The sequence below is a fragment of the Notolepis coatsorum genome (assembly GCF_963971535.1).
Source record: "Notolepis coatsorum genome assembly, chromosome: 17".
NCBI classification, from domain to species: Eukaryota; Metazoa; Chordata; class Actinopteri; order Aulopiformes; family Paralepididae; genus Notolepis; species Notolepis coatsorum.
Window position 1 is genome coordinate 93,877,491 of NC_140181.1, and position 144,179 is coordinate 94,021,669.

The following is a 144,179-nucleotide window of genomic DNA, read 5'->3' on the forward strand; positions in this document are numbered from 1 at the left end:
ACTCTGCACAGGAGTTCCTGTGCCTGCTCCACCTGGTCAGAGAGCAGGCTGATGTCGTCCGCGTAGTCAAGGTCTGTTAGGACTATGGCGGGGTGTCGTCTCGATCTCCTTGGGGTTATTGTGAGACCAAGTTCCTGCTCCCGTCCATTGATGGCCTTCCTGAGCGCATAGTCGAGGACTATGACGAAAAGGACCTTACCCTAACCTTAACCAACTTCGAAAGAGGGCCTAATAGTAAGGGCATTTTATCAGATATTTGACCGATCTGCAAACTAAATCCTTACCAATCAATTTCTTCACTAATGTGTTTGTAAAGATGTGTAGTAAGATGTATTAAAAAGTTCAAAAAGTTCAAATCCTGTATGTTTTTTCGTAACAACTGCTCAAAGTTGAGGTACTGAATACCGATTTTCGAAAAATCTAAAATGTTCTGTTTGGCCTTGGGTAACTTGTGAGGGGTCAAACTAGGGTTTTTTCATGATTCTGAGTTGATTGCAATCATTTATTTTTCACTAAAATCATTAATTTGTGGAAAAACGGCCACGCCCACCTTGCCCGCTCTGCCCCCCCCCAATGCCTTTCCACTGCTAGCATAACATTTTTTGATTATTTTACTATTTGCCCTTTTAGGACTTATTGTTTAGTGGTAATTGCTAGTTGGTTGGCATTCAGAGTGAGGAAGTTTAGAGTTAACATGCTGAAGCCATTTGCAACCTTCATTTGATCATGGACAGACTTTTTTTTACGCCTGATATGTAAGTAGTATCTACATTTTTTACTTGGAATATTTCATGTCACTACTCCGGGCGATACACTCTGGGCAGCAGGGTGGGTGATCAAAGCCCAGGATCCTGAGTTCCCAGACTCCAACTGGAATGGCTGGATGAAGAGTATCCATGCAGATGATGTCAAGCAGCACACACAACTTCCTCCCAATCATTGAAGGTGACCCTAATGACCTCAACACCATCTTCACCACTCTCAAAGAGTGCACGCGGCTCTCTGCAGACAGAGTCACTATAGTGACATTCGATCTTCCGATCTGACTGAAGGCTGTGGACATCATAAAACAGACAAATCTACCTATCATTCAGAGGTTGGGTGGATTTCACCTGCTGAAGTCCTACCTTGGATCCATTGGAAACATCATGGAGGATTCTGGACTACTGGAGCTGATCCAGCTGATCTATCCAGGGAGTACGACAGCCAACCACATCTTGGATGGAGGATGTTTTGACAAGGCAATCCGTGCTCACCTCCTCATCGATGCAGCCATCTATCAGCACATCATGAAACATGCCTTCACCGAGGAGGAACTTGGTGAAATGAGGACTTTCATGGAGAAGGTAGCTGATGGGAAGATGGGAGCCAGACACACTGTTTGAACAGCGGTTTGAAGAAACCTTGCTGAAGGAGGAAGAACGCCTGCTCTCTGGGTGCAGTACCACTACATGGTAGATGTGATCAAGGTCTTCATCAGAACTGAGCGGCTTGCAGATCACAACAACCACCTGTGCTGCATTGTTAGCAGGATGCTGGACATCTTTGCGGCTGCAGGGCATCAGCAATATGCCAAGGGTGCACGGCTGTACTGTCAACTGAAGCAACTCGAAACTTTGCCTGCTTACAAGGAGACATTTGAAAGTTTCACTGCCCTTGGAAACCACGTTGTCCGTTACTCCAGCCATGATTGGTCTGGCACCTGGTGTGACATCTGTATCGAGCAGACATTGATGAAGGCAGCCAAGTCAGAAGGTGGACTGAGCAGAGGGAGGATGAGACACAGTGATTCTGGTCACAAGTGCTGGGTGCTCACCCTCAGTCACTTCTCCAATGTCAACCAGCGCATGGACGAAAGTGTCAAGAAACATGCTCCGCTCCACAGAGACCTTGCCAAAACACAGATGAAGAGAGATGCTGAAGCAATTAAACTTGCCCTCCAATGGTTTGAGGAGAACAACCCATTCGACCCCGATCGAGACAAGGAGTTGCTTGTGTCTTTCTCAACAGGATTCAGGAGCACAAGAGATCACCCAGCCGCCGCTCTCAGAAGATCATTGTGGTCTTTGACTACAGCCGATCACCAAAAGATCATGACCACATCCGGTGCACTAAGAAGTCATGCTGTGATCTCCAGATTCAACCGGATATGATAGACTGGACAAGAGCAACGTTTCTGGACAACACCAATAACAAGAGTGAGATAATCCACCTCCTCTCTTCAACATTCAGAAAACATAACATCACAGTGGAGCAGTGTGACAATGATGCTGACACTTCGATTGTGAGAGAGGCATTGGCCACTGCTACATATGACAGTTGAGGTTAGTAGCATTTGTGTAGGTAGCCTATTTTATTTTTATAAACTGCAATTACTTTGGAAACAAAAGTATTCACTCTCGAGTATTCAAACTTGAATAGTTGTATCTGGTTTTGTATAGTGCAACACGCTTTGCATATCTTGTTCTATTTTCAGGTGTGGGCAGAAGATGCAGATGTGCTGGTGATGCTAGTACACCATATACCAAGCACCTACCATCCACTCTTCTTCACAACATCAAAGGGCTCTCTTATGATGTCAGAAGGATCCGCGAAGCTCTCTCTGAAAGAAAGAGATGCTACCTGCTCTTTTGTCACACCTTCACTAGTTGTGATACAGTGTCTGCAATAGCTGGCCATGGGAAAACAACCTTATAAAAGGTAATAATAATGTGTTATTTTTTCTATTTCACTTTATATTTTAAACAAATCTCAAAGTGCATTTTCTTTGCAGGTTCTGTGCAGGGGACATTGATGAACACATGGACATCTTCCTTGACACACAAGCTACTAAGGATGCAGTGATACAGGCTGGTACTACCATCTTCCAATACATTTAGCATGCAACAGGTATTGCTTTGGGTGAAATTAGACACAACATGTTCTCACGGAAGGCAGCGGCAGGGCTGATCAAACCAGAAACTCTACCTCCAACAGAGGGTGCAGCTGCACAGCATTCTCTCTGTGCCTATCTCCAAACCCAGGACTGGATCCTTCTGCAGAGTATGTCTCTGAACCCCAGTGACTATGGATGAACATTAGGTGTACATGGCTATGAGCCAGTCCCAACACTAGACCCCATGGCTCCTGAAGAGCTACTGCAGTTCACAAGCTGCAACTGTAACAGAGATTGCAACAACCGGCGGTGCAGCTGCAAGAGGAATGGCGTTAAGTGCATCTCAGCATGTGGAGTCTGTAAAGGAATTTCATGCAAGAATTGTGGTCATGATGGTGGTGAGTCTGGAGAAGACTCAGAGATTGACTCCTGAAGTGATCAGCACTTGTAACTACAAATAAAGCTACTTTCTAATTTAAATATAAGAGTGGGCGTGGCCTTTTTTCAACCAAGGAATGATTTTAGTGAAAAATACATGATTGCAATAAACTCAGAATCATGAAAAAACCCTAGTTTGACCCCTCACAAGTTACCCAAGGCCAAACAGAAAATTTTAGATTTTTCGAAAATCGGTATTCGGTACCTCAACTTTGAGCAGTTATTACGAAAAAACACAGGATTTGAACTTCAACTTTTTAATACATCTTACTACACACCTTTACAAACACATTAGTGAAGACATTGATTGGTAAGGATTTAGTTTGCAGATTTTCATATGTTTCCCTTATAAGCTTAACCAGTTCGAAACAAGGCGGACATTAATAATTAATAAAATAATAAAAGTTTATAAAATTTTCAATCTATTAATCAATCAAGCGGGGAACATAGGACCCAGGGAACATAGGACCCGGGGAACATAGGGATGATCCCGCCATAGTGGCACTGAAATGAGGACAGACCAGTGGATGAACACAAGAGCGTGTTGTGAGCATACTCTCTGCCCACGCCAGCCGCCAACGCCACGTCACCGGATTGCCGGAGACGTAGCACCTCAGCACACCCTCCAGATCCTGGTTGACGTGCTCTGTCTGCCCGTTGGATTGCGGATGGAACCCGGTTGGGTCGGGTGCTCATGAGGCTGGTGACGGCGGTATCCAGTCGCTGGATCTCTGGTTGCGCCCCTGTTCGGCTACCAAAGCCCCCTGTGTCGCCAGCACAGAGCGGATCTGTTCTGCCACCGATGGATCCATGATGGTCAGTCACTCTGTTATGAGTTGGGTAGGTGTGTGTAGGACCCAGGTGCAGTGTAGAACAGATAAGACGAGGCAGGTGTTGATTTTCAAACAAGTCGGCAAAAGGAAACACACGGACAAAGGCGTATAAACAAAAGGGGAGATACACTGTCTCCAAAACACGTCGGAGCAAATAATTACAACTTCAAAAACATGGTAAATGGGAAAAGCAAAGGGGAGAAAACGATGTCTCCAAAACACGTAACAAAAAGAAACACGTCGGATGACGGCGCTACATAAGCACACAATAAAGAGATACACTTGGTAAGGCAACAACACGGCAATCAATATACTGTACATGGCAAACTAACTTATTCTCCATGGCAGGAGAGCTTTACTCACAACGGTGTACTCACGTGAAGGTTCAGTGATCGACTGACGATCTGAATAGTAACCAGGAAGAACATATAAAGCCAACTTAACTATACACACCAGGTACCAATGAGTGCAATCAGGGCAGATAGACAGGTAATTACCATCGGACAACGCTAGGGCTTTTGCTCCCAGAGGAGAGCAAAACCCCAAACGTTACAATAGTATTCACTTAATTATTATCAACTTTAAATCCCATTGAAAGTATTCCTCCAGTTTGCTCTGAACTAGAAAAAACAACTTTTTCCTTTGATGCTTCCAACATCTGGAATGACTCTGAAGCTGAAGGTTCTTCCTTCTTTGGCTGCATTTAAAAGTATGATCTCTGACCACCGTGTGTCGACTTGTGACCGTCTTAGCTGATTTTCTATTGTTTATTGTGCTTATAATAGAAATTGCTGATAAACAATGTCTTGTTTTGTAAGCTCGTCGTCGCTGTAAATGAGTAACCTCAGTGTCTTAAGAGTTGAAATAAAGGTATGAAATGAAATGAAATTAATGTTTAAATGATTGCAAACCTGAATAAATCCCATCCTCCTTCCTGTTCCAGCGTCAACAGATGCCTCCCAGTGTGGGTTTATCTGTCACATGGGGATTAATTATCGGTCTATTACTGGGTATACACAAAGGATCGCTGCACAATCCTATGGTGTCAACAATATGAAGAGAATGCTGGGTGAAAACATTTCAACAAAAGTAGCTTAGCTTGTTTATACTGTAATAAACCTGCACGGACACAACAGACACAGACACTTACAGAAATATACCAGCTTTATTTAGATTTCAAGTTCATAGGATAGGAGAGAGCCAGTGATGAAACACAGAGACCCCATGCAAGCCAGTATTGGTGTCTCTAACTGCCAGTGAATCACTACAAATCGGGTGATTAAACACAGCACTCTGGGAATAGGGCTAAACACAACACTCGCGGATAAGATCCAGCGCTGCACGCAACGCACACTCGGCACATTAGAATACACAGCGAGTACTGACAAATAGTCACGTCGGGGTCAACAAATTGCCAAATAATCACGTCACCAAATTGTCACGTATGTCTATATTAAATATCCAAATTGTCAAGGTTATTATTAGGGATGTCTGATATTATCGACCGATATCGGCAGTAAAATGTGATATCGGAAAATATCGGTATCGGTTTAAAAAAGAAAAAAAACAATAACAATATTTGTTATATATCCAGTGAAATTATTAGTTACCTGAAATTATTCAGTTTTTTGGGTGGGGGAAACCCTGCATATATCGGTATCGGTTGATATCGGTTGATATCGGTATCGGAAATTAAGAATTGGACAATATCGGAATATCGGTATCGGTAAAAAAGCCAATATCGAGCATCCCTAGTTATTATCAATAATATCCAATAATGAAAGGTAGGACACATCTTTCAATGGTTTATTCAAAGTGAATCAAGCAATTAGTTACAGACAGGAGTACAATACGTTGCAAGGAAGCATCTGACAGTCTTCCCAGAACATAAACACTGAGCTTCCTATATGTCGTCACTAAGCCAATGAAAATGCTTCTTCAGAAAATAGCAGCAGAATACAGGGCTAACACAAGACCAAATAAAGAAATAGGTATTGGTCAGCTAGTTAGGATTGGATTACAACATTTTTAGAACAGGAGCTGTTGTATGGAATAATGACATTCCCTGTATGCACACATAGAATGTGTCAGCTTTAAGTTAACACAATATAAAACTCTTTAAGTAATTTTACCTTAGATGTAATTATAGACGGATAGATAGATAGATAGATAGATAGATAGATAGATAGATAGATAGATAGATAGATAGATCTCCATATTAATCTCCTCCCAGGTTTCTCTATTAATATTAGATATCATCATAACTAACTCATACTATAGTCTACCCTAATAACTCTGTATGATGTCATGTACAATAGTGCTGTATATATACATTTATATATTATATTGTACAGCATATATATGTAACGGTTGTGACAACGTCACCTCAAACTTCGATGCCCCGAGTGGGAGTTGAACCCCGGTCTCCCACACCGCGGGCAGCGGCACAGACCGCTATACCAAGAGGTGAATTCACTTCTTTGTACCGTGTCTATGCGTCTTTTGGGGATGTGAAAGTGAGTTTAACCCATAGCACCGCTACTCACCCCAGCCCTTCTTGACTATATATATATATATATATATATATATATATATATATATATATATATATATATATATATATATATATATATATATATATATATATATATATATATATATATATATATATATATATCCATATCTGTCTGAATATACCTGCATATAATTCTTCTATATACCTACTTATACACCTGCATATACCTACTTATACACCTGTCCTGGACATCCGAGAACAAGGATTAGTATTTAACAAGGTCACTGAGCACACAAACATAAACTAGGAGTACTATGGTCTCTAGACTAGAGAGTCCTTATACCACGGGGGGCGTAAATAACACTCAGACGGGGAGTGGCAGGGGTGCAGGCCTCTTATCCTGGTTCAGTGATGGGATGATAGCCGGGCCCGGCAGGTGTGTAGACACTAGACAGGCACAGGTGAGTAAGATGATGGTGAGAAGGGAACAGGAAGAAGACCATGTATGGGCATGGGGACCTGCTGACAGACAGGGGAGAGAAAAGCCCTGGCTGTGGCTGTAACAATTAGACTACCTCTGGTATAGACCACCGCAACACTCCTGAACACGGAGAGACCTATTCCAAGTCGATCTGCACTTTCTCGGCCGAGCTATAGTCACTTTTCCGCACCTACTCCTGAACTACACATGCGCAGGGCAGATTGCCCACAGAGTCTAGGTTCATCAATCTGCGCATGCGTAGTTCGGGAGTAGGTGCGGAAAAGCAACTATAGCTCGGCCGAGAAAGTGCCGATCGACTTGGGATTGGTCGCGCCATGTTCAGGAGACTCAAGTTTCAAGTTTCTTTATTAGTTGTCATACAGAAGTACAGAATACGTTTATACAAAATGCTTCTTTCTGTTATGCTCCAGAGACTGTGCTAGACAAAAATAGATAAGTATAAAATAAGTATAGCAAGTATAAAATAGAAGTCAAGTACGTGGACAAAAGTGTTCAGTATATACATATATACAATGAACAATGCAGAGTTACTGTAGAGCCTTTACCTATAAGCCTACTGCGAGGGGCATGTGGGCTGGCTTGAGTTAGACGCGTGCTTGAAGAATTCAATGTCCAGAGTGCTCGTATCATTTTCGATATGCCAATCCTTTTATTGACCTTTTTTCCACCAAATAATATAATACAAAAAACTCTTTAACTAATTACACTGAACGCCGACCTATACGGCACATCAACACGAACACGACAAGACACGGTCAAAAACTGTATGGCTATTCCCCTTGCGCACCTGGGGCTCATAACCCACTGATCAGTATATATGGGTAACCACCCCATGTGGTGGTTTCCATGGTGACTGATAATGCCACACCTCTGCACTAAATAAACAGAAGGGCATTTTGGCTCCAACAATTACAATACAATATACTATATACTTTACAGTGCAAAGCAGAAATGGGATGAGGTACAATTTAGGTACAATTTACAGTAAGGTGTAATGAGGTATGGGTTGTAGTGCAAATTCTTTACCAATAAATATAAAGTGTGTTTAGGTGTTCTAAAGTGGGTAAAGTGGGTGCTGCAGTGAGTTGTTTGTTTAAAGTGAGTGTGTGCGTGTGGATGTGTGTGCTGTGCGTGCATTTGTTGGTTGTTACATAGTGTTATTGTCATTTAGCATTCTGATGGCCTGAGTATAGAAGCTTCTTCTTAGTCTCTCTGTGCTTGCCATGAGACTCCGGTATCGCTTGCCTGACCGCAGCAGTTCAAAGAGGCAGTTGTCTGGGTGGCTGGAGTCTTTGATAATTATCTTAGCCTTACCTATGCACCGCTTGTTGTAAATGCCCTGGAGAGTGGGAAGCCCCCCTCCAATTGTGCGTTCGGCTGAACGGCCCCCCTCTCTGTAGTCTGCTACGGTCTTGTGCGGTGCTATTCCCAAACCAGGAGGTGATGTTGCCAGTCAGGATGCTCTCTATTGTACATGAGTAGAAGTTCTTAAGGATCTTCTGACTGACTTGGAACTTCCTTAGGCGTCTGAGGAAGTAGAGGCGTTGCCATGCCTTCTTCACAACACTGTCAATGTGTGTGGTCCATGTCAAGTCCTCGGATATGTGGACTCCGAGGTACTTGAAACTGTTCACTCTCTCAACCGGTGCCCCGTCGATGCTGAGGGGGCTGTAGTCCCTGACCCCCGACCTCCTGAAGTCCACAATCATCTCTTTTGTTTTGCTGACGTTCAGGGAGAGGCAGTTCTCCTGACACCACTGCAACAGATTCTCTATCTCTTCCAGGTAGGCCCTCTCATCGTTGGCAGAGATCAGGCCCACCATTACTGTGTCATCAGCAAATTTGATGATTGTGTTGTTGTTCCGCTGTGCCACACAGTCATGTGTGTACAGGGAGTAGAGGAGGGGACTCAGAACACAGCCCTGGGGGGCCCCTATGTTGAGCGTGATGGATGAGGAGGTGCAGTTGCCTGATCTCACCACCTGGGGTCTACCCGTCAGGAAGTCCAAGACCCACTGGCAGAGGTCATAGTTCAAGCCCAGGTCCCTGAGCTTGGCTATGAGTTTGGAGGGGACTATGGTATTGAATGCTGAGCTGTAGTCGATGAACAGCATTCTCACATAGTTCCCCTGCCTCTTGTCCAGGTGTGATGCTGCTGTGTGCAGCACATGGGCTATGGCGTCCTCCGTGGACCTGTTGGGGCGATATGCAAATTGCAGGGGGTACATGTTGATGGGGAGGGAGGAACAGATGTAGCCCTTCACTAGCTTCTCAAAGCACTTCATGGCTATGGAGGTGAGAGCTACAGGGCGGTAGTCGTTGAGGCAAGCGGGCGTAGATCTTTTGGGTACAGGGATAATGGTGGACTTCTTCAGACAGGTGGGGATGACAGCCTGTTCTAAAGACAGGCTAAATATGTCAGTGAATACCGGGGCCAGTTGGTCAGCACAGACTTTTAGGACGCGGCCGGACGCAGGCGTATAAAAGTCTATTGGATCATGTCTCCAGCACCCCACAGCCATAGCTACAACCACTTATGAAACTGGCCACCGTAAATGTCCAAACCCCCCACCCCCACCCTCTCCTAATAGACAGTCTCCTCCCCACCTATATGTATATTATTCTCTCCCCCCGCCGTATGTATATTTCTCTCCCACCCACCCACCCCCTCCAAATGTACAGTCTCCTCACCACCGTATGTATATTTCTCTCCCTCCCACCCACCCACCCCCTCCTAATGTACAGTCCCCTCCCCATCATATGTATATACTCTGTCAGGATCTATGGGTAACAGTACTGTATATTTGAATACCGTATATGTCACAAATGTATCAGTACTAAATACCTGTATGTCCCTATGCCATAAATGTCATAAATGTCAATATGAATTGAAAATGGGGGACCCTGATGTAAACAAGACAAACGTCTTTCTCTGGTCTGCATCCCCTTAACAATTGTGTGTATTGAGCCGTACTGTATTGTACCCATTCTGCAATCTGTTAAGTAAAGTTTTCATTCATTCATTCATTCAGTCAAGGCTCTCATCCACATTCATTCATTTTCTCCCCTCGCTCTCTCTCCTCCATGAGCTCAATGTAACGCGGAAGTGCAGTGGTCTATAGATTCTCTCTGGGGCAAGATTTGCAACAATGTTGCTGACCAGGCAGGACATGTTACATCTCACTACATTCAACTGAGTGCTTACTTGTTACTTGTTACTTGTCAGATTCAAATTCTTTATTGCCTATATTTATTGTAACGTATAATATAACCGATAGATACAGACCCTCATCTGCACCTTTGTTTACACTGTTTATTTTTCTCATATTTTTATATTCAGTTAATTATATAGTTCACACTGTTTATTTTTTATCATGTTTTTATACATTCAAATTGTATTTCCTATATCTGTGTCTTTCTACTATTACCCTGCCCATACCTGTACCTCCCCTCCCCCTCCCCCATGCTGCTATGACGTCCGAATTCCCCCAAAGGGATCAATAAAGGAATCTTATCCAGCACACATGGGCAGTGAGGGAAACTCCCATCTAATAAAATATGATTGATTTTTAAAATATTCCTTTCTCTAGGTATTTTGTTATCCTCTCAGGAAGAATCTGTGGGTGTTGGACTGGGTGGGTTGTGCCTGGCAGAGCTCCTGTCAGTATGCATGATTGTATTGTCTTGTATTGTATGTTGTCTCGTATTGTGTTATGTATTGTATTTTCTTGTTACTCTGTGTTAACTCAATCAGCGCCAGACCCGAGGATAGTCGGGTTATCTCGCCATGCATTGAGCGCCAGGACCCCCGAAAAACCTGAGTATAGTCGAGTTTTCATCGTTATTATTATATTTTTTTTAAATTATCTTTTCCCCCCTTCTTTTTCCATTTTTCTTCCCTCCCAATGTTCGTCGTTATGCCAATTCCCAATCCCCTTCCTGGTCGTTGCACACTCTACCCCCTACCGTCGGTCTGAGAGGGCGGAGACTATCACATGCTTCCTCCAGCCCACCACTTCTTTTCACCTGGCAGCGCGAACTCTCACTGAGAGAGTGTAACATGTGGAAGGTCACACTACCTCTCTTAGATCCTTCCCTCGCTGTGCAGGCGCCCCGACCGAACCGTAGGAGTCGCTGTCCACAACGACCCAGACCCACCCACCGGCTTCCCTCCCGCTGGCTCCGCCAATCGAGCCAGTATAATGGCCGGCCAAGCCGGAAGCAACGCTGACAGCTGGATTCGATACCAGTGGCTCTTGCGTTGGTGACGAGCGCCTTGTCCGCTGCGCCACCCAGCCGCCCATCGTTATTTCTTTTATTCGATATTTTGTATTAATTTCTCACACACGGACCTCGGGGTTACCATAGGGAATCACTCTGAGATCGCTAGAGTGCAATACCGGCCGCATCCAGGTAGTGGCAGTATCGCCCACCCTTCAAAACCTTTTTTTCACACACGGTGTTACATTCAAATGTCTCCGGGCGCAGTTTTCTTGGTCAGGCGAGTCTAGCGGTTCACTCGATGGCATTGGAACGCGTCCAATGCCCCCGATGCATGTGTTGTGGTGGATTATGTTGGCGACACGATGGACACCAATACTGGAAATCGCGATCAGACAATTGGAATATTCTTTTTGGGGTACCTCCTAGTGAAGGTAAGGACTATATGACATCAATCCTGCTTTGATCCAACCATGATTTTACATTGATCGTTGCGACCATGTGTAACGTACTCCAGAACGTATGCCGTTGGTGACGATCAAAGCATAAAAAACCGACCCCCCCCCCTTTCATGCATTCATGATGAAACATAATACCTATTATATACATTTGATTTGGAAATAGTAGCGTGTCCAGGCGAGCAACGCCAACGCTTTTAGTAAAAATTCACGTATTCCTCCATAGTGCCGTTTTATGGAATTACCCAGGATCACTCTGAAACTATACTTATATTCACACGCAAACGTATACATGAAAACATTTATTATTTTTCACATATTGAACGATGGATAGTTGATGTCAAATGAGCCATAGTATTGTATCCATAGCTATAATATAGAATATAGATATAGCCCTGCAAACACTGCCACACAGCCCTATCTCATAGAGTGGTGGCGCAGTAGGAACTAAGATGCTCTAGGCCTCCGGCGCTGAATGCTAGGCCCCCTCGAAAACTAGATGGTTCATCTCAAGGGGTTTATCCTATCAATAAATACATTTAAAATCATGTTCCTTCAGGTCAGGTGGCGTAGTGGAGATTGCGCTCGTCACCAACGCAGGAGATGCTGGGTTTGAGCCCAGCTCTCGGCGTTGCTACCAGCTTGGCTGGTCGTTCATACTAATACAATTGGCAGTATTAGGGGGTGGGAAGCTGGTGGGTGGGAATCTGGCGTTGTGGACAGCGACGCCTACAGGTCAGGTCTCGGCGCTTGCTCAGCGGGGGCAGGACTTGGTGGAGATAGCGTGCCCTCCCACGCGTTACACTTCACCATTGAGAGTCCTCGCTGCCCTTGTACCGACTCGTAGGAGAACATGCATACAACAACCAGGTAGGGAGGGGGGGAATTGGCACACAACTAAAATTGGGACGGGGAGAAAAACAGAAAATTGGAGAAAGAGAAATAAAAAAAATTTAAAAATCATGTTCCTTCCTGTTGTTCCTCAGTGATGAACTGAAGGCTATCATGTTCCATTCTGCCGTCATCTTTGGTCAGTGTTAAAATACGCCCTCTTTTTTTATCCTCCAATCACAACTGTTGCTTCAGATAGTAAATTCCTACAACACCATCCTGTTTCATTCAAAAATATAAAGAATCGCTAAATTGAAATGCCCGTTTTGTATGGTAACTTTAATACCAATCCCTTAACTACAAGTACTGGAATAAATGTATGTCTGTATAACAAACAAAGACCACACATAATATTTTTATTATGCTACAAAACTGTTATGAGCCGAACTCTGATTAATTTATTTACCAGCTAAAACGTGCTATATAACATCTGAGTTTGCCATAATGTTACACATTCATTGGACTAGGTTCATAGTGTACAGGAGAAAAGATTCAGAACATTGTTTATGTTATTGCATTATGATCGTTTAATAAAGGAAACAATCAAAAGCATGGCTCCTTCAACTAAACATGTGCTTATAATGATATTGCTCATTCATTAACATTCATCACAGACTACAACATATAATGTATATCATGCCAGTTAGGGCACCTGTGTATACTATATATTTTACTTACTCAAGGTATATATTCAGATTCTAAGTGTTAATTATATTGTTTATACTGCTTATTTGTATCTTTACTATAGTTTTATTGCCTATAATTATGTTTTCTTCTATTACCCTGCCCATACTGGTACTTCCCCTCCCCCTCCCCCATGCTGCTATGATGTCCGAATTTCCCCAAGGGGATCAATAAAGGAATATCTTATCTTATCATTACATTTACATTTAGTCATTTAGCTGACACTTTTATCCAAAGCGACTTACAAGTTTTGTACGACAAGTCAGCAGGAAGGGCACAACTGAGTAACATGTTCATCAAAGTGTTCAAACTTGAGTGCTACAGTGTTGAGTATATGTTAGTATATTAGGAAGAGTGCATGACAGTAGAGGACAGTAAGAAGGTTAGTATTTTAAAAAAATGTGTTGATTGAAGAAGTGGTGTGTCTTTAGTCGACAGATTGGTCGTGTTTCGGCTGTCCTAACTGTGGTGGGAAGTTTCTTTGGAGCAAGGACAGAGAATAGGCGGCTTCTCTTTTTTTTATCCACGTTTGCTCCTTATTTTTTTATTTCTTCTCCCATCCCAATTTCGTGTTTCCAATTCTCCCCTCCCCTGTCTTGAACGTTGCTCGCATATGTCCCCCACTGGTCGGTTGTAGGGAGGATAGAAGCCTTGCATCACGTGTCCCCTCCAGTACACGAGGAGGCAGCCTGTCACATCTTTTCACCGGACTCTCATTGGAGAGGTGTAACGTGTGGGAGGCTCACACTACCCCCGTCATTTCCTGTCTCTGCTGTGCAGGCGTCCCCCAACCGACCTGTAGGAGTCGCTGTCCACAACGTCCAGATTACCACCCATCGACTTCCACCCGCTGGCTCTGCCAATTGAGCCAGTATGACGGCCGACCCAAGCCGGAGGCAACGCCGACAGCCGTATTTGAACCCAGTGTCTCTTGCGTTGGTGACGAGCACAATGTCCGCTGCGCCACCCAGCCGCCTAGGCGGCTTCTCTTTGATGACCCGTCCAGAGCTTGGACAGGAGGTCTGAGGTGGCCAGAGGATGTAGAGCGTAGGGGACTTGAGGGTGTGTAGTTAGAGACCATTGACCGGAGGTAGACGGGAGCCGTTCCCTTCACTGCGTGATATGCCAGGTCGAGGGCCTTGAAGTGGATTTGTGCAGCGATGGGGAGCCAGTGCAGGTCGCTAAGAAGTGGGGTAACATGGGCTGACTTTGGTAGGTTGGAGATCAGGCGGGCGGCTGCAACCTTTATTTATTATTTTTATCTATTTATTCATCAAAAATACATTGAAGCTTCCCTTCATTTCCCAGGATTACCGGCATATTAATGCCGACTAGCGGCCTCCAGGCTCCAAAACAGGGGGCAGCGACGGCTGCCAGATATTGACCTTGGACTAATAGGAACCCAAGGAGGACAATACACTACCTGAAGCATACTGCACCTTATGTGACACTGTGAATACTGTGAATATATATTTCATTTAGTTAGATAGTTAAATTATATTGACCAAATTGTTTTCACTGCTGTGTGTTTTTTCTTTACTACCTGTACCCCCCCCCCCTTCCCCCATGCTCAGTATATTTTTACTGTATTTATTTCTGTATATTTAATTTAATTTGTATTCTATTTTACTCTACTCTTATCCTAGGCAACATGATTGATTTGTGTTATTATTCTAATTCGTGACCTGTCCTGTCTAAATGTTTAAATGTTGAGCGATTTGCAGTGTCAAATTTCCCATGGGATAATAAAAGTATTTCTATTCTTCTATTCTATTCTATTCTATTCTATTCTATTCTATTCTATTCTATTCTATTCTATATTAAAACGGTAAGATAGTAGAGTATTGATTTTTTATGTGAGCTGAAGATCATTCCAAGAAGCTTGGGCATTAAAACAAAAGGCTGACTTTCCAAGTTCAGTCTGTACTCTGGAGACCTCTTAAGCATAAGACCATGAGCAGGTCAGACAGGGTCCATAGTTCCAATCTAGCAACATTGTGATATAAAGTGGTAATTCCCCGGCAATGGCCTTAAAGATAAACGGATACCAATGTTTATTCCGCCTCTCTGCCAGAGAACACCGACCCACTTTATCATACAGGATTCAGTGCCGAGTACCTGCTGTGAAGTAGGACTTGTGCTAAATGCAAAGAAAACGGAATGCATGATTATCATCCATCTATTATTAAATCAATGAATGGAACAAACATCAACAACTTGAGCAAGGCACTGAACCCCCAAAATGTGGCAGGGGGCCCGTGGGCAACCCTGTGTCTCTGAAGAAATGCATGATGTGTGGGGGACTGTGTGACTTTAATATGTTGCTTCCTATGTTGCTGACAGCAGAAAGGATCTTCTTTCCAGAAAGGGACACGCCTGTAAAAGACTCCTACGAATCTGGCAGTCTGACATAATACCGCTACCATCTCTTTCTTTGGGCAAACAACTCTGGATTCCTAACAAATGGGGGCGACAGTGGCTTGGGAGGTAGAGCAGTCGTCTGGTAATCCGGAGGTTCCCGGTTTGATCCCCGCTCCTCCCCCATTTCAAAGTCTCCTTGAGCAAGACACTTATAACCCCTAACTGCTCCCGATGTGCAGGTTGGCACCTCTCATGGTTGCCTCCACCATCGGTGTGTGAGTGAATGGGTAAAAATGTGAGGAACAAATTGTAAAGCGCCTTGGATAAAAGCTCTATATAAATGCACATTTCTACCAATTTACCATTTAAGAATGAGTCCATGAACTGTCTGTCCTGCTGTGTGGATTCCTGTAGCGTGGCAACGGCGGTCTGTGTGTCCCTCTGGGAGCACACCTGTACTTTATTGAGGCCATTACTTGTCTGCTCCCAGTGTACACATGCACACTCATTCCCACACATTTGTGAACTGTGCTTAACATCCATTATTTCCAATGAAAACCAGCCCGTAGAAAATGTGAAGGAAAGGAAGGGATCGGAGAAGATAATGTAACCTGTGAGGAAATTAATCAAAGCGCTTGCGCTGCACACAGGAAACAGAAATGCTGCACTAATAATAACATGAATTATTCTAAAAGTTATAATAATTTTGTCTCGTGTCAAAATGAAGAGAGATTTCGTCAAGATTTTATTTTGTAAACTCCTTTTTGTGTCTCGTTTGTAGCCAACGAAAAAGCTTAGTTGACGACCATATTTAGTCATCATCTTCATTGACTAATTTAACACTGACAGGGAGTCCCACCGTGAGCACATGCCTTTTTGTTTACGTACTTTTGACTTTTTCTATTTTATACTTTTTATCAATTTTTATCTAGCACGCTCAGGAGCTCATACAGAAAAAAGCATTTCATGGAAAAGTATTCTGTATTTTACTATGACAACTAATAAACAAACTTGAACTTGATCACCAAGAGGGGCACATCATTATTATCAAACAAATGACCAGCGAAAAGTCTATTAACACTTTGAGTGCCACGGACGCGATTTGTCGTTAGTTCATGCCGCCAGTTGAGTGCCACCAACGACATATAGCGATTGTTTGTCGTATTTTTTTTTATTTATTTATTAGCGATTTGAATTCATATTTCATCAATCGAGCCTCACGCTAGTGTTGCAGACTCTCTCTGAGCTCAATTGGGAAAATACCGCCCCCCTATCGTCTCTCCCTGTGTAACTGCACCCCATTGGTTTAGACTGATGGGGGGGGGGGGGTCCAGCCTCCTCATGTTACTTCTCCGGCGAGGCATCTGAAGAGACCCAAGTGATTCGCCGAGCCGTAAAACGCGTGGAATACATATTTACAGTACTCAACGCTGAATCAATAAACGCGATCGATATTTGGAATGGCGATCAGGAATTGGAATAATCTTTTTGGATAACATCTGATCTGAGGTAAGCAATATATTTTACCAGTCTTGGGGTAATCGGATCTGTTTTCACCTATATATCAGCGTGTGCCCCGTGTGTGTGTGTGTGTGTGTGTGCTGATCAGGAAATGAGAGAATATATTTTTCAGATCGCTTCTATAGCGTGCATAAGTACACATATACTATCGATAATCTAGCGTTTATTTGAAAACGATTCATAAATAGGCCGAAAAATTACAAAGTTTTTTTTGTGTATGCCAGAATATTCCAGTAAAGGGGGTTTATCACGGAATCTATATATTTTCCTGAAAAACGAGGGCTTTTCAAAATGCTATAAAACGGAAATGAACCGATTAAAAAACAATCCGTCTCGACAATGTTGACTGCAAACAAGTCATTGATAAACGACGGGCAGATTAGACACAGCCATAATTTAAGACAGAGATTATGCGTTCACAACGCTATATCATTGAAGTGGGTGGTGGCATTCAACAGGGTTTTACCACGTTAAAAAGTGGCAACCAAAGTGTTAAAGGCCTAACAGATCTCATCCTGTTGAGATATTACAATAGGCATGTGTAGGTAAATAAACAGTAGCCTTGTTTGTGTTAGAATTAGGTGGGATCTGAATAAGAATAAGAGCTTTAAGTCCAGAGTGATTAAGTCCAGCTTGATTTGTCATTCCTCACAGACGAATGTTTCTAGTTTGTCTAAATGAAGACCAGTGGAATGGGTCCCCAGAGTGTCTGCCAAGTGACCGGGTTCTGTTCCTGTCTTTTAATAAAGATTAGTGGTGTCAATCGATTAAAATATTTAATCTGATTAATCGCATGATTGTCCATAGTTAACTCGCGATTAATCGCAAATTAATTGCATTTTTATTTTTTTTAAATGTATCTACCTTAAATGGATCTTTTTCAAGTTCCAAGTTTTATACTCTTATCAACATGAGTCAACAAATGCTTGCTTCATGCAGCCATTTAACACAAAAGGATGACCCTCATGCATTGCAAATTTGCGTCAAATTCAAAACAGAGTGATGCACAAAATAACTTAAAAGAAAATAATAATTTAAAACAATGAATAAAGTGTGCATGAAATAAGGGCTGAGTACTCACACCCCCCCCCCCCCCTCTCTCACACACACACACTCTCCCAGCTCTCTTTCTCTCTCGCCCCTTCTTTATCTCTCTCACCCCCCCCCCCCCCCTCTCTCTCTCTCTCTCACACACACATTTTGAGTCAGAAACAAACATAGTATCAATGAGAGTATCAATAATACACCTGAGTGAAGTCTAGTAAAAAATTTAAATTAAAATAAAATATTCTAAAAAGTTAATCGTGAGTTAAAAAAAATTGTGGCGTTAATAATAGAATCGTGAGTTAACGTGTTAATACCGCGTTAACTTTGACAGCCTTAATAAAGATCAATTTGGGTGTAAACCAAGGGGTTAATCTATCTTTTGTTAAAAATTCATGTGCATGTGACAGAGTAAGGTATTTATAAAAATAAAAGAACAAAAATCAAGCACATTTTTCGTTGTCGGTTGCCATGGAGCAGGGTCACCATAAGAAATTAGTTACTTGACCTTCCGGTGACTTTGCACAAAAAAGTCAACGTTTTTTGGGGAATTATTCACAAAGGTCTGTCTCCTGGTGTCTGGAGAGACTGGCTCTCGTGGTTCCAGCAGGTGTCAGCCTAGACACGGCCAACATACACTGCAGTATGAGAAACATCACCACCAGCAGGGGTCACTTGACTCAAAGGCATTACAGTACAGTGTGTTTCTATGATAGTATCTCAGTCTGGGGTAAAAGTACAGTAGTGTCACACAGGTTACTGCTGGCTGGGTAAGTAGCTTCACTTTACTGGTTTATCGGGTTCAATGGTAGTCCCTTCTAATGAAATGAAGCCAGACAGTATGATAATGGATCTCTATTGATTTTCTATATACATTTGAGGGGTGTGTGTGTGTGTGTGTGTGTGTGTGTGGGGGTACCAACTTAGGGAGTCTTCATTAATCTATTATATCATCTAGAATCTAGATGATGGCCTGCCCTAGAGGTATCCGACAGGTAGGTAAGAGGTCGCTGGTTGGAACCTCAGCACGAATAGGGTGTATTCCAGATGTGAGCTGGTGACTGAAGGGCGGCTGGTATTACATCTATGGTGATCTATATGGTGATGATATTACATCTTCTCACGTGCTGCACCTCGACTCTGGAACACCTTCCCTCAGACCATCAGAGACTCTCCCTCACTCTCCACCTTCAAATCCCGACTCAAAACCTACCTGTTCTCCCTAGCGTTTAACCTTCCCTACCCATAACCACCCTCCTCCAACCTACCACTTTTCCCCTCCCCTACTTTTTCTCCTCTCCTGCCCCTCCCACCCCCCTCCCCCCATCGGTTTCCCTTACTTATACTTCCCGACTGGCTCCCCTACTGGCTCCTGTATCTGTTACTCGTGGTGTTATGTTCTTGTGTAATCATATTGTTCCCCGTTTCCCTGTGGTTCTATGTTTCTTTGTTTCTTGCCTATTGTCAGCGACTTTGGGTCATTGAAAAGCGCTATACAAAATAAATGAATTATTATTATAATTATCTATGGTCCCCGCCACCTCTGCCTAAGTGGCCTTGAGCAAAACACCGAACCCCCAAACCGCGGCGCTGAGCTTCGGGGCAACCCTGCGCTCTGACCTCCCAGGCATGATGTGTGGGGGACTGTGTGAGGAGGGATATGTGAAAAAAAAGGAATATCAACTGCCTTGTGTTTGGTGACAATAACGTAATCTAATAAAGTAATCTTGTATTTGGCCCCGTGAATATGGTTATTTGAGGTGTTCTCTGCATTGTTTAAAATTGTCTAAGTGAGCTTGTCGCCCCCAAATGTTTGAGCATAGGGTCTTGGGACCAAAAAAGAAAGAGAGAAAAAAGAGAAGATGAGAAGCCTTTATTAAGAAAATAGCCACTTATATTTCACGCTGCTTAATGTACGCGAAAATTACAAACAAACGTTTTATGCAACGAAACAAAACAAAAGGAAACATGAATGTACAGATGCCAGAGGGGTGCCTGGTGAGTGGCCGGAAAGACAGGGGATCCAGTCCCCTTTGCACCCTATCAGTGCCTGGTGTTCATGATCCCTGCATTCTTGGAGTGTTTGAAGTGAAGTGATCCTCTGCCAAAACTAATAGCTAACAGCATGGGCCTGCAAGCAGATGGGCCGCGAGAAGACTTCACACCGTAAAATAGATGAACCTCGGTAATAATGAGCTCCTAAAGAAGCCCACGCATAACCACAACTTCCATGAAATACATATCCGTACACAGATATTGACAAGGAAATCTCAACGTACAATACATTATCATCCAGATACAATTATTTCATGTAACACTACAGATGGCAAATTCCAACAATCCGCAAAGGCTTCCAAAATACACCAACAATTATATGACATACTGTACAACACAGCATGTCTATAGACAGTCCTATATGACATACAACACAGAATGTCTATGAACAGTCTTATATGACATACAACACAGAATGTCTATGAACAGTCTTATATGACATACAACACAGCATGTCTATGAACAGTCGTATATGACATACAACACAGAATGTCTATGAACAGTCTTATATGACATACAACACAGCATGTCTATGAACAGTCTTATATGACACAACACAGAATGTCTATGAACAGTCTTATATCCCATATACAACACAGAATGTCTATGAAAAGTCTTATATGACATACAACACAGAATGTCTATAAACAGTCTGACTTCTGTACCAATTTATGAATGAATCAGCAAGTGGAGTATTAACATTTGACTTTATTTACAAGTAATGATTAAGTGCTAATGAGGAACTATGTTAAGGGAGTGTGGGAACACATGTCATTTAACTGATAGTTAACCATTGGAATTAGAGGTACAGTTACTGCCCTGCAGAAGCTAACCGCAGTAACTTTGTCAAATTGAGTTATGAGTGAAATTGAACTTCTCAATATCCGTTTTATCTTGTGATAAAGTTTCAGAGTTAAATCTTGCTCTGTTTTAGATAAAAAGGGTATAGTCCGGGAGCCATGGCCCGATTTATAGGTGAACCTTGTTTTGTCGTGCTCACTGAGGAAGTGTGTGACTGTGTAAAGCCAAGTCTACATTGAAGAAGTCACTCCAGGTGGAAGTCTCAAAGAGGCAAGCCGGTGATGCAGACATCACTGACATTGATGGATCTGCACTTCTTTGGACTATCTACTGGCCAGCTGATTACAGTGTCGCTGATTTCATAGAAAATTTTAAGGCACGGCTAACTTCAAGCTACCAGCCCAGACAGTTGTCCTGTCATCCATAGAAAACAACAAATGACTGTGTGAAGAACTGAGCAAAGACAGGCTATTCCATCTACGGAGCACAAACACACACAAGTTGGTGTTGACAGGTGAGGACCCATGTCCCATTGAGATCAACATGGAAGAGAGACGGACGAGATATGATCTAGAAAATCAGTAGGAAGAAGCTGACACCATCATCGTCCAACAAGTCCTGAGGTGTGCTGGAGAAGCGCATAAAAATCACAGTGGTTTCTGATGATGTCCTACTTCTTCACCATTAGCCTCAGGCAGAATTGGATGTACCACTCATCATGGAATCCCCCCGCAACGAGAGAGTAATAGTGGACATGAAGTCAACACTGGCCAAGCAGAAACAAATTGTCGGCCACCTTTTACCAGCCCATGCCATATCAGGATGTGACACTGTAGCATTGTACTATGGGTTGGGAAAAAGCTCTGTCATCACAGCCCTGAAAGCTGGTTATGACCTATCAGCCATTGGCAATGTGGATGCACCATTTCAGCAAGTCCTTGACCAAGCCACTGCCTTTTATCTCTGCCTGTTATGGCATAATGGAGAGCACAGACACGAGACACGCAAGGCTACTTGTCTGGGGGGGAAATAAAAGGAATGGACATGTTTTCACCAAATCTAGCTGCTCTACTTCCAACAAAGGAAGCGCTCATTGAAAATGTAAAGAGGGCCCACTTCCAAGGGTACCTCTGACGAAATCTCAATAATAATCTGCCACCTGCAATGAACCCAGAGGAATTTGGATGGAAGAAGGACACCTGTAACAGGGCAGTGATCCCAATCCACCTACCAGAAGATGTCAAACTTGTCCCAGACTACATCCTGAAGATGATCCGGTGTGGCTGCAACAGTGAGACCCATTGCACCTTTAAGAAGTGCAGCTGTAAAGTGCATGGTTTGCCATGCATAATGTTCTATACGTGGTTCAGGGTAGGATGCTCAAGATCCTAATATGTAACGCATCTTCACACCAGTGAGTGTGTACTATGCACTTAATCCAGCAACCTGAAAGTCTAAGCAACTCACCCAGCATGAACCCTCAACATTAGACATTTCATCCTCGACTTTGCCCCGCTGCGAGGCCACAGACATTACAACATCGGCTTAAAGCCTCCACACCACGCCCCACGCGCCTCTGCAAGGCCTACAGTTCCCCCTACGGACATTCTGCCCTGTGTGTCCTCGTCCATGGAACCATGGCATATTGGCATAGTCTCCTGCCCCTCCCCCACCACTTCGGATCTTTCTGCTGAGGCGGATTCTGGGGGAACATTGTGTTAGTTAGTGTGTAGAGAATGATCTGTTACTATAATTACACCACACATTAGTTATGTTTTTTTTCCTTCCATATACGGTTTTTGTAATTCACACGTGCATAAGTTTGCATGCACTTGTTTCATTTAGTGAGATTAATTTTGTGGGGGGAAGAGCTGCACTCCCGTTTCTTTTGCCCATATGAATAAATGGACCAACGCAATGCAAACTTAAATTGTGCGTCACTGCTAATAACTCCTGCTACAAACGTTGTTTTACAGGCCTGGTTTGAAAGGGTAAATATACATTTGACATCACCTCTTGTATGAAAAAACCTTAGAGAATGTAAATTTGATAAATTTCATTTATATTCAGCATGCAATGTCATAAATCTATATTTTTTTGTGATTTGGGCATTTTCGGGGCATGAATGTGTTAATATCTGAAAATACCCAAAGGGATATCAGAGAGCACCCTCCTGTATTTCGAAGAGGAGCACCCTCACTGTTTTGAGATTGAGGACGCAAATCAAAGAGTGCCATTGGCCACTGGGATACGCATGGCGATGGCACTGGACATGTTGGTGGGACGAGCCCAATCGGGATACGTGTGCAAGTCGAACATGGCGACGCCCCACGTGTTCATGGCCAGAGAGACTGAGAGGATGCCCAGGAGGTTCATGACGCAGCCAGTCCTCACCTGCAGACGGACGACAGAGACAGAGACAGAGACAGAGACAGAGACAGAGACAGAGGCAGAGACAGAGGCAGAGACAGAGACAGAGACAGAGACAGAGGCAGAGACAGAGACGGAGACGGAGACAGAGGCAGAGACAGAGGCAGAGACAGAGACGGAGACGAGAGACAGAGACAGAGGCAGAGACAGAGACGAGAGACAGAGACAGAGACAGAGGCAGAGACAGAGACGGAGACGAGAGACAGAGACAGAGGCAGAGACAGAGACGAGAGACAGAGACATAGACAGAGGCAGAGACAGAGACAGAGGCAGAGACGAGAGACGGAGACGGAGGCAGAGACAGAGGCAGAGATGAGAGACAGAGACATAGACAGAGGCAGAGACAGAGACAGAGACGGAGACGAGAGACAGAGACAGAGACAGAGGCAGAGACAGAGACGGAGACGAGAGACAGAGACAGAGGCAGAGACAGAGACGAGAGACAGAGACAGAGACAGAGGCAGAGACAGAGACGGAGACGAGAGACAGAGACAGAGGCAGAGACAGAGACGAGAGACAGAGACATAGACAGAGGCAGAGACAGAGACAGAGACGGAGACGAGAGACAGAGACAGAGACAGAGGCAGAGACAGAGACGGAGACGAGAGAGAGACAGAGACAGAGACAGAGGCAGAGACAGAGACGAGAGACAGAGACAGAGACAGAGGCAGAGACAGAGACAGAGAGAGACAGAGACGAGAGAGAGACAGAGACAGAGACGAGAGGCAGAGACAGAGACAGAGAGAGACAGAGACGAGAGAGAGACAGAGACGAGAGACAGAGACAGAGACAGAGACAACTGTATTGGTAAATGGTAAAAGGTGCATTTATATAGCGCTTTTATCCAAAGCGCTTTACAATCTTTTGTTCCTCACATTCACCTATTCACTCACAGATTCACATACTGATGGCAGAGGCGACCATGCAAGGTGCTAACCTGCTCATCGGGAGCAATTAGGGGTTAAGTGCCTTGCTCAGGGACTACCAAGACGGTCGCTCTACCTCCGGAGCCACTGACACCCCGCTTTTGTTATTGCTTTCACTAATGCATCAACTTTTCCCCACGTGTGTAAGTCATACTGCGAATCTCCGTAACTTGTTGCTACTGTACATGCGATGGCCATCCGAGACAAATTCCTGTTTCAAATAACAGGGTATCTGCAGGTTTCAACAAGTTACATTTAAGACTTTTTTAATACCACAAAATGTAATACCAATTTCATACTAGCAAAGAAACTAAACACAGCGACACTGAACTGGTGGCTGCACTTAAAACCATGTAGCCACGTAAAAAACAACGACTTGAATACAAAAACATTTAATATATTTCCTATTATCTCCTGACAGACGGGCTGCCCCCCCCCCCCCCCCCAAAAATGAATACCTGTGCAAATAAAATTGTATAAAATTATGAATTTTATACTTTTTAAGATGTTTTAATACCCCAAAGTAAGCATTTCTATTTACTGTATATAGCATCAGTCAATAACAGTTGAATAACAATGTGCTTCACAAATTCAGATTAAAAAAAAAAAAAAAAAGGAGGAGGAGGAGGAGGAGGAGGAGGAGGAGGAGGAGGAGGAGGAGGAGGAGGAGGAATTGCAAGAATACACAATTTCCAAAAACACAAAACCGCACCACTTGTAACAGATCAAATCCAAAAGTCATATAGAGTAATGAGGGAGAAGCAGATTTGATACCAGCATCTAGTGACCTTCTGGTTGTACAGTATTTCGGCGCTGTTTGCGTATGGACCGGGAAGGACCACCTTACCATGTCCGTCACCAGCAGATGTCCCGACGCGAAGGCGATGGCGTTGGGTGGCGTGGAGACGGGCAGCATGAAGGCAAAGGAGCACCCCACTGTCGCTGGTATCATGAAGAACAGAGGGTTCACTGACACACGCATGGCCTGCACAGAGACACACACACACAGAGCATTAAGATCAGATATTCCTTTATTGATTCAGAGACACACACACAGAGAGTATTTTAAGATAAGATAGTCCTATATTGATCCAGAGACACACACACAGAGAGTATTTTAAGATAAGATAGTCCTATATTGATCCAGAGATACACACACAGAGAGTATTTTAAGATAAGATAAGATATTCCTTTATTGATCCCCTTGGGGAAATTGGGGCGTCATAACAGCATGGGGGAGGGGGGAGGGGAGGTGCAGGTATGGGCAGGGAAATAGTAGAAAGACATAAATATAGTCAATATAATGTAATCGGAATATATATTATGAGAAAAATAAACAGCGTTACAATGAATATAGGCAATACAGAATTTGAATATGAATGTATACTATGAGTAAGAGTAAAAGTAAACAGTATACACATGGTGCAGTATACACAAGGTACCCTAACTAGCATGATATACATTATACGTTGCATGGGCAACTGGGTACCCAACTATACTATACTAAATGGACCAACACAATGCAAACTTAAATTGTGTGTCGCTGCTAATAACTCCTGCTACAAAAGTTGTTTTACAGGCCTGGTTTGAAAGGGTAAATATAGATTTTACATCACCCCTTGTATGAAAAAACATTAGAGAATGTACATTTTATGCATTTAATTTATATTCAGCATGCAATGTCATAAATAAAAAAGAAATTGTGATTTGGGCATTCTCGGGCATGAAGGGGTTAATATCTGAAAATGCCCAATGGATATCAGAGAGCACCCTCCTGTATTTTGAAGAGGAGCACCCTCACTGTTTTGAGATTGAGGACGTAAATCAAAGAGACATTGTTACAAAGGATCAGATTAAACCGAATATATATATTTATTTATTGATATATATTGCATAGTATTTGTATATCGTTTGATATCCCTTGTATATTCCTTGTACATATACACGGAATATCCCTTTAGCCCAGACCATAATATTTCATTCTCCTATTGGACAGCGGTCCACAGGCGCCAGAGCCGTGCCTCCGGAGTCAGGTTCAAAGTCACCGTCAAGACATGTCTGAACATGCCCGGCCTTGCCCAGGGCTACGAGACAGAGATGAGGCTGGCACTAGTTTGTTCACCGTGCGTATAAATACGGCGCAGGTGAATACAGAAGCACTTAGTCTTACTTAGTCAGAAGTCCAGAGTTACCCAATAAGTTGAAGCCTCACCCACGATACTCCGTGCGGTGAAGTATGGCCTGTTTGGCCCCAGAATAGAGCATTGAGACCGCGTGCGAATTAATAACTGAATTGTCAGAGTTTGGCGCTATACCGTCGAGTGCGACATATTTCTATTAAGTCAGTAATAGTCTATTTGTGTATAGTGTATCGTGCGGCTAAAGTTCTACAGTGACCAGCATCACCAACGCTTCCTCGTATTAGCTAGAGTTCTTATCCAGGCTGGGCTGCTTTCATGGCGCTTTCACCCGAGGAGACCTAGACGAGAACCGTGTGGACATGTACACTGGATTAATCTACCCGACGACTGCATAGCCCTTTGCGGCTGGATTATATTTGCTTTGGTCCTGTGATTTATGGAGCGGAGAATCGCCGACGCCTATACGTGTTGGATTTACCCGCGAGGAGCCAAGTCGAGTCGGCGCCTCAGAGAGCCTGAGGCCGGCTAGCTTTCTTCACTGTGGAGCTACAGTCTACGGAGAACAGCTGTATTCGTCTGTGGATCAAGAGGCTATTGCACCGTCTCCTGTACTTGGAGTCTCCTTAGTCATCGTTGACCAGACTCTCTACTACCGACAGATCCTCTACCCCTGCTGGCTTACAACCAGGGGGACCCTTCCAGTATCTCCCGCTATATATTACTAGTGTACTATAGATATAATTCCCTAAGATTCAGGTTGTATAATTACCTCCTGCGTAACCAGAGAATGGACATTCATTGTTGATTTGCCTACGCACATTCCTTTGCCTTACAAGTGCATTCAAAGTATAATAGAGAAGTATTATGTACCTTTTGCTGCAATAAATACTTAAAGACAACTTTGTGTAGAACCGGTTCATTGTGGGAAGTGTTCATTATATTTATATATCATGTACTGTATGGCCAGTAATTAAAGTACATAAAGCGGTAGTGGTTTAATGATACCATACTTATCAATACAGTCAGGGAATTGTACCCCTCAGTTACAGACATGTTGGTGTCATACTCTTTGAATGATGAAAATTATTTATAGACAATAAAGAATCAGCTAAGACGGTGACAAGTCGACACACAGTGTTCGGTGATCATACTTTTAAATTCAGCAAAAGTCAGTTGGAGCAGTAGTTCAGAGCAAACTGGAGGAACCCTAAGAACCAACCAGTCATTTGAATGTGTAGAATACGTATATTACATGTCAAAAAAATTAAGCTTTTAATGTTTTCAGACATTTCTGCGTTCCCCTGCTGGCCTTGCCAAAACCCTAACCTTAACTGTTTCCTTAAACTAACTACTAACCGTCTAACCCTAACCCTGACATTAACCCTAACTTTATATCTTAACCATAACCGTTAAACGTTAAAATGAACCATAATCATAGTATTGCTAGGTTTGTATCATTGTTGGGTCATCTGGCTATAGCATAACATACATTATGTACCTTTTTTCCTGTGGTCGATTGGTACTTTATTTACGTTTTCTGATGAGACCTTGTTGATTTTAGAGACTAGAGTTTTTCAATGGTGCACACGCACAGTGGATGTAGTAAGTGGAGAATAAAACCCACCTAAATAAAGTTTAGTGCTAGTGGGAAAGTAGTGAGACGTTTCACATTATGAAGCGACACGTGTGTGCGTAGGTAATGACTGATCTAGTCATATTATGCAATGGAGGAAAATGAATGAATTATAGTCACAGAATACATGTAGACCTATGCACTCACTCCTCTGTTGTTAAAATGTAAATTAGTCATCTAGTTCCACATAATAGCGCTTGTAGTAGGCTATTACTAACAAACTGAACAAGCTGGTGAGGAAGGCCTGCTCCCTAGTAGGAGTTGGACTAGGCAATCTAGATGGGGTTGTGGAGAGGAGGATGAAAAAGAAGCTGGATGCTATCCTGGAAAACCAGCTATCCAAGATGAAGAGCACGTTCAGCCATAGACTCATCCCCTCTATGAGGAGCTAGCCAAGATGAAGAGCACGTTCAGCCATAGACTCATCCCCTCTCTGAGGAGCTTGCCAAGATGAAGAGCACGTTCAGCCATAGACTCATCCCCTCTATGAGGGGCTAGCCAAGATGAAAAGTATAGTAGTATAGTTGTGTACCTAGCTGGTGTGTTTCCTGTAGTGTAGTAGTATAGTTGTGTACCTAGCTGGTGTGTTTCCTGTAGTGTAGTAGTGTAGTTGTGTACCTAGCTGGTGTGTTTCCTGTAGTGTAGTAGTATAGTTGTGTACCTAGCTGGTGTGTTTCCTGTAGTGTAGTAGTATAGTTGTGTACCTAGCTGGTGTGTTTCCTGTAGTGTAGTAGTATAGTTGTGTACCTAGCTGGTGTGTTTCCTGTAGTGTAGTAGTATAGTTGTGTACCTAGCTGGTGTGTTTCCTGTAGTGTAGTAGTATAGTTGTGTACCTAGCTGGTGTGTTTCTTGTAGTGTAGTAGTATAGTTGTGTACCCAGCTGGTGTGTTTCCTGTAGTGTAGTAGTATAGTTGTGTACCCAGCTGGTGTGTTTCCTGTAGTGTAGTAGTATAGTTGTGTACCTAGCTGGTGTGTTTCCTGTAGTGTAGTAGTATAGTTGTGTACCTAGCTGGTGTGTTTCTTGTAGTGTAGTAGTATTGTTGTGAAGGATCAGATTAAACCGAATATATATATTTATTTATGGATATATATTTAATAGTATTTGTATATCGTTTGATATCCCCTGTATATTCCTTGTACAATATGCACTGAATATCCCTTTAGTCTACTAAACAGCCCATAATAGTTTCATTCTACCATTGGACGAGAACCTGGCGCCAGCAGCCATGCCCCTTGGTTCAAGTTCAATCGTGCCGACCAACATGTCGTGGCAAGCCCGGTTCCGCGTAGGAATACGTCTGGCGAAATACGAATGGTACTATTTGTTCACAGCACATATATATATGGCGCAAGTAAAGTAGAACTTTCTTTTAGTCCATTAGTTCTTTACCCTCCAACCTAGTAACAGACGCAAAGCCTCACCCACGACGCACGTGTGGTGCAGTAAGGCCTACTTGGCCTCAGAATAGGCATTGAGACATCGTGTGGATTAATAGTTGAATTGTCATAGTTTGGCACTATACCGTCAAGTTGGACGTATTTCTATTAAGCTAATAATAGTCTATTATGTATGGTGCATCGTTCGGTTAGAGTTATAAAGTGAGCAGTACCCCCATCGTTCCTGACGTTATCTGGAGTCTTAACCAGGCTGGGCAGACCACGTGTGGTGCTTGCATCCGAGGAGCTCCGGGCCAGGACGAGTGGACCTGTACATTGGATTACTTTACCCGGACGACGGCGAGCCTTCCACGGCTTGGATTATCTACATGCTTTGGGTGCTTTGATTATTCCATGGATAACGGCCAACACTGCTGAGTGTTGGAACTACCCCCCGGAGAGGAGTCCAGGTGAGACGGCGCTCTACCCCGAGTGAGGTCGCCTCACGTCTCTTCATCTGTGGACCGGCAGCTACCGTCCACCAGAGGGTCCAGCTGTATTCATCTGCGGACCGAGGTTCTGTGGGCATCGTGTTCAGGACTCTGAATTCTCCCAAGAAATCGTCGGCCAGATGGGATACCGCCAGCGGCTCTTCTAACCCCCCCCTCCTACTGTCTTACAACCAGCGGGACCCCCCCCCCCCCTTAGTGTATCCAGCTATAATCATTTAAGTACCATCGCTATAGTTCCCTAAAGAACCAGGTTGTATACTTGCTCCCTGCGTAACCAGAGATTGGACATTCAATGTTGATTTACCTACGAATACTCATTTGCCATACAAGTGCATTTCAAATCATAAATGTCATTAAGTGAACGTTGTATATACCCTTTGCTATATAAAATATTCGATTTATACATTTGTGTGGACTTCGTTTCATCAGGTGGGAAAGTGTTCATCATATCTATATCATGTACTGGATGGCCAGAAGTTAAAGTACAAGCGGTAGTGGTTTAATAATACCATACTTATCAATACAGTCAGGGAATTGTACCCCTCAGTTACAATTGGTCCTTCGAGCCGGAGGGTAACTAGTGTAATATTAATATAGTGTTATTAATATTAAAATGGCCTATGATGAACACTCCACGAAACGGTCCTCCTAACGTAGAACGCCCGCAGCGCAGACGACAGCCACCTCAGTACTTAGAGGACTACGCTGTCAGTCAACTACCTAGCCTTCGACAAACGGTAAACGCGGTAAAAGTAGAAAGTAAAATTATGTCTGACCTTAACGACCAGGTTTCCCCGACCACAGAGGCCCTAGTGGGTTCTAATGTAACTGACCAAGCTCACGGTGGGGACCAGGAGGGAGCTGACATGCCTTTACCCCCCGCCAATACCGAAGAAGTAGTCCCCGACCAGCCCCGGGAGGAAGACAACCCTACAGAGAGAGAACTCTGCACGGAAGAAGAGGAGGAGAGCGCCGAGGAAATAGAGCTCCAGGACTCCCCCACGAGCGGCTCACCCAGGAGCGGCTCACCTCTACAACCGTCTTCCCCCAGCGAAGCGGAGAGGATGCTACAACAGGCGTTCCTCGTCAGCCTGACAGCCTCTACCGAACGCGATCGACTTCAGGGTGAACGCGATCGACTTCAGGGCGAACGCGATCGACTCCAAGCACAGCAACGGAGCGAAGAAGAGCGCATACGCCTGGAGATGAGACGCCTTCAGACGGAAGAGAATATGGCAAGAGACCGGGCCGACGCCCAGCGCGCCGCTGCCGGTGCCCAAAGAGAAGCAGATCTCACCAAGCGCGAAGTCGAGCGCGACAAGTTACAAGCGCAGCTAATGGAGCAGCTGATCCTCAAGGCAACACCCTCTCCCTCCGCCAGGGGTTCAAGGAACTCGTCGAGACAACAGTCAAGGGCAGCGTCTCCTAACCGAGCAAGCGACCCTGAACTTGACCAACAGACCAAGCCTATACCCCCCGCAGACCCCCTTCCCAGACCGGTCCAAGCGAGACCCAGCTACAAGGAAGGAGCGGCATACACTGCGGAGAAGCTAAATAAACGACTACAGGATCTAGAGGACCTGATAGAAGAAGAAGAGGGAGAGGAGGAGAACCAAGCCCGACGACAGCACAGTACTCCACCGGACCAGGAGGTCCAGTACAGCCCAGGCTATACCCCCGCGGCGCTGCGCTACAGACCCCCGACTCTATTCACGGGTGAGCACGACGCACGACCAGCCCGGAGGAATAGCACCTGGACCAGCGGGCCATGGTACCCTGTCGGTACCAGCCCACAGAGAGGCGCAAGAGGAGACTCGCCTAGGAGGTCTCTCCCCCAACGCTCGCCGATGTATCAGCCATCCACGGCGTCATACATTGCCACGCCGTCGTTTCCAGACTTCACCTATGAGAATCGAGCACAGTACACGGAGCTCCGGATGTGCTTAGAGACAATGATGGTGGATGTCGCTGATGAACGCCACAAGTATGCAATATTACTGAAGCACCTGAAAGTACCGCGAGCGCACAATATAGCGCTAGCCTATGCCACCTCTACGACCCCATACACCGCGGCTCTAGCAGCGCTGGACCAGAGATATGGACGTATGGATTACGTAATCCAAGAGATAAGGCATATTGATCGCCTACCCCCAGCAACAGACAATCGCTCACTAGACGACCTGTCAATCAAAGTGCAGTCCCTGGTAGGGATGCTGGGAGCGCAACGGGAAAAGGGCATGCATGAGCTATACGCCAACTCTAACGTCGAGAGGATTTTGGAGAAGCTGCCACCCGCAAGACAAGAGCGTTTTAGGCGGCAGAGAGACCACCGGGATCCTAACGGCCCCGAACCATCCCTCCTTGATCTAGCCGACTTCCTGGCGAGAGAAGTCAGCAGCTTACGACTGGATACGTTCGGGCGGAGCACGCCAAGCTCCAGAGAGGGACCCAGGAGAATAAACGATGGAAGAAGATCGGTGACTGTCATGCACCAATCAGAGTCAGTACCGAGCAGTAAGAGCCACAGTACCTCCTCGAGAAAAGAGAAGTGGAAGATGGTGTGCCCCCACTGTGAGAAAGAACACTGGCTGTCACAATGTGACCTATTCACAAAGATGAATGCAGAAGAAGTGAGTCAATGGATAAAGTCCAACAGGCGCTGTTACCGATGTGCGCGCAGTCACATGGCAGCCGAATGCCGCCTAAAGAAAAGGTGCAGTCGGTGTGACGGAGCCCATCTAGATATACTACACGACAGTAACAGAAGACGGCCTTCACCTGCACCATCAAGCGGCACCAAGGCAAGTGTCATGTACATTGACCCCGCCAGCAGCAGCGGCGCCCAAGTGCTCTTAAAGGTAGTCCGTGTGACATTGAGCTACCAAGATAAAGTCATGGACACTTACGCCGTCCTTGATGACGGGTCAGAGAAGACCCTTCTGCTCGCGTCCGCTGCGGCCCAGCTGGGACTGCGGGGGAGCGAGAACCAAATGACGATTCGGACAATAAGAAGAGATTTAAAGACGATAAAGGGCGAGAATGTCTCCTTCACTATCGCAGCAAGCGGGCAGCCAGAGCGACGGTATAGGATTACAAATGCTTTCACCAGCCAAGAAATAGGACTATCGCAGTACACCTACCCCATCGCCAAGCTGATGGATAAATATGTGCACCTGCGTCAACTACCTATCCCGCTCATAGACGGCGCCACCCCGACCCTGCTGATAGGCTCCGACCATGCAGAACTCATAGTCCCGATTGACCGGGTCCATACAGGACCCCGAGGCTGTCCTGCAGCAGTCGAGACCCGCCTAGGGTGGACACTACAAGGCCCCCTCGCTAAATCTCTCAACCGAACAGCAGCCACTAGCTGCCTCCACTCCAGAACGACAGAAGGAGACACCACACTCCTGCAGCATGTCGAGAAGAAAATTGACTGGCGACGTCGTGCGCTGCTCCGCGCCTCCCTGATCAAAGACGGCTTTGATCTCCGGCAGCGGGCCAGCAGCGACTCCCCAGTATTGCGCAACCTCAACCCAGAGGTCGCAGAGGACCCAGCAGCAGATGAAGAGGTCCGACACAGTGTGAAGAACAGCTTCTACGTGGACAACTGTTTACAAAGCGTTTCGACTCAAGAAGAAGCCGAGGCTCTCCTAATCAAGCTACGCGCCTCCCTGATCAAAGGCGGCTTTGATCTCAGGCAGTGGGCCAGCAGTGACCCGCACGTATTGCGCAGCCTCTCCCCCGCGGACAAGGCTGCCAGCAGCGAGACCTGGATGGCGACCATCCCAGGAGAAGCCCAAGAAATGACACTAGGACTAGTCTGGCGCTTCAAAACAGACTCGCTCCACTATAGACACAAACCCCTGACTCCAGAGCAGGGAAGGTCGACGGCGACACCGACCACCAGACGGAGTGTGTACAGAACACTCGCCAGACAATATGACCCGTTGGGATGTATTCTACCTTACACCACCAGGGCAAAGATGATTGTACGAGCACTATGGGACAAGGACCAGGGCTGGGACGACCCAATACCTGCACACCTTGCCTCCACATGGAGAGAGTGGGAGACGGAACTCCGCTCACTCCCAGGCGTCAATATACGCCGCAGCTACTTCCCACCCACGGTGAGGCCAGAGACATGCAAGATGGATCTACACGTCTTCAGCGACGCCTCTGAAGTAGCCTATGGATCGGTGGCCTACTTGCGTGCCCAAGAGAAGGGAGGAGAGATACACACCGCTTTCATCCTGGCTCGCTCAAGAATAGCCCCACGAAAGCAACAATCTATCCCGCGTCTAGAGCTCTGCGCAGCCCTAGCAGGAGCGCATCTAGCCACGTTAATCCAACGTGAACTCACCATTCCGGTGCACAGAACAATCTTGTGGTCAGATTCCACGACAGTACTCACATGGATCAAGTCTGATTCATGCAGATACAAGGTCTTCGTGGGAGTCAGAGTCACCGAGATTCAAGAGTTAACAGAAGCAGCGAGCTGGCGGTATGTGGACACCAAACACAACCCAGCTGACGTCATCACCCGGGGAATGTCCCTGGACGACCTCACCCGTCGCAACATCTACAGTGACGGACCAGAATTCCTCAAGCTCCCGGAAGAAGAGTGGCCTACGCCCACCCCACGGGAAGCAAGTAAAGAGGAGGCTGAGAACAAGAAACCTATGTTCTGTGGACTGAGCACAGTCGCCTCCACAGACCCCAACATAGATGACTGCATTACCCTACAGAGTGCGCAGCTAAAGACATTCCTGTGGCACCACCCAAAGATTCAGTCTACCACTGACATTTCAGCAGCTGACTACGAAGAAGCAGAACTTCTTCTACTACAACGAGCCCAGAGAGACTCGTTCCCCGATGAGCTAGACTGTCTACAGGGAGGAAAGCCCGTCCCATCAGACAGCAGACTGCTCCACCTGGCACCCGAGAGTGACGCCCATAATCTCATCAGAGTGGGTGGTCGCCTGCGGAGAGCCCCCGATCTACCGGATGACATTAAGTACCCGATAGTCTTGAACAGCCGACACAAGGTCACAGAGCTGATCATAAAGAAATACGACGAGGATGTACACCACGCAGGAGCAGAGAGAGTCTTCGCGGAGATCAGACGTCGCTATTGGATACTTCAAGGAAGAGAAGCGGTGCGACGCTTCCAGCGAACCTGTCTAGACTGCCGAAAGTGGCGCGCGCAGCCCAGCATACCACGGATGGCTGACCTACCCCCCTGTCGCCTCCGACTCGGCGACAAGCCATTCCACTCCACAGGCATGGACTGTTTTGGCCCGTTGTATATAAAGAGAGGAAGAGGAACCGAGAAGCGGTGGGGTATTGTATTCAAATGCATGACCACCAGAGCGATCCATATCGAACTCCTTCCGACCATGAGCACAGACTCATTCCTTATGGCCTTCCGAAGATTCACATCACGGAAAGGAAAACCGTCTACATTGTTGTCTGATCACGGGACAAACTTCAAAGGCGGAGAAAGAGAGCTGAGAGAGAGCTTCCAAGCTATGGGCCCAGAACTTAAGACCCACCTCGCTCCATCCCAGATTGACTTCCAGTTTAATCCCCCGAACGCACCCCACTTCGGTGGAACCTGGGAACGAGAAGTACGTTCTATAAAGACAGCCCTGTACGCCGTGCTTGGGGCCCAGACTGTGGCGGAGGAAGTCCTAATGACAGTGCTCACGGAGATCGAGGGAGTATTGAACTCAAAACCCCTCGGTTACGTCTCAAGTGATGTAGCAGATGTCGACCCAGTCACCCCCAACACACTCTTAATGGGGCGGCTGGACCCCGCGCTACCCCAGACAATGTACAGGCCTGAAGAAGCGAATGGCCGAAGAATGTGGAGGTACAGTCAAGTACTAGCTGACAAGTTTTGGAGCAGCTTCCTACTCCACTACCTACCGTCTCTACAGACCCGCCAGAAGTGGGTAAAAGAGAGAGACAATTTGACAGAAGGAACAGTCGTCATGATTATCGACCAGTCACTACCCAGAGCTATGTGGCCGGCTGTAAGCAAAGTGATCACCGGTGCCGATGGCAAGGTCCGAGCAGCTGAAGTGCTCGTCCAAGGGCGAACTTACACACGACCCGTGGCGAGGCTAATAGAACTGCCCCGACTCCCAGACACTATCGATGATGACCATGACCCCATGACTTTGTGAGTTGACTGACCCTTACAGCGGACCTTGAGTGGTAGACAGTGCGGTTAATCTGTCTCTGCTTAGCTAATTAGGTGGGACTAATTAGGGGGCGGCTGTTGTGAAGGATCAGATTAAACCGAATATATATATTTATTTATGGATATATATTTAATAGTATTTGTATATCGTTTGATATCCCCTGTATATTCCTTGTACAATATGCACTGAATATCCCTTTAGTCTACTAAACAGCCCATAATAGTTTAATTCTACCATTGGACGAGAACCTGGCGCCAGCAGCCATGCCCCTTGGTTCAAGTTCAATCGTGCCGACCAACATGTCGTGGCAAGCCCGGTTCCGCGTAGGAATACGTCTGGCGAAATACGAATGGTACTATTTGTTCACAGCGCATATATATATGGCGCAAGTAAAGTAGAACTTTCTTTTAGTCCATTAGTTCTTTACCCTCCAACCTAGTAACAGACGCAAAGCCTCACCCACGACGCACGTGTGGTGCAGTAAGGCCTACTTGGCCTCAGAATAGGCATTGAGACATCGTGTGGATTAATAGTTGAATTGTCATAGTTTGGCACTATACCGTCAAGTTGGACGTATTTCTATTAAGCTAATAATAGTCTATTATGTATGGTGCATCGTTCGGTTAGAGTTATAAAGTGAGCAGTACCCCCATCGTTCCTGACGTTATCTGGAGTCTTAACCAGGCTGGGCAGACCACGTGTGGTGCTTGCATCCGAGGAGCTCCGGGCCAGGACGAGTGGACCTGTACATTGGATTACTTTACCCGGACGACGGCGAGCCTTCCACGGCTTGGATTATCTACATGCTTTGGGTGCTTTGATTATTCCATGGATAACGGCCAACACTGCTGAGTGTTGGAACTACCCCCCGGAGAGGAGTCCAGGTGAGACGGCGCTCTACCCCGAGTGAGGTCGCCTCACGTCTCTTCATCTGTGGACCGGCAGCTACCGTCCACCAGAGGGTCCAGCTGTATTCATCTGCGGACCGAGGTTCTGTGGGCATCGTGTTCAGGACTCTGAATTCTCCCAAGAAATCGTCTGCCAGATGGGATACCGCCAGCGGCTCTTCTAACCCCCCCCTCCTACTGTCTTACAACCAGCGGGACCCCCCCCCCCCCCTTAGTGTATCCAGCTATAATCATTTAAGTACCATCGCTATAGTTCCCTAAAGAACCAGGTTGTATACTTGCTCCCTGCGTAACCAGAGATTGGACATTCAATGTTGATTTACCTACGAATACTCATTTGCCATACAAGTGCATTTCAAATCATAAATGTCATTAAGTGAACGTTGTATATACCCTTTGCTATATAAAATATTCGATTTATACATTTGTGTGGACTTCGTTTCATCAGGTGGGAAAGTGTTCATCATATCTATATCATGTACTGGATGGCCAGAAGTTAAAGTACAAGCGGTAGTGGTTTAATAATACCATACTTATCAATACAGTCAGGAAATTGTACCCCTCAGTTACAAGTATAGTTGTGTACCTAGCTGGTGTGTTTCCTGTAGTATAGTAGTATAGTTGTGTACCCAGCTGGTGTGTTTCCTGTAGTATAGTAGTATAGTTGTGTACCCAGCTGGTGTGTTTCCTGTAGTATAGTAGTATAGTTGTGTACCCAGCTGGTGTGTTTCCTGTAGTGTAGTAGTATAGTTGTGTACCCAGCTGGTGTGTTTCTTGTAGTATAGTAGTATAGTTGTGTACCCAGCTGGTGTGTTTCCTGTAGTATAGTAGTATAGTTGTGTACCTAGCTGGTGTGTTTCCTGTAGTGTAGTAGTATAGTTGTGTACCTAGCTGGTGTGTTTCCTGTAGTGTAGTAGTATAGTTGTGTACCCAGCTGGTGTGTTTCCTGTAGTGTAGTAGTATAGTTGTGTACCTAGCTGGTGTGTTTCCTGTAGTATAGTAGTATAGTTGTGTACCTAGCTGGTGTGTTTCCTGTAGTATAGTAGTATAGTTGTGTACCTAGCTGGTGTGTTTCCTGTAGTGTAGTAGTATAGTTGTGTACCTAGCTGGTGTGTTTCCTGTAGTGTAGTAATATAGTTGTGTACCTAGCTGGTGTGTTTCCTGTAGTATAGTAGTATAGTTGTGTACCTAGCTGGTGTGTTTCCTGTAGTATAGTAGTATAGTTGTGTACCCAGCTGGTGTGTTTCCTGTAGTGTAGTAGTATAGTTGTGTACCTAGCTGGTGTGTTTCCTGTAGTGTAGTAGTATAGTTGTGTACCTAGCTGGTGTGTTTCCTGTAGTGTAGTAGTATAGTTGTGTACCTAGCTGGTGTGTTTCCTGTAGTGTAGTAGTATAGTTGTGTACCCAGCTGGTGTGTTTCCTGTAGTGTAGTAGTATAGTTGTGTACCTAGCTGGTGTGTTTCCTGTAGTATAGTAGTATAGTTGTGTACCCAGCTGGTGTGTTTCCTGTAGTGTAGTAGTATAGTTGTGTACCTAGCTGGTGTGTTTCCTGTAGTGTAGTAGTGTAGTTGTGTACCTAGCTGGTGTGTTTCCTGTAGTGTAGTAGTATAGTTGTGTACCTAGCTGGTGTGTTTCCTGTAGTGTAGTAGTATAGTTGTGTACCTAGCTGGTGTGTTTCCTGTAGTGTAGTAGTATAGTTGTGTACCTAGCTGGTGTGTTTCCTGTAGTGTAGTAGTATAGTTGTGTACCTAGCTGGTGTGTTTCCTGTAGTGTAGTAGTATAGTTGTGTACCTAGCTGGTGTGTTTCCTGTAGTGTAGTAGTTGTGTACCTAGCTGGTGTGTTTCCTGTAGTGTAGTAATATAGTTGTGTACCTAGCTGGTGTGTTTCCTGTAGTGTAGTAGTATAGTTGTGTACCTAGCTGGTGTGTTTCCTGTAGTGTAGTAGTATAGTTGTGTACCTAGCTGGTGTGTTTCCTGTAGTGTAGTAGTATAGTTGTGTACCCAGCTGGTGTGTTTCCTGTAGTGTAGTAGTATAGTTGTGTACCTAGCTGGTGTGTTTCCTGTAGTATAGTAGTATAGTTGTGTACCTAGCTGGTGTGTTTCCTGTAGTATAGTAGTATAGTTGTGTACCTAGCTGGTGTGTTTCCTGTAGTATAGTAGTATAGTTGTGTACCTAGCTGGTGTGTTTCCTGCATAGCCCTGCCTCTCCCTACATACTAGTAGGGAGATACTAGTCGTAATTGTTATATGATCAATTGAATGTTATTGTTCACATACTGAAATCCATTCACTATTTATCTATTTAATTATAGATCAGTGCCTCTGATTATTTAAACTAATTGGCAGCTCTCACCAGGTCTGCGATGACAGGTAGGAATATGATGATGGTGGCGGTGTTGCTGGCAAACTCTGTGAAGCAGGCCAGGAAGCCTGTGATCAGTATTACGGCACCAACGGGAGGAACCTCAGCCAGAGGTTGGAGGTGGCCGCCAAGCCAAGATGCCAGGCCTGACTCCTGTTGAATTCCACAGGATCGGGATCAAAGATCACAGGTCATAGGTCAAAGCACAAAATAGTGAAGCCAGACACAGACTTAGTCTGAACAGAACAGCACTGAACATAGCTTAAGAGAACAGCATAGAACAGGACAGAAAGTAAAGGACAAGACAGGATAGGACAGGACAGGACAGGAGAGGACAGGAGAGGAGAGGAGAGGAGAGGAGAGGAGAGGAGAGGAGAGGAGAGGAGAGGAGAGGAGAGGAGAGGAGAGGAGAGGAGAGGAGAGGACAGGACAGAATAGGACAAGACAAGACAAGACAAGACAGGACAGGACAGGACAGGACAGGACAGGACAGGACAGGACAGGACAGGACAGGACAGGACAGGACAGGACAGGACAGGACAGGACAGGACAGGACAGGACAGGACAGGACAGGACAGGACAGGACAGGACAGGACAGGACAGGACAAGACAGGACACAGAACAGATCAGAATAGAGCAGATTAGAATGACACATTATAACAGACCACAGCTCAGCTCAGCACAGCATGGAGCAACAGAGCAGAGAACACCAACATGACCACAGATGGGCAGTATTTCCACAAGCCAGTACATATGATTTTTTTTCTTTTTAAACGTTAATGTTGCGTTCAAAAAAATTGTGGCGTTAAAAGAATTGTGCGCTAAGTTAACGCGTGTTAATTCTGCACATCTGAAATAATCCCAGCATACAACTGTGAATAGATTCTTTGGTATTTAAAAAATACATAAATATTCTTCTGGCATAGGTAATTATTTTTAATAGGATAATATTAATTCCCAAACACATTTCCCTGGGTTAAGTGAACTAAAACAGTGCAGTGATTATGTATTCATGTTATGCAGTGAGTATTCAATGATAAAAAGAAAAAGCATCAAGTGATCACATGGGCTGGACGTGCATCACCCTCAGTCCTCTCTGGCTACATTCTGATTTATTGCTCAGACCTGATATGTTGTTTGGCAGTTCACATTCTTTTTAAAATGTGGCCAATATCAGATTCCAGTGTGAACCGGTCACAATCCTGAACTGACCGCATATGTAAATGAACAATAAAGAAGATGGATGTAAAGAATTGTGACAAATGTCAATCTAGAGTGATGTGAAAGTCACATGACTGTTCGGACTGAGGTCGCATTGCAAAGAAATCTGACCTGTATCTGATTTAGGACCACATATGAAAGTGGCCCAAATCAGAATTGAAAAGATCCGATTCCATGTGATTTGTGATTTGAAATCTGATCTAAGTCAACAGTTGTGATCGGAAGATCAAGAAAGTTTGAGATCAATAATCAATAATAATCAATAAGGTCAATAATTATCAACTATAGATACGATACTGGTTTATTTAGTTGATGGGACAGTTATCCCCATCTCCTTCTTTTGGAAAATAGAATATGTATTTCAATTGAATCCATTTCTTGACACCAGTATTTCATAGATCATATTGATCAAGGCGGAATATTCACAATTCACAAAATACATGTTGATGTTGCTCATCTGTACTGAAACTGTACAGGAACTGACAGTGATACAAAGAAATACAAAAATCATAAGCCACCTCGCTTCACAACTAAAAACACATTTCTTCAATCAATATCTCAGATGAAATTAAAAATAAAATAAAACGAACCTTCTTACTGTCTTCTACTATCATGCACTCTTCCACTAATGAATCTTCCTTGCCTATATTACTACCTACTATACCAATAGTCTCTACTACTATGCACTCAACACTGGAGCACCCAAGTTTCAACACTGTTTGATGAACATTGTTACTCAGCTAAAATAGTTGTACCCTTCCTGCTGACTTGTCGTAGTCGCTTTGGATACAAGCGTTCATCTAAATGACTAAATGTAAATGTAAATGTATAAGATATTTACCTCGCAGCCTTTGGCCATAGCAAAGCCTCCACCCAGCAGCAGAATGATATTCCAGGGAACGCTGTCCTGAGCTTTCTTCCATGATAAGAGCGGGACATAAGGAATGTTTGGAGCTGTAGGGGGAAATACATTCAAATAGATAATTTGATTATTTATCCTCCAATGGATTCACTCTACATTATAGTGTCAGATGAGGTAGACAGATTTCTTATGTAAATAGGCATTTATTTAGCACTTTTATCCAAAGCGCTTTACAATTTTGTTCCTCACATTCACCCATTCACTCACACATTCACACACCGACGGTGGAGGCAACCATGCAAGGTGCCGACCTGCTCATCGAGAGCAAGTCAAGTCAAGTCAAGAGTTTTATTTGTCACGGCATACAAGTATACAATGAAATGCGGGTGGTCTTGCCCGCAACGATGTGAAATACAGTAGTAACAACATATAATAGAATCCAATAAAACATTGTGCAATAAACAGGTAACATAGTAGGGCATATCGGTATTTGTACATAGTTATTTACAGAGCATGGAGGACATGCTAGGTCCTTTGGTAGTGCAATACACTGTTAATGTTACTATACTATTTTTAAAGTGACCTTTCCTTAGTGGCCATAAGTGTGGGCGTGTGCAGCATGAGTGTGTGCTTGCTCATGTTAAAGTGGCTGCTAGTGTGCGAGCGTGTACAGCGTGCGTGTGTGTGCTCATGTGTGCTTGTGTGTGGAGAGTTCAGTGTTCAAGGCTCTGATGGCCTGGGGGAAGAAGCTGAGCCGAAGTCTCTCTGTCCTAGTAGCTGGGGTTCGCAGGTGTCTGCCTGACCTCAGCAGCTGGAACAGGCTGTTGTTGGGGTGGTGAGGGTCTTTCATTATTCTGCAGGCTCTGGATTTGCACCTCTTGTTGTATAGGACCTGCAGGGGAGGTAGTGCAATACCCGTGGTACGCTCGGCTGAGCGCACCACTCTCTGTAGGGCCTTCTTGTCCTGTGCCGTGCTGTTTCCATACCAGGCAGTGATGTTTCCAGTCAAGATGCTCTCTACAGCTCCGGAGTAGAAGGACTAGAGTATCTTCCCAGATACTCTGAACTTCCTTAACTGTCTCAGGTGGTAGAGGCGCTGCTTCGCCTTTTTTACGACTGAGTCTATGTGTGTTGTCCATGTCAGATCCTCTGAGATGTGGACCCCCAGGTACTTAAAGCTGCTCACCCTGTCCACGGTAGCCCCGTTTATCCTCAGTGGTGTGTGTGTCTCCTGCTGTCCTCTCCTATAATCCACGATCAGCTCCTTGGTTTTACCAATGTTCAGGAGCAGGCTGTTGTCCTGGCACTAGCGTTCCAGTACCTCAACCTCCTCCCGGTAGGCCTTCTCGTCGTTGTCCGAGATCAGCCCCACCACCACCGTGTCGTCTGCAAACTTCACTATGGAGTTGGAGCTGAACTTGGCCACACAATCGTGTGTGTAGAGTGAGTACAGCAGGGGGCTCAGAACACAGCCCTGGGGGGACCCGATGCTCAGGGTGATGATGTTGGAGGTCTGACCCCCCACCCTGACCGCCTGGGGTCTTTCACTCAGAAAGTCCAGTACCCAGGCGCTCAGGGCAGAGCTCAGACCCAGTTCGATAAGCTTGTCCACCAGTCTGGTGGGGACTATGGTGTTGAACGCTGAGCTGTAGTCAATGAACAACAGTCTCACATAGCCCCCCTTCTGGCGGTCAAGGTGAGAGAGGGTGCTGTGCAGTACCTGGGAGACCGCGTCGTCAGTGGACCTGTTTGTCCTGTATGCAAATTGCATAGGGTCCATATCACTGGGGAGGGAGGCACAAATGTGCTCCTTGACCAGCCTCTCGAAACATTTCATGGCCACAGAGGTGAGTGCCACCGGTCTGTAGTCATTGAGACATGTTGGGGAGGGTTTCTTCGGTACAGGGATGATGGTAGACATCTTGAAGCAGGCAGGGACCAATTAGGGGTTAAGTGTCTTGCTCAAGGACACTTTGACATGCTGCCCGGGAGGAGCGGGAATCGAACCGGGAACCTTCCGATTATCAGACGATCGCTCTACCTCCTGAGCCACTATCGCCCCTTTTATGTAAATAAAAGTGTTCATTCATTTACAAAACCCTCCTTGGTCTGACCCCTCCTTATTTGATACACCTGTTAAAATTAATCTACTCCCTGTAACACCAGAGCTGCTCACCGTATCTCGCTAAAGGTTCCCCGTGTTAACACTTCCTTGGGTCAATCCTCCTTCCACTTTGCTGCTCCCAGCAGTTGGAACGAGACGCAAAAGACTTTGAAAGTGGACAAATGGACTCCCCTCACTACATTTAAGAACTCTATCACAGAGTTGTTTATACACACCTGCAACTGTCACCCAGCCTTAACTGTAATTCGTCTGTTCTGCTGTATTACATACCTTGTAATTTTATTTGGTTGTTTGTTTGATGTGTTCGTTTTTTTTTTAAATCTTTTTCTTTTTTCCTCCGATTTTCTCCCATCCCAATGTTAGTCGTTATGCCAATTCCCAATCCCCTTCCTGGTCGCTGCGCACTTACCCCCCACAGTCGGTCTGGGAGAGTGGAGGCTATCACATGCTTCCTCCGACACACGTCTAGCCAATCAACCGCTTCTTTTCACCTGGCAGCGCGGACTCTCACTGAGAGGGTGTAACGTGTGGAAGGATCACACTACCCCCCTTAGATCCTATCCGCGCTGAACAGGCGCCCCGACCGAACTGTAGGAGTCGCTGTTTAAAACGACCCGGACCCACCCCGCCAGCTTTCCCACCCTCTAATACTGCCAATTGTATTAGTGTGAACGGCCAGCCAAGCTGGTGACAACGCCGGAGCTGTGAGCTGGATTCGAACAGGCGAATCCAGCGTCTCCGGTGTTGGTGACAAACGCAATCTCCGCTATGCCACCTGACCGCCCTGTTTGATGTGTGTTTTAATTATTTATACTCTTTTCTATTTATAGTTTTTTTTGTCCCCTTTCCCCGTTTACCTTTTCGCCAAGCCATCATTGTAAATACGAATTTGTTCTTAATTGACCTACCTAATTAAATAAAGGTTAAATTAAAATAAAATACTGAAAGATTTGTAGCCTAGTAAAAGTACTCCATCCATGTTCTTGATTTAAAATACTCATGGTCAAAATGGCAGGACCAACAAAAAGTAGTAGGATTAGCTTTAAAATGTAGGCCTACAGTCACCAGTGACATATTTGCTTTGAACAGAAGTATGTAGTTACTTTCCATCCCTTCATATACGGTAAGTGCATTAGGTTACAACTTCTGGTCAAAAACATCAACAAAACTTTAAAGGGGCATTTCAACAATATTTTTTAACCATGTGATATTTGGACATAAACCTTCTGTGTGTTGAGAGCTGAGTCACATCTGTGATGGATGATGTCACCCGACAGAGAGCAGACCTCTAGTGAACTGCAGACGCCATTTCCTCAACTATTTATTCATCTTTCCTACTAGACTTGAAAATACTTCGTCTCGGGTGGGGGGGGTAATGATGCGGCAGAGCTCTCGAGAGACAGAACACATTGGCTATATGTCCGACGATCACATGGCCTCCTCACAACAGGACACTAAGGATCAGATGAAATGCCTTTTTTTTTTTATTCCGATTATTTCCTGACATATCTCCTAGGGAAAATGAACCCGACCATTTGTTTTGTTTCTTTGATGTTATGTCAAATGGTTTGTTTGTCCAGCTGAACATAGCGCGCGCGCACGCACACGCACACGCACACACACACACACACACACACACACACACACACACATACACACAATCTCACAGCAAGCGAACCCCCCCCCCCCCTTTCAGAGTGTGGCAACATATTTGTGAGAGATTAATATAATCACACAAACAGAGGGGCTACAGTCTCACCTCACAATGGGAAGCCACTCAGACTCTCTAATCTGTCGTTAACATTCCGGGACTTATTTTCCCCACTTTGCAAAAGCTGCAATTCCAAGTCCTGTACTACAGGCCTACTGTATGTCTTTGAACTGCCTATTTCATCAATATTGACCTTTGACTGGCTCCGGATATTATTCTGAAAAGCTGCATCATAGATAGTAGAGCAAAACTAATCATTTTTGAGGAATTGTTAAACCAATGCTTCTTATTGTAAATATATATAACTTCCTGTAACTTTCTCTCTCTCTTGTTTAATTTATTTATTTTACTCTTTATTTTTTTATTTATTATAATTTTAGTCTCAAGGTTTAGATTTCCCTCCCAAAACCGCAGCTTGAAATAAAAACGTTTTTGAATCCTTAATTTTCCCTCCATTTTCCCTCTTACATTTCTCATTAAGCAGAATGAAGGAGAACATTTTCCTTGTGGAAAGTGAAGTTCTTTCTATTCTGCACATTTCCCCTGTTCGCCAGTAAGCTACAGAATGTGTGATGTCATCACAAACCTCAGAATTTGACCTCTGATTTAATCTGTAATGTCGTCAAACAGCGACCTCTAGGCAAAAGATGACAACATGGTACTACGTTTTTTGTTTGTGTCTGATGTGTGGGTGAGATTTCAGTGGGTATAGAAGGGGGGGGGGGGTTGCTATTGCTGGCCACACCTCAGGCTCTACCAAGAGAGGTCTGGAGAAACTCACAGTATGATAAGTTACTAAACTCCAGCCCACATGTCAGACCAAAACAAAAAAGTCAACAAAGCGCAACACCAAGTGGGGCTTTTTTGCCTAGAGGTTGCCGTTTGACGCATTACAGATTCTACCTTTAAAATGTAAAATGTGTGTGTGTGTGTGTGTGTGTGTGTAGGGGGGACAGATTAAAATAAACACAAATAAATTAGTTTATAGATTAGACTTTATAGGGCGGCCGGGTAGCGCAGCGGACTAAGCGTCTGCCTACCACCGCAGAGACAGTGGGATCGAATCCAGCTGCCGCGGTACCTCCGGCTTGGTCGGTCGTCCATACTGTCAGCGGGTGGGAAGCCGGTGGGGTGGGTCCTGGTCGTTGTAAAACAGCGACTCCTACAGGTCGGTCGGGGTGCCTGCTCAGCGAGGAAGGGATCTGGGTGAGGTAGTGTGATCCTCCCACGCGTTACACTCACCCAATGAGAGTCCTCGCTGTCAGGTGAAAAGAAGCGGCTGGCTGACTCCGCATGTATCGGAGGAGACATGGGATAGTCTTCAACCCTCCCTAGACCGGCAAGTGGGGGGCAAATGCGCGCAACGACCAGGAAGGGAGGGAAGGGAATTGGCATAACGACTAAAATTGGGATGGGAGAAAAATACAGAAAAAGGGGGGAGAAAAAGTAGATAAAAAAAAAGATTAGACTTTATTATAGATTTATATTAGTATTTCACAAAACCTACTAAATGCATTTTTGCATAATTCGGTTCGGTATAAGTCTGACGCCGCACGTGACTTATATTAATATATTTATATATTTTTTTATGACTCATATCTCTTAAAACAACAATGGACACAGCACTGAGGCGTGTTGAAGAGAGCCTCAGCCAACACAGGACGCCTGGCCCACGGTGGTGTAGTGGTTAACACTGTCGCCTCACAGCTAGAAGGTCCTGGGTTCGATTCCCGCTTGGAATTCGGAACCAGGTTGCCATGTTGCCAGGTATCTCCCGGGCCTTTCTGTGTGGAGTTTGCATATTCTCCTCCCGTGCTCGCAAGGGTTTGCCCTCCCGATAAGACAAACCCAATGGAAAAACATGCACAACAGATTGCTAACGCTGTCACGTCCCTGACGAAGACGGACAGGAGCACTTGCCTGCCTCTGTGTTTTACCAGGACCTGTGTGCCTGCCTCTGTGTTTTACCAGGACCTGTGTGCCTGTCTCTGTGTTCTACCAGGACCTGTGTGTCTGCCTCTGTGTTTCACCAGGACCTGTGTGTCTGCCTCTGTGTTTCACCAGGACCTGTGTGCCTGCCTCTGTGTTTTACCAGGACCTGTGTGTCTGCCTCTGTGTTTTACCAGGACCTGTGTGTCTGCCTCTGTGTTTTACCAGGACCTGTGTGCCTGCCTCTGTGTTTTACCAGGACCTGTGTGCCTGCCTCTGTGTTTTACCAGGACCTGTGTGTCTGCCTGTGTGTTTTACCAGGACCTGTGTGTCTGCCTCTGTGTTTTACCAGGACCTGTGTGCCTGCCTCTGTGTTTTACCAGGACCTGTGTGCCTGCCTCTGTGTTTCACCAGGACCTGTGTGCCTGTCTCTGTGTTTTACCAGGACCTGTGTGTCTGCCTCTGTGTTTCACCAGGACCTGTGTGTCTGCCTCTGTGTTTTACCAGGACCTGTGTGCCTGCCTCTGTGTTCTACCAGGACCTGTGTGTCTGCCTCTGTGTTTTACCAGGACCTGTGTGCCTGCCTCTGTGTTTTACCAGGACCTGTGTGCCTGCCTCTGTGTTTTACCAGGACCTGTGTGTCTGCCTCTGTGTTTCACCAGGACCTGTGTGCCTGCCTCTGTGTTTTACCAGGACCTGTGTGTCTGCCTCTGTGTTTTACCAGGACCTGTGTGTCTGCCTCTGTGTTTCACCAGGACCTGTGTGCCTGCCTCTGTGTTTTACCAGGACCTGTGTGCCTGCCTCTGTGTTCTACCAGGACCTGTGTGTCTGCCTCTGTGTTCTACCAGGACCTGTGTGTCTGCCTCTGTGTTCTGCATGTTGGTTCATCTAGCCATGACAATTTATGTTTACGTCACGTCTTTAACAACCGAATCAACACGCTGTCCACTGACCTTCTGCGTCGTACCACCAGCTAAACGAAGGTTTTTGGGAAGGAAAGAAGAACAGGATGGACACGATGATCACACCAGTGACTGCGTCAGAAACATACCTGCAGTAGAACAAGAGACATGGGAGAGGATGAACGGGTAACTCAACTTAAAGCAGCGGAATCTATTTCTGGGAGGGATATTTGAACCTCGGACAAATAAAGAAAGAAATAAACAAACACAAAATCGATAGCATCATTATCATAAACAGACCGTCCTCTGAGGAACATGTTTAACACTTTGTGACACTAGAAAGCTACCTTGAATGTGAGCGTGACAGTTACAATTTAGTTACAAGACACACTGGTATTTATTACATAGAAATATATCTACTAGGTTTGGTTCACATTGCTATTTCGCTTTGCTCTATGACAACTTATGAAAGACTTATGCAACATTTAGTTCAGAAAATGCATGAGAGACATCCAATATGGTGTCTGTACATACATACATACATACATACATACATACATACATACATACATACATACATACATACATACATACATACATACATACATACATACATACATACATACATACATACATATAAAATATATAAAATATATAATAATATATAAATAATATATATAATAACAGAGAATACAGTGCTGCTGGCACATACAAATGGACTGCCTTTCTACCAGACAGTATGACCCTGCAAGATAGTTTACTTTCAGGTGTCAGGCCCCTCATTCACTTCCATTCATTTTGGACTCCTGTAGTGTTGCAGGATACACCGATTGATTGATTGAAAACTTTATTAACAGATTGCAGAATGGGTACAATACAGTACGGCTCAATACACACAATTGTTAAGGGGATGCAGACCAGAGAAAGACTTTCGTCTTGTTTACATCAGGGTCCCCCATTTTCAATTCATCATAACATTTATGACATACACGACATACAGATAAACAGTACTGGTACATCCAGACATTTATGACATACAAGATATACAAATATTAATATACAGTACCGTTTAAGAGACAGAGTTTCTAAAAGAGAATATATACATTTGACATTTGGGAAGAAACTGTACATTGGAGAGGGTTGGGTGGGGGGGGTTGGACATTTACAGGGGCCAGTTTCGAATTGCAGCCTGCCGTAGGTGCTCTTTGAGAGCGGTTTTGAAAGTGTTGAAGGTGGGTAGTGATTCACATTCCTTTACAGCTGTGGGTAGGGCGTTCCACATTGATGTGGCATAATTGCGAAACGTGTTTAGTCCCTTGTTTCAGCCGAATCTGGGTTGAACATGATTTGTGGAACTCCCTCTGGTGTTGTGGTCGTGGTATTCACTGACCTTTGGGAAGTATTTCGGCATGTACATGGGTACCTAGAAAAGTATTGCGTTACCCAGCTGTTAAAAACGGTTCAATACCCCATTTTATTAGTATCAATACTTTTAGAATAATAAGCCTGATGCTGTATTTTCTACGAGTTGAGTGGATGCGTGACCTGCTCCGCGCCTCTGTTAGCCCTTTCACACTGGCAGCACACGCGCCGGAGCCGGTTCCCGAACCTTATCTTGAACCGGCCGGCGCGTTTAGATCGTAAATAATTGGTTCGGAACCTGAAAAGTCGGTTCTCAACCGGTTAACCGTCTGTAGTGTGGTAGTGGAAGGGTTAAGTAAGAGATACGTTAATCAATTAAGAATTGCATTGTCTTTCTTACCCTTTTTCAAAAAACACAGACCAGCCGGTGACGAATTTGGGATCCCTGGTGAACAGGAGGACGGCGAACAGGACGAAGAAGAAAGAGATGGCTCCCTCGGCAAAACTGAAATCCAGCACAAGAAAACAATCGCCATTGGAAAAAAGCGTTAAGACAAACACACCGATGTCGCATGAAACTTGGACGACGTCCTCACCTTATGGGTCCTCACCTTATGGGTCCTAGTTTTCTGTAATCTTCCTCTATGACGGCCTTTGCTTTCTCCTCTGCGTGTGCTCTCTCGTCCTCTTTCTTTATGCAAAGCCTGCGTAAAGGAAAGCAGTCACACCAATACACAAAAATGCGTTGTATGCGGTTATTTGCATTATTGTATATTGTGTATTTGTAGATTATGTATGTGTGTATGTACAGTATACTGTACCTATATATGCGGATTATATGTGTAGATGTAAATTATTCACCGTGTGTATACGTATGTAGATACACCTCAATGTATACTGTACAGCTATATAATAATATTATGTAATCAGATGTTTGTGTATACACATTCCATTCTAAAATGAGATGCCCATTTGCAATTACATGTGTTATGCATATACAAATATTATTTGTTCACATTTTTCTTTTCTCCATTATTATTATTATTATTATTATTATTATTATTATTATTATTATTATTATTATTATTATTATTATTATTATTATTATTATTATTATTATTATTATTATTATTATTATTATTATTATTATTATTATTATTATTATTATTATTATTATTATTATTATTTATTATTATTGTTGTTGTTGACCTTATCTGTTTTTTTGGTATGATTAAAAATTTAAACAATTGTTCACCAAAAAAAAACAATATACAAAAATGACAAAAGATTGATCATTATATTGCTGGTAGTGAACATCAATGGATGGATCTGACGTCACCGTACCGCGCGTTCAATCCCCCGTAGAGGAAGGAGATCCAAATCCATCCGAAGAACAGGAAGATAGCCATGAGGGGGAAGGCAAAGGCAAACCATGAACCAAAATTGATAAGGTCACAATCTGGAAAGTGGCTAGAACACAAGAGACATAACGTCAAGAAAGACAAAGGCAAAATACAGTAACTCAAATGATTTTCTAATAAATAAATTACTATATGTATTTGTAGTTATACTGTATGTGTTATGCATAGTCCATATGTTTCTAAACCAATGCCACCAAGACAAATTCCTATACATTGTATTACACTATTTTATGCTTATTGTATTTTATGCCTAATTCTATGTATGCACTTTAAGCATTGCTCTTTATCTGCCGATTTTGTGATCATTTTATGTATTTTTTACTTTGAGCTGCAATTCTTGTATAAAAGGTGCTATACAAATAAAGTGTATTGATTTGATTTGATTTGATGATTTGATGTTTTTAATTTTCGTGTCTTACATACAGGTGTATGCCCAGCCCATATGGGCTTACAAGACACATAACAATAAGTATATAATAATATACTTGACCAATTACTTGACAAATTACATATAGACCAAGATGGCCACAAGAACAAGAAAATACAAGAAAATACAATAAAACGTAATATAACACAAGCTGTACGCAATGTATATAAACAAAGAAACAAGAGGAATTCAAATACAATTATATAGGATATAGTGTGTTTTGTCTCTCAAGTGCCATGCTTTCTCCAAAAATAAAGCCCTCCTCAAAGCGGTGTACAAAGGGCAATAAAAAACAAAATGATATTCATCCTCCACCACTCCCAGATCACATAGAACACACAACCGCTCCTCCTCAGGTTTACCTTGGAATCTACCCACTTCCACAGCCAATGGCAGGGTATTATTATAATTATTATTATTACACCCACCAAAAAAAGCCCACATGGATATTGTAATCACTTGTGTGTCTTATCTGTCTCAGTCCATAATAGGTTTCATAGATGTTGATTCTATAAATCGAAACTGAAAGTAAAGCTCATAACAAACTCATTTTACTGCCGTGTTTTAACAACAACATTTCGATCCCGTGAAGGATTTTAATCCTGTCGGGGGACCTTATGGGATTGAAGTGTTGCCCTTAAAACTTGGGAAAATCACTTGTATTCTGTATTTCTGTATGACAACTAATAAAGAAACTTGAAACTTTGAATTCGCCTCACATCTTCTCCGTCCCTACACCGAACACGGGTGTACGCCCAGATAGACCTGCCACTCATCCACGTACCTTTTAAGCTGTCCGATGAGGATGAGGTTCGGCGCAGTGCCTGTGAGAGTGGCGGTCCCTCCGATGCTGGCAGAGTAAGGGATACAGATCAGGAATCCTTTCCACACCTTCAACTGATACGCCGCCTCGGTCCGGATCTCTTCAGCCGTCCTGACGTCGTCCTTCTGCTTTCCGTCCACTCTTGAGAAGTTTCAAAAGAGACGTATTGTGAAAATTTGCTTACGTACCATCCTCCTCCAGAGATGGGGAGATGGGGGCAGGGGTTATAGAGTTCCCATGTTTGTAGTGGGCGGAGTTGGAGCATTAAATACATGTAGTGGGCATATATATATATGCATACATGGTGACAATAGAATCAAAGTATATAAGAGAATTGTGAAATTAAGTAATGGATAGAACTAAGAACTACTGCAAGCGTATGTAAACAGGATGAGATACAAGACGATGGCTCATGGCCATATGCCCCAGGGGGCAGGATAAACCACTCAGAATAGGTCAAGGCAGAGCAGGTAAGGTTCAACGCTGCAGGCCAGACAGAGGGAGGTATGAAGCTGTTCCATGGGACCGGTGGTGCTCATGTCCAGTATGAGGTAGAAGGTCACTGGAATGTCTATATCGATAAATTCACTCAGAGACAGAGACAGGGGTTAAAAAATTCTCCCATGTCTGCAGAAAAGCAGACATGGGAGCAGATAACAGACATCCTAACTAAACTAGACAGATTAAGCTAAGGGTCAGTCCCCGATCAGGTGAGATCAGAGTAGGTTGAAGGAGAGAGAGAAAAGATGGGTCTTAAAAGAAAACTCCAACATTTTGGGAAATTAGCTTATTTAACATCTTCCCTGGAGTTAGACAAGAAGATACATACCTTTTTTGTCTCTGTGCGTGCATTTAGCTTTGGGAACAGTCGCTCCGTTAGCGTAGCTTAGCTTCATCACTGGAAGTGGGGGAGATCCGGAGCCTGACATTCCCTTACACTGTATACAGTCACGAAATACACTCCAAATACAACTCCAAAACGTTCATGTAAACATGTTGTGACCTGTGTATTCACCACGTGGAGAAATAAAAAATAATTGAATTAGACAATTACGTTTTATAAGCAAATATACTCTGAACTATTTTTTGCCTAACCACTCCTCTCTGAGCGCAGTCAGTGATTTCAACGTGTCGTCGTGATTGTTGACATTCTCATTCATTCAAAGGATCCGAACCGATTGAAGTTTATGGATACCATGACTTAAAATCCTCTTACCTTGACGATTAAAAGCCTCCCCAATTTAGAAAACAGTAATCCAATGGCTGGTATTGATAATATACTACTAACTACTGGACGCTCTGAGCTAACCGGAGCTAACACAGAACAGGATGGTAAAGCATATATAATGACTTCCTTTCTGGGGTTTTCAAAATAAAAGTGCGACGTTTATAGCAGCGGAAAACGTTTATTTTGTACATTATCGAACGTTAACACAAACCTAAACTAACGTTACAACTAACCTAAAGTTAGTTTAGGTTCGTGTTAACGTTCGATAATGTACAAAATAAACGTTTTCCGCTGCTATAAACGTCGCACTTTTATTTCAACAATCACGACGACACGTTGAAATCACTGACTGCGCTCAGAGAGGAGTGGTTAGGCAAAAAATAGTTCAGAGTATATTTTCTTATAAAACGTAATTGTCTAATTCAATTATTTTTTATTTCTCCACGTGGTGAATACACAGGTCACAACATGTTTACATTTTTGTATTTGGAGTGTATTTTGTGACTGTATACAGTGTAAGGGAATGTCAGGCTCCGGATCTCCCCCACTTCCAGTGATGAAGCTAAGCTACGCTAACGGAGCGACTGTTCCCAAAGCTAAATACACGCACAGAGACAAAAAAGGTATGTATCTTCTTGTCTAACTCCAGGGAAGATGTTAAATAAGCTAATTTCCCAAAATGTTGGAGTTTTCCTTTAAGCAAGGATTTAAAAGCTTCGACAGAGCAGGCGCCCCTGACGACGGCAGGTAATTTATTCCACAGGTAGGGAGCGCGGTAGACAAAGGCCCCGTCGGCTGGCGGATTTCTTTTTTAACCCTACGAATCGATAGAAGCCCCGCATTTTGCGAGCGCAGAGCACGGACGGGCGAATATCGTGAGATGAGATCGGATAGATAGAGCGGTGCGAGCCCATTAAAAATATTGTAAGTGAGGAGTAGCAATTTAAAGTCAGATCTGGCTTGAATAGGAAGCCAGTGTAGGGAGGACAAAACTGGTGTGATGTGATCAAATTTTCTAGTTTTAGTTAGTATCCGTGCAGCCGCATTTTGCACCAGTTGAAGATTTTTGATGCTTGAATTAGGTAGGCCTGAAAAAAGTAGTCTACAGTAGTCTCTAGACGTGATGAGACAAATGCATGAATTAGGGTTTCAGCATCAGCCAGAGTTAAAATAGGGCGAATCTTTTGCGATATTACAAAGATGGAAAAAGGCAATTTTGGTGAAATTTAAATGTGCTTTAAATGAGAGGGAGGAATAAAAAATTACTCAGAGGTTTTTTATGGTGGAGCTCTGAGATACATGACAGGCCTACCGGGAGGAGGTTGAGGTACTGGAACGCTGGTGCCAGGACAACAGCCTGCTCCTGAACATTGGTAAAACCAAGGAGCTGATCGTGGATTATAGGAGAGGACAGCAGGAGACGCACACACCACTGATGATTAACGGGGCTACCGTGGACAGGGTGAGCAGCTTTAAGTACCTGGGGGTCCACATCTCAGAGGACCTGACATGGTCAACACACATAGACACAGTAGTAAAGAAGGCGAAACAGCGCCTCTACCACCTGAGACAGTTAAGGAAGTTCAGAGTATCGGGGAAGATACTCCAGTCCTTCTACTCAGGAGCTGTAGAGAGCATCCTGACCGGAAACATCACTGCCTGGTATGGAAACAGCACGGCACAGGACAAGAAGGCCCTACAGAGAGTGGTGCACTCAGCCGAGCGCACCACGGGTATTGCACTACCCCCCCTGCAGGTGCTATACAACAAGAGGTGCAAATCCAGAGCCTGCAGGATAATGAAAGATCCTCACCACCCCAATAACAGCCTGTTTCAGCTGCTGAGGTCAGGCAGACGCCTGCGAACCCCAGCTACTAGGACAGAGCGGCTTAGGCTCAGCTTCTTCCCCCAGGCCATCAGAGCCATGAACAATGAACACTGAGTGCTCAGAACATTGAACTATCCACACACAAGCACACATGAACACACACACGACACGCACGCTGTGCACGCTCACACACGAGCAGCCACTTAACACTTTAACATGAGCGGGCACACACTCATGTCGCACACACGCACACTTATAGCCAAAGGAAAGGACACTTTAAATTAGAATAACAGGAACAGTGTATTGCACTACCAAAGCTAACTAGCATGTCCCATATGCTCTGTAAATAACTATGTACAGATACCGAGATGTCACTCCATGTTACCTGTTACCTGTTTACTGCACAATGTTGTTTTTTCATTTTTTGATTCTATTATATGTTGTACCACTGTATTGCACATCGTTGCGGGCAAGACCACCCGCATTTCATTGTATACCTGTATGCCGTGACAATTAAAACTCTTGTCTTGACTTGACTTGACTTGAGTATCAAAGTTGAGGGAGATGTCCTCAAACAGGCCTTTGTGGTTTTGGGGGGGATCAGTTGTATCTGCATTAACACAAATTTGCGTATTAGATATGAAAATAGCAAAGGGCCCAGAACAGAGCCTTGTGGGACACCGCATTGCACTGGGAGGGTCTCAGATGTAAATCATTATAGACCACGCAGTGTGTTCTATCAGTTAAATAAGATTTAAACCAAGCGAGTGCATGACCCTGAATGCCAACATGATTCTCGAGCCGAATCAGAAGAATGGAATGATCGACAGTGTCAAAGGCTGCACTGAGATCAAGCAATAAGAGCACAGAAGTTACAGTAGGTTTGAATCGAGAGAGAGCAGTAATTCATTTGTGACTTTGGTAAGCGCTGTTTCGGTGGAGTGTAAGGCTCTAAAGCCAGATTGAAAAGATTCATTAAGATTGTTATTTGATAGGTGGTCAGTAAGTTGCGTTGCGACAATCCGTTCTAATATTTTGGATAGGAATGGAAGATTGGAGATAGGTCTGTAGTTTTTAGAGGGTCGAGGTTCGATTTTTTAAGTAGTGTTTAATGACGGCTGATTTAAAGGCCAAGGGCACCATGCCAGTAGACGAGGTGTTGAAGATATTGAGTAGGGCAGGGCCTAAAGTTGGGAAGAGTTTTTTGATGAGAGTTGCTGGAAGAGGGTCAAACAGACAGGTTGAGGGTTTAGCCGCACCAGCCAATTTAGAGAGGACACAAGTGAGATGTTTTCAAGGAAGCATAGCGTATGGCATATGATGAATTGAAAATGGGGGACCCTGATGGAAACAAGACGAAAGTCTTTCTCAGGTCTGCATCCTCTTAACAATTGTATGTATTGAGCTGTACTGTACTGTACCCATTCTGCAATCTGTTAATAAACTTTTCAATCAATCAATCAATCAATCAATGGCTGGATTCAAAGTCAGGGGGAAAGACCATCAGTGTAGCTAATGTGCATAATATTATGTTTGTCTTACCCGTCAATTGTTAGCATCTGTTTTTCAGAGGGCAGTGAATGCAGGTTGGTTTGACCTGAAAAAAAACAAAAAACAATTCAAGAATTTGTCTCACATAAAAAAAAAATTATTTTTATAATGAACTTGAATCCCAGTATGAGTTTTAGGTTTTTAGAGGGGCGTTGGAAGACCTTTGAGATTTAATATATAAAAGGAGTCTAGCTTTATCAATCAATTACCATTTCAATATTGACTAACTATCCCTGAAGTCAATGTGATGGAACAGGATATTGTACAAAGTACACATCCTGGATTACATATTAACCATTCATGCAGCATAATGTCCATCTTTGGTGCTGAAGAGGACATAGTTGTCAACCGTAGCTAAGATAAGATAAGATAAGATAAGATAAGATAAGATAAGATATTCCTTTATTGATTTGGAATTGAATTGAATGGAGCTACCGTTGAGGGCACCGAGGTCATTTGTATTTTTCTAGTGTTTGTTTCCCTTTTTTTTGCTCCAGAAACCCGACTGACCTGCCAGTTGATTGGCCGACTTCCCAGAGCTCTAGTGTGCTCATATGTTAAGCTGGCGCCAGGGTGTCACAGGAAACTAGACAACCAAAGGAATCCACTGCTATCAGGCTTGTTATACTAGCAAATTTAGGGCAAAACCATGCAGTTTTAGTACAAAATGTGTTATTTTCTCCTATTTCTAAAATGGTGTATTTGCCTATTTTTGCATATTGGGGTCTCCAAACACTTGTGGAATTGCATAGATTGGTTACGACTTGAAAGCTGAGACTCTTGCACTGTAGATCCAATGAGCCCAACTGTATTAATGTGTGATGATGTTAGTCCCCATAGTAGCCATTTAAATGTTTACCTCTTTTACCCCTTACAATGACCTATTGTGACCTCTAGGATAATCAGTCTCATGAAACTTTACAACCATAAACGAGACACCTGGGCCATTCAGGGGATATATGGATGGCCCTAGATATATTGAGAATAAGGGGGGTTTCTGAGCCATTTTCAGAAAGTAGTGTTTGCCATCCAATCACAGATAAATACAAAGCTCCAGATGTCAAAGGTTTTTGATACCAAATAACAGAATGAAGGTCATGGTGTCTTAATGGGATATTTTGGAGGGATTTATGACCAAATAATATATATATATATATATATATATATATTAAATAATAATAATAATAATAATAATAATAATAATAATAATAATAATAATAATAATAATAATAATAATAATAATAATAATAATAATAATAATAATAATAATAATAATAATAATAATAATAATAATAATAATAATATAAAATATTATGGTTAAATGTTGCACAACATTTTTATATCGAATGATGATATCAACCCAAATATTGCTGCAACAAGGTATGATACATAGATATGAAAGCCTCTATACAGGAACAAATCTAAACATTGACATACAGCGTTGAGCTGCATCTCGAAATTATTCCTTAAGGTCCCAGCTTTCCAATGGTGTAGGCACTTGTATGTTAATTGTTTGGTTTTCTTCCAGCACCTCCTTCTTCCCTTGGGTCGAACACGCCATTTTTAGGCCGTGAGCCAGGGCCCCAAATTTGGGCCACGGCTACCATCTTGGGGGACTAACTTTCATAGTGATTTTTGGGAAGGTATACACCCCTGCTTCTAGAAAATATGTGATAGCAATGCAGCAGTTGCCTCCAAATGTGTGCTATCACATGTTTTATAACACTACCAAGCATATTTTTCAGGCCTCCTGTCCGAAATTACATGCCCCAAATGAATCATGATAGCTCCTGAACCATAAGGCCTATATGCATGTTTCTGGTCTCCTTTGATGGGTAACAAGCTAGTACATATGAATCCAGTGTAAGTAAACCCACATCTATTACCATTCCAGAGTAAATGGAGATACAATGAAGGAAAACATCATATTTTTACCCTCGCCTGGTACATAATCTTAATTTAAAAGGCAACATGACCATTATAACCAATATCCCATGGATAATAATGCAACTGTATGTGTTCTCCTACTCCTTGACTACAAATCTAACTCTGGATGTGATGAAAATACACAAAAAATACAACATTTATGATACAATTTATAAAGATATCCCATTTGATCCATTTGATGACTTTTCAAGGCTGTCTAGATCTATAATTATTGTCATCTGACTCCACCCACCCATATGAACAAACATTTGATTGGATGTCTATAAGCCAACCACTGTTCTAACATCATCTAAAGTGGACTGCATTAGAGCCACACCCTTCTTTCAGCAAGCATGGACGATCGTGATCCTAGGAGAAAGCGTAAGGAACATTTTAATCAATGAATCATGTTTTAAACATGTTACTGTGCAGGTTAAGAGGTTAAGCTGTTACTGTGCAGGTTAAGAGGTTATTCAACTTGAAAGTAAACACACAGGTGATTTTTTCATCAGCAATGTTAGTGATTATTATTTTTTGTTTTTTTTTGTTTCAGGTACTGTGGTGAGAGAGACGAGTAGAGTAGATTTAGATCTGGAGTAGCTGAATCAATTTGCATCAGACTGGAGAGCCATACACACAGAGATTCTATTAAGAAACAGTGTATCATACACCAGGACACATCAAAAGAAGATGATGACCATTTAGTTAGTCCTCAAGACTATGCATCCTGGGAAACATTACTTGAAGCAGCCAAAGTGAGAAAGTATGCCCCTATTTTAGATGTTGCGCAAGAACTTGGAGAAAAAGAAGTCCCAAAAATCTACTATCACGGAAAATGCCGAAGCCTATTCACCATGAAGAGAGACTTAGAGACTCTGAAAAGTAAAGTCAAAGAAAGCATTACTGATGAAGCTGGTGAGACATCAAAAAGGCCAAGGAGGAGATCTTCATCAGAAGCAAGAGTGTATGATAAAATCTGCATTTTTTGTGATAAGATTAAGAAGGTTCTAAAGGGCTCCCAGGTGCGTGAAAAGCTTACACAAGCTGTACAACTCAGAGCTGACCAAACACTACGAGAATGTGCAACCCAAAAGGGAGATGAAAAGATTCTAGCAGTAACAAGCAGAGACATAGTAGCTGCAGAGGCGCACTATCATCGTTCATGCTATAAGGATTACACCAGAATGAAGAAAAGGGCACCTGAGTACAAAGAGAATGATGAAGAAACAGATGGTGATGAACTGTATAAAAGGATTGAAAGGGAAGCCTATAAAGACCTTTTCAATTATATCAGAACTGATATCATACCCAACAAGATGATTGTACAAGTCACTTCTTTGGTCACGAAACTTGAATATTTCATGCTATCTGGTGGAGTTACACTCAGGCAAGATTCTACAAGGAATCACATTCGTAGGAAACTTGAATCTGAGCTGGGCAATTCAGTAGATATATTTCCAGATGACAAAGGAAAATTGTTGATGGTTCCTAAAAGTGTATCCTTAAGGGACATTGTCTTGGAAAATCAAACTCTACAGAGGGAGCTCAAAGTTTGGAGGGCCAATTCAACCAATCTCAACAAGATCATAGATCAAACTTCATCATATATCAGATCAATCATTAGACAGGAGATGACTGTGACTCCCTGGCCCTTCCACCCATTGATTGAATTGATTGAAAAGTTTATTAACAGATTGCAGAATGGGTACAGTACAGTACAGCTCAATACATACAATTGTTAAGGGGATGCAGACCAGAGAAAGACTTTCGTCTTGTTTACATCAGGGTCCCCCATTTTCAATTCATCATAACATATATGACACACACGACATACAGACAGTACTGCTACATCTATACATTTATGACATATCAGATTTGCAAATACAGTACTGTTTGTGATACAAAAGTGTCCAGAAAAAGAGTGTATATACATTTGACGTAGAAACTGTACATTGGAGGAGGTTGGGTGGGTGGGGTGGGGTTGGGTGGGTGGGGGCTGTACATTGGAGGTGGGGGGGGGGGGGGGTCGGGTAGGGGGGGGACACACATTGTACACTGTACATTGGAATACTGACAAAGCCATACTTGGTCATTTACTGTACAACTAGGTTAGGACATTTGTAGGGGCCAGTTTCAAATTGCAGTCTCCCGTAGGTGTTTTTTGAGTGTTTTTGAAAGTGGGTAGTGATTCACATTCCTTTACAGCTTTGGGTAGGGCGTTCCACATTGATGTGGCATAATTGCGAAACGTGTTTAGTCCCTTGTTTGAGCCGAATCTGGGTTTAACATGATTTGTGGAGCTCCCTCTGGTGTTGTGATCGTGGTATTCACTGACCTTTGGGAAGTATTTTGACATGTACATGGGTACCTTGGTCACGTAGTGTATCTTGTAGACTAAATAAAATCAAATCAAATTTATTTATAAGGCCCGACAACACACGTTAATGTCCCCATGGGCCGTACAAGTCTTCTTTAAACAAGTCAAGAAGAAAACATAACAATAAGTCAAGAACAGAACAAGAACACCATAAGGTCCAACAAATTTAAAATAAATGCAAATAAATGAAAGAATGCAAGCACTCCCAGACATACCCCACACGAAGGTAAGGAAAAACTCACTAAAACCTAACAATAGGGAAAAATGCTCCACAGGCAGTGTGGAGGAGAGAAACCTTAGAAGGGCCCATTGCAAGTTGCTGTACTCCATCCTAGGTTGTCAAAGTGGGCAGGGGTGAGGTGGGTTCTAGGAGTCAGGTCAAGCAGTAGTCTGACTAGCTTGTTTTGAGATGTTTGTAATTAGTTTTTTAGTGCCTTTGAGGTGCTTTGGTACCATGAGGTGCAAGCATAGTCGTAGTACCCTTGAATGAGTGCTCCTGCTAGAGTCTTCAGGGTATTCTTGTTTACCAGAGAGGAGATCCGGTACAAGAATCAAGTTCGTTGGTTGACTTTTCTTTTATTTTTTTTATTTTTTTTTATTTTTTATTACCATCTGAGGTGAAAGATAGATATGCTCATATGTCCATACCAGAACAACTAGAACGGCTTCTTGTTGGACTGCTCACTGGAAATCCTGACACCAAAACTCAAACACAGAGAGTCAATGCTCTGGTTCAGTCATTTTATTTAGTCAGGACATAATATATGCTGTGACATGTGGTCAACACAAACCACCAAAGCACCTTCTACTTCCTTATGCAGTAAAAACATTGACGGGTAACACTGAGCTCATCCAAACACTGTACAGGCTTGGGCATGGAGTCTCTTACTCCCAACTTGAAGAGAATGACACTGCTCTGTGTCTCCAAAAGCTAGCAACAGCCTCAAACCAGAGAGTTGTACTTCCAGCATCCATCAAGCCTCATGTCTTTACCAATCTTGCATGGGACAATATCGATAGACTTGAGGAAACTCTCACTGGAAAGGGCACATCACATAGAGTCAATGGCATAGTTGTACAGGCCAATGTCTACGGACCACAACCGCCAAGAGCTGAGCTTCCACACATTGAGAAACTGAAGCAGAGATCGGTCACCATTGAGGACCAAGAACTGGGAGTATATGTAGCAGGTGCAAGTGTGAGCCCACAGCCTCTCCCAACCAGGGAACACTGTGTCCAAGAAACCAAGGAAGCTGCTCTTCTTGCCTGCAAGAAGCACCTGGTGTGGGCACTTGCAAGGAAAACAGATACAGAGAATCAGACAATCCCAAGCTGGTCTGGTTTTAATACCAGCACCAGGGACCAATAACCAATCTCACAAGATATAGTTGGGTATCTGCCAACCATCAATTCACCAGCCACACAGTTGACCACAATGTTTGAAATCCTGAATCAATCAGAGATAATCAGGAAGGAACTGCATCTAGAAACAATTGTGGTAGTCATGGATCAAGCACTCTAGGCGAAAGCCACTGAAATAGCCTGGAAGCACAAAGAGTGCTTCTCCAACATTCTTCTCAGAATGGGGACATTCCATACCATATGTAATGCCTTAGCCATCCTAGGAAAGCGATTTCGGGATGCTGGTCTAAAAGACATATGCATAGAGGCTGGAATTGTCGCAGAGGGTTCGGTCAATGGAGTCCTTGATGGTAAACACTATAACCTGTCAGGGTCCACAAGTACATCTATGAAGCACTGATGAGACTCGCATGGGCAGAGTTCACACCGTGGGTTGAGGACAGCATTCCAGAGAAGAGTGGGATGATCAAATCACTCTTGGACAATGTGAAAGACATGGCCAGTGACTTGAACCAACAGACGGCGAACAATCTGCTGCAAAGTCCTCTATTAGCTGAGCTGATAACCCTGTGGACAGACTTTCTGGAACACCTCCGTCACAACAATGGAGAGCTTTCTGCATTCTGGATGTCATACATTGACATGGTAGAGGACGTAATACTTGGTCTTCTGCGTGCCTCTCGGGAGGGGGACTGGGAGTTGCACCTCCATGCTATAAGAAGCATGATCCCATGTTGCTTTGCCTATGATAAGATCAATTATGCCAGGTACCTGTCCCCTTACTTTGCTCAGATGACAAACCTCCCAGAGAAGCATCCTTCTGTGTATGAGGCCTTCAAGACAGGCCAATTCTCAGTGCAGCTGTCAAGTAACAACCCCTTTGGATGGATCCCTGTGGACCAGGCTACTGAAGTCACAGTTAACAAAGACACACAGACTCCTGGAGGCACAACACGGTTCAGCCTGAATGCCGGAGCTGTCAAGCGCCACTACATAACAGCTGAGCACCGCAGTGAATTCCTGGGACAGTTAAGGGAGATGGTGCAAGGTAACAAATCAGAGGTTTGTCATGCGGAGCTACAGCGGCCAAGAATCCAGAAAGATGAGGAAGCCGTTTCAGCAGTGGTTAGCCTCATACAGGAATGGGTCAACCCATTTGCAGAGAAGCGGGACCTCATTAGCATCTCTACAGCAAAGACAGCCCCCAAGGAGATTGCCTCCGACCTGATGAATGCATATGAGATTGGTGAGCAATGCTATGCAATCTTCAAGGAGAGACTGGAGAAAGACCCACCAGCAAAGAAATTCCATGACCCAATGAAAATGAACAGGCTGAAAACATTCAGTGATATGTCTAAGAAGAGAGAAGTTAAATCAAGTGGGAGGGCAATCATCTTAAAAGCAGACAGGTCTTTGTTTGGACGCATCATAGTGATGGCACAAGGGCGCAGTCTATGGAGGATATCCTTTCTCATCCCCTTGGGCCATTGCCCTGGGCCCTGTCCACACCAGACGGATTGCTGAGAAAGACCAATAAAGCGACTTTGGCCATGACCTTGCAGAAAAATGTAGCAGTAGCAGAGCAACTCCCAGGGAACTCTGCTACAGTGGTTGATGGAATGAACTTGGTCCAAAGAGTGAAAGGTGATCAAGTTACTTTCAGAGATGTTGCCACAACAGTTCTGGGTATGGCTCTGAGGGAAGGCAGTCAGAGTAGCAGAATAGATGTTGTGTTTGACACATACAAGGAGAACTCTATCAAGAACAGTGAAATATCTCTACGGGGTGAAGATACTGGTCATGAGTTGCAAGGTATCACAGGCACACAGATGGTGAGGCAGTGGAGGAGCTTCCTGACCAAAGTCAGTAACAAAACTAATCTCATTAGCTTTATAGTCGATGAATGGAGGAAGGCAGAGTACAGAGCAAAGCTACAAGACAAGATTCTGTATGCAACTGTGAATGACAAATGTTACAGAATCACATCTCAGGACAGTGAGGAGGTGTCAGCTCTTCAATGCCAACAAGAAGAATCAGATGGCCGCCTACTTCTCCATGCTGCCCATGCCACAAGAGAGGGATACCCATCTGTAGTTATCTGCTCAGATGACACAGATGTCTTTATCATGTCTTTAGCATTCTGTGACAAGATTGAGGCCCCATTGTTCCAGATGTGTGGCAGTAAATCCTGTGCAAGGCTTGTGGACATCAGGAAGGTTGCTGCCACTGTTGGCGTAGAGGTGTGTAGGGCTCTCATCGGGTTGCATGCATATACAGGATGTGACACTGTAAGTGCTTTTGCAGGCAAAGGGAAGACAAGTGCCCTAAGAATTCTGACCAGCAACAGGCAAAATCAGGACTCATTCTCAGAGTTGGGTCAGGAATGGGATCTCTCCCCAGAGCTGATGGACAAACTAGAGGCATTTACATGTCTCCTGTATGCCTCAAAAGCATCAACCACCAACGTCAATGAGCTCAGATATCACCTTTTTCTGTGCCAAAAAAGGTGAACTTGAAAGTCATCAACTCCCACCATGCAAGGACTGCTTAACAAAACATGCACAGAGAGCCAACTACCAGGCTGGTATATGGAGAAGATGTTTGGAGAAGGACCCACAAGTGCCAAGCCCTGTTGGCAGAGGCTGGAAGATGGAGAGAGAAGAGGAAGCTGAACAGTTGGTGGTGGACTGGATGGAAGGCCAGCCAGCACCCGATGCCGTCCTGGATCTACTGGCCTGTAACTGTCCAAAGAAATGTTCACTCCCAAGATGTATGTGTTGCAAATGGCCTCAGGTGCACTGACATGTGTAGACTGGCAGACTGTGAGAACCAGGCATCCATCTCAGATAGTGTGGAAAGTTCTGATGAAGATGTGGAAGAGATGGAAGACTTGGAAAATTATTATGATTACTAGGTTATTAACAGTAAACCAATTGTAGAGCGCCACCAACAGCGCCACGGATAGAGACTGAGAACTGTCTGTACTTTCCAAAATAAACAAATATTTTTCTGAAAACCAATAAGCATTATATCATTGTATAGGTCTAACTGGGCTGAAAACATTGATAGGTCACATGGCATGACACACTATATATGCCCTATATGAATGTTGAATATGCATATTGATCAATATTCATTGTTTTTTATGACTATTTCAATGTTTTGGGGAGATTTATGTTTTTGTAACATGGCAGTATTGAAAGAAATTGTGTTTTGGAGTCAAATTACCAGCAAACAGTCAACATGTAAACGGTAACCATGGCCAAAACATTTACATCATCTGAGTATACCTTTTTAAACGGTATCATAAATGTTGTATTTTTAGTGTATTTTCATCACATCCAGAGTTAGATTTGTAGTCAAGGAGTAGGAGAACACATTCAGTTGCATTATTATCCATGGGTTATTGGTTATAATGGTCATATTGCCTTTTAAATTAAGATTATGTACCAGGCGAGGGTAAAAATATGATGTTTTCCTTCATTGTATCTCCATTTACTGGATTCATATGTCCTAGCTTGTTACCTATCAAAGGAGATCAGAAACATGCTTATAGGCCTTATGGTTCAGGAGCTATCATGATTAATTTGGGGCATGTAATTTCGGACAGGAGGCCTGAAAGATATGCTTGGTAGTGTTATAAAAGCTGTGATAGCACACATTTGGAGGCAACTGCTGCATTGCTATCACATATCTTCTAGCAGCAGCCAGCAGGGGTGTATACCTTCCCAAAAATCACTATGAAAGTTAGTCCCCCAAGATGGTAACGACCAACCCTACTGGCTCACGGCCTATTTTGGTGGGTGTAGCAACACACCAAATTACTAATTCATTATTTCCCCTGCCAGGTTACCCCACACCCAAAAATAATAAATAAAAAGTTAATACATTTAGGTAAGCAGTGTTCCTGGCTCCAAATAGCACAGCTAAACGATTCACTGCTTGTGTCCCCATTGTGACGTCATCAATTGAAGAAATTCTGAACAGCTAGTTTCGACTTGTTAATATACATTAACAAGTGATCCTGCCAAAATGTGTTGTCTTTGACCTCCTCGGTCTTGTTACAGCAAACACTGGGGTTTTACCTCCAAAACGTGTCGGCATAATACAGTTCATAGAATTTTCCCTTGAACACTCTGTTTAGATAATCAGCAAGTTAATAATGAAGAGAGAGAAAAAGACATACATACCGCTTAGAAACTCATTCTCGGGCTCCTCCTTGAGCTTGCAGTTGTCTTTCAGGGTCTGTAGGTCCCCGAACAGGCTCTCCAAGATGGCGTTAGCAATGGGAAGCATCATGGCCGTTGTGGCAGTGTTGCTGAGCCACATGGACAGGAAGGCCGACGTCATCATCATCCCCATGATAAGCCTGGGAACAGAATGTTGTAGTACATGTACATGATGAGCACGTTTTGTTTTATTTGTTAAGTTAACATTTAACCCTTTCACTACCACACTACAGAAGGTTAACCCTTTACTATCACACTACAGACAGTTCTGTAGTGTGATAGTAAAGGGTTAACCTTCTTATTTTTTGTATCCACTTATTCTCCTCATTTTCAATTTTTCTCCCATCCCAATTTCGTATTGCCAATTCTCCCCTCCCCTGTCTTGAACGTTGCTAGACTGCACTGCCCCCCACTGGCCGGTACATCACGTGTCCCCTCCGGTACACGAGGAGGCAGCCTGTCGCATCTTTTCACCAGACAGCGCGGACTCTCAGTGGCGAGGAGTAACGCGTGGGAGGCTCACGCTGCCCCCGATACTTCCTGTCTCTGCTGTGCAGGCGTCACCCAACCGACCTGTAGGAGTCGCTGTCTACAACGTCCAATCCCCACCCATTGACTTCCACCCGCTGACTCTGCCAAATGAGCCAGTACGACGGCCGGCCCAAGTCGAAGGCAATGCTGAGACTGGGATTCGATACCAGAGTCTCTTGCATTGGTGACGAGCGCAATCTCCGCTACGCCACCCAACCGCCTAAAGGGTTAACCTTCTGTAGTGTGGTAGTGAAAGGGTTAACCATTTGTCGTGTGGAAGTGAAAGGGTTAACCTTCTGTATTGTCACAGTGAAAGGGTTAACCATTTGGTAGAGTGGTAGTGAAAGAGTTAAACTGGTGGAATGGCTGAAGAGACGTTTCGTGATGATTTGTGTTTTGAAATACTGAGCAGTCGTGGAAATAATTATGTGAGACAATTTTAAAAAGAAACGCTCAACCTGCAAACGTCCTTCCAAAACGGCCCAAAGAATTCCACCCTGGGTCTCTGTTGTTTTTGTAGGGAAGTTGCTTTAAGATGATAAGATAAGATGATCCTTTATTAATCCCCTTGGGGAAATTCCGGGTGTCAAAGCAGTATGGGGGGGGGGGGATACAGGGTGGGGGATACATAGCTTCACAGTCCTATACAGTCCAGTATCTATATACACTATAGATACACTATAAAATATAAATACTAATACAATATAATATAAAAAAGTACTACAGAGTGACAGAGTAACAATGGCTTCCCAGGTGCACCCCCCTCCACGTTCATACACTTCATACGACTTCAGCCTCCCATGGTACAGTTAGTTCCAGGATGTACAGGGACTTCTGTGAGGTTGACCACAAGATCATGTCTGGCCTGAGATCGGTTGTGATGACTGGTGGGAAGGTGAGCTTCTGGTCTCTAGGTCAACCTGCATTTCCCAGTCCCGTGCTATGTCCAGTAGGTTTGATTCCCTTCTTGTAGATGAATTCTGCTATGATGTTTACCTCTACCAAAGTAGCACCTTCCGTGTTGAGCAGAGATCTCTTTAAGCTATATTATTCTGTTTGTTTACCATTGTAGGTGCTCTGTCTGCCCATTTGCTTCCTGGGTTTCCTGGTTGCTGTGGGGCTTCGCCTGCCCTTGATTGGTCTTTACCTGTGAGGAAGGGCATAAAGGGGTAGTGGGGCGGCGTGGCTCAGGGGTAGAGCGGGTTGTCCAATGATCGAAGGGTTGGTGGTTCGAATCCCGCTCAAGCCCATGTCCATCCCACTGCCGTTGTGTCCTTGGGCAAGACACTTAACCTACTTGCCTCGTATGAATGTGTATGCATGTGAATGAATGTTGGTGGTGGTCGGAGGGGCCGTAGGCGATGATTATTCGCCACGCTTCCGTGAGTCTGCCTCAGGGCAGCTCTGGCTGCAATTGTAGCTTACCACCACCGGTATGACTGTGTATGAACGAATAATGGACTCTGTGAAGCGTTCTGGGTCTCATGAAGAGCGCTATATAAATCCAAGTCATTATTATTATTATTATTAAAGGTCTCTCTCTCTCTCTCTCTCTGGACAGACAGAGACCCATTGTTTCTTTTGTTTTGTTCTTTACAACATAAACTTCTCACACGCATGGCTTTCGACACATCGCACACTTTCCACCGCACACACTGATAACAGACGTCACACCCAGGGCCGCCTCAGGGGGTGTGCGAGCAGTGCGGTCGCACAGGGCCTCGCGGGAAGGGGGGCCTCGCAAAAAAAAAAAAAAAAAAAAAAAAAAAAAATTTTTTTTTATTATTTTTTATTATTTTTTTTTTATTTTTTTTTTTATTTTTTTGCGAGGCCCCCCTTCCCGCGAGGCCCTTTTTCATCACAGACCTAAAATCTAGTTTTGCTTATATGCTTATATATTTCACATTAGACACGTTTGTAGAATGACTTGTTCCTGGGTCTGCACCTGGGTCACTATTGGAGCTCTGGTGCTCTGCAGCAGGCATTGGTTTCAATGAGGGGAGGGGTTACACTATTCTAAAGCGTCTGACTATTCCGCGCGGCGCGCGTGCAGCAGTTTATCCGAGCCAAGGTGAAGAGGACATCGTTCGGCAGATGGACTGAAGATGAAAGTTGTTGCATGTTAGACAGTTCAGTCAGGCTAGCCATCCCGGCTAAAGACAGGGACAGCTAGTTAGCTTTAGCTACGTTATAATATTGAGTGCTATCCCGTGTGGTTCAGTCGGGATAGCCATGATGCTGTCGCCGGCTAGTAGCTAGCTTAGCTAACGGCTAACTAACGTTAGCTAAACTATCCAGAGGAGCGAGGCGAGGCGAGTGGATGTCTTTTCAAAAGAAGCAATACGCCGAAAGGTGTCCAGTCTGCCGGAAAGTACTCGAAGAAGAAGAAGAAGAAATTACACCGTGGGGCCAAGAAAGTCTCATTCCACGTTGATACTGCGTTATTGTGAGTGACCGTGAGTCAACATATTATTATATACCCGCCGTGGATCTGTCTTTCTCTTTCTGGAGCCAAACTGGTCGACTAGGTCTAGCTAATACTACTAGTAGCTAACGCTAACGGTGTGTGCGTGGTGCTGGTGGTGAGAGCACCTGGCTGTATGCAGCTACATAGAGCCACGTGCCTGATTGAGCTAACTGTTAGCCAGACGCCACACCCAGTCTCCTCGGCCGGAGCCGTGGCCCCCCGTACTATACCAGGAGGGAGGGGTGGGGAGCGAAGGTGGAGGGAGGCGCGCTGAGGCCTTTCGTCAACGTGGAGACCTGCCTTTCGCCCTGCGCCCTCGTGCAGGTAACTAAGATTAATGAAAATGTCATGACATTACCCCACTCTTACTTCCTTCCCCTCCCGAATGTTTTGTTAATAACGATGTTTTTTTCCAGGCAAAACATATGCTACTTCACAACATTTGGAGATACGACATGTGCTGTGTGTGAATGGTGTAGCTTGTGTAGCTTGTGTAGCGTTGGGCCATTGGCCAAAGCTGTGTGTGGCCTGGTGTCACAGAGTACCTGGCTAGCCTATTTAGCTGATGTCGGCCATTGGCTCCTTGCTTTGGTTTCTCTGGTATACCCTGCTCTTCTTGTTGGATTTAAGTGTTGATCTTTGTCCTTTTGAATCTGTCATACATGCTCTAGTCTCTAACACACACACACATGACAAACACACATGTTCTCTCTCTCTCTCTCTCTCTCTCTTTCTAACACACACAGTCTGCCTATGGCGGCCTTTCTCGATGGCTAGGCTGTGCTCAAGGATCTTCAGTCACAGTGCTCAGGTATTCTGCCACTGTGTACTCTCTGTTTAGGGCCAAATAGCATTTCAATTTCTTTCCAATGTGTCTCTCTCTCTCTCTCTCTCTCTCTTTTGATCTTTGTCCTTTTGAATCTGTCATACATGCTCTAGTCTCTCTCTAACACACACACACATGACAAACACATGTTCTCTCTCTCTCTCTCTCTCTGTACACTGTATATTGACTGTAGAACGGGAGCTCTCTCTCGCTCTCTATTTTGCTATATGTTGACTGTATCATGCCCCGCCTCGGGCAGCGCTATTATTTAAGAATATGTTGACTGTATATATATAAAAAAAAAAATATATATATATATATATATATATATATATATTTTTTTTTTTTTTTTTTTTTTTACCTTTGGGGGGGGGGGGGGGGGGGGGGCCTCGCGTTAAATCTCGCACAGGGCCTCGCATTTCTCCCAGGCGGCCCTGGTCACACCCTATAAGGTTCATGACCTGGAGGAGCTGGTGGTCACACAACACTCACCAGGCAGGCTTTACGCCCACAATCTTGAGGACCTTCAGGGCTATTCTACGGTGCAGACCCCACTCCTCGATGGCCGACGCCATCACCAGACCGCTGAGGAACAGGAAGTTGGTGTCGAGGAAGTACTGGGGACAGACCTTCTTGGACGGGAGGATTCCCATCGTTGGGAAGAGGCAGACCGGCAGCATGGCGGTGACGGCCAGGGGAAGCGCCTCCGTGCACCAGAAGATGGCCATCAGCAGCACGACGTAGAGACATTTCCCCTCCTGAAAAAGAATACAGATGAGATAAGATATTCCTTTATTGATCCCCTTGGGGAAATTCGGGGGCATGGGGGAGGGGAAGTACAGGTATGGGCAGGGTAATAGTAGAAAGACATAAATATAGGCAATGAAATTAGATCTGGATATAAAAATATGAGGAAAAATAAACAGTGTAAACAAAGGTGCCTTATTGGTTATATATATGATACGCTACAATAAATAAAGGCAATAAAATAATTTGAATTTGTGAAGATGTGCCTGTGAATATTCAGTCTAGTATGAAAACAGAACATGTCACACAGAGTGGAGGTGAGAATGGAGGAATAGGCTGGTTTATTTTTGTGCATGTGAGATAATAGAATGTCAAAAATATTTAGGTCAATTTTGAAAAGTCAGAGTAGAGAGTAGAAAGAAGGTCAGAAAGGATTGGACATAAGTCATGAACTAGACTCAGATCTACAATACTGTGAGTAATGTACATGCCTGGTCCAAGCTACAGTACACTGTAACATTAAAGATACTTTTAGTTGAGGCATATTTACAGATATTTTTTATCTCATCAAATAAATCCACATGTTGTCAGATGACGCTGCAGTCTCTCCAGTCCCAGCAGCCAGGACCCCAAAGGAAGCAATCTAGCAGCAAGCACAATAAGCACAATAAGCACAATAAGCACATTAAGCACAATAAGCACTTAGACACAGGGACATTACAGGGTGAAAGAAAGTCAATTGGCAGTGGAGCGGATAGCAGACATCCCCAGGAGGGAGCAGCAAGACGTGCCAAGCAGAGTCAGGAGCCAAACACAGAGGAACAGCAGAGAAGAAGATGAATTTAAAAAAAAAAAGTATATATATGGATATGGATGCAACCTGGGTTCGTTTTCATTATTAACATTACACAAACCCACACACACACACACACACACACACACACACACACACACACACACACACACACACACACACACACACACACACACACACACACACACACACACACACACACACACACACACACACACACACACACACACACACACACACACACACACACACACACACACACACACACACACACACACACGCACGCACACACACACACACGAACACATCTTCCCTCCCTGATGCAACCTGGGTTAGTTTCATTATTAACATTAACCCACAGTATAGCCTGCACACACACACACACACACACACACACACACACACACACACGCACGAACAAACAAACACATCTTCCCTCCCTGGATGCCTTTACTAGGTAGCTGGGGGAGGCTACAGGCTAAATTGGTCCCAATCATAAACTCCCATTCAGGCTCTCTCTCGTGCGCAGGAGGAGGGCTGTCAAACGCTGGGACTGCTGTGTCTTGTTGATTGTTGATTGTTGACCTTTTCATTGTTAAACGTGAACGGCCGTCCATGTTATCATGGTGGTCAAAGCTGACCTACTGTATATTCACCATACAAACCTCAACCCATCACTAATATTTGAACGGTCTTAAATAATTTGTCAGTTTATCATGTTTGCAGTAATCACTGCCATATGCAGCCTCAGACCTGTGAGACTGTATTGTTGTACATCTTTCACTTTTCATGGACTGCATTTATGAAGCGCTTTACAACTTATGCCTCACATTTACCCATTCACTCACACATTCAAGGGGGAGGCGACCATGCAAGGTGTCGGGAGCAGTTAGGGGTTAAGTGTCTTGCTCAAGGACACTTCGAACCTTGTGATTACCAGACGACCAGCTCTACCTCCTGAGCCACTGTCGCCCCCCATTATTGTCACACAAGGTGGAAATAAAACCCTATGGAAGATCTGTATTGTTACTGTACGTTTAAACCATTAAAATGCTGTATCCTCACAAATGTGTTCCGATAATGAAGAAAAAATATGAAGTGCTGCACTGGGTCAAGAAGATAGGATGTTAAAGTAGAGGAAAATGTCATGGATGGGCCAATTGGTATAAGATGAAATACAGAGGCTGTCCAGCTTACTTATAATGGAAGTCCATGGTGAAGGTGGCAGTCTGCAAGGAATGCAAGGCACTCTGATTGTGAATTAAAAATCCTCTATCGGTACTTGGATATCCTCCGATGCCCTTCAACTTAACAAGTCTTCGTCAGGGAGCGTGCCTTCGGATTCCTTGCAGACTGCCAACTCCACTGTGGACTTCCATTATATGTAAGTTGGACAGCTGTATTTAATTTTGAGTTCTGATAACATTCAAACAAAAAAATTAACCGGGTAGAGGAATAGAGTCTCAATAGAGGACTAGTTTAAATGAGCACAGAGGGTACGCTGCTCCCAGTTGGAGTGGTTAATAATGAGTTCAGACGAAATACAAACTTTCCGTCAGCTGTCATCTCCCTGAACTGTGTGCCACGATGACAGCTCCCCCCCATACCATATACATTTACATTACATTTACATTTAGTCATTTAGCTGATGCTTTTTATCCAAAGTGACTTACAGTACAGTACAAGTTCTGTACGACAAGTCAGCAGGAAGGGTACAACTCTTTCAGCTAAGTAACAATGTTCATCAAACAGTGTTGAAACTTGGGTGCTGCAGTGTTGAGTGCATGAGTACAGATATATTAGTACTAGGAAGAGTGCAGGATAGTAGAAGACGGTAAGAAGGTTAGTGGTTTTTTTTTTTTTTTTTTTTTTCATTTCAGATATGAACTCTGACTGCATTGCCTATACCCTAGGCTCTGTTACCCATACTGTACAAACTTTTAACTCTGTTGCCGATACTCAATTTATACCTATACAGTATCTACTGCTTTCACTGTCTACAACTACCCTACACTGTAGTTTAGTTTAGTTTAGTTAATTTATTTAGCACATTATTTAAAAAAAAAAAAAAACAGTGCTAGGAGGGAACGAAGCCCAGAGGGCTTGCACAAAGTTGTCCATAAACAATATGGACGAATTACATGTAAACATGGACTACACAATAAACTACAAGACAGGATCAGAGACATAAGGTAGACACTAATGCGAATGATAGTAATCAGTCTAATGCGAAGTCATAGTAATCATAATAATTATAACTGATAGCATGTACAATAGTGTTGTATATACTGTATATATGTATATATATATATTGTATTTACCTGCATATATATATCCATGTTTGTCTGAATATACATGCATATAATTATTATATATACCTACTTAATACACCTGCATATAACTCTGTATGATAGCATATACAATAATGCTGTTTATACCATACATATATATTTATTATTACCGTATATATATATATATATATATATATATATATATATATATATATATATATATATATATATATATATATATTCAAGTTTCAAGTTTCAAGTTTCTTTAATAGTTGTCATACAGAAGTACAGAATACTTTCATACAAAATGCTTCTTACTGTTACGCTCCAGAGACTGTGCTAGACAAGATAGTATCAAATAACATAGTATAGCATGTAATTTAGAAGAAGAAAATGAGGTCACAGTGTTCGGTATAGACATATGTACAATGTTCTGAGTTACCATATAATATACAATACTATGCAGTGTACTAATGTACAGTACTATATAGTGCAAAGCAGAAATGGGATGAGGTACAATTTAGGTACAATTTACAGTAAGGTGTACGAGTTGTAGTGCAATCCTTCATCAATAAATATAAAGTGTGGGGAGTGGGTGCTGCTACAGTGTGTTTGTTTAAAGTGGGTGTGTGCTATAAAGTGTGTGGAGTGGGTGCTACAGTGTGTTTGTTTAAAGTGAGTGTGTGCGTGTGGATGTGTGTGCTATGTGCGTTTGGTGGTTGTTGTTGTGTAGTGTTCATTGTTCGTTTAGCAGCCTGATGGCCTGGGGATAGAAGCTTCTTCTGAGTCTTTCTGTGCTCGCCTTGAGACTCCGGTATCGCTTGCCTGACCGCAGCAGTTCAAAGAGGCAGTTGTTCGGGTGACTGGAGTCTTTAATGATTCTCTTAGCCTTGCCCTTGCAACGCTTGTTGTAAATGTTCTGGAGGGTGGGGAGCCCCCCTCCAATTGTGCGTTCGGCTGAACGTGTCACTCTTTGTAGTCTGCTTCGGTCTTGTGCAGTGCTATTCCCAAACCAGGAGGTGATGTTGCCGGTCAAGATGCTCTCTATTGTACATGAGTAGAAGTTCTTAAGGATCTTCTGACTGACTTGGAACTTCCTTAGGCGCCTGAGGAAGTAGAGGCGTTGTCGTGCCTTCTTCACAACACTGTCAATGTGTGTGGTCCATGTCAAGTCCTCGGATATGTAGGCTCCGAGGTACTTAAAGCTGTTGACTCTCTCAACCGGTGCCCCGTCGATGCTGAGGGGGCTGTAGTCCTTGACCCCCGACCTCCTAAAGTCCACAATCATCTCCTTTGTTTTGCTGACGTTCAGGGAGAGGCTGTTTTCCTGGCACCATCCCGCCAGGACCTTGACCTCTTCCAGGTAGGCCCTCTCGTCGTTGGCAGAGATCAGGCCCACCACCACTGTGTCGTCAGCAAATTTGATGATTGTATTGCTACTCCGCTGAGCCACACAGTCGTGTGTGTACAGGGAGTAGAGGAGGGGACTCAGAACACAGCCCTGGGGGGCCCCTATGTTGAGGGTGATGGATGAGGAGGTGCAGTTGCCTGCTCTCACCACCTGGGGTCTGCCAGTCAGGAAGTCCAAGACCCACTGGCAGAGGTCATAGTTCAAGCCCAGGTCCCTGAGCTTGGCTATGAGTATGGAGGGGACTATGGTATTGAATGCCGAGCTGTAGTCGATGAATAGCATTCTCACATAGTTCCCCTGCCTCTTGTCCAGGTGTGATGCTGCTGTGTGCAGCACATGGGCTATGGCGTCCTCCGTGGACCTGTTGGGGCGGTATGCAAATTGCAGGGGGTCCATGTTGATGGGGAGGGAGGAGCAGATGTAGCCCTTTACTAGCTTCTCAAAGCACTTCATGGCTATGGAGGTGAGAGCTACAGGGCGGTAGTCGTTGAGGCAAGCAGGCTTGGATTTTTTGGGTACAGGGATAATAGTGGACTTCTTCAGGCAGGTGGGGATGACAGCCTGTTCTAAGGACAGGTTAAATATGTCAGTGAATACTGGGGCCAGTTGGTCGGCACAGACTTTTAGGACGCGGCCGGGGATGCCGTCCGGACCTGCTGCCTTCCTGATATTCACTTTTTTAAAGGTCCGCCTCACCTCATGCTCTGTTACCCTGAACACTGCGCCTCCATCAGCAGCCGACCCCCCCCCCCCCCCCCATTGCCGTGGCTTGTGAGCTGGTGTTGTTATTACCAGCATCAAACCTCGCATAGAAGGTATTGAGGTCATTTGCTAAGGAGATGTCACTGTTCAGTTTGAGGGAGGCGCCTTTGTAGTCTGTCATCGTTTTGAGCCCCTGCCACATAGCTCTAGAGCAGGGGTGGGCAATTATTTTCCCCAGGGGGCCGAATGAGCAACTGAAAATATGTTGGGGGGCCGGGCCAAAATTCCAAACTCAATTATGCATAATATACATTTAATTTCGATATAAAAAGCAGTAAATGGCATTGTTTTGACCCCTGGTAAGAGTGTATGTTATTATTTGGCAATTAAAAAGTGAGGTTAGCTTTCAAAAATATAATTTATTCAAATAGAATTTATTTCCAAAATGATAAACAAAATGTGAAACATTAATAACAAGGGGCATTTTGAGTTTCATATACTATTGAAACAAGGATTTTCTTAGCTTTCTAAAGACATCACATCATCTTATAGCAAAAATAAACAAGACATGGCACTGAACTGTGTAAAGAAAAGTGTACCAGTTTTGTAGCCTTTTTTACTTTACATGCCTATATTAAACATTTAATGTTTTCAGAACTGTGCAAAAAAAAGAAAAAAAAGATCAAGTGTCCCATTTCACTTGTTATATTTCCACATTTTAGTGTTCTTCAGTTCTTTTTTTTTCATTCAGTGTGAGAAATCTAGTCTCTGTTGAGCTTTAACAAGTCCATCAAAGTCAGGTTGCATGTCTGAGGTGGAGATGCGAAGCACAGCTGCCAGATGTTCATCAGTGAGAGAGGATCTGTACCTGGACTTGGTAAACATCATGACTGAGAATGTCTGTTCACATATGTAGGTGGATCCAAAGAGAACCAACATCTTCTGAGCATGTCTCCTAAGCATATATTGTGCGTGTGAACGTTGACATGAAAAAAAAAAAAAAAAAAAAAAAAAAAATTTATTTATTTTATTTTTTTTTTATTTTTTTTTATTATCATGTAATCTTTCGCGGGCCGGTCAGAATCATCGTACAATGCCCAGGTCTGCTCTAGAGTCAGCTTGTTCAAACTGGAGTTCAATTTTATCCCTGTAGCGCCGTTTGGCCTCTGACACTGTCCTCCTTACGTTGTATCGCGCCACCTTGTGGTCATTCATGTTGCCTGCCACTAGGCCGTCGTTGTATGCTTTGGTGCGCTCTCTCAGAGCTTCACGGACGGATTTGTCTACCCAGGGTTTTTGATTTGGGTAAACTCTCATTTTGGTAGTGGGGATTGTTTCTTCCACCAAAGTACAAACATAGTCCAGCACTGTCTCCGTGTAGACATTAATGTTATCTGTGTCGCGGAACACATTCCAGTCTGTGCATATATATATATATATATATATCCACATCTGTCTGTACAATGTACATACCAGCATATAATCCTTTTTACATATATGTAGATACTATATCTATATCTGTACATATCCCTTACCTACTCCTACTAGCATGGGCGGCGGGTGTATAAGGCTGGGGCAGGCTGTGCCTTCCCAGACCAGTCGACACATTATTTTTTATTTATTAAAAAAAAAAAAAAAAAAAAAAATCCCCTGTGTACCTGTGTGTGTGTGGGGGGGCTGGGGTCCGTCAATGGATAGGTGTGGTGACACTTAACATTTCAGACGGCCTGAATACACTGTCTGAAGACTGCAGGCAGGAGCACTCATTCAAGGGTACTATGAATATGCTTGCACCTATACCAAAGCACCTCAAAGCCTTTGAGTCAAAGGCACACTAAGGAGAATAGGCTGGTTTTCAACACAGTTAAATTTTTCAGGAACACTGTCTTTTCATCTCAACCTGTTTTCTTATACAAACAAATTGTCAGATGCAGTCAGGTTCATTCTTATTTTACTAGGTCAGCCGATGATGGACAGATTATGTTACCACGTCCAAAATCAAATGCTTTAAAGAGGACTGTTGTTTATCGTGCCATCAATCATTGGAATAACTGCCCAATGAACAAAAGTAAATTGAATAGTAAAGTGTCTTTCAAATACCACCTGAGAATGCACTACTTAAATATGTGAGCAAAATATTCTGATTCTAATGATGTCTACAATGTTTTACTGTTTTTAGATTATCATTGTTAATTGTGATTGTCATATGTATCTCATGTTGTTATGTTTTGTGTTTTGTGTTGTCTTTCTGTGTGGACCCCAGGAAGACTATAGCTCTCTCTACACTTAACATTCCAGACGGCCCTGCAGGCACCCACCCCCACCCACCCCCACTTCAAAACATGGTTAAAAAATAACTTGTCAACAACATCCCTGCAGAACTCTAACACCATATGATTGCCTGTACCTAATATGTAGAATTATTGTTTGTTTGTACATTGTCTGTACATGTCTGATGTAAATATTTAGCATTTATATATAAATAATATATGGTCATACTGCAGAATTAGGCAGCCTGTGTCTAAACTTGAACTTGAAACTTGAAACTCTGTGTGTGTGTGTGTGGGGGGGGGGGGGGGGTCGCCCCGACGGAGGTGTCAATGGGCAGTTGACATTCCAGACCGCATCCAGTCTGTACCAATCACATCGCACGCATCCGTTTGTATAAACATCTGAATTCGAATGCAGTCGCCAGTTGGTTCCAGGTCACAGCACACAGCAACGGCTGCACAAATGCAAGATGGATATACGTAATTTTTTCAAGACAAAGGAGCAAGAAGAAGATAACAGTAATTCAGAAGCTCTAGAAGATCGCATCCGTGAAGCCACAGCGAGCCCTGCCCCTGGGCATAACACCGTGACCCGATCACCTGAGGCTTCAGGTAATCCACCCCACACTGATTTGGGAGAAAAAAACACTGGCCCCTCTCAGCCAGTCCTGCCAGAATATCCTAAAACATATTTTGGGAAACAGAAACGTTCCTTTTCATCGAACTTCTTTAAAAGGTATACGTTTCTAGAGTACAGCAAAGAAGAAGATGCTGTGTTCTGTTTCGCCTGCCGCCATTTCCAGTGCAACAGTGCCAATAACGATCCTGCTTTTGTGAATGGTGTTTGCGACTGGAAAAACATTTCATTCAAATTACAGAAACACACAGAATGCTGTTCCCATCGGCAGTGTATGGAGCAATGGAATTATTTTCTGCAATCCAAAACCACTGGTTCCGTTGCTGCACAGATAAGTACCGCTCATATGGAAACTGTTAAGTGCAACAGGGAATATGCCGCCGATATTGTTAAGCTGGTACTGTATTGTGGCAAACAAGGGCTTGCTCTATGAGAGACGACCACGCAAGCGCCCCGTCAGACAGCCAGCTGCTCTCGCAGACAGCGTCGTCACCAGCACTCTAGGCCAGAGAGAATACGAGGCAAGCACAGCAACAACCATGAAACAGAAATGGGCCAGTCGGCTGTTCTATCCTGTTTTGGACACACTTCTGGGCGAGTGTCAAGACAGATTTTCCCCGCAGGCACTGGCCATTGCTAAAATTGTTGATGCTGTGTTCAAATGTGATTACGGGGGTGCAGAGAGCCTGATCAGCCAGTATGCAAAGGTACTCAACATCAACCCCCAACTCACACTGACTGAGATGAGAATGGTGTCAACACAAATCCCAAACGGATCCACTGAAAACATCAGAATGGAACTTGTGTCTGGACATTATCCAAATTATGAAAAGCTTTTCCGTTTGGCTCTGTCATTGCCCGTAGGCACAGCAACATGTGAACGATCTTTCTCAGCAATGCGACGCATCCGGAACTGGCTAAGAACCACCATGCGCCAGGAGAGACTGTCAACTCTGAGTCTGCTTCACATTGAAAGTGATCTGACACGCACACTTGGAGTAGAAGAGATCATTGCTGCCTACGATGCCAAGACAAAACGTCGCATATTGCTGCATTAAGGTAAGACTGATTGATTGAAATCATATTGAATGCCTTAATTTGAACACATAATTTGCACTACAGTATATCTAACGAAAGGGGATAGGCTCGCTGTAGTCTAGTGTGTGTGTGTGTGTATAAATTCAGGACCATGGACAGTAATTAATTTGTGTCACCGCTTCCCCCCCCCCCCCATTCTCGCCCCATTACAGCAACACAGACGAAAGACGAGAAGATGAGACATCAGACTGGCGAAGAGAACGCGCAGCCCGTTACTGATTTAATTTGCAAATAAAATTTGCAATATTGACTGCAACTACTGATATTATTAGTATTTCATAATAACCTACATGTCTGGTCTTAAAGGAAGGAGGAAAGTAAAAGTCACTTTAAGCAAGGAACAGATGTGGTTCATCTTGGAACGTTTATTTAGATAAGTATAATGACGGAGTTAAAATTATATATTGTATAATAGTGTATATAGGAACCAGTGCCGTCTCAGGAATTTAGCATGTCTATTTTTATCATGCACATTATGTCTTCTTAATACCGTTTTTATTTTATTATTGTATTTTGCACAATCGATGACCACCCGCATTTCACATGACATTTCCCTGAATAAACCTCTTGATTCTCTAATAAATGTCCTTGAATTTGAAACAAATTTGTTGTGTTGTTATTATATATCCTTTCTAATACTATTGCAATTGTATAGTAGTTCATATTTCATGATCAGTGAACCGTTAATCATATTGGATGTCGCATTTATCTGCATTAAGGTAAGACAATGGTTAATATATTATTGGATGCCTTCATTTGAACACTTAATTTGCACTATATATAAATGAGTGGGGCTCGCTGTAGTATAGCCTAGTTACGTGTGTGTGTGTATATGAAATCAGAACCCCTGGACAGTTTGCGACCAAAAATAAAAGGGGGCGTTCCTAAAAGGGGGCGTTCCTTTTGGAGCCTACCCTGCCCTAATGCGCACGCGCCGCCTATGCCTACTAGTTACGCTGCTGGCCAGTATGACTTACTACCATAGTGTCTACTGTCTTTATACCTGTATCACTGTACATATTAATACTACAACTCTGTACATACATGTGATTAGCACTATACTCAGTAGTACTAATTCATATATTTTATACCTAGTTTGTATATTGTATATTACTATTGCACCGTTTACCTCCACCATCTGTTCTCTCCCCTCAAGGTAGGATTGCATCCAGCTCACTGATAAACTATCAAAACCAATTGCTTTTAGCTTGTCAATCAGAATGGAGTGATTGACAGTGTTGAAGGCCTTTTGTAGGTCCAGCATGACCATGCCGCAGTATTTGCCCGCGTCCACCTTTTGTTTGATGTGGTCGTTCAAATAGAGAAGGCATGCATCAGTGGAGTGGGATGTTCTGAAGCCAGATTGGAATTCGTAGATTAGATTTTTTCCCGCCAGGTACTTTTCGACCTGTTCGTAGATTATTTTCTCCATGACTTTTGAGATGGAGGTAAGAATAGAAACAGGGCGGTAGTTGCCTGGGTCTAATTTGCTGCCCTTTTTGTGCAGAGGGGTCACTCTCGCAATTTTGAAGTCCTTGGGGACGTGTCCCTGTTTTATGGAGAGGTTTATTATGTGTGTGTACTTGTGCTGTATGATGACAATACATTTGAATCTAATCTAATGTCAGAGAGTTTCAGTGCAACTGGGCAGCAGCGTATCAAGGTTGACGGTTGACATGCCTTACTGTCTTTATTTGATAAGGTTTTAGGTCTGACAAGGTTGGCCTAATTATTATGACAATAATAATGCTTTTTCTTAAAAGTGTAATGCAAATAGCACTTCAGTGCAACGCGGCCATCCCGGCGACATTTGCCGAATGTCTCCTCCCCATATCTTCTCCCATTCCTCTCTGTCTATCCAATAAAGCAATAAAATTCCAAAAAAAAAAGTATCTAGAAAATATAAAATTTAAAAATGTAAAATTTTATATTTCTACAAAACATCAAATAGAACCAGGCTAGCACATTTGAAAGCATTTGGTGAGCTACTTAGTGTATTTAATAAGAATAAGGATTTGTTTGTGCAAACATTCTGAACGTTCTACTTCAGTTAAAGCAACAATTAGAGCTGCCGCGGTATTGATGTTTTCCTTACCGCACAAATTTGCAAAATATTTCCTACCGCCGCGGTTATTACCGCACGCACACAAAAAATTAAAAAAAAAAGTTTGAATGCATTTTTTTTTTTAGTAGTAGTCTACTCTTTATAGCATATAGCCTGCCTCTAGTCTAAATGTCTATCTTTAGAGGATGACTTTGCAGCATGAATATTGTTTGGGATTCGGCAAGCACGCATTAGTTATTGAAAGTGAAACACGGATTCGAAGTTTCCCCTCTGGTCGTGCGCCGTTCACTCGGTGTCGCGGGCAGGGGTGGTTACCCCCCCGACCCTTTCTTCTTATTATTACTATAAAGTTACTACTTTATAATAAAGGCATTCGTTTTGTGGCATTAACATTATATAGTTATACGTTCAATAACATCAGCGTATTTACCGGACCATAGCAAGGCAAGCAATACTCCATTCATATCTCAGTTCCTTTCTTTGCTCAGAGCGTGCTGAGTTGTCCCATTCTGCGGTCTGTTAATAAAGTTTTCAATCAGACAAGTGTATAGAACGAAGGGCTTTTATTATAACATTCGTTGCAGACAGTAAAATCATTATGTCTCGTTTAGTACTCCTGAGGAGCGATGGTAGTCCACTCCGGCGGGGAGCTAAAGCTAACGTTATTAGCCGTATTGTGATGAGCTCTGATCAATGGCTGAGATTCAGGACGTAAAAAAACTGCAGGACGCTCCAACGTGTGACGCGTCTCTCTTCTGACCAATCAGTGGTCTGCAATGTTTCACGTGACTTTTCTGGTACCCAATAGGGTCGCTTGGAACCTCGATAGAGGAGTAGGGTATATCTGCAGAGCCGCAAGCCCAACGAGAGGAGGGTACTTTATTATTATTATTATAAAAAACAGCAGTGATGCGGTATTCAGCCTACTCTGCGGTGGTCGTGATGTAACAGCGATACCGCGGTAATGCGGTAATCGCGGCAGCTCTAGCAACAATCACAGCTTTATCGGTATCGGTCAGCCATGATATTAGCCTTATAGGCTTCAGGTGAATGAATGAATGAAAACTTTATTTAACAGATTGCAGAGTGGGTACAATACAGAACGGCTCAATACACACAATTGTTAAGGGGATGCAGACCAGAGAAAGATGTTTGTCTTGTTTACATCAGGGTCCCCCATTGTCAATTCATAGTGACATTTATGACATACACAACATACATGACATCATGACATTTATGGCATAGGGACATACATGACATGATACAGGTATATAGTACTGTTACATTTGTGACATATATGATATGCAAATATACAGTACTGTTACCCATAGATCCTGACAGAGAGTATATACATATGATGGGGAGGAGACTGTACATTAGGAGGGGGTGGGTGGGTGGGAGAGAAATATACATATGGTGGGGAGAGAATATACATATGGTGGGGAGGATACTGTCTATTAGGAGGGGGTGGGGGGGTTTGGACATTTACGGTGGCCAGTTTAGAATTGCAGCCTCCCCGTAGGTGCTCTTTTAGAGCGGTTTTGAATGTGGGTAGGGATTCACATTCCTTTACAGCTTTGGGTAGGGCGTTCCACATTGATGTGGCATAGGTAGGGAGATATTATCTTCCAAAGACGTTATCAAAAAGAAATCATCTAGGTTAGGGTGGGGCATGATATCTTCAGTAGGTTAAGGTGAGGGTTATGGTAAGGATTAGGTTATAAACAGTTGTGCTGAGTCCCAATGAAATGCAGATATACCTTCTAGTCATGAGCGGGAAAATTCTCCAAGTCACAAAACCACAGTAACACATGGATGCGCAATATATCCGTGACCGTATCGGTTGATATAGTGATTGGTCCGATGAGCAAAACTGGTCCAATGTGAACTGATGATTATTTATATGTCAAGCTGCCATTGTGTGTGTGTTTTTCTTAAAAAAAATTTACCATGCAGTTTGTTGGCGCAGCACAGGATTGTGGGCTGACATTGTTTCAGTATGTACAAGAATTGTACGTACAAAATGTGATTATCATAGACATTTGTTTTATTTTTACAGATCATATATCGACATCTGTAATATCAGTTTATCGGCCATAATAGAGATGTTATCGGTATTGGCCAAAATGTTCATATCGGTGCATCTCTAACTGTAGCACACCTGGATTTGCACCCTGTGTCACCAGCATGAAACATCTACCTGCAGGCAGACAAGAGGGAGCTCCCGAAAGCCAAGGCTTCACAGGCTGCAACCAGCCAGCCGCTACTCTGTTACGCATGTACCGTACTTGAATGAATAAATTAATCTTTATTTCGAACATGATTTAAAAAAAACAAAGAATTTAAAAGACAAACAACAAAAAAAACTTTTTTTCTTTTTTAATAGAGCAATATTTCTGCTTTCCTTCATTTGATCTTCTAGCCCATTCCACACAGTTACTCCATAGGATGATATGCACCTGCTCCGGAGATTGGTTACTTCATGCCAAGATACAGTACCGTATACATGCAGCTATACATCATATCAAATTATGACAATGTGTAGTTGACTGTACATTTTTCTCTTTAAAACATTATTAGAGAGAGAGAGACAGAGAGATATGGTGATAATGATGATAACAAGTGATGGTGTTGATCAAATTGAGATAGGTCAATGGAACAATACTCTTTTTTGATATGTTTTAATAATCTTAACAATCTGATAATTTCAAAGTCTATGAAACACGCAAGTATAAGCAAAAACAAACATGGTTGTTTACATGATTTGTTGATCATTGTAAGGCTGAATTCCAGCCACAAACAAAGAAATACGTTTTGTCGCCATGCTGTGCATTTTGTATACAGAATATAGCCTAATAAGTATTATAACAATAATAATATTAAGTAGCCGATGGGATTTTAGAAATGTTCTTAAGCCAGCTTTAATTAAGCAAGCAAGCATGTACAGTTTCTTCCCCCTCAAATGTATATAGGCTACTCTCTTTTTTAGACTCTTTTTGTATCACAAACAGTACTGTATTTGTAGATCTGGTATGTCATAAATGTCTAGATGTAGCTGTAGCAGTATGTCGTGTATGTCATATTATGATGAATTGAAAATGGGGGACCCTGATGTAAACAAGACAAAAGTCTTTCTCTGGTCTGCATCCCCTTAACAATTGTGTGTATTGAGCTGTACTGTATTGTATCCATTCTGCAATCTGTTAATAAATGTTCAATCAATCAATAAGCATAACAATATGTATACTGTTATAACTTCCCATAGTCTAAATCAATGAAAACGACTTACCTTCTCAGGGAGTGTAAAAAGTAACGGCAGTAATATGAGTGGGGTGATGACGAGAAGCAGCTGTTGTCGGACACACCATAGTTTCTTGAAAACAATTGATATTTCCATCTCAAAATTAAGATCACCCTATTCAGGGATGAGTGGTGCCTGTTTGGTCGAAATGTGAAGGCAGTGCACTCTCTGGTTTATCACTTTGACTTCGCAGTTTTTGGACTCTTGGAGAAGATTAACTACACGCTTACAGGTTAACTCCTCACAAGTTGTCAAATAGTTGGGGGACGCTCAACTTTATTATGTCACCGGCGGCCTCCCGACACCGCGGAGGGACACGTGAGTCGCACTTGCAGTAAGGAAGTAGTTCACGTTTAATCACGTAATGGCGGGTGTACTTCGGCAGAAAATAGTTCCTAAATTAAACTGCTCACCAGGTTTTTGGAGTATCTAGAGTTACCGGGTCAATATTTATTTAAAGAGACATTGCTTTTGAGTTTTCTTTGAGTGTCAGCACCCGAGTACCATTGGAGTGACGCATGACATCTAAACCACACGGAAACGATCTGGATGGATAGATAGCACCTGCGGGAGGTATATGCAGGGGCGTAGCTGGGGGGGGGTAGCTTAGGATGATTCCAAGGGCCCAGCACTGAGGGGGGCCCCAATTTTTTTTTTTTTTTTTTTTACTAGACATCACTCAGGTGTATTATTGATTATTGAAGTGTGTGTGTGTGTGTGTGTGTGTGTGTGTGTGTGTGTGTGTGTGTGTGTGTGTGTGTGTGTGTGTGTGTGTGTGTGTGTGTGTGTGTGTGTGTGTGTGTGTGTGTGTGTGTGTGTGTGTGTGTGTGTGTGTGTGTGTGTGTGTGTGTGTGTGTGTGAGATATATAGAGAGAGAGGGGGGGCTTTGGTAGACTATTGCATTGGTCCATTCATTGAAGATGAACGCAATGCGACATCCTTTACTAGGCTCACCCACCAACAGTGCAGGTGCTGAACTGCTGATCCGAATGTATAGGTAAAAACCATATTATGCGTTTTCATCAATAAAAAAATGGCCAACATTTTTTTCTGGAGCTACACCCCTGCCCGGGAGTGAATTGTTTCGTGCTTTAAACATGATTTGTGCAGTCTTAAATTCAGCCAGGTCCCCGAGTTTCATGGCATGTGATTTAAAAAATAGTGTGTTTGTGTGTTCCAGATATCCTACCTTATTGATAATCAAATCAAAATAAAATGTATTTGTAAGGCCCGACAACACACGTTAATGTCCCCATGGGCCAGGTAACGGTATACTTTTGCTATGCTATACACTACAGATCACTGGCGGACTCAGGGGGGGGCAAGGGGGGCGATCGCCCCCCCTGGTGCCCCCACGGTTGAAAAATGCACGCTAAAGTGCCCTTTTGAGTGGCGGAAAATGAGAGGGTGTGCCCTATTAGTGCTCTTCCAATGGTCTAAACTTGACCATGTGCCCCACGGTTAAATAATGTCATGCTAAAGTGCCCTATTGAGTGGTGAAAACATAGCAAGAAAATTTAATAACGTGTCTTAATGACTGCTCTGTTAGTGGATAAAATGTGATGCAGGTTACTAGGGCAGGCTTTCCCAAAGTGGGTGCCATGATGAAGACAGTCTAGGGGTGTTGCAAAATAGTTAAACCCTGCTTATATTCTAAACACATTATATGGCCATTAGCAAATATTTTCTGAGTTTTTGCAAGGAACCAATGGGCTAATATCTAGCTAACATTTAGATGTTTCTCGATCTGCACTGTCCCTATTTTCCCCCCAATGTATCCTTTAGGTTAGGTTAGAGTAAGTTAGTTTAACTGAGGCACAAAGTCCAAGCATGCTGGGAACTTGAGGCACAACTCTGAGCAGCCCCGTCACTACAATATTCCATCCATTTAAGTTGTCAGTTTTAGACACGTCCCCTCTTGAATGTTCAGATGCCAGAGGGCTTAATGCAGTCTGAGCTGTAACCCTGCACCCTACTGCTGTGTGTGAGGTAGGTAATACAGCAAGCTTTCTTTGAAGTTGCAAAGATTGCATTTTTTTACCAATTATGCATTACTAAATACTAATGTATGTACACTGCAAGTGCTTTTATTGATGGCAGTATGCAGGCCTGGACTGGCCATCAGGAGCACCGGGAGTTTTCTGGCCTGGCCTGGCCTGTGCTGATAAAAAAAAAAAAAAATATATATATATATATATATATATATATAACTTAGAAGCAGGCTAGGCCACACTGTAAAAATAAATGTTTTTTCACAGGAAATTCACTGTATTATTTTACAGATTACCTTTGTTGTTCTACTTTAAGTGTAAATACCATACACATACAGTAAATGACCTTTTATCAAAATATTAACCATTAAATAAAGGTTGTAATCTGTAAATGTATTTGATTTACTGTAATTTGACCAGAAGTATTTGGAAACCATTGATGCCAGACATTTACCGTTTTCTTGCAGCTTTTATTTCTTACAGTCTAGTTGCAGCGACGCGATAGTTAGATAACCTAAGTGGGGAACAACAACCAGGAGATCACTGTGACAATCAATCAATCTAATTTAATTGTACAGTATAGCACATTTAGACCTGACACATGACACATGACACATGACACACACGTCAACCAAAGTGCTTCACAGTAAGTCGCATAGCAAAAAAAAAGAAAAGTGCTAAGTCCCAAAATATTAAAAACAGACAGAGAGTATACAGAGAGTAAACAGACAGAGAGTAACGCAGTCTAAACAGTCATACATCTTTTATTAAACTTCAGTCCTGATCATAACCATTTTTATTTTTAGATGTTTGGTTTTTTGTAATGTCAGATTAAAAATGAAATACTCCCACTTTTCTGAAAAGAGTTGTTGTTAAATCTGACATTACAAAAAACTAAAAATCCATCAAAATCAGTGTTGTTGCTAATCATTGACACATGCTAGCCTGTAATAATTCCCCCCAGAAAAATCTACATTGCATTTGATATATTGAAAATATTAAAATGTTTGTGTTTTTTTAACAATAATTTGTGATGCCATCACACACACTGGCATTTAAAGGGTTATAATTCGAAAATGTATTGAATACGTGGTGGTTATGATCAGGGCTGAAGTTGAATAAAAGATGTATGAAAGAAAAAGCATATCATATTTTTATGGCGTTTTTGAAGAGGACAATTAGTTCCCTAATGGTAAGAGTGAGTATTTCTTTTCAATTTGACATTACAAAAAACAAAAAATCCATCGAAATCAGTGTTGTTGCTAATCATTGACATTATGCTAGCCTGTAATAATCCCCCCCATAAAAACTACTTTGCATTTGATATATTGAAGATATTTACAAGTAAAGAGGCTCATTTTGGCTGACTGCTGCCAAAAAGCTGATTGCCTCACGCTGGATACAACCAGATAAGTTATGTCCGAAGGTATGGATTCTCAATTATCTTGAGGTGGAGGTGGAGGGGGCTCGGTGAGCACTTTTTTATAGTAAAGATTTTATTTTGTTATCCTTTTTCTTGTTTTGACTTGGTTGTGTATCCAATATATATAGGTCTAATTTATTGTCTAGTCATTGTTGTGTTAGTTTGTGTTCTTGGATGTCTGTTATGTATTATTGTCATTATTGTGCTGTGTTGTTTCTTGTTTGAAAAATGAAAATAAAAAGATTTGGTAAAAAAAAAAAAAAACTCAGCTCGGAACTAAGCAAAATCTGCATATGGCTCGCTGATAACAAACTATCATTACACATGGGCAAAACAGAGTCCATTCTCTTCGGTTCAAATAACAAACTCAGCAAGACGGCTTCTCAGTTACAGTGGGTGACAATATTGTCACAAGGAAAGATGAAATGACCTATCTGGGTTCCATCCTAGAGGCTAATCTTTCCTGTGACAAAATGGCATCCAATGTAATAAAAAAAAGTCAACCAACAAACTCGATTCTTGTAACGATTGCTTGACCTTACTCCCATAGGCGTAGTTTGAACTTCACGCCAGGGGGTGCGACTGCGTGGCGAATTATTTTATTATTTTAGCGTTTTTACAATGCCCTAACCCCTAATTTTTTATTTTATTTAGGTAGTACAGCAGCACACACACACACTCACACACACAGCACTACGGGGGATCATTTTTAACTGACTTGAAAAATGGAGGCTCTAAATATTATTATTCATAGAGACTCTCGGTCTCGAGCAATAATAATTATTACAGCCTCCATTTTTCGTGGACGAAAAATATACCAGACTATAGATATCAATTTTCCCGAAATAACGCTACCTGCCTCGACAAAATCCGTGCATTGGTTATCCAGATACATTAATTATCATCTCAGAATAAGTGGCTTTGTACAAGTGTTACAATCTATCGCGCGGGGCATTCTGCTGCTGCTGCTTGGTGCTTGGCCGCGCGTTAACCCTTTCACTGCCACACTACAGAAGGTTCGCCTTATAATGTGACATGATTACTACTATAAAATGAATGTATTGTAAAACAAAACATAATAGAATTCAGATTTGTTTCTCACAATTATTATAATTTTATTAAAATAAAAATAATCTTGATTTTTTTTTTTTTCTTTTTTTAAAGCAATTTGACATGCACCCCCATAAACTCCGCCCATGCTTACTCCTAGAACCCACCTCACCCCTGCCCACTTTGACAACCTAGGATGGCTTAGAGTAGACGACAGAGTACAGCAACTTGCAATGGGCCTGGTCTACAAGATACACTACACGACCAAGGTACCTGTAGAGGCCTCTGCCTGGGTCCGCTTCTAGTGGTAGTCGGGGAGTGATTCCGTACGCGCTCCATCCAAATAATAGTCTCCACACCTTGAGTTCCGTTATCAGATACCACAGATATCCGATTTATTTAGAATATGTATGGGTTACATGGGAGAGGTGATCAAAGCGATCCTATTTTCCTATAATGGTTCAAAGACTATCTAAAACGTTCTAAAGCCATCAGAAGCCATCAGAAGCGTTTCCGAAGCGTTTCCGAAGCGGTCAGAAAATATTATGCTTTCCCGTGGCTACACACCCCAGCTGATTCCTATCACCCATTTATGATCTCCGCCGCGCTGTGGCTGATCCGCCTGACAGGTGATCCACCCACAGTACAACAGAGTCCATTCAATTGGTTACACAGATAATCATAACATTCCCATAAATCATATCCTTCTATTGGTAATAGGGCAGCTATGTGGCGTAGTGGGCAAGGCGCTTGCCACGAATGACGGAGACGCTGGGCTTGCCTGTTCGAGCCCAGCGCTCCACATTGCTTTCAGTTTAGCTGGCCGTCCGTACTAATACACATTGGCCGTATTAGGGGGTGGGAAACTGATGGGTGGGGATCGGGCGTTGTGGACAGCGACTCCTACAGGTCGGTTGGTGCGCCTGCGCAGTAGAATCAGGAAGTGTCGGGGGCAGCGTGAGCCTCCCACGCGTTACTCCTCGCCACTGAGAGATCGAGCTGCGCAGGTGAAAAGATGCGACTGCTGTTACCTCAAGTACCGGAGGGGACTTGTGCTATGTATGACTTAGTCCACATTGCAGCCGGCTTGTGGGAGGCAAGAAACAGCGTTCGTGACAGGGGAGGGTTGAATTGGATGATACGAAATTGGGATGGGAGAAAATATAGAAAAATGGGAGAAAAAGTGGATCAAAAAAAATCCTTCTATTGGTAATAATAATAATAATAATAATAATAATAATAATAATAATAATAATAATAATAATAATAATAATAATAATAATAATAATAATAATAATAATAATAATAATAATAATAATAATAATAGTAATAATAATAATAATAATAATCCATAACAAAAACACTCATATGGCCCTCACAGTACCCATGTACATGTCAAAATACTTCCCAAAGGTCAGTGAATACCACGATCACAACACCAGAGGGAGCTCCACAAATCATGTTAAACCCAGATTCGGCTCAAACAAGGGACTAAACACGTTTCGCAATTATGCCACATCAATGTGGAACGCCCTACCCAAAGCTGTAAAGGAATGTGAATCACTACCCACTTTCAAAACCACTCTCAAAGAACACCTACGGGAGACTGCAATTCGAAACTGGTCCCTGTAAATGTCCTAACCCAACCCCCTCCAATGTACAGTAAATGGCCAAGTATGGTTTTGTCAATATTCCAATGTACAGTCCGAACCCCCCCCCCCCCCACCCCACATATACCCAACCTCCTCCAATGTACAGTTTTTATGTCAAATGTATATACTCTCTTTTCTGGACTCTTTTTGTATCACAAACAGTACTGTATTTGGAAAACTGGTATGTCATAAATGTATAGATGTAGCAGTACTGTCTATCTGTATGTCATCTGTAGTGTATAGCATAGCAAAAGTATACCGTTACCTGGCCCATGGGGACATTAACGTGTGTTGTCGGGCCTTAGAAATAAATTTTATTTTGATTTGATTATCAATAAGGTAGGATATCTGGAACACACAAACACACTATTTTTTAAATCACATGCCATGAAACTCGGGGACCTGGCTGAATTTAAGACTGCACAAATCATGTTTAAAGCACGAAACAATTCACTCCCGGGCAGGGGTGTAGCTCCAGAAAAAAAATTTGGCAATTTTTTTATTGATGAAAACGCATAATATGGTTTTTACCTATACATTCGGATCAGCAGTTCAGCACCTGCACTGTTGGTGGGTGAGCCTAGTAAAGGATGTCGCATTGCGTTCATCTTCAATGAATGGACCAATGCAATAGTCTACCAAAGCCCCCCCTCTCTCTCTATATATCTCACACACACACACACACACACACACACACACACACACACACACACACACACACACACACACACACACACACACACACACACACACACACACACACACACACACACACACACACACACACACACACACACACACTTCAATAATCAATAATACACCTGAGTGATGTCTAGTAAAAAAAAAAAAAAAAAAAAAATTGGGGCCCCCCTCAGTGCTGGGCCCTTGGAATCATCCTAAACTACCTCCCCCCCCCCCCAGCTACGCCCCTGATCACGGTACATATTAATTCTACAACTCTGTACATACATCTGATAGCACTATTACTCAGTAGTACCAATTTATATATTTTATACAGATACATATACCTGTACACTGTATATTGCTGTTGCACTTTACTGTTACATTTGCACTCTGGTTGGATGCCAAACTTATTTTCGTTGTACTGTACTTGTGCTGTATAATGACCATACATTTGCATCTAATCTAAGTGATCTGTGGTTTTATCCATAACAGTGTGGGTGTATTCTAATAGGCGGCCACTTGGTGGTGCTCTGTGTTCATTTATTTTTTCATGCCACTACCTTGACTGTTAAGAATTGATTGATTGATTGATTGATTGAAAATGTTATTAACAGATTGCAGAATGGGTACAATACAGTACAGCTCAATACACACAATTGTTAAGGGGATGCAAGGGGGGGTTCACTGTACATTGGATTATCGACAAAACCTTACTTAGTCCAAGAAGAGGGTCTCGTCTATTACTGGGTTAGGACATTTACTGTACATTGGAGGGGGTTGGGTTAGGATATTTACAGGGGCCAGTTTCGAATTGCAGTCTCCCGTAGGTGCTCCTTGAGAGTGGTTTTAAAAGTGGGTAGTGATTCACATTCCTTTACAGCTGTGGGTAGGGCGTTCCACATTGATGTGGCATAATTACGAAACGTGTTTAGTCCCTTGTTTGAGCCGAATCTGGGTTTAACATGATTTGTGGAGCTCCCTCTGGTGTTGTGATCGTGGTATTCACTTACCTTTGGGAAGTATTTTGACATGTACATGGGTACCTTAGTCGTGTAGTGTATCTTGTAGACCAGGCCCATTGCAAGTTGCTGTACTCTGTCGTCTACTCTAAGCCATCCTAGGTTGTCAAAGTGGGCAGGGATGAGGTGGGTTCTAGGAGTAGTCTGGCAGTAGTCTGACCAGTTTGTTTTGTGATGTTTGTAATTTAGTTTTTAGCGCCTTTGAGGTGCTTTGGTACCATGAGGTGCAAGCATAGTCGTAGTACCCTTGAATGAGTGCTCCTGCCAGAGTCTTCAGGGTATTCTTGTTTACCAGAGAGGAGATCCGGTACAAGAATCTAGTTCGTTGGTTGACTTTTTTGATTACATTGGATGCCATTTTGTCACAGGAAAGATTTGCCTCTAGGATGGAACCTGGGTATGTAATTTCATCTTTCCTTGTGACAATATTGTCACCCACTGTCTGTAACTGAGAAGCCGTCAGCCTTGCTGAGTTTGTTATTTGAACCGAAGAGAATGGACTCTGTTTTACCCAGGTGTAATGATAGTTTTATAGTGAGATCAATGGTAGTCTGTGTTGAAGCCATGCAGATCACAAAACCTACTGAATGACTTGAAGACGGGTGCATCTATTCGTTGCATATCCGTGTCAATGAGAATTGTTTCTACATCCTCAACTCCAGCTAAACACCCATCCAGTGTGTCATCAGAAGACCACCTCTTGTGAGACGCCTCACATCTTACGGGGCTCTGTCTCAAATCGATACTTATAGAATAAGCACTGATCCACGTAATGTGTTTCATGCATTATTCTGCCGACGCTCAAAGGTCCAGCCCAGGCTCGCCCCTCTGTGATTAGTGGATCATGCTGAAGATGTCAGCAGCTCCCACAGCAGGACGGCATCTAAAGCTGTTGGATTCTTTTAAGCCCCCCGACAGGGCGAAGCCAATCCAGGCTGGAGAGAGCAGAGAATAAACCATGCATCATTTCATTCTTCCCCCTTGAAACGGACACTGAAATAACCATGTATGCGTTATAGTCTTAGATTCAGAATCATAACCCTTTTATTTGTAGATTTTTTTCACGTTTCTTTTATTTAGACAGATGGTCTTTGACTAAGATAAGGGACTTTATTGTATTTTATGCTTATGAAACATCCCTAGATAAGGGTGTTGTACAGAGGGCTAACATTTTCAACAAAGGCAAATATTGATTAAATAGATTAAATAGCTTTGATAAAGCAGGTCTTACTGTACCCATTGTTGGGGGCTTGCTTGACTGTTTTGAAACCACTCTGCTGTGAAACAAATTACAAGTTACATAATTTAGTTTGTATTTAACTTTTCTAGTTAATTCAATTAAAGAAATTGTAACTACAATGTAACTACAATTACATATAAAACATTGTTTGTTTTTCACCATATCTGTTGACAATATAATTTCTTTATATATTGAAGACTACATCCTGCTACCTTTTTCAGCTTCTCCATTTCAAGGCAATATTTACAAAAACTTAACTAAAACTAGTAATTTCCTATACAAACATGTTTCCTACTATTTATGCACATAATAATCATAATGCTGGTCGGAGCTGTTCTGTGTGCAGGCGAGGGAACATTTATGCGCATGCACACGTGCACGCGCACAGGAGTGCACGTGCATGTGACGTCATTAAAACACAGTGCAACCCTTATGAAATCACCACTGCACCACTGCCTATTATCTCTGCTCTTTTGCTACTTTTAAATACAGCACATATGGTCTCTTTCTCAAGAGAGACCTGTGTATGATAGACATAAAGACACAGTGGACAAACAAGTACAGTTCATCAGCAGTCAAACAGCAAACAAACATGTAGATCAAAGGGAACATGTACAAGCAACTTCGACATACCAGAGTTCAACACTTCTAATGGAATGAAATGTTCTCATTTCAAGGTAGTTCATTCCATCTATGCCGGGCATAGTTTTTACATGTTGTGTATCTAAAGCTAAAGTAATAATGTGACCTATTACCATAATTATGTGCTGCTGTATTTAAAAGAGATAAGATGATTCTTTATTGTCTGTTGAATACAGAAATGAGTTTTGTGTCAGAACACAATACTGCGTTACAAAAAAGAAAAACACAAGCCAACCATGTTACAGCAGAGACAGACGTACAGGCAAGACATCAGAGAGACAACCATGTTACAGCAGAGACAGACGTACAGGCAAGACATCAGAGAGACAACCATGTTACAGCAGAGACAGACGTACAGGCAAGACATCAGAGAAACAATGTAATTAACCACTTCCTTTCCAGAAATGTTTGGTTTAACCTTTTAACTACCACACTACCAAATGGTTAACCCTTTCACTGCGACAATACATAAGGTTAACCCTTTCACTACCACACTACAGAAGGTTAACCCTTTCACTACCACACTACAGGCGGTTAACCGGTAGTGAAAGGTTAACCTTCTGTAGTGTGGTAGTGAAAGGGTTAAAGCAGTCCCTGCTCTTATTTAAAGAAGGCTATCCTATCTTTTTATAAAACACAATGGTGAGTGAGAAATGTATCTCTATATAAAACACAGTGCACTATGATACACAGCATCTGGGTATTTTTTATGTGGAGGAAGAGGCATGCATGTATACAATATCACCATAATGTTAAATTTGTTCTTTCAACTTTTTAGACAGGTGTTCCACATGGGTGTAAAAAGAGAGCCTATTATCTAACCCCTCAATATAATCTGTACAATGTACAGGGATGTGTCCTGATGATAACATGACAGAGACTTTCAATATCTAAATGTCGCAAGTTTCTCTGTATGATATTCGGTAACAGGAGAACTCACACACAGTGCAGTGCACAGGAACAGCACAACGATAATAATAAAAACAACAACAACAACAACAACAACAACAACAACAACAACAACAACAACAACAACAACAACAACAGAACAGACCGATGCCTTAAGATAACTTAAGTGGTGTTTCTTTTGTTAAATACGTGTTAAATAGCTCTACATTTCAAGTTTCAAGTTCAAGTTTTCAAGCATTCTGACAGCCATCACTGTTATAGAGTGTATGGTCAGTAACATGATGAATGATGATTATGATGAATTGAAAATGGGGGACCCTGATGTAAACAAGATGAAAGTCTTTCTCTGGTCTGCATCCCCTTAACAATTGTATGTATTGAGCTGTACTGTACTGTACCCATTCTGCAATCTGTTAATAAACTTTTCAATCAATCAATCAATCAAACATGGGTCTTTCCGCTCTGCAGTAAACAGAAAATACATGTTCTGGTATCCCGTTCCCACTTTATCTAATCAGGAGAGAGAACCCTAGATATTCTTATTTATTTCAAGAAATCCTGCCAAGGAAAATTTGCAGCACTGGAAAATTTGCAGCACTGGCAGATTATTGTACTTGTTTCAAGGACACATTTGCAAAAGACATTTCTTATTTCTTATTTTTATCAGACCATTTTTGCAGTGTGGAGATCTCCCTCCTGATTGGATAAAGTGGGAACGGGATACCGGAAAATGTATTTAGTGTTTACTGCAGAGCGGAGGGACTGAAAGACCCATGTTACTGACCAGACTATCTATATCAGTGATGGCTGTCAGAATGTAGAGCTATATCTTTTAGATCACATATTTTAACAAACAAAAATACATGTTGATTTACATGCAACTTCCTGGTGTGATGTGTATTGATGTCAAATTCTTATTTCATATGGTCATTTCCTGGATTCATGACAGGAACCTAAGCTTTAGTGCAGTAAAAACCACAAGCCATGCACAAGCCCACAGGTGCTGAATCCCCCCACCCACACCCAAAACAAAACACAAGCTAAAGCAAGTATAAGGCATTTAACAAATTCAAAATTTTAAACCACCAATGGGTCTTTATGTTTTATTGTACAATTTAGTTTCATATGACTGAATGTTACTCTTACGGGAAATGTAATTTAACTGCACGTGTGTGTGTGTGTGTGTGTGTGTGTGTTTGTGTGTGTGTATGTTTGTGTGTGTATGTTTGTGTGTGTGTGTGTGTGTGTGTGTGCGTGCGTGCATGCGTGTGTGTGTGTGTGTGTATCTGTGTATGTTTGTGTGTATGTGTGTGTGCTTGCGTGCGTGCGTGCGTGCGTTTGTGTGTGTGTGTTTGTGTGTGCGTGTGTTCAGGGCAAGGAATTAAATTAACAACGGTGTAAAATGTAATAAAGTTATATCAGTTGTCAGGGAGTCTCTCTCTACGTCTCTCTCTACGGGTCTCTAGTTGAGTGTGTCCATTATTGATTATTGTTCCTGTGTGACGAGGCGTCACATCTCGTGTCTACCCCCCCCCCCCCCCCCCCCCCCCCCCCCTAGACACAAACCACTTTGAGCTGAGTTGTCTCTATGTACAATGACATGTTTCTTACACATCAAAGTGGCTCTTCTGCTGAAATTAGCCCAATTCTGTACCCCCCCCCCCCCCCCCCGTCCAACTGCCACTGTAAATATGGCCGACTACATAAACAATTATATATGACAATAATGTAAAATCTAAAATAAAGTTCTTTCGAAATTGGAGATTTATCTTTAACCACCACCATGGTGTTTCAGCAATAGGCTCAACATGGTATAATCAGCTGGGGCTATTCTAGGCATAATCCTTGTGATTATGTGGCAGTCCCTTACAAAAATGTATCATGGTTGTTTGATAGCAATTTCAGTTTTGTTTTAGCATAGTACCGACCATTTTCACTTAAAATGTGTAAATAAAGTACTTAACCACAGGAAAAAGGTACATATTGACCGTGTTGAAATAATGAAAAGCCATGATACCAGCATGATACTTTTTGTAAATACCATGATACTGTTTGTTAATACCATGATACCTTTTGTTAATACCATGATAATACTTTTTGTAAATACCATGATACCTTTTGTAAATACCATGATACTGTTTGTAAATACCATGATACCTTTTGTAAGGTTTATTTCCACTATTTCCCTAATATTTTCATACAAAGGGGTTAAGAGCTCTGCCACTTAGGCTCTGTTGTCTTCTCCCTGAAGACATGGTGTGGACGGCCAGAACCACCTGAAGGAGGACAAAAGAACACGCAGTTCCGTTTCAGCATAACGTTTACTGACAAATGGCACATGGAGCTTATAGCCTCTATCTCTGACACAAACATCAGAGGTGAGAGTATAGTCTAGCTCAGTGGTTCCCAAACTGTGGTGCGCGCACCCCTTGTGGTGCGCGAGCGCCCTCCAGGTGGTGCGTGACATGAAAAGGCTAATGGTGGTAATTTTTTTTTTTTTTCTTTTTACAATAAAATTTCATAAAAATCTTAGTCAAACCTTTAGTATTATGGATATTAAACATGCTGGCAGAGTACATGCATCCATGTTGTCGTGAACATTTTAATTAAATAAAGAAATTCCCTATCCATAGTCGCCGTGGGAAGAGATAAAATAAAAAATAAAATCTGTGCACGAGACCAACAACAATTTTTTCTAACCGAAACCCATTGGGGGGTGCGTCAGCTAGGTCGGGAGGTGACAGGGGGTGCACGGCCAAAAAAGTTTGGGAACCGCTAGAAATATGATTGTCCACGTATAGACCCTCATCTGCACCTTTGTTTACACTCAATAATATAGTTTACACTGTTTATTTCTCTCATATTTATTTTTATTTTATTTGATTGCCTATATTTATGTCTTTCTACTATTAGCACAGAGGACACAGTGGCAGACAGCCTGACACGTAACAATAGTATTGCTGTATTTGTTTCAGGATGGGTCTAGTGGTGAGCACACTCAGTCACCCCCCATCACAAACAATGTTAGTTTAACTCCCTATCGTGCTGTTTTGAGCTGGTCTTTTGTATGTTCTTTTACTTTTGCAGATATGAAACGTAAATATATGACGTATGGCTATAACATATATAAGTACTTATATTTACGTATTTTAAGAATATATCAAGCATTTGTTGGGGTGACACTGACTTGGCAGTGTTAGCGGGTGGGAAGCCGGTGTGTCCTGGTCGTTGTAAACAGCGACTCCTACTGGTCGGTCGGGGCGCCTGTTCAGCAGGGAAGGGATCTGGGAGAGGTAGTGTGATCCTCCCACTCGTTACATTCCCCCAGTGAGAGTCCTCGCTGTCAGGTGAGAAGAAGCGGCTGGCTGACTCCACATGTATCGGAGAAGGCATGTGATGGTCTTCACCCTCCCTAGGCCGACAGTAGGGGGCAAATGCGCGCAACGACCAGGAAGGGAATTGGCATAACGACAAAATTGGGATGGGAGGAAAATACAAAAAAAAAAGTAAGGGAGAAAAAGTAGATAAAAAAAAATTGGGCCAGTCAGCCACTCATAGGGAGCACACCAGCCGGAAATATCCAGCTGTCGGCTGCTGTTTATTTCACTGGCTCATCTTTCACCCAAATGGAGAAGGTATTTGATTGATATACATTATGTTTTTGTTTGTGATTCACACATGCATATTAACAAAGCGTTATTCATTTAGGTTCTCAATGCGTTACGCATCAAGACAATCAAGTACAGAGCGTTTCGGAAACACGCCAAGAAGTTCTTGGAACCGGCTGTTATGAGTATGTGGAATACGGAGCAAGAGGTTACCCTCGCCAGATTAAGCCAGGAGGAGATGGTCATAATCGGAGGTGACATGCGCGCAGACTCTCCAGGTTAGAAAACAGCTCCCCAATGTCAGATTTCGACTTTATGAATACATTTTTAATATTGCACTACATTGATTGAAATTGTTATTATTATTTTCAACAGGCCACAGTGTTAAGTACGGTAGTTACTCTGTGATGGAACTCGCCACCAATCATGTCATAGACATCCAACTAATTCAGGTAATTAACAAGTCTGAAGACACTGCACCCTTCATTGTGCTCAAACACATCTCACAAAGCTCTCGCTCTTGAATCTTGAATCGCTGTAGGTGTGAAGTGATCTGGCTGTGTGTGTGGGCGGGGGTTAGGAAATGGAAATTGTGGGATGGGGGATGTAGTGTTTTTAACACGGGTGACTATTTTGAAAAGGCTATTTCATTGCTCTGTGTCTCTTGCCTTGCTTGTACCTCAACAGAGCAATGAAGGCTTGAAGAGAAGCCTCGCTCTTCTGAAGGACAGAGATGTGACCTTGGACTGTATTGTCACAGATAGTCACCCGCAGATTCAAAAGTACCTGAGAGATCTGGGCATCAAACACTTCTACGATGTGTGGCACGTGGCCAAAGGTATGACACTTATGTCGAAAGGCACCACACATTCAATCTCTTAGGATGTTGTTATCCTGTTCTGTTTAGATTGACGACTGTTATGTTCTGCTTAATTCAAATTCAAGGCCTGTCTAAGAAGCTGGACAAGGTGGCACAAGATAAAGACTGCAAGGTGATAAAAAAATGACGCCAACACATATCTAACCACCTCTACTGGACTGCTGCCACATCAAAGACGCCGGCTGAGAGGGTGGCCAAGTGGAAGTCATCCCTCAATCACCTGATGAATGTACATGAACACGACGAAGAACCACTCTATCCACGTTGTCTTCATGCTGACCGTTTGTCGAGAGATAGTAGCAAGTGGGTTAAACCTGGTATGTCTGTCTGTCTTTCATCATGATTATATACTCAACATATTTATTTATGTTCTCATTCTAGATTGGTGTGATTTACAAATGTATACTTGCTTGAATAATTCTAATCTACTGTAATATACTCTAATGAAATATCTGAATGCAATTTCTTTTTTACTTTAGACTCAAAACCGGCCCACCAGCTCGAGAAGGTGCTGCTAAACACGAGGCTCATCAAAGATGTCTCCAAACTAAGTCCACACCATCAAACGTCTTCACTGGAGTCCTATCACAGTGTCATTTTACGTTTTACCCCGAAGAATGTTGTCTTTTCATACATTGGAATGCTTTGCAGGTATTTTATATTGTGTACAAATGACTAATTATGGACTCCTGATGTGTCGAATCACTCATTATGTTGCATTAGATAACCTCAGATCAACTACAAATATATTGCTTATCGAAATTTTCCTTTCAGACTATACCTAGCTGCAATGCATTTCAATGAAAACGCCAACCGCCAGCAAGCTACAGATGCTTCGGGAGCCCCGGCTTACAGAATGAGCTTCCCCAAGGCCAAAAAGGGTGGACACACTATAAAACCAAGGAAAACCGCTCCCACAGTCAGTAAGTCAAAATATCAACATTTATTAGTGCACACACATGACCTATATAAATAGAAAAATATTTCCACTTACAGTGGAACAGCATTAACAACAATAACAATAAATTGAATAAATAATAACCTTTTTAACATGACAAAACAAATAACAATTTCTCATTTACAGACTATGTGAACCAGCTCATGGAGCTCCTGTTTGACTGCGTCATTCGTGACCCCCAACCATATCTCCAGGTGGTTGAGCAGATTCCCATCCCAGAACATCTGTGCACACAGTTTGACAGGCCTTCCATGGAAGAAGTGGTTGCTGCATATGTGTCACGCTTTAATCTTGTACCGGCCTGAAGCCAGTGTAGACACCATCAGCATCCGGAAATTCGGTGCGGATTCTTAGCACTACACAGGAAGGGATTACTACCCTCACTCTGCGTCCTAAGAACCCCCAACACCAGGCCCACAAAACACCGGTACGAGATATATCTGAAACGGCTAAAGAAAAAGAAGGAAGTATTATATTTATGCACAAATAAAAAAAATAAACGCTGTGAAATTACTATTTGTCATGTCATGTCATTGGACAGTAGCAAGCATTGATTATATGGGATGTGCAATAAGGATTAGATCGTGTTTGCAAGAAAGATTAGTATAGTCTGAGAGATGCAAGATGGAGAAACACCTGTAAAAAAAAATATAAATCTGTAATAAATATTATTTACTTATTGATTCCTCGGGCTGGTATCCGGCCAAAATCTGCCTTGTAGATATTGGTTGCCATTTGGATAGTATAGGGCAGGGATCGGCAATAGGCGGCCCGCGGGCCGACATTGGCCCGCCAGCAATAATTTCTGGCCCGTCAGATTATTTTGAGAATATGATATTTATGTGACGCGTGGGAAATATTCACTCGGGACGCCAGGGTGTCTTTTATTGTGAAGCTGTATCTATCTACCGGTAGTCATCATGTCTGTCACTATAGCCAATTGAAATGCTAGAAATGGTCACGTGGACTGGGAGAACCAATGGAATAGTCCCACCGGGCCTGTGTATATTTCCCGAACGCACGTTCACTTCCGCGTTCGAGATGCGAGCGAGTTAAAAAGAAAACGGGGAAATATAACGCTTCTTTTAATAAACAGGAGCAATACTTAAAATACGGGTTTATCGCAACAGGTCGGTGATTCTTGCGTGCCGAGCCGACGTCCTCTCTGCATAATATGTGGCGACAACAACAACAACAACAACGAGGCAATGATGACAACTGTGTTCAAGTTGGCAGATAAAGTTCAGATAAAGCATTCAACGCCAATCTGGAATTGGAGGGCGGCGAGTGGATATGACATGTTTCAAACATTAGCAGGGATTTTGGAGGACTTAACAACAAACAAGGTATGGTGAGTCGTGTTTTCATGCATTTTGATCTGTGTTCATCACACGCCGCTGTGATCTGCAACAGCTGATCTGCTGTTCATGATGAATGAATGAATGAATGAAAACTTTATTTAACAGATTGCAGAATGGGTTATGGGTACAATACAGTACGGCGCAATACACACAATTGTTAAGGGGATGCAGACCAGAGAAAAACGTTTGTCTTTTTTCAATATCAGTATATTAAATTAGCCATTGTTTTTGATCCTGGCCCGCCAAGCAACGGCTTGGGGAAAATCTGGCCCGCGGCCAAAACTAATTGGCGACCCCTGGTATAGGGGTTGAAGCAGACTGGTTGCAATCCAGGATGAACAACCATGCACAGAAGTCCCTCGGGCTCCTGATTTATTCTCCTCCTGACCTATATATAGAAAATTAAATAGTTAGCCATATGCATGGTTTTCAGTGCTACCAAGATGCAAGGTTGTGTGACATTACTACTGTACCTGAGGAACCTCCATGCAGCACACATTCTCCGCCTCGGTTGGCATTCTTCCACAATTTCCACAGGTACACCTAGTAGATTGATTTGAGGGTGAAGGAAATCAATCTATCAATGATCAAAATGGCTACAATACAGTACTGCTCAATACCAACACAACTGCTATAGGATGCTAGGATGGAGACCAGGAAAATACTTTTGTCTTGTTTACATCAGGGTCCCCCATTTTCAATTCATTATTACAATTGACATACAGTTAGGGTGACATGACGTCCCACTTTTGATTTTACTGCACAGCCAATTGACCTAGGATGCATGTTCCCAAATAACTTTCCTTTATAATTGCGGGGGGACATTAGGTCAAATGTGCAGTACTACCAAAAGTCTGGTCGCACGTACAGAACTGTTGCATATAACGGTATGCTGCTCTTTATAAAGTAACGTTATAGCAAACTATTGAAGCAAGCTACTGAAGCTAGTCATAACAAGTAAGTACTGCTCAATACCAACACAACTGCTATAGGATGCTAGGATGGAGACCAGGAAAATACTTTCGTCTTGTTTACATCAGGGTCCCCCATTTTCAATTCATTATTACAATTGACATACAGTTAGGGTGACATGACGTCCCACTTTTGATTTTACTGCACAGCCAATTGACCTAGGATGCATGTTCCCAAATAACTTTCCTTTATAATAACGTTACTATATACATTTGCGGGGGGACATTAGGTCAAATGTGCAGTACTACCAAAAGTCTGGTCGCACGTACAGAACTGTTGCATATAACGGTATGCTGCTCTTTATAAAGTAACGTTATAGCAAACTATTGAAGCAAGCTAGTCATAATTAAAAACTGCTCAATACAAACACAACTAGTCAGAGGTAAACAAGGTAACGTTACTTATAGCAAGCTATCGAAGCAAGCTGGTCAGAAGTAAGTACTAACGTTACTGGCTCTTTTCGGCAAGCCATTAGACTAACGTTACAACATAAACTTACCAATCGGAAACGATTTGCAAGCCTCGCTGTTGCAACTCAACTTCTTCTTCCGAAACATAGTCTGGCTCGCTCTCTGGATCCCAAATATACGGTACCGGTACAGCCATGTTGTATTAGTATAAAGTGTTCACCTATTCACCTGGAAGGACGGGGAGATGGGCGGAGCTATTTGGTGGGTGGCTGTCACTCAAAGCATTCTGCTAGTATGGGTGGAGCCAAGCCAATAACAGCCTGAAATCCTGAGGCAGAAAAATGCTGGTTCTGAGTACTTGATTAGAAATATAAAACAATGATTATTTTTGTAATAAACCTTACAGATGTGTTACATAGACTCACAGGAATTGTGTAAAGTTGCCAACATTATGGGAAATGGGCTTAATGTCTTCTTCAGAGTCAGACAAGAATAAAGATACCAATTTCCTCTCTGTGCATTCAGTAGAAAGCTATCGGGCTTGTGCTAAGCTAGGCTAGCCTCTTAAAATTCTGACGGCACATCATAGCACATTTACAGCCGTCTGGTGGGGTGGTGTATGTGACAAGAGATTAGTGGGGGAGGGGACTGAAGTGGCGTTGACTCCTCTCACTCCTTTTTGGAAAAACGCCATTACATAAAGATGTGCAAAACACAATTTCTTTGTGATATTGTTTGTGATATCGACTTTGGACATGTTCTAGGTAAGACTTCAGGCTATGGCCCCAGCAGTGTTTTCAGCTAATAACTATAGAGTAGATAGATCTGCTTGATTGATTGATTGATTGAAAATTGTATTAACAGATTGCAGAATGGGTACAGTACATGCAGGCATCTGTTGGCAAAATAACTCAGATGGAAATGTCAAAAACCTTTATTTCAGTGTGTTCAAACCTCTGTAACTCTATGCCAATAGCACTCCAGTGTTTCCTTTCAAAAGAGGCCAGACTTGTGCATCTGCTAAATGGTTCCAGAATAGCATCCAATTTACTTGCAATCGACAGGAGTTTTATGCAAAATTTGCAGGACTGTTAAGCCTGCAGCCGGATAGCTTTCTACTGAATCTTCTACTTGAGGGGAGAGAACAGATGGTGGAGGTAAACGGTACTATATCCCCCCCCCCCCCCCCCCCTCACAGTGAGCTGTGGTGTTCCACAAGGAAGCATACTAGGACCGCTACTGTTCCTAATTTATGCAAATGACATGTCGTCAGCTTGTGACTGCAACTTGTTCTTGTTCGTGGACGACTCAGCCCTGCTGGTCTCTGACAAGAACAAGTTACAGGTTGAAAAAACCCTCAGCTCAGAACTCGGCAGAATCTGAACCTGGCTCGCTGATAACAAACTATCATTACACCTGGGTAAAACAGAGTCCATTCTCTTCGGATCAAATAACAAACTCAGCAAGACCGACGGCTTCTCAGTTACAGTGGGTGACAATATTGTCACAAGGAAAGATGAAATTACATACCTAGGTTCCATCCTAGAGGCAAATCTTTCCTGTGACAAAATGGCATCCAATGTAAAAAGTCAACCAACGAACTAGATTCTTGTACCGGATCTCCTCTCTGGTAAACAAGAATACCCTGAAGACTCTGGCAGGAGCACTCATTCAAGGGTACTACGACTATGCTTGCACCTCATGGGACCAAAGCACCTCAAAGGCGCTAAAAACAAGATTACAAACATCACAAAACAAACTGGTCAGACTACTACTTGACCTTACTCCTAGAACCCACCTCACCCCTGCCCACTTTGACTACCTAGGATGGCTTAGAGTAGACGACAGAGTACAGCAACTTGCAATGGGCCTGGTCTATAAGATACACTATACGACTAAGGTACCCATGTACATGTCAAAATAATTCCCAAAGGTCAGTGAATACCACGACCACAACACCAGAGGGAGCTCAACAAATCATGTTAAACCCAGATTCAGCTCAAACAAGGGACTAAACACGTTTCGCAATTATGCCACATCAGTGTGGAACGCCCTACCCAAAGCTGTAAAGGAATGTGAATCCCTACCCACATTCAAAACCGCTCTTAAAGAGCATCTACGGGAGGCTGCAATTCGAAACTGGCCACCGTAAATGTCCAAACCCCCCCCCACCCCACCCCCTCCTAATAGACAGTCTCCTCCCCACCGTATGTATATATTCTCTCCCCACCGTATGTATATTTCTCTCCCACCCACCCACCCCCTCCTAATGTACAGTCTCCTCCCCACCGTATGTATATATTCTCTCCCCACCCTATATGTATATTTCTCTCCCACCCGCCCACCCCCTCCTAATGTACAGTCTCCTCCACATGTATATATTCTCTGTTAGGATCTATGGGTAACAGTACTGTATATTTGCATATCGTATATGTCACAAATGTAACAGTACTATATACCTGTATCATGTATGTCCCTATGCCATAAATGCCATAAATGTCATGATGTCATTTACAAACGTCTTTCTCTGGTCTGCATCCCCTTAACAATTGTGTGTATTGAGCCGTACTGTATTGTACCCATTCTGCAATCTGTTAAATAAAGTTTTCATTCATTCATTCATTCAACCCACGGGGGAAATGGGTATCTATCTTCCTCTCTGACGCTGGAGAAGACGGTGAGCACATCTCCCATGATGTTGGTGTGTCCCTGTTTCTATTAACCATAGATATAGATACAAATATACAGACCCACGGCATTTGCCACTTACCTGAAACAGTCAGATTGACCGTGGATGGCTCAGCGCCTTCCTTCCCTATCTCTGCTACAGTGGCACATTCGTAGATTCCTGAGTCCGCAGGCCTCACGCTGGAAATAAACAGATCGTAGTCCTCTCCAAGGTCAAAGCCTGCGCGGGAAAAGGTCCTGTAGCGTCGTACCGTAACGCGACTTGTCCTAATGAGGCCAATTCGACTCTGGTTGATGAACTGCCAAAAGAGAAAACAAATAACATGGAATATATATATGAATAAATTAATAAATAATATACATTATATATATATCTTATTTTTTTTTAAATTGTATTATTATTATTATTATTATATATTTTATATATATAATATGTAAGGGATAATGTATAGCTACGAGGTCATTGTCGCAAAATAATTGACCGACACGGAGTTTAGAACACAGAGGCGCAGCCGAGGTGTTTTAAACGTCAGTGAAGGTCAATTATTTTGCAACAATGACCGAGTATAGCTATACATTATCCCGCTTATTACATGTCTAACTTAATAACAATATACCTAATTCATTTTACACCATCGACAAGACGAGATCAAATGCAGACGCAGTTGTTCTGTGGCTCTGTCAGCCCAAATAAAGTGATTATTATTATCGCCGGCAGCCGGCAGGTGTGTCTGATTGCACTGAAACAGTGTGTGTCAGTGGGCTTGATTGCTCCAGCTGCGAAAAACAATAATCACCGGTGGTTATCGAAAAATTATTCACCGCTGTCAGGGGCTATTGACCAATCACAATCAAGCATTTTGGCGAATGTTAAAACGCCATGTAATAAAATATTATAATTTATCTTTGGAGAAGTCATTGAAAACATTGGAGAGTTTTGGACTGTGACCCAAGGCCCCTGTTTCTGCCACAAAAGAGGCAAGAATATCAGTGACTTTATAGTCACATCCATGTACAGAGAGCCTTGGTTTATATGCTTAAGTGCCCGTGTGGTCTCCTGTATACAGGACCAACAAAACACAATCAAATTAAGGATTGTGGAACATAAAGCAGTAATGGGAAATGGAAATATGGATTATGCAATAGCTAGACACTATAAAGAAAGGAAGCCATGGCTCTGCAGCCTCCCTCAAGTGCGGTTGGCATTGAGAGAGCCTTGCCAAACTAGCCCAAGAGGAGGCATCATCATCAACCAATCACTGAGGAGGGAAGCAACCCAAGAGGCGTGATTACCAAACCTAGCCGCATTTCTGGCAGACGCTCTCTGATTGGCACTGACTGACGCTCTCTGATTGGCCACTGACATGTTTGCCCAATCGCGTGACGAGCTGTGTCTTTGCCCATTTCCGCGTCAAACAGCCTGCAAACTACCTGGCGTTCTAGTGCCTAAGCTTAACCGTCGAAAGAACTTGCCGTCAAACTCTAACCTTAACCAACTTCGAAGAGTGCCTAAGCTTAACCAGTGTAGAACTGACGTCGGCCAATCAGAGAGCGTCTGCCAGAAATGCGGCTAGGTTTGGTAATCACGCACCCAAGAGGAGCCAACATCATCATCAACCAATCACTGAGGAGGGAAGCAACCCAAGGGGATTAAGGATTATATATATCTTATAATAAAAAAAATAAGTACATAAAAACTGTAAAAGAAAATTAAGATTTATTTTCATACCTTTTGTCATGAAATGTAATATATGAATGTAAACCTATGTTGTCATATGATAATAATAATAATAATAATAATAATAATAATAATAATAATAATAATAATAATAATAATAATAATAATAATAATAATAATAATAATAATAATAATAATAATAATAATAATAATAATAATAATAATAATAATAATAATAATAATAATAATAATAATAATAATAATAATAATAATAATAATAATAATAATAATAATAATAATAATAATAATAATAATAATAATAAATTCAATTTGTACCGCACTTTACATTCGAAAAAATCTCAAAGTGCTACAGGAGATAAAGACAAAAAGTTAAATGAATAAAACAATTAAAATGAATAAAACAACCAATGAAATGGAAGAACATAAAAATAAAATAGATTAAAATAATGAAAAAATGAATAGAAGTAAAAATAAAAGTTAAAGAAAAATTCAGGAAAAAGCCTTGTTAAAAAGAAATGTTTTTTTTTAATATGATCTGTAATCATCTGTAATCATCTGTAATCATCAACACCTGTTGGCACAGGTCTTCATAAGCACCCCACCTGATGCTGTGTGTTGTACCTATTTGTGAATTAAACTAAAGTTGATTTGAACACTCCAGGTGTGCGCTGGATTACTTTGTTTTTGAAATATAAACATTTCAATGCATAATTTTGTTTACAATATAATAATAATAAATAATAACTCTATCTATATAGCACCCTTCACACATGGACTGCAGCCCAAAGTGCCCCACAGCAAATGAGCACAAAATGAACATAGGCATAAAATCAGCATACAGTCGACAGAATAAAAACAATGTATAAAGTGGAGACATAAGAATAGGTATAAAATACAATAAAAATAGTGCAACGTAAACGTGCAGATATAAGAATAGGCATAAAATAAGTACAGTGTTGCTCGAAGGCATGTGAACCCCCCCGGAACAGCCAGTCCCCCAAACACCCCACACATCAATCCCCACCACATCCCCATCCAAGACACCCCCCCTGATAAAGCATGTCATGACCGAAGGAAAACACAAACAGCCCATGCGGCACTCACACCACCATATGAGATGAACACTTCCACAATGACACGGTTCCACACAAATCTTGGTTAGAATAATATTTATTAGCAGCAATAATAGTAGATTACATTACTTTACTTAGAGTCGCGCTTGTAAGGCGAAGAATGTGCGTGAGTAAGTCAAGAGCGTAAGTCCATTATAATATTACGCAGGAGATAATGAATACCACCTGTATCTTAGGAATTATATCTATGGTACACTAGTAGGGCAGCGGGAGATACTAGTAGGGTCCCTCCGGTTGTAGACCAGCAAGGGGAGAGGATTTGTCGGTAGCAAAGTCTGGGTCAACGAAGAATAGGGAGACTCCAGGTACAGGAGACAGTGCAATAATCTCTTGATCCGCAGACGAATAACAGCTATTCTCCGGCATGCAGCTCCGCATGGAAGAAAGCTAGCCAGCCTCAGGCGTCTTAGAGGCGGGCTCGACGTTGCTCCTCACAGGGTAAATCCCACACAATTGTGGGTGTAGACGATTCTCCGCTCCATCAGCTACAGGACCAAAGCAAATATAATCCAGCCGAAAAGGACTATGTAGTCGTCGGGTAGGTTATCCAGTGTACATATCCACACGGTCCTCGTCTAGGGCTCCTCGGATGAAGGCGCCAGGTTAAGCTGCCCAGCCTGGATAAGCACACTAGCTGGTACGAGGAAACGTTGGTAATGCTGGTCACTGTAGAACGGTAGCCGCACGATACACTATACATAAATAGACTATTACTGAATTAATAGAATAGGTCGAACTCGACGGTACAGCGTTAAACTCTGATACTTCAGCTATCAATTCGCACACGGTCTCAATGCTCTATTTGGGGCCAAACGGGCCCTACTTCACCGCACGTTGTATCGTGGGGTGAGGCTTCACTTGGGTAACTCGAACTACTTCTGTATTCACCTGCGCCATATTTATACGTTAGGTGAACAAACTAGTACCAGCCTTATTCCTGTCTCGTATTCTTGCGCAGAGCCGTTCATGTCCAGGCATGTCTTTGGCGGTGACTTTGAACTAGACCTTGGGGGTATGGCAGTGGCGCCTAAGGGACCGCTGTCCAGTAGGAGAACGAAATATTATGGTCTGTACTAGGTAAAGGGATATTCCGTGTATATGTACAAAGAATACACAAGGGATATCAGACGATATACAAATATTATGCAATATATATCAATTAGTAAATATATATATTCGGTTTAATCTGATCCTTCGTAACAGCCGCCTCCTAATTAGTCCCACCTAATTAGATAAGCAGAGACAGATTAACCGCACTGTCCACTACTCAATGTCCGTTGTGAGGGTAGGGCAGTTCACAAAGTCAGGGGGTCATGGTCGTCATCAAAAGTGTCGGGGAGCCTTGGCAACTCTATCAGCCTCGCCACGGGTCTGGTATATGTCCGCCCTTGGACGAGCACTTCTGCCGCTATGACCTTTCCGTCGGCACCAGTGATCACTTTGCTTACGCGGCCGGCCGGCCACATAGCTCGGGGTAGTGACTGGTCGATAATCATGACGACTGTTCCTTCTGTCAAATTGTCTCTTTCTTTCACCCATTTCTGGCGGGTCTGTAGAGACGGTAGATAGTGGAGGAGGAAACTGTTCCAAAACTTGTCAGCCAATACTTGACTGTACCTCCACATTTTTGGCCGTTCGCTTCTTCAGGCCTGTACACTGTCTGTGGTAGCGCGGGGTCCAGCCGCTCCATCAAGAGAGTGTTGGGGGTGACGGGGTCGACATCTGCTACATCACTTGAGACGTAACCGAGGGGCTTTGAGTTCAATACTCCCTCGATCTCCGTGAGGACTGTCGTGAGGACTTCTTCCGCCACGGTCTGGGCCCCAAGCACGGCGTACAGGGCTGTCTTTATTGAACGTACTTCTCGTTCCCAAGTTCCACCGAAGTGAGGTGCATTCGGGGGGTTAAACTGGAAATCAATCTGAGATGGAGCGAGGTGGGTCTTAAGTTCTGGGCCCATAGCTTGGAAGCTCTCTCTCAGCTCTCTTTCTCCGCCTTTGAAGTTTGTCCCGTGATCAGACAATAATATAGACGGTTTTCCTTTCCGCGATGTGAATCTCCGGAAGGCCATAAGGAATGAGTCCGTACTCATGGTTGAAAGGAGTTCTATGTGTATCGCTCAGGTGGTCATGCATTTGAATACAATACCCCACCGCTTCTCCGTCCCTCTTCCTTTCTTTACATACAGCGGGCCGAAACAGTCCATACCGGTGGAGTGAAAAGGCTTGTCGCCGAGTCGGAGGCGACAGGGGGGTAGGTCAGCCATCCGGGGTATACTGGGCTGTGCTCGCCATTTACGACAGTCTAGACAGGTCCGCTGGAAGCGTCGTACTGCTTCTCTTCCTTGCAGTATCCAATAACGACATCTGATCTCCGCGAAGACTCTCTCTGCCCCGGCGTGGTGCACGTCCTCGTCGTATTTCTTTATGATGAGCTCTGTGACCTTGTGTCGGCTGTTTAAGACTATCGGGTACTTGACGTCATCCGGTAAGTCTGGGGCTCTCCTCAGACGACCACCCACTCTGATGAGATTATGGGCGTCGCTCTCAGGGGCTAAGTGGAGCAGTCTGCTGTCTGACGGGACTGGCTTTGATCCCTGCAGACAGTCTAGCTCGTCGGGGAACGAGTCTCTCTGGGCTCGCTGTAGCAGAAGGAGTTCTGCTTCTTCGTAGTTAGCTGCAGTAATGTCAGTAGTGGGCTGAACCTCTGGGTGGTGCCACAGGAATGTCTTTAGCTGCGCACTCTCAAGGGTGAGGCAGTCGTCTATGTTGGGATCTGTGGGGACGAGTGTGTGTGTCAACCCACAGAACATAGATTTCTTCTTCTCTGCCTCCTCTTCACTCGCCTCCCGTGGGGTGGGTGTAGGCCACTCTTCTTCCGGGAGCTTGAGGAACTCGGGCCCGTCACTATATAGATTGTGACGGGTGAGGTCATCCAGGGACATTCCCCGTGTGATGACGTCAGCTGGGTTCTGTTTTGTGTCCACATACCTCCAGCATGCTGCTTCTGTTAAATCTTGGATCTCTGTGATTCTGACTCCCACGAAGACCTTGTATCTACACGAATCGGACTGGATCCATGTGAGTACGGTCATGGAGTCTGACCACAGGATTGTTCTTTGCACCGGGATGGTGAGTTCACGTTGGATTAACGTGGCGAGTTAGGGCTGCGCAGAGCTCTAGACGCGGGATAGATTGTTGCTTGCGGGGGGCTATTCTTGAGCGAGCCAGGATGAAGGCAGTATGTATTTCTCCTCCCTCCTCTCGGGCCCGCAAGTAGGCCACCGAACCGTAGGCTACTTCGGAGGCGTCGCTGAAGACGTGCAGGTCCATCTGGCACGTCTCCGGCCTCACTGTGGGTGGGAAGTAGCTGCGGCGTATGTTGACATCTGGGAGCGAGCTGAGTTCTGTCTCCCACTCTCTCCATGTGGAGGCAAGGTGTTCAGGTATGGGGTCGTCCCAGCCCTGGTCCTTGTCCCATAACGCTCTTACAATCATCTTTGCCCTGGTGGTGTAAGGTAGAATACATCCCAACGGGTCATATTGTCTGGCGAGTGTTCTGTATACACTCCGTCTTGTGGTCGGTAGTGAAGTCGACCTTCCCTGCTCCTTGGTCAGGGGTGTGTGTTTATAATGGAGCGAGTCTGTTTTGAAGCGCCAGACTAGTCCTAATGTCATTTCTTGGGCTTCTCCTGGGATGGTCGCCATCCAGGTCTCGCTGCTTGCTGCCTTGTCCTCTGGGGAGAGGCTGCGCAATACTTGAGGGTCGCTGCTGGCCCACTGCCGGAGATCAAAGCCGCCTTTGATCAGGGAGGCGCGGAGCTTGAGTAGGAGGGCCTCGGCTTCTTCTGGCGTCGAGACGCTTTGCAGACAGTTGTCCACGTAGAAACTATTTCCTACACTTTGTCGGACCTCTTCATCAGCTGCTGGGTCTTCTGCGACGTGTTTTTGCAGTGCGAACGTAGCACAGCATGGGCTGCATGTGGTTCCGAAAGGGAGGACTTCCCATTGATAGATGGATGGTTGCTCATCCCCGATCCTCTCTCTCCATAAGAACCGCAGCAGGGGCTTGTCCTCTTCCACTAGTCGCACCTGCAGGAACATCCCTTTGATGTCGCCGCTGATGGCCACCTTGTCTTGGCGGAAACGTAGCAACACGCCTAGTAGAGAGGGGCCGAGTGTTGGGCCGGGCAAGAGCTCTTTATTCAGATTTTGTGATCCGATCTGGTAGCTGCAGTTAAACACAATACGATCCTTGCCGTTGTGGTGGACTTTGTGGTGCGGCACGTACCATGATTCGGTCGTCTGATCGGCCTCTTTAATGTCAATTTTCTTTATGTGTCCCGCTGTGATTAGCTTGTCAATCTCAGCGCGGTACACAGTAGCTTGAGCGGGGTCTCTGGCTAGGCGCCGCTCTGTGTTCGATAGATACCGCTCCGTCGCTTCTTTGGGGGCGTGGAAGGTAGGCATACCCTCTCGCCTCAGGAGTGGAGTTGCGTATCTCATCACTCCGTTGACTTTGACTCTCTTTGTCCCCTGCTCGAGGAGGGCTATAGCATAAATGTCTTCCTTGGAACGAATGTGTTTCTTTTCGTTCTTAAAGGGCATTGTCTCTAGTGTCCATAGCCTCTCGACGTGCTGTAGGAGGGTGGTGTCTTCTTCTGTCACTCTGGAGTGGAGGCAGCGAGTGGCTGCTGTTCGGTTAGGAGACCTAGAGAGGGGGCCTTGTAGTGTCCATCCTAGGCGGGTCTCGACTGCTGCTGGACAGCCTCTGGGCCCAGTGTGGACCCGGTCCATCGGGACGATGAGGTGTGCATGGTCGGATCCTATCAGCAGGGTCGGGGTGGCACCGTCTATGAGCGGTATAGGTAGTTGACGCAGGTGCACATATTTATCCATCAGCTTGGCGATGGGGTAGGTGTACTGCGACAGGCCTATGTCTTGGCTGGTGAAAGCGTTAGTGATCCTATACCGTCTCTCTGGCTGCCCGCTTGCTGCGATAGTGAAGGAGACGTTCTCGCCCTTGATCGTCTTCAGGTCTCTTCTTATTGTCCGAATCGTCATCGTTTCTTCGCTCCCCCGCAGCCCCAGCTGGGCCGCAGCGGACGCGAGGAGAAGGGTCTTCTCTGACCCGTCGTCAAGGACGGCGTAGGTGTCCATGACCTTGTCTTCGTAACTCAATGTTACGCGGACCACCTTCAAGAGCACCCGGGCGCCCCCGCTGCTGGCGGGGTCAATGTACATAACACTTGCCTTTGTGCTGCTTGAGGGTGCAGGCTTTCTTCTGTTACTGTCATGTAGGACATCCAAGTGGGCTCCGTCACACCGACTACACCTCTTCTTTAAGCGGCACTCGGCTGCCATGTGACTGCGCGCACATCGGTAACAGCGTCGGTTGGACTTTATCCATTGACTCACCTCGTCGGCGGTCATCTTCTTGAACGTGTCACAGTGTGACAGCCAGTGTTCCTTTTCGCAGTACGGGCATACAATCTTCCACTTCTCTTTCATCGAGGGGGTACTGTGGTTCTTGTTGCTCGGTACTGATTCGGCTTGGTGCATGACGGTCACTAGCCTGCGGCCATCGTTTGCTCTCCTAGGTCCCTCTCTGGAGCTTGGCGTGCTCCGCACGAACGTATCCAATCGTAGGCTGTTGACTTCTCTCGCCAGGAAGTCGGCTAGGTCTAGGAGGGATGGCTCGGGACCGTTAGGATCACGGTGGTCTCTTTGCCGCCTGAAGCGCTCTTGTCGGGCGGGCGGAAGCTTCTCTAAAATCCTCTCAACATTAGAGTTCGCGTACAGTTCGTGCATACCCTTTTCCTTTTGTGCCCCCAGCATCCCTACCAGGGATTGTACCTTGATAGACAGGTCATCTAGTGAGCGATTGTCTGTGGCTGGGGGTAGACGGTCAATATTCCTTATCTCTTGTATTACGTAGTCCCATATGCGTCCGTAACGTTGGTCGAGGGCTGCTAGAGCCGCGGTGTATGGGGTAGTAGAGGTGGAATATGCCAGCGCTATATTGTGCGCTCTGGGCACCTTCAGGTGCTTGAGTAGGATAGCATACTTGTACGGTTCATCTGTTACATCGGACATCATTGTCTCTAAGCACATTCGTAGCTCTGTGTACTGTGCTCTGTTCTCGTGTGTGAAGTCCGGGAACGTCGGTGTGCCAAGGTACGATGCCATGGATGGCTGGCACATCGGTGAGCGTTGGAGGAGAGGCCTCCTAGGCGAGTCTCCTCTTACTTGTCGTGGTGGGCTGGTACCTGTCGGGTACCAAGGCCCGCGTACCCAGGTGCTGTTCCTCGGGGCTGGTCGTGCGTCAAGCTCACCCGTGAATTGAGTCGGAGGTCTGTAGCGCAGAGCCGCGGGGGTAAAGTCTGGGCTGTACTGGACCTCCTGGTCCTGTGGAGTACGATGATGCTGTTGGGCTTGACTCTCCTCCTCTCCCTCTTCTTCTTCCTCTGCCAGGTCATCTAGATCCTGTAGTCGTCTATTTAGTCTCTCCGCGGCATAGGCCGGTTCTTCCCTGTTGCTGGGTCTCGCTTGGACCGGTCGGGGAAGGGGTTCGGAGAGGGGTATAGGCTCTCTCTGTTGGCCGGGCTCAGGGTCGCTTGATCGGGTAGGGGAGGGTGCCCTAGACCCTTGTCTTGACGAGGCCCTGGAGCCCCGTGCGGAGGGAGGGGGGTTACCCTGGCAATCAGTTGCTCCATTATCTGCGCTTGTAATCGGTCGCGCTCGGCTTCGCGCTCGGTGTGAGCGAGGTCGCGCTCTGCTTCGCGTTGGGCACCGGCGGCGGCGCGCTGGGCTTCGGCGCGGTCTCTTTCCATATTCTCTTCCGTCTGGAGGCGTCTAGTCTCTAGGCGTATGCGGTCTTCGTCACTCCGTTGCTGCGCCTGGAAGCGCTCTCGCTCGGTCGCAGAGTGTTCGTGTTCACTAAGGGCTTGCGCTTGGAGTTTCGCGTGGAAGCGTTCTTGTTCCATGGAAGAATGTTCGCGCTCGCTAAGCGTCTGTGCTTGGAGTCGATCGCGTTCGGTTGAGGCTGCCAGGGTGGCGATAAAGGCCTGCGCCAGCATCTTGTCCGCCTCGCTGGGGGAAGACGCTGGTAGAGGTGATCGGCTTCTGGTAGTACTCGTTGGAGATCCGTTCTCCTGTCGCGTACCGAGGAGGTCTATCTCCTGGGTGCGCGTCTCTTCTTGTGGTGGGTCGGGTTCCGTCCCTGGAGGGCTTTCTTTATCCTGGAGCTCTCCGGGGACTACCTCGTCGACGTTGGCGGGGGGTAAAGTCATGTCAGGTCCCTCCTGGTCCCCCCCGTGAGCTTGGTCAGTTACGTTAGAACCCACTAGGGTCTCTACTGGCGGGGTCGCCTGGTCGGTAGGGTTTGACATACTTTTACTATCCGCTTTTTCCACGTTTAACGTCTGTAGAAAGCTAGGTAGTATACTGGCAGCGTAGTCCTCTAGGTACTGAGGTGGCTGCCGTCTGCGCTGCGGGCGATCTATTTTAGGAGAACCGTTTGTGGAGTGTTCATCATTGGCCATGTCAATATTAATATTATATTAATATTACGCTAGTTACCCTCCGGCTCAAAGGACCAATTGTAACTGAGGGGTACAATTCCCTGACTGTATTAAATAAGTATGGTATCATTAAACCACTACTGTCTTATGTACATTACTACTGGCCATACAGTACACAGGTATATGAGATGAACACTTCCACAATGACACGGTTCCACACAAATCTTGGTTAGAATAATATTTATTAGCAGCAATAATAGTAGATTACATTACTTTACTTAGAGTCGCGCTTGTGAGGCGAAGAATGTGCGTGAGTAAGTCAAGAGCGTAAGTCCATTATAATATTACGCAGGAGATAATGAATACCACCTGTATCTTAGGAATTATATCTATGGTACACTAGTAGGGCAGCGGGAGATACTAGTAGGGTCCCTCCGGTTGTAGACCAGCAAGGGGAGAGGATTTGTCGGTAGCAAAGTCTGGGTCAACGAAGAATAGGGAGACTCCAGGTACAGGAGTGCAATAATCTCTTGATCCGCAGACGAATAACAGCTATTCTCCGGCATGCAGCTCCGCATGGAAGAAAGCTAGCCAGCCTCAGGCGTCTTAGAGGCGGGCTCGACGTTGCTCCTCACAGGGTAAATCCCACACAATTGTGGGGTGTAGACGATTCTCCGCTCCATCAGCTACAGGACCAAAGCAAATATAATCCAGCCGAACAGGGCTATGTAGTCGTCGGGTAGGTTATCCAGTGTACATATCCACACGGTCCTCGTCTAGGGCTCCTCGGATGAAGGCGCCAGGTTAAGCTGCCCAGCCTGGATAAGCACACTAGCTGGTACGAGGAAACGTTGGTAATGCTGGTCACTGTAGAACGGTAGCAGCACGATACACTATACATAAATAGACTATTACTGAATTAATAGAATAGGTTGAACTCGACGGTACAGCGTTAAACTCTGATACTTCAGCTATCAATTCGCACGCGGTCTCAATGCTCTATTTGGGGCCAAACGGGCCCTACTTCACCGCACGTTGTATCGTGGGGTGAGGCTTCACTTGGGTAACTCGAACTACTTCTGTATTCACCTGCGCCATATTTATACGTTAGGTGAACAAACTAGTACCAGCCTTATTCCTGTCTCGTATTCTTGCGCAGAGCCGTTCATGTCCAGGCATGTCTTTGGCGGTGACTTTGAACTAGACCTTGGGGGTATGGCAGTGGCGCCTAAGGGACCGCTGTCCAGTAGGAGAACGAAATATTATGGTCTGTACTAGGTAAAGGGATATTCCGTGTATATGTACAAAGAATACACAAGGGATATCAGACGATATACAAATATTATGCAATATATATCAATTAGTAAATATATATATTCGGTTTAATCTGATCCTTCGTAACACTGTATAATAATAATACATCAAATTTGTATAGCGCTTTTCCTAATGCTCAAAGACACTTTACAGAACAAAACAAACAATACAGTTTTAGTAAAACAAATTAAAAAATAAAAAATTTGATAAAAAGGTAAGATAGGAAGGAGTTCAAGGCTTGAAAGCAAGAGTAACAAGGTGGGTTTTGAGGGCTTTTTTAAATGATGAGAGAGTGTCTGCATGACGGATATGGTTGGGAAGGGCGTTCCAGAGGGTGGGGGCAGCTGCAGCGAAGGCCCTGTCGCCCCACGTCCTGATGGGATGCGGACCTGAGGCAGCGGGTAGGCGTGTGGTGGAGAAGGAGGTCAGAGCGGTAGGAGGGGGCCAGGTTGTTGAGGGCTTTGAAGGTGATGAGTAGAATTTTGAACTGAATCCTGTACATGATGGGGAGCCAGTGGAGATCGTGGAGGATGGGGGTGATGTGGTTGGAGCGGCAGGTGGAGGTGAGCATGCGAGCAGCAGAGTTTTGCACGTATTGTAGTTTATTGAGGATTTTGGTGTATGTGCCATACAGAATGCTGTTGCAGTAGTCGAGTCGGGAAGTGATAAGTGCATGGGTCAGTGTTTCGGCAGAAGAGGAGGATAGTGAGGGGCGTAGACGGGCAATGTTCCTGTATAATTTGTTTCCTAAATGTGGTACGAATGTAATGAATATAAAAGGCTATAGATCTAATGGCCTTTTTATCAGACTCACTTATGCAACACTAACGCACCCATTTTACATTCATTGCACACACATCCACATGCACTACACCATATTTGATCTATTTATTACAATAATATTTGCACTACATCGCTACCTAATTTTAGCAATTTTGCATCGTTTGTACTTTAGTTTTGTATATTGTATATTTTGGTCTTTATTCTATTTTACTCTTTTTTTTTACTGTATGAAACACAATCTCAGGAGGCTCATACAGAACCAAGCATGTCACTGTGTAATGTACATGTACCTTACAGGTATGACAAATACAACAAAACGTGACCCTTAAACTTGAACTTGAGCCGTGAGTCACACGTGACTGACCTTGTACCACGTGGCTGCGCGGACACTCATCCCAGAGGAACACTCACAGGGCAGAGTGACGTCGCTCTCGCAGTCGGCCTGGATGAGAGACGGCAGACACCCGGCTGCTGCACGGATCACCAGCAGCTGAGATAAACAATTTACATCATTCATAATACATATACATAATATTTAATTGTTACTGACTGTGTTAGGGTTTACATGTCTACAGATCAAACTATAATTTTGTATGTGTTTTATATGGGAACATATATATATATTGACAATCCTCTTGGGAGGAATCAGTGTGGACTGTGGGGGTGAGCTTGGGAGAGCGACCTGTCAGTGTATAAGGGTATTTTGTTGTCCTGTGTTTTGTTTTGTTTTGTTTTGTTATGTATTGTATTGTATTGTATGTTTTGTATCTTATGTTAAGGACCCCCTCGAAAACGAGATAGCATGTCTCAAGGGGTTTATCCTTAAAATAAATTTCAAATCTATGGTAAATGGTGCATTTTATATAGTGCTTTTATCCAAAAAGCTTTACAATTTGTTCCTCACATTTTTCCCATTCACTCACACATTCACGGCGGAGGTCGACCATGCAAGGTGCCAACCCTGCTCATCGGGAGGGTTATATATCGTATGGCTATCGCGTCCCGCTCTAGCCTAATGAGATACCCCTTATCTCCTAGTACCTACTGTACACCAACACAAACAACTTAATGCACCCATACCTGATCGGGCCCCGCCCCTATGGAGGCGTAGCCTATAAGACCATGGTCATGGTCACCAAACACTCTTCCTCTATTTTCGTTCCATCGTATCGGCTGCGTGCACCGTATGTAACTAGTAGTATGAAAAAGATTGGAGGAATTGTGTAATGTTGAAAGCTTACCGGAGGTTGCTGGCCCCTGGCATCTTCTAAGCATGTTTTCAGCGACATGACGGGCCTATGTTGATGTTTCCTCGTCTGATGGCAGCAGACCAAGGTTCAGCTGTGCAAGATTGGCTGTCGGGCCAGCTTGTACCCAGGTAGGCCCTGTGTCTTCAGGCATGGGTATTAGTGTTAGTAATGCTGGTTTGTTTTGTTACACAACCATGTTGTGTGTTGGCGCCGGGGGCAGGATGGTTTGGTGAACGTTTCACTGCAGTGAACGGTTTCCAAACGGTCTTGGGCGTGCTGTTAAACATCTAATGCTATGCTACATGCTAACGCTAATGCTACATGCTAACACTACTGCTACATGCTAAGTGCTACGCTGTTCTAATGTCTCCGCCGTGAGATGTTGTCACTTCTCCCTCCTCTTGCCCGGTTCATCAATGAAGGTCAGTCGGTAGCTGTTGTGGGGGTTTTGCTGAGTCCTATTTACCTTTTTTACGGGTAAATGGGTTGACAACAGGGTAGGCCGTGGCTAGGTAGCCACGGTGTCCCCATCTGGGGCCGATGCGTGAGCTCGGCGGTGTAGCAGTAGAGTTATACTACTGCAGGATGGGACTTAACGGCGGGTTATGGCTCAGCTGGCTAGTTCCTATCCACATTGACGTCGGGTAGTGGGGCTATGGGTCCAGCCGACATGGTAAACATGTTGCATGTCTGTGCGCAGGCGGTTGTTGATCTGGGTCCCACATCGCCTCACGCTAGGCTGTAGTAGTGTAGGGGGCTACTGTTTCGTTCTGTCACTCTGCTATGAGAAGGTCTGTCTTTGCTACAGCTTTCTCTCTCAACCATTTATGCTGACGGTCAATCGGTGTCTACTGGGGGAGTAGTGCGGGGGGGGGGCTTTGTTTACCTTTTTTGGTAAATGGGCTAAGCTAGGGCTGGTGTGCTGTTGTGAATATTTTGAATGAAGGCGGGACTAGTTCGCTCTGGTCCGCCTCCCCTTAACGTTGTGTATATGGTTCTACAGTATTTTGTGGGTTAGTTCTTTTATTCATTTAACCCTTTCATGGTGCACACCACAGTGGAGGTTGCTGTTTGCAACCACCACTGGTGCTCCGTGTTAACATCAGTCCTTTGTTTTTGACATATTGAAACAGTGCCCCGCCCGGCCGACGCCATGGGTGGGTCGGCCTGGCGAGTGGCTGGTGGGCTGCTAAAGCCTGTACCGCCACGGTATGGAATTGGCAGCGATTAGAACTGTGTTCGAATTGCTGTTTTTTTCTATTAAAAAAATGGTGTCTGGTGGCGGGGCCTTGAGGGCCAGCCGACGTCGACACATCGCGCAAGGTTGTTGACGTTATTAGCTTTGACCCAGCCGCAAGCTATAACCGCTCAGGGTTCCCCTCTCCGCAGGGGTTTTTGGTCTTCTGCTGGAGCGCGGGCGGTATTGTCCTAGGCCCCACACCGCCTCACACCGCGCAGCCAGAAGAAGAGAGAGCACGGCCTCGTCAGCAGTGATGACGAGGCCCTCGACAGGCGGCCATGTTTTCCCCCGCCGGAGGTATCCTGGGCGTTGATTCGACAGGTGTCCACAAGGCCGACAGCCTTGGCGGCCGAGGGATCGGCCATGTTGGATGGGTTCGGCTTGAACAAACAAGCCGTCACCGTCCTGCCGCGAGCAGCCCGCTCTCCGATCACTCCCTTCCCCAACACCAGCGGAAAGAGTGGGCTCTGATTGTTTCCTTTGGCTGCGGGCCGCGTGCCTTCGTTGAAGCGCGGGCGGCCCCACTTTTCGCTTCTCATGGGGACAGGGGCTGACACCCAGTTGATGGCTGAGCCTGGGTCTGTCCGTGAGAATGTTGTGCTGTCAAGCGGCTCCCACACCATAAGCTGTGTTGGTTGAGCCTGGTGTTACGTCTGTCAACTTAAGTGTTGTCAGCAGGGGGGCTCGAAACCTTTTGAGGCACACAGTGCGGGCTTCCCCGGCCTCGCCTTCGCCAGGCCAGGTATCATGTTGGTGCCTCCCACTCCTGAAAAATTGGCAGTGGTCTCGCAGGAACGCGTGATTTGGGGTGGTAGTGATATCACTGCAGGGCTACGGTGTGTAGGAACCCATGGGGTCCTTACACCTTGCATGTCCGGCTGCAGAACAACTCCTCAGCATGTTCTGGAGGGGTGTTCAGTGGGGGGGCTTTTTTCACCTAGGAAGCCCCCCGTATCAAACCGGCCCTTTCTGTCGGGGTCCCCCCTTGGGTGCGATTGCCTCGTGGGTGGTGTCAGGGTCAGATGTCCCGACACGGAACGCTCTGCTCGCACGGTTCCAGGGTTGGCTACGCACAGCGGGGGGACCGGGCCAACTATCTACAGTTCCTGGCGGACCTGCGCCACATGGCGGCGGGTGCGTTGGGAGTGTCATCACATATGACTACGGCAGTACCATATGTCGAGGTGGATGGAGAGAACGCTGAGGCGGGGACTTGTGTTTACACAACCCCACCCGTTTTCAGGTTTGGTACAGACCCTATTGTCAGGGTCTCCAGCAGTGACAGCTCTGGTCAACGAGATCCAATCTCTGTGGACGAAGCAAGCCATTGTCGTGGCGTTCTCCTCCCGGTGTTCTCTGCCTGAGAAATCGGGAGGGGGGGTGTCAGACCCAGGCTGGATCTGTCCCATGGGAAGGTTCAGCATTTTTTGGATCGTCTCCTACCTGTTGAACACTGTCAGGTGGGGGTCTGGTTCTCCTCCATAGATCTGTAGGATGCGTATGCGCATCTCCGATCTTCCATCCTAGGGCTTACCTACGCTTCCTTTGCAGGGTTAGCGTATGAGTACCAGAGGCTGCCGTTCGGTTTTCTCTGGCTCCCCGCATCTTCACCAAGTGCGTGAAGGCCGCACTGGGGCCTCTGCGTCGTCAGGGGTTACGGAGTGTTCTGCCCTGATGACGTTCTGGTCCTTTGCGGTCAAGGTGGATCGTCAGGTCTCGTACCAGGCAGGTCTCTACCAGCCTGGGGTTGCTGTAGACTGGATGTAGAGTACTCCTCTTCCCAGTCAACGGTTGGAGGGCTATGGGCATCCCTCTCAGAGCGTGTTGTCAACACGCTCGGGAGGTTCCGTCCTAGGACGGTTACGGCGCTGTCTCACGTCGCGTTTTCACCGACGCCTCCCTCGCTGGTGACGCGTCGGGCCAACGCAGTAGGGGGCAGCTGGCAAACCATGCTGCCCGGTCTGCGCTACGTTCAATGTGTTGGTGTTGAAAGCGGTCCTTCTGGTCCACAAATGGTGTTGATCAGGACGGACGATACGACGTCAGTGTTGTGTATCGACAGACAGGGAGGGGTACGCTCCCCCCGTCTGCACCAGGCGGCGGGCGGCTGGCTATGGGCGTCCTCCATCTGCGCGGCCTGAGGGCTCCCCACATCCCCGGCAGGGAGAATGTGGGTACAGGTGTACTGTCGCGGGGCGGTCCTCATCCTGACGGGTGGGGATTACGTCCGGACATAGCCAGGCAGGTCTGGGACCGATGCCGTGCCGCCTGGGATTCTTCCCCATACATCTGTTAGGTCAGTTGTTGGGACGGGTACGTTGAGGGGCGCAGGTTTTTGATCCTGATGGTGTTACCATCCGGAATGCGCATGCTCCCTCCACTGTCGCGCTTACGTGGGCAGATGACGTATGTTCCAAGTGTGGTGTAAGGTGGGGGGCCGGGACTCAGTCTCCTGCCCCCTGGATGCTGTCCTTAGTTACCTCCAGTCTCTCCTTGATAGACTGTCGGCTTCGACGGTGAGGGTATATGCAGCAGCTATATCCTCCTATCATGAGGGGTTTGAGGGGATGTCTTGTTCAGCCACCCTCTTGTGAAGCGTTTCCTGCTTGGCGCTTGGCGCGTTAAGCCGGTGCAACGCTCCTGGGCTCCGACTTGGGATCTTCAACTGGTCCTCGGTCGGTTGTCCTTGGCCCCGTTTGAGCCGCTCGAGCAGGCGCCGTTGGAACAGCTGTCGTTCAAGACCGCGTTCTTGCTGGCCGTCACCTCCGCTGACGCGTGGGTGTGCTTTGTGCTCTCTCGGTACGACCAGAGTGCCTGTCTTTCGTTCCGATTGCGGTGCCACTCTGCGGCCTAATCCTTCCTTCGTGCCTGTAAATATCCGGAGTTCTTCTGCTCCAGGGATATTGTGGTTCAGGCGTTTCATCCGCCTCCTCACGTGGTGAGTTAGATGCGGGCCTTCACCTGTCATATCCGGTCCGTGCTTTGGGAATTGCCTCAGCCGTACTCAGGACCTCGGGGTCACCGTTCGGCTTTTTGTCTGTCACGGTGGTTCTCATGCCGGTAAGGCACTATCGAACAATGCCTGTCCCATTGGTTGTGCAAGGGCATTGCCCTCTGCTACACGTTGGCTGGGCAGGATCCCCCTGGGGGCGTCAGGGCGCACTCCACTCGTGGGGTGGCTGCCTCTGCCGCTCTCCTGGGTGGGGCCTCGGTGGAGGACATCTGTGCTGCAGCTTCATGGTCCTCCCCGGGCCCCTTTGTAAGGTTTTACCTCATGGACATGACCGGGGGTTCTGTCTCCCAGGCGGTTCTGGGGTCTGTGGCCTTTCCTGCTTCCCGTCCTTTGGTAGGGTAGCAGGAGTGTGTGGGTATGGGCCACAGTGTGTTGAGTCACACGTGGTTCCGCCTGTGCGGTGTGTTCAAGGGGTTCTAGTTCCCTCTTGTTCGCATTCAGGTGGAGTTGACTGCGCCCCCCCTTCATTAGGAAGGATGGGGTGACAGGGCTCCCCGCACCCCTTGATGTGGGCTTACGGGTCCTCAGGGGGTACATCTGTCGGGTCTCGCGTCCGCTCTAACCCATATCTCATTAGGCTAGAGCGGGACGTGATAGCTATACGATATATAACGATAGGTTATGTATATAACCTAGTTATATTAGTATTGGCTGAGCGTCCCTCTCTACGCGTCCCTGAGTTCCCTTTTGAGGGATCTTTTACTGGAACGAGATTTGGCGAGGAAGAGTGTTTGGTGACCATGACCATGGTCTTATAGGCTACGCCTCCATAGGGGCGGGGCCCGATCAGGTATGGGTGCATTAAGTTGTTCGTGTTGGTGTACAGTAGGTACTAGGAGATAAGGGGTATCTCATTAGGCTAGAGCGGGACGCTCAGCCAATACTAATATAACTAGGTTATATACATAACCTATCGTTAAGTGTCTTGCTCAAGGACACTTCAATCGAACCGGGAACCTCCGGATTACCAGACGACTGCTCTACCTCCTGAGCCACTGTCTATATATACAATATATACAATACATAATACAAATATATCACTTCATTCAGACAGTCATACAATTAAACATGACAAAGCATTTAATAGAGTAAGCAACATTTGATTCGATTTTTATATTTAAATAATTGTCAAGAAAATGCTTGCTATATCGTGACTATTTAACTTAAAATTTGAATGCTTAACTCGTTTTAGATATTAGATACAACTTAAATCAGTGGTTACTTTAAAGACTTTATTTAATCTCGAAAATATCATGGAGAGTAAGCTTTCATTTTCATTTCCACTTTTTCATCACAATGATTTTTTACGGTCATTGAAACAGATGTAAAAACACAAAATAAAGGAAAAGAAAATTGGCTCAGATAAATTAGACGTTGAATAAATCTGCAGAGATTCACACACTCACCTGAACAAAGATAAACACCATAGACATCTTTTATAGACCTTGACTTCATCTACATAACCTACTGTGAGACAAGTCTTCTTTCACGTTGTGTTTAATGGATAGAGGATTTCCTGTCCAATGGGGCTTCTTCATTTCGACATCAGGGCTCACGACTCACTCACTGTATTTTCATTAAGGATATAATATGCCACCTGGTGGTGACAACGAACACACTAACTAGCACATGTTTAACCCTTTCACTGCCACACGACAAATGGTTAACCCTTTCACTACCACACTACAGAAGGTTAACCCTTTCGCTACCACACTACAGACAACCGTAGTGAAAGGGTTAACCTTCTGTAGTGTGGTAGTGAAAGGGTTAAGGTTAGTGCCGCCTGTGTTAAACATTGTTAGCGCAAAAAACACACAGCAGTAAACAAACTTCCCACAAAATGTAGCAAATACAATTAAATACTCATATTTACCTGCCAGTTGTCAAGTACAAGAGCCGAGTCAATCGACCCATTTGTTTACCTTTACCTTTGGATCACTGATTGGGCCTTTTTACGATAACTTATATCTCCAAAATGTTAGAAGACAAACCAACTGTACAGTATAGGTCGGTCCACACAGGCCTTCCCAGAAGACTCCCTTGTCATACCCGTATGTACAGTGCGGTCAGCACACTTCAAACACACGTAAGAGTTTGGCTCATCCTGTTGTTTACAGTTTCCAAGGCAGGGAACTCCCCATTGTTTCTCCCCCAACCGTATTATTTATATGCGTCGCTCTTGTTGACAAAGGAGAGGCAGATAAATGGTTATTAATAGGCCACTGACTTTATGGAAAAGGTCTTTGGATTCCCCATCTGGATCAAACAATGCCCCCTTCAGCAGCAGCTGACACAATGGGGCAGTAGGTTGCCGACGACCAAATAACATCAATAGATATATAAGTCTGTTTGGCCACTTCCTGTCATAAGCTGCCCCCTCACAGCTGCAACTGTTATACTTTTACAATTGTGTCATATTCACACAGCGGCCATTTTGCTCTTATGAGGCGACAGTGGCTCGGGAGGTAGAGCAGTCGTCTGGTAATCCGGAGGTTCCCGGTTTGATTCCTGCTCCTCCTCCCGGGCAAAACACTTAATCCCTAACTGCTCTCCGTGAGCAGGTTGGCTCCTTGCATGGTCGCCTCTGACATCGGACGGTGAGTGAATGTGTGAGTGAATGGGTGAAATTGTACAAACAACAAATTGTAAAGCGCTTTGGATAAAAGCGCTATATAAATGCACCATTTACCATTTTATTTCATTCTCAGGTTGGGTTCCTTTTGTATTGTCCGACAAATGTGTTCTCAATTGTCTTTGTGCTGAAGCTCATAACACCAGTCAGGCCATGTGAACGCCCAGGTGTCCCAATGTTACGGTCAGTAAAACATGTCTCATTCAAGCCTAACGGAATGTGCAGTTTATACACAAAGTGCGCACTACATGTAACACAGAAAGCAATGATTCGTTATTTAAAGTCGATAATGCAGACACAAATTATCCTCGTCAATTTGAGATCGGGCTGAAAGAATACAACATAGTCAAAACCACAATCTCCCCCAAAGGACTCACAATGTTATGTATTTGGTGTGTGTGTGTGTGTGTGTGTGTGTGTGTGTGTGTGTGTGTGTGTGTGTGTGTGTGTGTGTGTGTGTGTGTGTGTGTGTGTGTGTGTGTGTGTGTGTGTGTGTGTGTGTGTGTGTGTGTGTGTGTGTGTGTGTGTGTGTGTGTGTGTGTGTGTGTGTGTGTGTGTGTGTGTGTGTGCGTGCTGATTGTGACCCTCCGTCCTGTAATTATAGGGTGTTGCAGACTACAGTAAACCACAGAGGTTGTTAGTGCACCCAGCTGCAAGTGTAAGTCTCCGTGCCTCTGTCAACGAGGCTGTTCACTGCACACTCTGCGGCCCCTGATTGAGGATATCCTTTGACTGTTTGCTCTTGTGCCGAAATGAAATGTCCCAATGGTTCCGCCATCTCTCCCATAGGCCCTGTGCAGAGAGACTTTCCCATGAAGCTTGTGTGTGCACACACACACACACACACACACACACACACACACACACACACACACACACACACACACACACACACACACACACACACACACACACACACACACACACACACACACACACACACACACACACACACACACACACACACACACACACACACACACACACACACACACACACACACGCGCGAGTCCTGGACTGATTTTCATACTCGACTTGGACTTGAGCACTGATGACATGAACTTGGACTTAGTAGTATAGTAGTAGTAGTAGTAGTAGTAGTTTTATTCAGTCATCATCTCACACAATACAATATGCACAATAATTTTACAATATTTGATTTGACAGTGACTGAAAAGGTACAGACTGAAGCATAATGCTTATACTGTACATGCCTGTCCTATATTCTTAACAAAATTAAGACTCCAAAACAGTATTCTATATATATACTTGGACTCAAGCATTGACTGCATTCAGACTCAGATGGTGCAGACTCGGACTTGGACTTGTTAATTGATAAATACAGTTATTTCTTTAAAAAAAAATTGTAATAGGCCCTAATCATTTGGCATAAAATATTGATGGCTATATTAATACCGTAACATTATTAAATTTCGTACAAGAGCAGACACGTGTGTTCCACCTACATGGGGATTCACATCTATACCCTCATGTTCAGTACTTAAGATGCCTAAAGAGACACCCCGAATCGTGCGCTTTGTCCTTTATGTTTAATGTAGACCTTTTTTTACTTGTATGTCAGCTCTTTGACTCCCAGAGTGGAGTGGACTCAACCTTGATGACTCGGACTCGGACTCGGACTAGGGTAATGGGGACTCGACTCAGACTCGACTCGGGCTCTTCTTTGGTGACTCGGACTCGGACTCGAACACTGGGGACTTTCGACTCGACTCGGACTCGAGATTTAGTAACTCGACTACAACACTGACACACACACACACACACACACACACACACACACACGCACGCGCATGCACGCACCTCATACATGCACATACTCTCTGCAGACATATTGTACACAAAATAGCATGCACACATGAATACAGACAGACTCACTTGCTTGGTCTGTATAGTCTCACATGATGAGAAGAGAATACGTTGATAGAATTGTTGAACCCATACAACATGTTTGAATGGCTTAATGGCTGTTTATATTGGTTGTTATAAAACGACTGTACTTGATGGCGGCTGGGTGGCTCAGCGGACATTGCGCTCGTCACCAACGCAAGAGACACCGGGTTTGAATCCGGCCTTCGGCGTTGCCTCCGGCTTGGGCCGGCCGTCATACTAACTCAATTGGCAGAGTTGGCGGGTGGAAGTCGATGGGTGGTAATCTGGACACTACTCCTACAGGTCGTTTGGGGGACGCCTGCACAGCAGAGACAGGAAATGGCGGGGGTAGTGTGAGCCTCCCACACGTTACACCTCGCCAATGAGAGTCCGCGCTGGCAGGTGAAAAGATGTGACAGGCTGCCTCCTCGTGTATCGGAGGGGACACGTGATGCAAGGCTTCTATCCTCCCTACAACCGGCCAGTGGGGGGCATATGCGAGCAACGTTCAAGACAGGGGAGGGGAGAATTGGCACAGCGAAATTGGGATGGGAGAAAAATAGAAAAAGAGGAGAAAAAGTGGATAAAAAATTAAAAAAAAACTACTACTGTACTTGGTTAAAAGCACTCTCGCATTCAGAAAGGAATTCACCTATGTCAAGCCCCGCCCTCTTTTCCTCCATCCTCCAATTACAACTGTTGCTTCCCTCGGAGCAAACTTTGTTTGTGTCCGAGGGAAGCAACAGTTGTGATTGGAGGATGGAGGAAAAGAGGGAGGGGCTTGAGATAGGTCAATTCTGCCCAATGCCCACAGGACTGTCTCACATTGTTCTATTGTTCTTTTTCAGGAAGCAAAACCTTTGATTCACTATAGAACGGGATTCTCACCTCTGCCTCTGGGCTGTTGAATCCTGTGGGGCAGGCCGCCAGAGCAGAACAGCACGCGGACGCTCTGTATTGTTCCCTAATTCCTTCTCAGGGAGTTGCTCTATTCTTTACTCTCCCCCCCCCCCCCCCTCCCTCTCCATTATACATGTACAGCTTCCCATCAGCTTCCCCTGGCTCAAGCCCTGGCCAAATGCCTTGATGCATGAAAACAATTGGTTCCTGTGTGGATGGGAGACTGGTGCTGCAGACACAACCGGCCCTTCAGACAGACTCAAACCTCAGCTGATAGACAGACAGGCGCTTCTTTCTGCAGAACCTCAGCTGATAGACAGACAGGCGCTTCTTTCTGCAGAACCTCAGCTGATAGACAGACAGGCTCTTCTCCCCAATAACCTCAGCTGATAGACAGACAGGCTCTTCTCCCCAATAACCTCAGCTGATAGACAGACAGGCTCTTCTCCCCAATAACCTCAGCTGATAGACAGACAAGCTCTTCTCCCCAATAACCTCAGCTGATAGACAGACAAGCTCTTCTCCCCAATAACCTCAGCTGATAGACAGACAAGCTCTTCTCCCCAATAACCTCAGCTGATGGACAGACAAGCTCTTCTTTCTGCAGAACCTCAGCTGATGGACAGACAGGCCCTTCTTTCTGCAGAACCTCAGCTGATAGACAGACAGGCTCTTCTCCCCAATAACCTCAGCTGATGGACAGACAAGCTCTTCTTTCTGCAGAACCTCAGCTGATGGACAGACAGGCCCTTCTTTCTGCAGAACCTCAGCTGATAGACAGACAAGCTCTTCTTTCTGCAGAACCTCAGCTGATGGACAGACAAGCTCTTCTTTCTGCAGAACCTCAGCTGATGGACAGACAAGCTCTTCTTTCTGCAGAACCTCAGCTGATGGACAGACAAGCTCTTCTTTCTGCAGAACCTCAGCTGATAGACAGACAAGCTCTTCTTTCTGCAGAACCTCAGCTGATAGACAGACAAGCTCTTCTTTCTGCAGAACCTCAGCTGATGGACAGACAGACTTCCTCTTCCTCTGCACAGAGTATAAAACCTCTCCCTTCGGTTGTCATGGTCTTCTGGAAAAGCTTTCATGTAGGGTCGGAGGCGGAGCTTGTCCATAAGCCACAACGTGTCTCTCACGCAGCCATTAATCTGACTTGCAGGTTGAGCAAGGGGCCATCCCCACTGTCAATGAGCGTTTGAAATACGGTGAAATAGTGTTTGTCTCGAGCTGAGGTCCAGGAGAGGATGTTATTGAAATATTACCCCCGCGTATACCGTTTCTCCACCAAGAGCTCTTTAGCCAGGCAGCACACGTCTGAAGGTAAAGCACCCGTCTGGGAATTGAGGCTGCGCTCCCAGGTGATGTTGGAAAAAACCTCTTACTTCCTCCCGTTTCCGGACCGCCCTCCGCCCCTCCCCCACGTTAGGAAAGGTGGAAGCAGGGATATGAGCGGCCTATGGACGGCTTTGATAGGGTTACTCCACACCAGGATTTATCAATTGCTGCATCTTGAATTGTCATTTTCTAACGCTGTATGATGTAATTTTAACAGTAGAATACAATCATTTTGATATGTTATTCTCATATTTTTATATTCAGATCTAGTTTTATTGCCTATATTTATGTCTTTCTACTATTACCCTGCCCATACCTGTATCTCCCCTCCCCCATGCTTCCCCAAGGGGATCAATAAAGGAATATCTTGTGATGTGATAATGTGATGAGTATACTTTTTTCAGCTTCGGATGTATCATTTGTTTTAGGTCACCCTCTCTGAGAACAGCCAACTCTCAGAAGGTTGAGGGGGTGTGGCCTTCTGTTCACTAGACTCTATAGATGCTTGATTGTTAAGTCCTCTGAGTTAGTGAGTCAGATAACAGAAGTCATCAAGATCCTCTTGGTATTTTCATTTCCAAATAATAATCAGATATTATTAATCAGTATATCATTCTGCTTTTAAGATTCTTAACTGGTGGTAGTTACAGCACTCATCATTGCATCCTGTATGACAAATTGAGTTGGTCTTCTCTATCAGAGAGGCAAAATAGGCATTGGTATCTGTTTATCTTTAAGGCCATTGATGGAAAATTGCCACCATATATCATAATGATGCTAGATTGGAATTATGGACCTTATCTGAACCGCTCACACTAAAAATCAATACTCCACTATCCTATGGACAATTTAAAAACATGATCAGTAACCTCCCTACCTCAGTATGTCTGTTTTTAATTTAAGAACATGATCACAAACCTCCCTACCCCAGTGTGTAACTGTTTTTAATTTAAGAACATGACTAAAGTCCCTACCTCAGTGTGTAACTGTTTTTAATTTAAAACATGATCACTAACCTCCCTACCTCAGTGTGTAACTGTTTTTAATTTAATTTAAGAACATGATCACTAACCTCCCTACCTCAGTGTGTAACTGTTTTTAATTTAAGAACATGATCACTAACCTCCCTACCTCAGTGTGTAACTGTTTTTAATTTAAGAACATGTTCACTAACCTCCCTACCTCAGTGTGTAACTGTTTTTAATTTAAGAACATGATCACTAACCTCCCTACCTCAGTGTGTAACTGTTTTTAATGTAAGAACATGATCACTAACCTCCCTACCTCAGTGTGTAACTGTTTTTAATTTAAGAACATGATCACTAACCTCCCTACCTCAGTGTGTAACTGTTTTTAATTTAAGAACTTTTCCTTTATTGATCCCCTTGAGGAAATCCGGGCATCATAGCAGCATCGGGAGGGGGAGGGGAGGTACAGATATGGGCAGGGTATAGAAAAACATAAATATAGGCAATACAATTTGATCTGAATATAAAAATATGAGAGAATAAAACAAACAGTGTAAACAATATAATTAACTCTGAATATAAAAACATAAGAAAAATAAACAGTGTAAACAAATGATAATCAGTTATATTATACTTATATATTATATTATATATTATACATTGAAATAAAGGTTTCACTCCATCACTTTACCTTCAATTCACCTTTGTCTAGGGACACTGAACCCAAGGTTGACAAAGCTTGATATAAAGGCTGAAATATATATGGCAGAAATAAGGAGAAAAGAGTTGAAGTCTGTTTTCCATTCGACCGCTCTTCCACCAGACAATGGAGCACATATGCGGGCCATTTTTCATCCCAGGTCTGGGGCCTGGCAGGAGGAGGTGGAAGTGCAGGTCTAGCTCAATTTCACCCCCGCTGAAATTCTTCCTGCAGGAAATATTTTTGGGCAGTGGGGAGATCGCGAGCTTCCAAGGAGGAAGAAAAAAAGAAAACACACAGACACTAAAGTAAAGTATAATGTCTGCAGCACGCGGTCCCCCGAGTGGGTCCGTATCCTTGCCTGTGTCAGACAAATTAAACAGATCCGCTCCAACCTTATTTGTTGCCTTATAGCTCTTTATGCCCTCCGTTATGCCCTCCCTGTCATCGATTTATATCTGTCGTCCCAAAAAGACAAAAACGCTTCCTTCTGAATCTGTTGTTTGAAAAGAGACTTATTTGGTTCAGTCACTATGACGGCACCGCAGAGAGCCGTACATCTGGGTCCGAGCGCCAGATGATGTCAAAGACTCACCGGCGCTGACCCAGAGCCTGCCGCACAGAGAGTACCTCAGAGAGGTCGGCTGAGCATGTTTTCCCCTTCCTGTGCCTCCGTGACATCTTCCTGCCCGGGTGGGGGGGGGGGGGGGGGGGGGTTGGGTGAAGGGGAAGCCTCTGGGAACCATTCGAGGAGGCCTGGGCTTGGAATATGAGGGGCTGAGCACAGCAAATCCTAATTAGCCTGAAGTCTGACGGGGCAGGTGGAGGGGAGGGGAGGGGGGCCTGGGAGCGGCTGGCTTGGACCCCAAGCGTGCACCTTTTAATGGCTGGAAATTAACTTTCCATATAGCCTCCTCTTATCACCAGGGAGCCTTCCTCTGTCATTCTCCAGACTCTGCTTTCTGAGTCAAAGTGCTCCCAGACAGGAAGCAGCGTGAGCAGCACTGGGATCTATACTGTCTGTGTGTCTGCCCCACTGTCTGTCTGCTACACCCATCACTACGTCGGCCTGATGCAGCTTAGGACACCACTTCCTCTGTAGTTATGAACCTTGGTTTACACTGTTTAGTTTTCGCGTATTTTTATATTCAGAGTTGATTATATTGTTTGCACTGTTTATTTTTTCCCATGTTTTCTGCCCATACTTGTACCTCCCCTCCCCCCTCCCCCATGCTGCTATCATGCCCGAATTTCCCTCAAGGGGATCAATTAAGGAATATCTTATCTTAACTTATCTTATCTTATCTTATCTTATCTTATCTTATCTTATCTTATCTTATCTTATCTTGAAAGGGGCTTACCACTACATTTAAATATGCAGTACAATGAGGTTGTAATTTGGTCATACATTGCTTATTGTGGCCTGTTAATAATGTGATGAGTATAATATTTTTCAGCTTTAGATGTATCATTTGATTTGTTATAAGTGTTTCCTCTGTCATTCTCATGGATTCTGCTCTGTGATCCAAAGTGCTCCCAGACAGGAAGCAACAATGAGCAGCACTGGGCTCTACAGACTGCTACACCCATCACTACACCGCCTGTTTGAGACCAGAGAGGAGGTGGCTGACAGACTGCTACACCCATCACTACACCGCCTGTTTGAGACCAGAGAGGAGGTGGCTGACAGACTGCTACACCCATCACTACACCGCCTGTTTGAGACCAGAGAGGAGGTGGCTGACAGACTGCTACACCCATCACTACACCGCCTGTTTGAGACCAGAGAGGAGGTGGCTGACAGACTGCTACACCCATCACTACACCGCCTGTTTGAGACCAGAGAGGAGGTGGCTGACAGACTGCTACACCCATCACTACACCGCCTGTTTGAGACCAGAGAGGAGGTGGCTGACAGACTGCTACACCCATCACTACACCGCCTGTTTGAGACCAGAGAGGAGGTGGCTGACAGACTGCTACACCCATCACTACACCGCCTGTTTGAGACCAGAGAGGAGGTGGCTGACAGACTGCTACACCCATCACTACACCGCCTGTTTGAGACCAGAGAGGAGGCGGCTGACAGACACTGGATTGATTCAGCTTAGAACCCCCCCCACACACACACACACACACACACACACACACACACACACACACACACACACACACACACACACACACACACACACACACACACACACACACACACACACACACACACACACACACACACACACACACACACACACACACACACACACACACACACACACACACACACACACACACACACACACACACACACACACACACACACACACACTTTCTCTGTAGTTATGAAAGATTCTCCAGAGTATATGGACTGGGTTCATTGTTCACTGTAGAGAGACCTAATTGCTGCAGGAAATAATAGATACAATAGAAATGCAATTGCTAGGCTTTAGATCCTCTGAAGACCGTCTGACTGACAGGCTTGTTTTGCAAATCCACCCAAAGTGTCACACGGCTGACGGGTAAACGTGGAATTAAATACTGTGGTGTAAAAATAAAATGCATCATGTTTGATCTTAATGTCCTCGTCATTTAGATTGAGTTCTGTCGTGCTCTGATTTAGATTACTGCTCTAATTGCTCTAATGAGCAACTGTTGTTGCATCGTGAAAACATAATCATGATCAAACCTGCATCCTGTGTTATCTATCGTGGAGAGCAGGACCAGAAATGAATCAATAGCAGATCTAATACAGCAAGCCCCATAAATATTTGAGCAGTGGGACATTGTTTGATATACATGATGAGCAAAGTCGTTCATGCCTATCTTTTGTTTACCTGGAATAATTGACTGAAACAACGTATTCTATACTGCATCAATGTGATTGCCAGGCGCAGGCTCAGCTAAATTCTCATAGATACAATGAAACAATGGCAAAGACAAGATTTGATAATAATAAGGCATAAATAGTCTTGTGATAATGGATTTCATACTAATATAATTGATCACATGCTCTTGGCAGACTGAAGGTTAGATTAGATTAGATTAGAATATAATAGATTAGATTAGATTAGATTAGATTCAAATGTATTGTCATTATACATTTGCTGTATTATTGTCATTATACAGCACGTCTGTACAAATCTATTGTCATTATACAGCATGTCTGTACAAATCTATTGTCATTATACAGCATGTCTGTAAAACGAAAATAAGTTTGGCATCCAACCAGAGTGCAAATGTAAACAGTAATAAAGTGCAATAGTAATATACAATATACAGGTGATAAAACTGGATATAGAAATATATAAATGAGTACAACTGAGTAATAGTGCTAATCAGATGTATGTACAGAGTTGTAGTGTTAATTAATATGTACAGTGATACAGGTATAAAGACATGTAGGTAGTAAGTCATACTGGCCAGCAGCGTAACTAGTAAGAGTAGGTAGATATAGATATAGTATCTACAGATATGTAAAAAGGATTATATAGAAGTATGTACAGCATTATTGTACATGCTATCATACAGAGTTATATGGATTATAGGTGGTGGGGGTCTTTGTGGTGTCTGTGCTGGATGGGCAGTGGGGGTCATTTATAAAAAGAGCTGTGGTTTTTTAACTGGCCACTGAGATGACATTTAAATATATTCTCACGTGTATATATATATATATATATATATATCCACATCTGTCTGTATTTACCTGCACATAGTCCTTCTACATATCTGTACATACTATATCTATTTCTGTACATATCCTACTCTTACTGGTTACGCTGCTGGCCAGTATGACTATTACCATACTGTCTTTACACCTATATCACTGTACATATTAATACTACAACTCTGTACATACATCTGATTAGCACTACACTTAGTAGTGCACGTTTGTATATTTTGTACCCAGTTTAATCATCTGTACATTGTATATTGCTGTTGCACTTTACATTTGCACTCTAGTTGGATGCCAAACTTCTTTTCGTTGTATGTACTTGTGCTGTATAATGACAATACATCTAAATCTAATTAATCTCATTTGAATCTAATATAATATAATATAATTGAAAGAGCCTTAAAGACACAGACGCAAAACAGCCAGTTCTTGGTTGAGCTCCAAAGAGAAGCTTAAGAGAGGAGATGTTAAACTATAATGGCATGGGTTTTGGTTCTTAAAACCACAAAAATATATTCTTATGGATATCAAGACTTCAAATAAAACAGTGTAAAGTATGGGACCTTTAAATTTGGAAATGGAAACACGATAAATCAATGAGATAATTCTAAATTAATTAATATTTGCAAGTCAAATAATCATGTCACATCCGACAAAACCGTTTCACAAACTAATACATTGATTTATTTTGAAGTATAGCCTATACTGTAAATGTTAAGCTATCTGTCTTATTGGGCTGGCTGCCATATCTTTGTTGGCATGGATACAACAGTGTCACTTGTTAAGTGGAAGACGAGGAGGAGGAGGCCAAAAACATGACAGCCAGCTCCCACAGGACAGATAGCATAAAGCAAGACTAGGCGAGCCTATAGTTAAGACGGACTCGGCCAACGACAGACGTGCATGCTTGTTTCAGCAGTGAGGAGTCAGTCAGTCAGTCAGATTGCAACTGTTCGCTGTTGTAGGCCAGTCCTCCAGGTCCCGCAATTAGGTTAATTCAAAATAAATAAATGTGTTCGTTTGTAAAGTGGTTTTGTCAAGTGTGACATGGTTATTTGATTTGCGAGCTTCCAAATTCATGTTGAAGGATCCCCATTATTTCTAAGTGTTTCCTGTTTAAGCTGCACTTTTTTACCACATGGCTTCTGTGTCATTTCACATGTAAAGTAACACGAATATGGAGCCGAACCATGAAACCATGAGTCGCTGTCCAAACATGTACAGTATGGAGCTCCATATAGCCTTAGGTGGAAGTGTACATCACCACGTAACACCAGTAAGGTGCTGTAAGTTGTATTTAATTGTTGTTAAAATATGTGTTAAGTAGCTCTACATTCAGACAGCCATCACTGATATAGAGTGTTTGGTCAGTAACATGGGTCTCCCAGTCCCTCCACTCTGCAGTAAACAGCCATCACTGATATAGAGTGTTTGGTCAGTAACATGGGTCTCCCAGTCCCTCCACTCTGCAGTAAACAGCCATCACTGATATAGAGTGTTTGGTCAGTAACATGGGTCTCCCAGTCCCTCCACTCTGCAGTAAACAGCCATCACTGATATAGAGTGTTTGGTCAGTAACATGGGTCTCCCAGTCCCTCCACTCTGCAGTAAACAGCCATCACTGATATAGAGTGTTTGGTCAGTAACATGGGTCTCCCAGTCCCTCCACTCTGCAGTAACACAAAATACATTTGATGGTATCCTGTTCCCACTCTCCAATCAGGAGAGAGAACCCTAGATCTTTTTCTTTCTTTTTTCTTTTTACTTATTTCAAGAAAGATTGCCAAGCCAAATTTGCTGGCAGATTATTTTACTTGTTTCAAGCACATATTTGTTTTTATTTCTTATATTTAGTCAGACAGTTTTTTGCAGTGCGGAGTTCTAAAGTGAGAACGGGATACCAGAAAATGTGTTTTGTGTTTACTGCAGAGTGGAGGGACTGGGAGACCCATGTTACTGACCAAACACTCTATATCAGTGATGGCTGTCGGAATGTAGAGCTACTTAACACTTATTTTAACAACAATGAAATACAACTTACAGCACCTTTAATACAAAATCGTTTTTTCCCCTTTTTTTCTAAATGTAAAGCAGCATTTCGTCAGCACCACTCTTCACCCTGTGAACGTTAACTTAACAGGGATTAATTTCCCTTCTTTAACATTGTCCTCCTCACCAAGACCTCCAACCTCTCGGTGCTCCGTCTGTCCGCTGAGCCCACAGCGGTGATTTATCCCTCCGACATACCAGCAGCTGCGTCGGGGGCTCCAAGCTGAGAGAGGGCTACTATTTGCCGTGACTAATCGATACCAGACTTCAAAAAACAGCAACCGTGAGATTTGCACACAGACACGCACACACACAGACACGCACACAAGCGCGCGCACACACACACACACATACACTCACACAAAATACACCAGTCAATGACACAAGAAACCCTGACCCATTGCTGTGGCTGTACTTCATAAACAACTTCTTGGCAATGCTGTTGGAAACAATAGAGTGGAATGTGTGTGTGTGTGCGTGTGTGTGTGTGTGTGTGTGTGTGTGTGTGTGTGTGTGTGTGCGTGCGTGCGTGCGTGTGTGTGTGTGTGTGTGTGTGTGTGTGTGTGTGTGTGTGTGTGTGTGTGTGTGTGTGTGTGTGTGTGTGTGTGTGTAGTGTGTGTGTGTGTGTGTGTGTGTGTGTGTGTGTGTAGGGGGGAGGGAGAATAAGTTTGTGATCTGGAAGAATCTCAAGTTGGAAACTGAGCTGAAGACGTCCACTTACGATTAGGCTGTCAGGCGACTTGGTTTTGGACAATGGGGATAAGAGCTGATAGTCAGGTGTTTCAACAGTATAGTCTTTTAATAGTAATATTATTATTATTATTATTATTATTATTATTATTTGTATTCCATTGGAGACTGAACTGCTTGTTATAAAACAGTCCCTATAGGTGTAATAATCAGTATAGACTCACTGGATTCCAACAAGAGAGCTTAAAGGGGCACTTCACCAAATAACAATGCATTTATTTTGCACACAATCTTACACACATCCAAAAACTTCATATAGTTTGACAGTTATTAAGAGTAAATGAGTTTGAATATGGCCACCAGTGATGCCATCGGGGACATTTAATCCTTGTGTTGATTACAACGCCATGAAATGATGTAAATGAAGAAATAGCAATACCTTGCTTTATAGGGACTGCTATACCGTATAATTTCATTGAGCTGTAATTAACACAACACAATTGTTAAATGTCCCTGATGACTGGTGGCCATATCCAAACTAATTTACTCTCAATAACTGTCAAAACTAAATGAATGTGTGCAAAACTGTTCCGTTTTTGTATGTGTGTGAGATGACATGCAAAGTAAATAAGCATTGTTGTTGGCGAAGTGCCCCTTTAATTAAATTCCATAGCTTTTGTTGTGGTATGTCTCTTCTTTAAGTATCTTTTCTTGTCATTTCCCCCACAGCGACACTGCCACATACATTAAGTCAGGCATGGTTAATACCGTATGAAGTTCAGTTTGTTAATTTGTACCTTCTATTTGCTTTCTATTTTTAAAAAGCTGGATGTCACTCTATGCAGACGATTCTTCACAATCACATAATGATTTAATTTGTCTTTTCACATCCAAATGACATTTTTTTTTAAATGCTGTCTTCCATCAAATAGTTATGCACAGAGCGGAGGAGGTTATGGAGAAATGGAAAAATGGAAAATATACCTGTACCTGGATCTGGAAGAAAACCCCAGTCAACAAGTTTTCATTTCAATAAAAATAGATTTTATTTTTTACGGTTGTATTCACACAAGTATATGAAAGTCATACACTCTAAATAAATGCACTGCATTTTTCTAAAAGGCTTCTGCCTTTCAATTATAAATAGTCTCTGTGGTTCCATCCGTTCATCCAGCATGTGTGCGTGTGTGTATGTGTGTGTGTGTGTGTGTGTGTGTGTGTGTGTGTGTGTGTGTGTGTGTGTGTGTGTGTGTGTGTGTGTGTGTGTGTGTGTGTGTGTGTGTGAGTGTGTGTGCGTGTGTGTGTGTGCGCGTTTTAACCAGCTTTGATTTTTGTTTCCCTGAGAATGTCTTATTATATGAGCTCCAGCTTCATGCTTGCTGATCATTTCAGGTCTTCAATCAGCGTCTCATCCGCAGGGAACCAAACCCTCGCAGCTTTAAACAGTCTTTACCTTCCTTTATCTGAAAAAAAAGAGACAGATTTATTTTTTAATGCGTGATATGAATTACAGCCCAACAGAAACACCAACATCTTAGACACAAGTGATAGGTTCAAAATGAGGTGTTTCACCCAGACTTATTTTGAAGAAATAAGAAGATTAATGAAATCTTTAAGCAATTTTTTTTCTTAAGTCTATGAACAATAATCCCTGATGTTATGGTGTTTGCAAGTAACCCTTCCCTGTTTGTATATGCAATTAAATTCCAAATACAAAAATAAATAAATGCATACATAAATAAGAGAGTTATGTTGTACACTATTATGTTATACTTTATTATGTTATGTTTTACCCCATTGTAGTGTAAACTATGCTGTGCGTCAAGACACAATCTAGTGCGTAAAGTTGATTTTACGCACACATTCCACAAGACAAAATAAAGGGACAGTATACCTCAATATGACTTGAATGTATAATATCAACCCTCAATATACTAGTGACTTCCAGGATTATCAACAACATCCAGTGCATGGCTGAATAACTGATTTGCATGTATCGCCATTTCACAAGCAGGACATAGCCTATTTTCCGCTTTAACTATAGAATTACAAGAACGTATATTATCATTCTAGTGATCTTAGATATAGAATAAAATAGAAGTGCTTTATTAATCCTGAGGGAAATTCAGCACCTGCAGATCGCTCACAATAAACATTTAGGTATAGTTCAAAAATAATACACAGTCAAATATATACATTCTAAAATATACATTCTAAAATATACAGTCCAAAGATATACAGTAAAGTGTAACACGAATTGTGTTTCAATTACATTAAAGAGTTGAACAAATATGAACAAATAGCAGCAATTACCCCTTTCCTCTGGCTGCTCAGACAGAAAGTGCATATGGTGCGCGGCTGCTTGGCGCCGCTCTCTCCTGACGCGTAGATACAAGGTTGTAGTCCATCACCGTTTCCATCTCCACTAAGCAGCACGTTGGCGAGGTGGGAGATGTAACTGGAGGCCAGGCGAAGCGTCTCTATCTTCGAGAGCTTTCTGTCCACCGGCTCTGTGGGAATCAGAGTCCGAAGCGCAGTGAACGCGCTGTTCACACTTTGGGTTCGATCTCGTTCCCTCGCGTTAGCTGTGTTCCTTTGCTTCACAACGACCACGGTTCCGTCCGGTGTTCGGATCCGTCGCCGTGTTCCAGCGGTGCCACAGCATCCATAACTCTGATCCGAGCCGCCGTCGCTCTCGCTGCGGTTCTCGTCGTCCTCGGACATCATGCTGAGGTCTGGGTAGATCAAGTGGGTCGCCACAGGCCGCAGCATGGCGAAGGTCATCATGGATAGGCTAGCTACTGGATAGAAACCCTCTATGCAAAATGAGGCCGAAACGAATCCTCTTCGCCTATAAGGGCATCTCGGTGTTGTATCGGCTGCATGAAATCTCTGCACAATCCAAGACGTTTTCGCTTTGGCTAACTTACTTTTTGCAAAGCCATGTGTGTCGACTTCCTTTTGGTGTGTTTATAGAATGCACCGCCCGTGAGTACCTGGGCTATAGTCAACTGGACTCTTATAGTGGGATGGGAGGAGTAGCCACCCCTAGAGAGAGGGGGGGGGGGGTACATTTACTTGACAGTAATATGTTTCAATTTATGTTTACCTACCACAAAACTAAAATCATACTCTTGTAATTCTATTTTAACGTTGGATTTGGCTAAATGTGTTGTCATTGTTTCATCTTTTTTTATGGTTGTGAAGTTTGTGTAGTTTAGTAACTTGTCTGTGTTTGTAAATAACATGTAATCAAGCTGCAGGGGACTACAGGTGGAAATTAGCCTCTGGTATATAATCTCTGGCATATTTACATGAACATTTTAAATATGCCAGATTATAGCCAGAGGCTAATTTCCATGTACTGGTCAATATACTGTTCCTATTTTAAATAATACATACTGTAATAATAAATGTAGGCTATACTGCACATTATAAAGGGTGCAGTAAACAATGCAGATGTATTTGACACATAATCTCACACACATCCAAAAACTTTAAAACTCAGTTTTGCACACATTCATTTAGTTTGACAGTTATTGAGAGTAAATTAGTTTGAATATGGTCACCAGTGATGTCATCAGGGACATTGCATCATTGTGTTGTGTTAATTACAGCTCAATGAAATGGCAAGACAAGGCATGGCTATTTTCTTTGATCTACATCAATTCGTGGAGCTCTAATTAACGCAACACAATGATGCAATGTCCCAGATGACATCACAAACTCATTTACTCTCAATAACTGTCAAAGTGCCC

General features: G+C 43.9%; 2 protein-coding genes across 2 annotated transcripts; both read right to left on the minus strand.

The window, feature by feature from the left end:
• Nucleotides 1–23,422: 23,422 nt before the first annotated feature.
• slc13a3 (solute carrier family 13 member 3) lies at nucleotides 23,423–86,236 on the minus strand (the record flags this gene model as incomplete). Its single annotated transcript, XM_084333560.1, has 13 exons — nucleotides 23,423–23,593; nucleotides 25,403–25,540; nucleotides 39,688–39,849; nucleotides 41,759–41,871; nucleotides 48,498–48,595; nucleotides 50,209–50,313; nucleotides 50,420–50,512; nucleotides 51,153–51,278; nucleotides 52,441–52,620; nucleotides 57,078–57,132; nucleotides 66,942–67,120; nucleotides 71,297–71,562; nucleotides 86,129–86,236. 13 exons carry the CDS (start codon nucleotides 86,234–86,236, stop codon nucleotides 23,423–23,425), a joined length of 1,794 nt encoding a protein of 597 aa, XP_084189686.1.
• A 55,585-nt stretch (nucleotides 86,237–141,821) lies between these two features.
• tcf15 (transcription factor 15) lies at nucleotides 141,822–143,208 on the minus strand (the record flags this gene model as incomplete). The annotated part of the gene is made up of 2 exons (XM_084334233.1): nucleotides 141,822–141,884; nucleotides 142,735–143,208. 2 exons carry the CDS (start codon nucleotides 143,206–143,208, stop codon nucleotides 141,822–141,824), a joined length of 537 nt encoding a protein of 178 aa, XP_084190359.1.
• Between the last annotated feature and the right edge of the window lie 971 nt (nucleotides 143,209–144,179).